The following is a 123,283-nucleotide window of genomic DNA, read 5'->3' as shown; positions in this document are numbered from 1 at the left end:
TTCAAACATGTCCCCTAAATGAGGGTTACTCCATATGGTCAATTCTGGATCACATGGCATTACAGTGATTTTTTTTCATTATGTAAAGGAAATATTTATATGCTCATTATTAAACAGCTTAATAATGGGAGTATCCACAAACAATTTTATTTAAAAGAAGGAAGCTGGAGCATTATTTTCACCAAATTCTTGAGTTTCTACAATCAGCCATTTGGTAAAGATCATCTTGAACATTGGTGGTTGTTAGGTAAGGCTGTTACACTGAGGTTGGAGTTGCTGATCACGATCTGACAAAAGTCCTAACTTTAAAAATGTACCAAGTAGGCTAGAAAATAAAACACCTATAATAAATCAGGGGTGGTTTGGGCTACAATCTCAAAGAAAATCATTTTATGAAAATCAAAAGGAAAACACCAAACCCAACCCATGCTATAGGACTAGGTCTCACAATTGCACATCATTTGACATCTTCAAGCTCAATCTTGTAATACGGCGAGGATGAGGACAGTCAAATTGCATCTTGGGTTGCCTTTTAATATTGAGGAGTCCTGCAAAATACTATAGGCTGGTGCTGAGAAATACACACATTAGCAAAAAGTGGGACAATCAACCCTCATCATCCACTTCTCTGGAGCTCTGCAGAAACCTATGACTTCAACTGCGCTCTAGTCTACTACAGGAAGATTCAGTAGAAGAAATGGAGACCAGTGCAACAATGGGTATTCTCTAGGTTCACTGTCAGTTCAGCTGCTGGGAGCCGCATCAGCTGATCCATACCCAGATAGCCAATAGCAGGGGCACCAGCCAAGAAATGTGGGCTATGATTGGACTAATCCGATAAACTCTAACGCAATAACGCTTGTGTTTGTGTTGACAACAATCACGTTAGCAACCAAGACAGACGCCGATGGGAATGGGAACTAGTCCAGTTAGAAGTAGGACTCCTCTGGTGGATCCTGTTGTAAGGGTGTGTAGGTTCCAGTAACGCGGAGGTCTTTAAAAAAACAAACATACTCCAGTCAGACCTAGAAAAGCACAATCTATACACGAAGCGTCTCACCATACAACTGATCCAAAACACTTTGGCCTTCCGTATCGTGTTACTATCATACAGACAGGGGTACCGGTCCTGGATCGGCTGTATGAATGTCGCCCCTGGTTTCCTCCACACCCTAGAAATCACTGAAGAGTTGCACGTGTGGGTGCAAACATTACTCCAGACATTTAGACCATTAACACACATCCAGCTGTGCCACTGACACAACAGACACATCATCATTAACAGTAACCCCTGTATCAAGTCAGTAATAATGCTTAACCTCTGACCCCCTTTACAGCTTTACAACGTCCAGGTGACCTGAAGAAGCGTGTATCAAAAAGCTAATAACTTATAATTGAATGCCTTTGTGAGACCTCGGATGTTTTGCGTGAAACCCTTCCAATAAGTTGTTTTGCGTTGTGGAGGACCAGCTGATGTCCTTTTTATGGTCTGCTGTTATGAAATACAAGTCATGTTTTATGGTATGACCCTGCCTAAGATTCAACCACAGACGTACAGACGTTTGTCATAGCATTGAAAACGACACGGTACATAGACCCAGATCAAGAAATAGTCAGACGCATACGGTTCGATAAACCTTTTTAATCTCAACAGCAAGTTAGCTTATGTGTGGTCAACATCAATGAAGGTAAATATAAAATTTGATTTTCTAAAGACGGTGTTTGTCAGCAGGAGGTGCAATTATGATACTCAAACACATCCACTACTAATCTTCTATATTTTCTTAATATCTTCAACTATTACTGAGAAATATTGCTATAATACTTTTTAAATGGCATATACTGATTGACCAAAAAAGAACTGTCAAGAAGCTAAAACCAAGAAGCTCCAAACTCCACATGGTGGGGTTGTACAGGGACACTTCTGAGGGGACTTTGGTTTAGTACCTTGGTAAAACCTGGGTCTACTTATTTCTGGACACCCTAAAATAAAATAAAAACTAAACGGAATTAAAACCAGAAATTAATGCTATATTCAAATTTTAAATGGAAAGTAAAAGGCACACACTGAACACTAGTCACGCTGAAAACTGTGTCTGATCTTGAGAACACACTAAACCCCTAATTTGTACAAAGCACAATGAACAACCAATAAAGTGTTATTCTCTCTGGTCTTTCTTTAAAAAAAAAAAAAAAAACACAATGTATTTTTTCCATTTACTGGGGAAAAAAGGCTGCCAAATGGGACCCTTTCTTTTGTTTGTTGTTTGAGTCTCCCAGGGAAGCAGCAGACTAGGCTAAACTACCTCCACCTCCCCATACATTTCCTTTTGACCTTCTAAAAGTGCTCCAGTAGTCAAACAATCCTGTAATCTAGTCCATTTCTTGCCTCTGCCCCAAATGGCACCATATTCCCTATATTATACACTACTTAAGGCCAGGAAATATAGGGCTCTGCCCTTAAGCAGTGGACTAGCTAGGGAATAGGTTATAGTTTGGGATTCAGACTATGCTTTGACCAATTTGTTATTCTCATCCTATTATTCCTTGAAAAGTTGTACATATTTTTTCTGAAATCTGTATTCTTCAAGTAGATTTTATAGTTTTAAGTGCTGTAAAACGTCTCCTTCCATCCTAAGATTGTTGCAGTAGAGCGCCATGGTAAAACCTGACTAAATTAATCCAGAGTCGGTGACTAACGTTCTGTCCACACATTTTTTTTTTTCAGTTAGAGAAAAACATTCCTTCAAAAACCCAGAAGGTATTTAGAGTTATTTAAACTCCGAATGTTAGTTGTTTCAGGTATCAACACTATTAGGTCCATCAGCTGCATACCAAAGGTACAGTATAAGGACGCAATCTGGAGATAAAACCCTCACCACTAACTCAACACTAGTGCAACCAATTGATTTGACTGGGGTCTCTGACTCCTTCCTTTGGAGCAAAGAGCCTCACATACTAGTAATTTTATATCTACCCAATAAAAAAAAAAAAAAGAAGCAAAATGGCAAAAAAAAAAAAATCATGTTTCTTTTCATTTGCTATTGATTGGATTAGATTTCTCCTCTTTTATTTATTTTTTTACCCGGAGTGATGGGATTGGTTGGGGGATTATCTCCTGATTACATCATCATGGTCTCTGGGGGGGATGAGCTGTCTCTGTTGACGTATTAGAAATGAGTCATCAAACCAGAATTCTCCCGGAAAATCTCATGTGATTACTACGTTCTACTGAGGAAAAAGCAATTTGCGGCTTTCCCTCCCACGATATATTGCTTCAATATTGCCACATTAAAATATTGACTAATACTGCACTTATCAAGCGCGCATTAATTTCATACTTCGTCTCTTGTTCGATTTCTTTTCACTACTTCAAACACACAATGTGTTTTCAAGAAAGTGATCCTATTTCAATACAAAATAGTGTTTCAGTTTGTGCATTCTGGCAAGCCAAATCCCGCTGCGCACATATTCCGGAAACGTTCTAACTGTGCTACGTCTTCCTGCACCGCCCGGGCTCTACAGCGAGCTGCTGTGGCGGTAGGTAGCTTTGAGGCAGTTGTGTTCCCGTGGAGCGGTGTCATTTCACACGCGACACGTCCATCGTGGCAACTTCTGCCTGCAAACACCGGGCCAGGCAGGCTGCCACACCATCTCTGAGGCGCGCAGAACCCGGTCTGGTCCTGGCATGTGGCCGGTGGGAGCAGAGGCGTGGGCAGAAAGGAGGTAGGGAGGATTTTGGTAGAAAGGTTTTGAGGTTGGTTCACCACAACTTAAAGAAGAAAAAAAAACGTGTTCATTGATAGAAAATGTTCCTAATCCCCGGTACCTTGACCCCGAAACCAACTCCACCACATCTACGACATACTGTAATGCTGTGTAGGTTCTCAACTGTCGGTAATACTGATTTCACCCCGCAGTCCTACCGGCTTCAGTTCACCAGTACAAAGCCATGCTGTGAGTCTACAGTCTCCATCATCTCGCCGTCCAGAAAGGAGCCCTGGAGCTCGGTGTGGAGTGCTAGCCCCTCGTACCCGACCCCAGGGGCCTCCCCAGGGCCGGGGGTGGGCGGCTGCCGGGCGTCCAGGGTGAACTCGTATTGCTCTGGATAAAGTGCCTCATGGGGGGATGGGGACAGGTCATGCGGATGGTAACTGTAGCCCAGGGCCTCCGTGGATTGGTTCTGTAGCATGAGTCCTGGGCTGAGGTGGGAGTGGGGGTAGTGCTGGACCATGTAGGGGTCGTAGACCAGGTCTCCACTGGGCTCCATCAAGGGGCTGAGGGCCTGGGAGTGGGCATAGGGAGGTGAAGAATGGGAGCTGGCTTGCTGCTGCTGCTGGTGGTGGGACCCGGCCATGGGCCCCTGCTGCTGTGGAGGGGCCCCTGGGTTCCCCGGATAGGAACCCTCCACTATCTGCATCTGGTTAAAATAGGCATGTAGGTGGGACTGCTTCTGGAGGTACATCCTCTTCTGGTGTAACCTGAAAATGTAGGTTATAGAAACAACTTGGAAAAAGATGGTGGAAGCACCGGCTGTCATTTGGTGTTTAATAGTGCATCTGAGGTATCCGCAGTCATATAGTGTCTAATGGGGTATGTACAGGCAGTCATATAGTGTCTAATGGGGTATGTACAGGCAGTCCCATAGTGTCTAATAGGGTGTGTATCTGAGGTCATATAGTGTCTAATAGGGTGTGTATCTGAGGTCATATAGTGTCTAATAGGGTGTGTATCTGAGATCATATAGTGTCTAATAATGTAACTGAGGTCATATATCTGAGGTATCTGCTGTCATAAAGCGTCTAAATGCGTAGCTACCTGTGCTCCTGTAACTGTTGCTCCAGACTTCGAGGATTCTCCTTACAGAAGAGCTGACAGCTAGCAGGACTCACATTAGTCATACCACCAGATTTCTGCAAGATAGACAGAGTGGATATACAAAGAATCAAATGAGCAATCCGAAGGGGCGGTTAACCTGGGTGACCATCCATTAACATGGACAGAAAAAGTGCCATGTCATTAGTTGTTATTGTAGTTTAACATGTATTCATGTCTATATGAAGAAATGCCAGACAGTGGTACCTGTAGTCTGTGTGTGAGGTACTGTGTTTCCAGGCTCTGTCTTCGGGATAGTAGAGGTTGGGCTCCACCCTGGTATAAAGCTAGGTTATCGTCATGTTTAGATGCCTCCCCCTGGACACACAAAACAGAGTTCATGACTGCATACGCACACAGAGGTTCAACGCGCATATACTCGTACATAAAGCCGGCGCGCTCTACACGTACATAAAGCCGGCGCGCTCTACTCGTACATAAAGCCGGCGCGCTCTACTCGTACATAAAGCCGGCGCGCTCTACTCGTACATAAAGCCGGCGCGCTCTACTCGTACATAAAGCCGGCGCGCTCTACTCGTACATAAAGCCGGCGCGCTCTACTCGTACATAAAGCCGGTGCGCTCCACTCGTACATAAAGCCGGTGCACTCCACTCGTACATACAGTCTTTAATACCTCCCTCATCCCCTCCCCCTCATCCCCTCCCCTCTCTTTCACTCCTCTTTGGACTGGGCACCAGCCACTACTATGGTCAGGAGTATCCCCGCAACAAACAATGGCTGTATTCACTCTGTAGCACCAGGGGCTGACTGACAGTCAACAAGGGGACAATTGGCTGCCTCTCTGCCGGACCAACTATTACATAACGGGCCTTGTCTGTGGATCAGTGGCTTGGAGGCTAACCCGGGTGAGGTCAGTGGAGGTGCTGTTGTTCGGGGTGGGGGGGTGGTCTGTGTCTGTCCCCTCCTATCCCGACACTGATGCTGGTACTGACCTGCAGCATGGGGTTTAGAAGGTTCTGTAGGGGTGCGTGGGTCCCATGGACCCCCATGGAGGACGGGTCCTCACCAGAGCCCATCTGCTCATACATCTGTTTGTTCAGCTCTAGGATGCCTTTGGTCCTCGCCAGGTTCTGGAGATGCTGCCGGAAAGCAACTAGACCTGGCAACAATCAGAGTGGGGTGGTCAGGGTCTCACCAGGCCTGATAAGGCAGCATTGCATGTTTTAGTATTCCAATTAACCGTTACAGCCGGGTCACTTTCACCCATCCAAAATGAAATGTAAATGAAAGTTACAAAAAAAAAATCACAGCGTTTACCAAGTGCTTAACAAATTACACATTTTTATTTTCTTTGTTTAAACAACTAGGCAAATGAAAAAAGTTTAACAAAAAAAGGAATGCATCAATGTAAACAAATAAAACATGCTATAATAAAATGTGCAACAAGAGAACCCCCACTAAAAGCACGGTTTAAAAAGTATGAAGTCTTAGATGCGTCTTAGGCCCTCAGATCCCCAGCAAATGTTCCAAAGAGCAGGAACATAGTGGCTGAATGCAGCCTTACAAACTGTTCGGTTCTGACCTTTGTAACGACTAAAAGGCCAGTGCCAGAGGATCTGAAGGGCCAACTAGACACAGAAAATCATGTCAGCCCTATCTGGTTGCAAGGCCATGTAGTGCTTCATAAAATCAATCCCTAACCAAGGAGACAACCAATCTGTGCACCATAGTATGGGCTCTCCTCCCGGTCTTTATTAGCACACAGAATGAATTGTATTGCAGAGAAACACACATTTTCTAAATATTAAGTAATAAAAAGCTGAAACTTGGGAAATTCGCCGATTTGGTCCTCAAAATGTAGGTGACCATCTAAAATCATACCTAGGTGGGTTGTATATAGTGCCAGAGAATATAACAGCTGCCAGCTTCTCTCTACCGGCTTTCAAAAGCTCCAACAACCAGAACCTCAGTATTTGTTTGGCTGAAGGAAGTCTCCTGCCATCCAAATATTAATTTGAGTGATAAAGTCAGTCACAAGTCTGTGTGTGTATGTGTGGGTGGGTGGGTGGTGTGGTCGTGTGTTCTAAAGGCTGGGTGACTGTTCCTGACTGCATGAACTATGGGACCTGACTCATTCTAATGATGGGGCTATAAAAAGAACAGTGACGTGTTCTGCAGCAGCACGCAGCTCCCTGCCACTGATTCACTGACGTTTCAAGCAGCCACTAGAAAGAAGCAGGTCTCTGGTGAATCTCAGCTCCTGCTGTGTGTGTCTGTGCGCGCATGCAGACTGGAGAGACAGTTGAAATAAGGGGGGGGTGGGGGGGGCACACCTACACATCATACCGTGTGTTTGTGTGTGTCTATAGGAATACAGAGTAGGTTTTAAGCTCTCTAGTAATTGATGGTTCCTTCACAGGCTTCTGATGCCGCTACAGGATGAAACAGAGCTGTGAGTCGAACCTTCAAAAGCGCAGACCGATTCACAAAATGAATCATCATTGAGGGAGAGAATCGTAAGACAGAGGCGGGTAAAAGGAGAAGAGAACTATACATCCATTTATATGTGAGAGGGAGATGGGATTTTAAGCGTGTGCGCAGCAGTGTGAATGAGCTGTGGCTCACAGGGGGTCTGTGTGAAGGCATCTCTCAGGGTCCTAACGCCCACGGGCTGAGGGCGGGCAAGACGGCTGGAGATCTGATTATTTTTGTTACTGTTTCTCAAATTACATCCCATTTCCTGGTAATATGGTACACAACTACGGCTCCCAGCCACACGGGGCGTGTTGAGACGTTCGCACAGACAGAGAAAAATGGAGAGAAAGAAAGACGAAGAGAGACAGCGATCATGACGGAGAACCAACAGTGGAACTCACCTTGTGTGAGGGAGGTGTCGGAGGCGCGGCGGCCCTCCCTGAAGCTGATGGGCGAACGGTTGTGGGCCTCCCTCCTCTGGGAGCTCAGGGCCTGCGTGGCGGGGTTAGGGGGCCGCTGGCTCACGAAGGGGCCCTGGGCCACGTGGGGCCCCGAGGCGTGGGCGCTGGCCAGGACCACCTCGCTGAGAGACGGGGCGTCCTCCAGCAGGCTCAGGTCGCTGTGCACAGAGCCCCTGTCATAGCCCGTGTCAGAGTCCACGCTGCCCAGGGACGGGTTGTGGCCCATGGTGAACAGTTTACCTGTGGGTTTTATGGCGACGTCAGAAGAAAAGCAAGCCTTCACTGAGAGTACCACTGGCGGATCGGACACGGCTGTGATCCGGGTTCACCGATCTGCCTGGGTGAGGCGGTACGGCCGGGAAACACTACAGACTTAGCGAGATATGATACATAAACAGATCCCTCCGGATCAATCCATCCATCGTGCCAACTACATACAATAGCCATTCTTGAATAATACACGTGTAAATAAATGTTTGCGGTTTCCTTAAATTAACCCTCCATCTGGACTGTAGTAGAACCCATTTTCACCACTCAACAGCAAACAGTCCCACAATCCTCGCTGGCTTAGCAGATCAATAGACCATAATATGACCCTTATGTCTGCCAAAGCGCTCTTCCACTCTCCAGCGTCACAGCACTGACCTTGGCTGATGACAGCCCCGGGCTGGTTGGTGACCTCAGACAGGGTGTGTCGGCGCTGGCCAAAGCGGGCCGTTTGGAAGGCAGAGAAGAGGTGGACCGGGTCATCCTCGGCGTCAAGCTCTTCTGTCTCAATGCCCTCGTCGATGGACGTCTCCATCATGTTACTAGGCGACGACACGCTGGACTTGCGCAGCACCGTGGAGGGCAGCGGATCCAGCATGCAGCCATTCACCTGGATGGGAAAGGGGGAATGCCAGGTTCACATATTTAATTATACCCACAGACACTGAAGGATATAGGATGGGTCAGGCACATTTTATATATTTCTTCAAATTAATTTCAAATACATACAAGGGCCATGTGGCTCCCGAGGTGTGGCCGCTGGCCAGGATAATACATGTTTTTTTCACAAAGCTTTCACGTCCCCAATTCAGCAGAAAATCCCTGCTGACCATGCCTCCCCCCATCCAAGGCGATGCTGCTAATTTGCGTTGCCCACTGGGGCTTCTCAGCAACCTCAGTTAGCAGTACCCTATTCTGTGGTGGTCAGCTTGGCGCCCTTGACTCCTACATCACCTGAAAACATTATCATTTCTGGGTAACAAATAAAGGCAAATAATCAATAACCTCCCCTTTCCACTTTGTTTATGAAGTTACAAAAATCTGCATTTCTGCGTTCAAATGTTGCGGGCGTACCTCAACATATAGGCGTGGGTGTGCAGTTTCCCGGTCAATAATAGTATATATCTATTGGGACCCGGAGACGTATTAGATCCTAGTATCCCAGTGCCAGTAGACCTGAATCAACATGACAATTATCAAGCCCATGGCTGCTTGATTTAGATGAGCTAGTTCAGGGCTACAACAAAACTGAGATGACTGGGGTTCCCAGGAGAGCTTTGAGAACCACGGTTCTAGACTGCTGATTAAGCAAATTATTGGCCTCAAGTGTGTGACATAACTCTTGACGGCAGATGGTTTGTTTTTCCCCAGCAATTTATGCTCTTGGCACAGAGAATACAACGAGTCAAGATGTTTGTGGTTTAGATTAGCAGAAACTTCTGAAAGTGATATCGCCACTGAGAGTTAATCGTAGCAGTTACTTCCTGTAATAGATTTACATTTAAATGGGGGGGGGGGGGGGGGGGGGGAGAGAGAAAATGCTGTCTATCAAAAAACCTTTTTCAAGCAATAACTTTGCAAGGGCTTTCTGGGACTGGTCTGATTGGGGAGTGGAAACTGAAAACTAGATGTTATTGGCTGTGAGGTTTGGAACTATTTGAGATTGGTCTTTTAATCTATTTTCTAAATTGTGAGTCGACCATGGAAAGTCGATACATCCGCCACTGCAAATCCGCTGATTAGAAGTGTTTTTTAGGCTGTGTGAGCACTTTGTGACAAATGCTGATGTGAAAACGGCTTTATTAAATACATTTGGTTTGATTGAGTGTAATTTTAAGTATCAACCAGCATATCTGGAAATAACATTTGTTTCCTCAGCCATGCAATGATATAGAACACAAAAGTGTTGACTAAACTGGTCCTTAAAAATTCAGAATTGCTTGCTGGAGTGAATTCAGAAGCATTTAGTTGGTTAACAAAGCTGGTTTTGAACACTGACTCAGAGAGCATATTATATTACCATGTAACATGAGAACCCAAGCCTAGGAGCTGAAAACTTATCATGCCATAGTAGTTAGGCACCTCTTCGCCACTTTCCCACTTGCCCACATGGAGACATTAGAAACATTAGACATTAGAAACAGGACGAGGGCATGGTTTAACAGGTTAAAACCATGCCTCAGACTATGCCGCCTCTGTTCGTTCACGACCAGCAGCTCCCCCCCCCACACAGTACACATCGATGGGATCTGGTTTATCGGTGCAGACCGCTCTGGAAAACACCTTCCGTTGCAAGGCTTGAAGACTGGATGCGTCAACAAAATGTGTCTGCTGTCTGTCTACATCTTTCTCAACGCCTGCCACTTTTTTCCCCCCATGTTGCTCAGACACTGTGGGAGGGGGGGAGAGGGGTGGGAGTCTGGAATGTAGGCAGAGGAAGTGTGTTTTGGCCGAAAGCACAGCGACACACACACACACACACACACACACACACACACACACACACACACACACACACACACACACACACACACACACACACACACACACACACACACACACACACACACACACACACACACACACACACACACACACACACACACACACACACACACACACACACACACACACACACACACACACACACACACACACACACACACACACACACACACACACACACACACACACACACACACACAGTCTCTCTCCCACATACACACCTCTCGCTGACACGGATCCTCTGGATGGGTTGCCACGGAAACCCTAGCCCTTTGGTTCCTCCGGTCTGAACTGTACAACTCCTGATCCCAGTTTCCTAAAGCGCGCTGGGCCAGGAATGTTGCATGCTACTCAACCCACTGGAGAGGGAAAAGGGCTGGATGCTAAACTGAGAGGTCAAAGCAAACTACCCCAGCGCGCATACAAAACGGCACCCTGTTAATTATTCACCAGACTAGAGTGACTAACAGCAGGGTACAGGGCGCAGTTTGGGATCCATTCCTAGTGTCTACAGGCGGAACAGCTCTCCTCAGAGAGGAAGGGAAGGGGGGGGGGGCAGAGGGACTGGCCTCAACAGGCAGCATCCTGGTCATGTGTCCTGGTGCTCTTGCCGCTGAGATCATGCCTGATCATAGGACCTGTTATGTAATCCTAGTTCCTGGTTCTAAGGGGCCCCAGCAGTGTTCACCCACTGAGATAACGCTTAAATGTCGCTCTGATTCGATCTCTTGCCAAGTCTGCTGGTTACTGAGGTTTTATTATGCAAGCTACAGATAGGTTTACAAGGATAAGTCGGCGAAGGTAAGGAGGAGATAAGAGAGATAACGAGAAAGACAAAATAATAATAATGACGATGAGACGGGGAAAACAATGAATCGGTCAACTGGGTCTGTGTGTTTCCAAACGCAGCAGCCAGCAGGGAGAGGTATGGCAGCTTGCTCAATGCGGCGTGCTGACGTCTGGAGTGAAGTCACCCGCTACAGCCCCGGCCAGGCTGGAAGTAAAGGTCACGAGCTGGCATAGATAAACACAGACACTTAGCGCGAGGGAGGGAGGCGGGAGGGGGAGTGGAGGCAGAGACAGTCTGGGTTTAAAGCTACATGGGCTACAAGTGTGCATAAGAGGGAAGGAGGACTACGCCTGAGCCAAAGAGTATGGCCAGCTGTCATGTCAGATTTGTGGCCTCGGCCAGCGACAGACAGACAGACAGACAGGATGAGGCTGAGTGAAGGGGCTTATGTAAGCTGGTGAGGGGCAGCTGTGCCCTGTCTGCCATGCTACCTCTCTTAGAGGCAGACAGTCCAGTGCCAAAGCTGCCTCGGCCTTCGGGGGCTGTGGGAGGCTGCTCTCACATCCCCTCCCCTCTGCAACCATCACTCAAACGCACGGCCAAAACGCCACGCCAATACCTTGGAAGTGCACTACATGTTCTGTGTCACACAGTCCAGGGCCAGTGTTGGAAGTGAAGTAGACAGGGTGGCATTGAGGATACATGCAGTCAGAACTTGCTAGAAGCAGTCCCACACAGTCCTGAAAGAGGGTAAAGGGGACCGGGGCTGGTCTGTATATCACCGCTCTGCCAACTGGGTGCTGTTGTTCCGCTGAGTGCCAACTGGCAACGCCCCCCCCCCCCCCCCCCCCCCGCAGAGTTGGGGACAGTTTTGGGGGAATAAAAGAGCTCCGTTAGGGAGGGAGGGAGGGGGCGGCATGACGAGTATAAAACAGACAGGACAGAGTGCCCTCTCCCATTACTGAAAAGCAGTGGCCAGCCAATGTGGTTTTGGGGGTCGGTTGTCTATAGTGTCTCCCCTGTCAAACACTGGCGAGTAAACAGAGCCACTGGGGACTGGAACACACGACACACAGCAGCTGTCAAACACTGGCGAGTAAACAGAGCCACTGGGGACTGGAACACACGACACACAGCAGCTGCAGGCTTGAGTGCCTCAGAATGTCCAACGGTAGAAGAGCATGCGGAACCTCAGGTGACACAGCGCTGTGCGTTTGACAAATACCTTAGGAGTGGCCACGTCCTCCGCCATCAGGCCGTGTTCAGGAGGGAGTGGCGACTGGGGGAAAATGAAGGCATCAACAGAGGATTGAGGCAAGGCCGGGGAGCGCAGGAGACCCCGAACACCCTGGGGCATGAGACCCACCTGGGGGGAGCCACAGCTCGGCTGCAGGGAAAAGAGGGAGGGAAGCGGGAGAGAGTGAGATAAGGACAGAGGTTAAGAGTGGTGATGAAGGTCCTCAGATGAATCAAGAGAGATGAGAAACGCTTACAGGGTAATGCCAAAAAGAAGGTGATTTTTTTTTAAAAGAGGGTGAAATTAAATGAAAAGAAAGGAAGATGAATATATACAGAGTGAGCAAGACAGAGTGCAGTGAATGGTAGAAAAAATGTTTTCCTGAATCCATGAATACATGTTCCTTTGAACAGCCAGGTGTGAAGGTGAATGCCCGGCCTTTGATCTCTAACACAGACAGAAGGCCGTACCAACACACAACACATACGCCACACACAGGTCTGCTCAGTGCGGCCGAAAACAGATGACCAGGGCTGCCGTTACCTTAACGACGGTCTGCTCGGCGATGGTGCTGGGTCGGCGCTGGCGCGCGTCAAGCCGCTGCTCCACAGGAAAACTGCAGCGGTGCGCCTTCAGACGCTCCACCAGCAGGTAGTAGATGGCGGCAAAGTGGTTGTAACTCTTGTTCTGGAGAGACTGGACAAGCCAGGGACACACCATGTTGAAGAGAAAGGCTATCAGCTTCATTTACGTGGAAGAAATAGGGATCAGTAGTCACACAATGACACACAACTCTGAATCCACACATGATGCATTTTCTTCAGTACTCTGACATACAACCTATAGTAAGCTAGCACCCAGGTCAAAACAACATTGAAATGCGGCCTAGAGCTCACTGGAACTCGATAGAATGCTTACGGCCACGCCCCCCCCACGGGGGGAGACAGGCATGATTTAGTCAAATGGTTTATGATTTTTTTATTATACCTTTCAACTCTAATGTTCATTATAACCTTCAAGTCTAGGCTTAAAATAGAATTATTAGCCAAGTTTGATTTTGATACATTTGGTTGTTTTCAACACACCACATTTACAAATGGTCCTTTTGAGGTTGAGAAGAATATTACATTGGGGGTTTTCATCCGTACAAGCATATGTAATAAGCAAACTCATATTTTTTATTCAGAAACGTGTAACAAAACACATACAAATAATTGCCTAAACGTAGCAAATTTAGCTGGGGGTGGGGGTCAACGAATCCTCAAGCATTCGCCCACGGCAACCGTCATGCACGCGTCGCCGTGACGTCTCCATTGTTTCGCTGGAGTTCCATTGACCTCTCTACCTCATCTCTAGGACACGGCGTCATCAGTCTCACCTCGATGGTCTTGTGTTGGTCGATGCCCAGGCTGTGCATGAGCCTGAGCACCTGCTCGCTGTACTCCCCCACGCCCACGTCACCCTCCTGGGGCGCCGCCTGCTGGTACAGGACAGGCCTCTGCACAGGCACGTCCAGTGTCATCCACTTGTGCTCCTTGATCTGGGCCACTGATAGACGCTTGGACGGGTCCAGGACCAGCATCCGCCGGATCAGGTGCTCGCAGTCTGTTGGGGTGGGGAGGTCAGTTTACTAAGAATCACCACCATAACAGTGAGGCCTCGCTCAGGCGACAGACGACAGTTCTCTTCTCGCCGCCTGACTCACACATTTGCTTGTGACACATCCGGCCATCCACGCCGGCTGACCGGGACAGTGGTTCAGATTGTGTCCAGGACACAAGGAAGAATACCCTGGTTTCAGTGAGGAGAGAGCTCCAGCAGAACCGCTCCTTTGAAGGGGGCATAGTGGTCTGGCTGAAGCGGAGCCAGCCACGGGGAACGGACCATTCAGTGACTCCACTACTCACGCTAAGAACAACAGATGAGCTAAGGCAGGAATGCACAGCAGGTTTCCTCTCACTCTCTCACTGCCTCCTGATGTTTTCTTTCCTTCCCTCTCATTCTAAATTCTCTCCGCCCACTTTCTCCTTCCCTCTCAATCTCTCCTTCACCTTTTTCTCTCTCTCTCTCTCTCTCTCCTCACTCTTTCTCTCGCTGTCGTGTTCTCCTTCAATCCTTATAGCTGCCTCTCTCACTCCGCTCTTCTCTCCCTTCTTGTCCCTCTGAGGCTCTTTACTGCTGCAGAAAACCTCTTCGCCTTCAGTCAAGGACCTTGACGTCATCAACCGCTGGGTCTTAATAGGATTATTGCCCACTGGGCTCAGGCGCTGCCCGTGTGCACGCCGAAATCTCAGCTCTTCAACCAGCATCCTATGGTATTAGTTATGATGACTGCTTTGCTGCTGAATGAGCTCATCCCTCACACGCACGCACACGCACGCACGTGCACGCACGCACGTGCACGCACGCACGCACGCGCACGCACGCACACTATGGAATCTACACTGAGCCTTTTCCATCTCTCTCTAGTACATCATGACACCATCTTGGAGGCATTCAGGGCCGGTTGGTTAACACGTTCTTCACAGGTCAGATTTCAGTTCCCCTCTCCCAGACTCCTTTGATAACAACATCACAGAATGTGTGGTACTGTGATGTACAGCACAGCGTGTCCTGAAGCAGCGTACATCCACTACCACAACCGCCCCACTTCAGACAGACAGCCTCTGAACTCTACTGTATGGGGTGTGTGTGTGTGTGTGCGTGTCACAGAGAACAGAAAATGTTGCGAGGAAATCTTGGAGGAAACTACACACAGTGTTCTGGTCTGAAGCAAGAGGAGGGAACAGGACTGGAGGGCTGTGAGGGGGTCGCAGGCAGCTGGCCAGCCGAGGGGGCTCGAGTTACACTCCTACATGATCGACACGGAGCAAATACTTTTAAGGTCCTTGAACAAAGCCTGTTGACCACTGCATCTGAGCCACGGCTGGAAGCAGTCACTAGCCCTTCCCTAAGTTATGAAAACAGAGAATCTGGTTCCCTACGACTGGAGTACACCTCACTCCCTACGACTGGAGTACACCTCACTCCCTACGACTGGAGTACACCTCACTCCCTACGACTGGAGTACACCTCACTCCCTACGACTGGAGTACACCTCACTCCCTACGACTGGAGTACACCTCACTCCCTACGACTGGAGTACACCTCACTCCCTACGACTGGAGTACACCTCACTCCCTACGACTGGAGCTCACCTCACTCCCTCTGACTGGAGCACACCTCACTCCCTCTGACTGGAGCACACCTCACTCCCTCTGACTGGAGCTCACCTCACTCCCTCTGACTGGAGTATCTTAAGCAGAAAATGGGCTCCATTTTGGCCAGTTTTTTAGAACAGATATTTGTGCCGTGCTGGGCAGAGCTGAGCCACACTATTCTAGAGCCCTGAGGTGATGGACACAGTGGATTCTGAAGAACTCCAAGCAACCAGTTAAAGGGGAAATCCTGAATGATCACATCCACTTTCAGAATTATTTGACTCCATTGGTCCAGACCTACGGTCCATCTGCGTCTTACTAATCCCAGGGGCTGGTATATCCCAGTGAACAAACCCCCTCACCAAGCCCAGCAGCAGGTGCAGTTAGACTTTCCACAGGAGCAGTGGTGTGACTGCAGGGTTTCTTTAAGCTCAGTTGATACGGCATCTCACCTTCTGTCATGAAGTACGGGATCCGGAAGCGGCCCTCCAGGACACGCTGTCGGAGCACGGGCAGGCTGGGGCCGTCGAAGGGCAGAGCGCCGCACACCAAAACATAAAGCACCACCCCCATACTCTACAATGACAAACACGCACACACACACACGGTCAGAGGTTGCTGGGGGGGGGGGGGTCATTACACTCACATAACCGGATCAGTCTGGTACAAAAGACCCCCCAGATGTATGTGAGGTGCAGTTCAATAGGGAGGCCCAGGGAAATGGGCCCGGCAATCCTATTCTCTCTTATAACCTTTCTGGCGGCCTTTGAAAGGAAATGTTGATGGTAGGGCAATCTGGTTTGCGCCAGTCCTGTACACTTATCTCTGAGACGCTCCGGGGGGAGAGCAAACAGTAGATCAGCTGACGGATGATGACTCACCATTGGAGAGGGCAACTTTAGGACTTCAGATACCCAAAACAATCCCCTTCAGTATCTTTCTGTAACGTTCCATCCCACTCCAGCTCCAAGCTGAGTGCCTTGGCTGTGTCCCAAAATGGCACCACCTTCCCTCCACGGCACACTACATTTGACCAGGACATTATGGGTCCGTCCTCAGGGACAAACCTCTCCCCTGCATTATCTCGGGTTAATCTCGTTTTAAGTGCATTTCAGCCTCTACTGCCAGTAATGTCCACCAACACACCAGGTCCACTGTGAGAGATTATCATGCAGCCAGTCCCACAGAGGGACACAGACTTCTGAAAATTCACCTTTTTAAAGATCTAAATTAACTCCACAGTCCTTGTTCCTAGACTTCACTGAGAGTTAGTACATATAACGTGGTGTACTAACTTTTACTGGGTAGTGGGTCTGTTCCACCAAACACACACGCCCTAGGTAAGACGACTAAAGGGTAAACATGTTAAACTAGTACAGCAGAAGCAGTATGGGATGACTCATTGCAGAACAGGTATCCAAATGATGTCCTACCCCCAATATCGGCACACTACTTTGGACCAAAACATAATGTGAACTTATAGATGGAATACAGTCCCGTTCTGGGACGCCATACGGAGCGCCATCTTACCCAGATGTCCAGCTGGGGCCCCTCGTACTGTTGTCCCTCAAACACCTCTGGAGCAGCGTAGGGGGGGCTGCCACACCACGTGGCCAGGGGCTCCCCAGGCTGGAAGAAGTTCCCAAAGCCAAAGTCTAGCAAGGGTGAAAAGGACACCGTTAACTGGATGCATCACCCACTCTCACTCAAAAATGCATAGTGTTCTTAATGGAGGGCTTCTGCCTGGGCACATGTGGCTTACTGGAACACAGAGATGGGGGGTTAGTAGGAGGAGGGGGGGGGGTTATTAGTGGTGTTTAGTGTGTGTATGGGGGGGGGGGGGGGGGGGTTAGTAAGAAGTGCGGAAGAGACAACCGGCAGGTCAGAGGATTAGAAGGTGGCTGAATCACAGGAAGTCAAGGCAGACTAACTGTAGTTGTGGCTCAGCGGGGGATTCAACGCCAGCTCCAAATTAAAACCTGTCTGTGTCTCTGTGTCTCTCTGTGTGTGTGTGTGTGTGTGTGTGTGTGTGTGTGTGTGTGTGTGTGTGTGCGCATGCAGGCAAGGAGAGGGGGTGGTAGCTAAATGGGTGGATTTTCTTTTTTTTTCGGCAAAGCACCTGTACATGCTAATCATTTCCCACATTTAACAGCAATTTTAGGCCCCCTAGGATTCTGTTCCAGCAGAAAAACAGATGTAATTTAGATTTTCCAAGAACAAACTGATTTGTCCTGAGAAAAAAAAAATACTTTAGGCCTGATGTTTTTCTATTGAAACAAATGCTTTTCACTTGTTTTTACAAAGCATCCATGCAGTTTTTTTGGACAAAGGTTAGTCTACCTCACTGTGTTTGTATACATGAAATGATTCAATGTTGTTGAGAAGACGGAACTCCAGAAAAACCTTAGTGAACAGACTTAGTCACATCTTACCAGCAGAAAGTACTGGTGGTGGACAAAATAATTAAAACACCACACAGAACACAGAAGTGTTGCTTTGAAGTAACTAAATCATAATTAAGAATGCAGCTGAAGAGGTCACATTAGGCACTTTGACACTGAGTTTTCAAAGCAACAACAGGCCAAACAGAATTTGTAGCAGGTCTGCCATTCGGAAACCACTTGTATCCAAGTAAGGATCTGAGCGAATTTGACAAGGGCCAAATTGTGATGGCTAGACGACTGGGTCAGAGCATCTCCAAAACTGCAGCCCTTGTGGGGTGTTCCCGGTCTGCAGTGTTCAGTACCTATCAAAAGTGGTCCAAGGAAGGAAATGCGGTGAACTGGCAACAGAGTCATGAGCAGCCAAGGCTCACTGATTCACGTGGGGAGCAAAGGCTGGCCCGTGTGGTCCAATCCAACAGACTGTCGCTCAAACTGCTGAAAAAGTGAATGCTGGTACTGATAGAAAGGTGTCAGAACACACAGAGCATCGCAGTTTGTTGCGTACGGGGCGGTTGAAGTGCATGCTTAGTTTACAACAGAACATCTGTTTATCTGTACACAGGAAGTCACGTTCAGTCAAAGCAAAACAGTAATTAGCCAAGTGGCTTAGAGTACTTTGTTGTGTATTCTGTCCTGCGATGTCTATAATGTAGAGGATGACCAGAAGTTCTTTGAGATGAGTTTGTAAGACCAAGTATGAAGACAGAGTCTGAAACATCATGAACAACAACATGTTCAAGGTGTTCACTTGGCCTCCAAATACCCCAGATCTCAATCGAATCAAGCATCTGTGGGTTGTGCTGGACAAACAGGTCCAATCCATGGAGGCCCAACCTCGCAACTTACAGGACTTAAATTATCTGCTGCTAACATCTTGGTGCCAGATACCACAGCACACCTTCAGAGGTGGAGTCCATGCCTCGACGGGTCAGGGCTGTTTTGGTGGCAAAAGGGGGGACTACACATTTCTTAAGCAGGTGGCCATAATGTTGTTATGGTGGATCGGTGTATGAAGACCTTTTACAGGACCAGGCACACCCTATGGTGCAAACACAGTTCCCTCATGATGCTCCTATAATCCAGGATGATAATGCTCCCATACACACCGCTAGACAACGTCAAGAGTGGTTTTATGAACACCAGGGTGACGTCAAACACCTTCCATGGCCTCCCCAATCACCAGACCTGCACATAATTGACCATTTATGGGAAGTTCTGGAGCACAGAGTGCAAAGTAGATTTCCACCTCTGTCATACGGCAAAGAACTGGAGGCTTTTCTTTTTGAGGACTGGTGTAATATCCCAATGTAGGACCTGTCTGACATCGTTCCGACAACGATTGGAGCTGTTCTGAAGGCAAACAGTGGTCCGTCTCCTTACAAGGTCTTTGATATTAAGATACTGTTAGATGTTCCTGCTATGTTGTCTACCCCCTATAGCCCACTTGTCTATCAAATTACCCACAGTGTTGGTCTCTGCCCAATAGTTGCGAAATAGGGACCCACTACAGTACTACAGACATGCACCATGAATTAAACAGTCTAACTGAACTGACTGCACACAAATTAGTTTACAGAAACTGTGCTCTACAAATGACATAATGGACTACAGCAGACCTCTTGTCTTGTTAAAAAAGAAAGAAAAAAAAAAAGAGGAAAAAGTGCACGATACACTAAATAGGGTGTTTTTTTTTTTGGAGTTGCAGAACAACCTGCAGGTTTGCAACCAATGCAATTTGTAACACATATTTTTGTGTTGAGGCCACTGGTGAGCTAGCTGGGCCTGTATGAGGTGATCTCCCCAGGGAGATTGACATGAGCTCATAGTGTGACTGTGTGTTCTCATTGTTCTCAGGGAGAGAGCAAGAGACAGATCAAAACTCCAAACTCACATCGCTCTCTGCCTTTCATCCCAATTCAACTTCCAGGGAGGCGTTACCAAATATTTGACCAGTTGCATAACGTTGCTATGAAGTTGCTTGCCTTCTCTCTTTTTCCCTGAGTCCCATCCCTCAATTCTCCCTTCGTTGCATGACTATACCCTTGTGTTATAAGATAAGCCATTTAGATAAAAATGATTTGCCCTCGAGGGTGAGAATGGAAAGACTTATCTGTGGAGCATAATCGTCTGTTCAGGCCGGCGTAACAACCAACAACAGCAGAAGAGAACATTTTGGTTTTTTTTCTTCTTTTTATCTTCCTCATCACCAGTTACATAAAGCAGAGGGCACAAAACGGACTCAACAAACAAATAAAGGACTGGCACTGAGGAGTGTTTAGTACATCAGAGAGTGGATTTACTCACTGTATCATCTATAGTTGTACTCTGAGTGACCGTACCTGAACATAGTACCTTGGTGAAAGGTTTCAACATCAGGAAGGTGGATCTCAAAGAGGTCTCACACGATGACAACCTGTTCAGCTGTTCATAGCTGCTCAATGAAAAACCAAAGACCCCAATCACTGACAGATGGGACTAAACTGGCAGACTGACTTCAACAGTTACAGGTTCGAGTGCCCCCACATCTTCGTTACAGGAAGTGCTTCTAGTATTTCTGAAACAGAGTGGCGTACATGGAAAGAAAACGTGACAACTGCACATTAGCAGCGGACTAAAGAAGCATCTCAATAAAAATACCAGGCTTTTAAAAAACCCTGTTCGTCCACGGACGTGTTGGATCACAGCCGCATCTTTCAACATGGTACAAAGTGTAATAGGTGCCGAAGGAGGACTGAGCAGACTCCCACTGCTGGATACAGATTTCCGGATGAATGAGTCATTCTGACTTAAAACCTCCACTGAGGTGCGTAAGCATGGCCCAGTTTATTCTCTCCACAAGCCGTCTAGGACCAGATTCACCACTCCACCCACCAGTCTGAGTAGATGTAAGCATTCTGCGAGGAGGAATAAGATCCTGACACGATCCAGCCTTTTCAGTGCCGGGTGTTAAAGACCCCGGAGAGGCCCCGGTAAACCTGTATAAAAGGTACCGCATCTCCAAGGGTCCCCCATTACATCTGACCAAGGTGCCATTTCGGACGCTCCCTCCCACGGCAGAGAGACCTCATCCCCAGGCTATTGCATGCATATTAGGGCGGAAGTGTCTGGGACCAAGATGACCGTGATGTGAACCAGACCGCACACAGCACACACTTAACAGCAGCAGTAGCAATGGGCGCAGGGTTTCACCAGCCCTCCCATCTTAAACTGACATGAATCCAATCCCAGGGATGTTTGGACTTGCTATTCTAAGTAATGCAGTGAATCTGGGCTTAATGACTGATGGGAATCGGAGTCCTCCCATGATTCTTCTCTTTCCTTAAAACTGTCCGACTAGAGCAGAGTGCGGCAACGAGGTCTGAGCGCCGTTTGCATCGTCATCAGAAGGTGAAACGCTGAAACAGTTTAAGACACAGTGACAGTAGGCGTACGTCTGGATTTAGCCCATGGCTTTGGACCGCATTATAAAATAGACAAAAGAAGTGGTCAGTCCTACACCTTAACACCTGCTCTTACGTCTAAGCCAGGAGATCAAGGGTAGTGATCTCCATCACCCCGAGACAAAGGCAGCGGTAGATAAATCTAAGGGCGATGCTGCTATGATTGTGAGAGACACTGCAAGGCAGAGTAAGAAGTCAGGGCTTATCAGAGCTGACCCAGTTCGCGTGCTGCATACTGAGCAGCACGGCTGGCTGACGTCAACGGTCCCAACAGCCCAGAGGCTCGCTCTGCGTGGAGGGGCTGGCAGCGCCGCACTCAGTCCAGGCCCGATCACTGTCTGGGTCCCAGATTTAGTGGACAACTTTGGAGGGGGCTCAATAGGGATCGTCAGCGGTGGCGCTTCACATTAAGAGTGGCATTTGGGATGAAGTCGCAACCTAAACTACTTCCTGTGACAAATATTAGCCTAATACAGTATCAAAGGGTGGCTTGCACTCCTGAGGGGGAGGGGGTTACTGGGGAGCTAGGATGACATCACACTGGCACCTTGAACATGTGACTGCGCGTGGAAGAGGGCATTTCAGTTTGGTCAATGAACAACGAAACAAGGCAAAGTGCAACAGCTTGGGTGGGAGCCTTGAAACGCTGAGATCGAATGTTGTTTGCCGGAGAAGCAGAACCGACCCACGATCAAACACGGCAGGTGCTACAGAACAGGTGACACCAGCTGTTTTCCAACAGTTATTACGGGCTTCCTGAGAAGGGCATCATCTACCCACTTCCTCACTATGTCCTGTTCTTGAGCACAAGCACTCTCAGGTACACACACACACACACACACACGATGGCACATAAACACAAGATGTGTATATGTTGTTTGTACAGGATGTGTATAATCTTTAAGCAGAATCACAATCATTCCTCAGTTAGCCATGAAGTTCTAAGTTTGAGAGCTAGTTTAGATGTTCTGCAGTCACATTTAGATTAGGAATGTAAGTTGTAATAAACTGAGCACGGCCATTTTTGAGATTTGCAGCAGTATATTCATGGTGTGATTTAATAAATAACATTAATGTATAAATCCTCATCAGGTGTGGAAAAGTTATCAACCCTCTAATGCCATTGACAATTTCGTAAATGTTAACTCGTGCTGAACCAATTACCGGAAACAATGAAATACACGGTATATCAGGGAATTGTATATGAGAATGTCAAACAATCCATCCTTCACAAGAAGCTGAAGTGCCCTGGGGTTAGACAATGACCTAAAACACACAACCAGGTCAAAGTTAGAACGGTTGAAGAAAAAATAAACGTCATGTTTTGAAACATATACTAAGCAGCGTTTCCCTATCGTTGTAATAGGAGTGGCGCCCTCCTGTAGCTAAATTGTGATGCGACGCCTCAGAAAAACAATATTTTTATTAAATACGTTTCTCCTTCAAGCCGAGCGGATTTTAACTTCGCACACAGTTGACTATCGCACGAGCAACAACATCATGCAGCGGACATGTCGAGTATCAAGCTTGGGAGTGATGTCAGAGAAACATATCTAACGGTGTCTGTGCACGTGCACGTTTGTGTTGAACTGTCAGTAAGTGGCGGTCGCATTGATACAAAGGTAGCCATCATGAGTGACAACCGAAGGTGAGAAGCAAGCTTGCTAACTAGCTAAATGTCACAACTCAATAGCTACAATCAACTACAATATATTAGCATCATGCAGGCAAAATTTGAGATTCTGCAGCCACAATATGACCTCCAGTTTTAGAATTTTGCCTTCAAACTAAGAGTCTGTGGTGAAACGTTATATACATTTGGCAGCAATAGTAAGACTTCCGATTTTCGTACTTTGCCTTGAAAATAAGTCTTCGGCATGTATATATGGCGTGTATTGTTTACATTTTCAAAAGAAAAACTATGAGGAAAAATATAAACAAAACTATTACTATTTAAATAATACCTTATATAAGGTAAGAGGTTATATAAGGTAAGAGGTATAAGGTGGAGCACACAGAAATAGTTAGAACTTAAGTTAGTTCTAACTAAATTAGACATATCGAATTTAAATTAAGGCTATTTTGATGTTATTATAGTTGTTAATTTGCTTATGCTCATAAGCTTTGGAGAGGGATTATGTTATAAAAACAACCCTCCACCCTCTATGACCCCAAATGCAACACACAGTAATATACTGTACATGGAATTCATATTGCCTCATTAGTTAGTAGCTAGTGGCTTTTACTTGGAGTCTGGGAGGCGATTCATGAACAGTTTTAGAGAATGTCAAATTGAGTGGGAGTACTTAGGTTATTATTAGGGAATGATTTCTAGACAGTATTATCAAATAAGGTTAAGAAAATAAAGTTGTCAAGTACGACAGACTGGTGTACATGGAGGACATTTTAGCAGTTCATGCGTCAAGCCTTTTGTGCCGTGCTGTATTTATCATTACCCGTGTTATTTTGGAGGCTTCAGCTTAATTTCCACAGAATTCAAAATCTTTGAATATATTTAAATTTTTTTTGCCATAACGCCAAGCCCTGTACGTAGGGAGTACAATTAGCTGGTAGAGGGTAAATCTGTTGACCTTACATTGCTCGCACAGGAACAGGGGGATGGGATTCACCCGTGGCTTGCCAGGGAACACATTTGAAGCAGAAACAATGCTGTCGCTGTGGAACACCGAAATACTCCCTCTGAACTACGTTGTCAGACACCACCGGTGCCTCTCCACCCCCTCTGATGAATGACCTGCTCCAACAGCACGTGCAGGCCAAGGAGGAAACATCGATTGTCACTGCGTGCCTCAGTTTGGCTGGTGGGTAACCACCTAGGATTCCTGGCCAAGGTCCTGTTTACCAGTCACTTTGGCGGCTAGCCAACAAGCATTTCTTTTTTTTTTTTACTTGCCAAATGTGCCGTCCTCGTTCCTATCAGCTGCTAAGACGGGGGGGCAGGTTTGGTGCTGAAGCTGCCATTAATGACAGTTATTAACTAGTTTCTTACTTCTTTCTGAAGTTTATGTTAACAAAACTGCTCAATTGAGACCACAAAAGCACCTCGCCGCTCTTTCATGTGGCAGATGAATGAAGCCCACCCTTACTCATACCGATAGATGTGGCTACAGTAATTAATCATCTTAAGAATGTGAATAAGTAAAGCACAGCCAGCGTGTGGTGTGCCCCTGGCAACCACGCAAAACAACCGCTAAACCCCTCAACTGTTCTTGACTGAAAACATTATCAACTACACATTTCAGGTTTTCACTGCAACACACATTAACTGTTCATTGGTGTATCAGGTTTCATCTGAAAACTAAAGGACTTTCATTTATTGACCCAGAAAGGTGGCATCTCTGTGTGACAGCGTGTAGTAAAAGTCCACGAGTAATGAAAAGCAGAAGAGAATCAGGGATGTCATTCTGCAGCATTTGTACAGAATGTCCTGAACATGCAAACGTGTCCTTGGAGGCGGGGTGAACAGAACCCTAATATGGGCATTTGGTACACTGATAGTTGCCTTGTTGTCCTTATTAAAATATTCGAGACAAAAACACCCTGAACATTTTCTCATTGCTTAAGCTTAAACTCATGCATTTTCGGTCATCCTTTCACTTATTTTTTTCAGGGAAACATATCTCAGGAGGTTTAGAAAAGCACGTTTCCCCCTGCCTACCACTATGAATATATTCCTTGTTAATACCTTCTTTCAGTTTCTGTTTGACTTAGTACAATACAACTGGATTTTTAAAAGGGCTTGTAGTCACAGCACCTGTTGCTAATGAAGCAAGGGACAAATACAATTCTACTTCATTATATTGCAGTCCTTTATTTGACCTGCCGCAATTTTTAAAAGCGGGATTCATATTTTCTCTTCCCTAATCAGTCCAACAGATTTACTCAAACTGTCTAATTCATTTGGCACTGAAAATGGATCATGCTACAGAAATTACAAATGCTGTTTAAGGGGCAGCTGCAGTTAATCAGGCTACAATTTTATTTGTCAGCTTTTAATTAAATCTATCCGCCGATTGCATGCAATTACTGGCTAACGGAAACCCTGACTGACAGACAGGCACAACACCTCTTTGAAGTGGGAACATGAAGCCAACACCACCCGCTGCCTGGCACTTGGGTAACCTTTCCCTGACTGACCACCAACCACCACTCCTCTATGGAGCTTCTGAGAGACCGGCCGGGGAAGTTCTGGACATACAAAAAGAGACCTTTAAAAAAAGAGGGTCTAGTTCTGCAGCACATCCTCTCATTTGAAGCATGTCCTTCAGTCGGCGAGAGGGAACCTAAAATATGGGTCAACATTTTTACTGAGAGTATATGAATCCATGTTTTCCCGTGCTGTTAGTCTCTCAAGTACAGAAAAGCCAGCCCGTTGGCAGAGATGAAATGACAATAAACATTGAGACAAGCAAAAGCACAGGATGTGATGTCTGTGTGCTAGCCTGCTGATATATGTGTAATCACAGGCTAATGTTGTTTTCACTGTTCCATTTCCCAAATGAAGTGTACCTTTCCTAACAACTGGATCTGAGTCATGGTGGCGGTGATGATGCCTTTGGTGATAAAAACCACCTCCCACACAACGCACAAAACAACCCATCATCTACGTCCACAGGGACAAAAACAGGCTGGTGTTCACGCTTTTAAAACATTCAAGGAACTTTCCAGAAATGAAATCTTACAACGTTGGGAATCTATTGAATCTACTGAGTAAAGAATACATTAACAGGTTTGTGTTGTTATCCCACCGTGCCAACTTAAGATGAATGCATCAACTCTAAGTCATCCAGGATATTCTAAATGACAATAATAATAAAAAACTCAAATTTAAGTTATGATGAACATAGCCCGGGGGGGGTAAAAGAAGCCCCAGTCAAGTCTCCCTTCATCAGTCACTATCATGACTCGGGTCCTTGGCCTAGCTCTAACACCCCCGGAGAAGGAACGTGGGGACTCTGGAATGTGCACATTATGTGGACATGTCTGACCAAAATCTAAGGACACTCCTTCAAGCCTAGCCCCTCTCGCAGACGCGCAATTACATTTTTCACTGGCCCGCTCAAAATGCCATCTTCCTGATAATGTAGAAACAGCCCAAAGCCCGGTGCAGTACACCAACTGCAGCTCCTGCTATCCTGATCCAGTTAGGGGCCTTTGGTCACCTATCGTCACAGTGCAAATGGCCTGTTCTGGTCATTAGAAATTTCAGAACCTAACTGTTGCTGAGCTCATAGCTCCTGAGCATGTAATCCAATCAGAGTTTTACAATCAAAACACGTTGTGAAGTTGTTCAAACTGCAATATGAAAATATATATATTTTTAAACTTGGCTTACATCGATGGACAGGTTCTTCATCCATCTTCATGAACACGATATAGCCATTTCCGCACATCTTCTAACACGTATCGCTTGCATCCCAAGGTGACCCCAATAGGTTGCAAAATTCGGGGTACATTTTTTTGCAACATTTCAAGTACTACAGGCGTATTTCTGGATAACATGGGCACATTGCAAGCTTACCTATGAGAAAGTCCAGGAACTTTCCTTGACCTCATGATCTGAGCAGAGAAAAAAAACTCAGGGAAGGTTTTGAGTTCAGGAAAAACTCTGGGCCCCAACAAAAAGAAAACTCCAGGTTCAAAGTACTGATTGCCTACCTGCTATTTTGATGTTCATATGCCCGTCCAGCAGGAGGTTCTCCGCCTTAAGGTCCCTGTGAACGATATTGCGGTTGTGGCAGTACTCCACCGCAGATAGGATCTGCCAGAACTTGCGCCGTGCTTCAAGTTCGCTCAGTCGCCCATGTTTGGCCAGGTAATCTAGAAGGGAGATGGTTAAGGTTAGATACACTTTAAGTCAACCAACATCGAAGCAGAGCTGGTTAGCATGCATGAGGCAAGAGCAGGCATGTGGTCCAAGTCTTCGTGCGTGCTAAACAATTTTTAGACAAAATCCATAGAATAATGGTATCCCCACACAGCTCATGAAGAGTAATAGTTCTTTGCCTTATCCATGACTGTAGGGCACACCGTCGTGGCATGGAATAACATCTCATAGTACCCACGATTCCCCAAAAAGTGATTAGCTTCTGCTTTAAAGCAATTCTGCAGACTCAAAACTGTCAGAAATTCTTAAAAATAGTATTGCTATTCACTATCAGAGAAGAAACAGGTGGACTAGCATTTGTTGAACGTGAAAAAATTATGTATAGAAGCGCACGAGCCAACAGCACTTGTCGATGTGAAAAGCAAGCAAGTCATTTCACAGGTAAAAATGCAAACAGTTGCCCGTGAATTCTCAATACGCATTCCATTTTCCCATAGTCCAGCCAGGAAAATCCCATTTTATTTTCACTGAACACAATAATTTAGACTGTACCGGGTGAAGATTATCAGAGGACAGAAAGTGCATGTGGTTGAAGGCCACATCATTTCTGTATGTTCAGATGACCAGCAGGTCAAATTATGTTTTGGACTTTTATCACCAAACGTAAAGTAAAAAAGAATCCCACAAAATCAAAAAAATAATTTAAATGCTCGGGGGATGACAATCGAGAATGACGTCACCATCCTCAGGAGTTAAAACTAGCAAATCAGCAGTCTAGGGAAGGATAAACTGACCAACCATTAGTCTTGGGAAGAATAAATTGGCCAATCATCAGTCCAGGGAAGAATAAATTGACCAATCATCAGTCTAGGAAAGATAAGCTGACCAAACATCTGACTAGGGAAGGATAAGCTTACCAATCAGTCACAAACAGTTTTTGCAGGACTGGTACATACTCTAAATATTCTGTTGGGATAGGTCAACATCAATCCGGCAAAGGAAACATCTTATTTAACATAATTCATTCAAAAATAATAATTAGGAAAACTACATTTCAAATGGAAACACTGTGCTGCTTAATGACCATTCTGTTTGCTCTGCACCTTAGAACTAACAGGCTCTGGCATGGACTATATCATCAAGTGGTTGGAGAAAAATCTTACTTCCCAATCAAAGCATCCTAGCTTGCTTCATATTAAAATATTGGTGAGTGATTGACCAGGAGCTATGGGCTGAGCAGGGCAGATATCAATCAATGAGAAAATATCGGTTGTCGACGAGACGAACACAGCCATCAGGGCAGTGGAGGCAGGACAGTGACGAGCCACAACAAGGAGCCCCGGCCTGTGATTGTGGTACGAGCAGCAGAGTAAATATCCCACCGCATGGATGTGATCATGCGGTCAGTCACCACACCCAGGAGTTCTGGGTGAGCCGCCCAGGGGAATCTGCCCCTGTCCAGCCAAGCCCACAGACCAGGCCCAAACAGGACTCGCAGGCCCGACCCACGCAGCCCAGGCACGTCTCTCACATTCCAGCCCAGCTAGCTCTGCTCATCACAGCCCTACTGGAGGAGCAGGAAGGCTGAGGTGAGCTGGCAGAACTGCAGGCCGTAACACATCGACGTAAGAAAACCTTGAAAACACAGGCCTGTTTTGCTTCCTCATCGGCCAACTAAATGGGTCAAAAGGGGTGGTTACTGAGAGCTAGCATGCTGTTCATGCATGGACACATGCAGAGGGGAGGGAGCGATGGCGGAAAAGAGCCAAGATGACCTAACTTCCATGTCCCTGGCTGCTGCAATGTCGTGCAAGGAGTTGTATCGCACTCCTCTGCTCACACCCTTAGACATCTCCCAGGGACAAACGGGAGGACAAAAAGCCAACATTTGGAATCTATTTTGGGATCAGCAGATCTTGTTTCGGTTGAGAAAAACTGAACTAGTGACTAGCCAACCTGATTTTAAAAAGGTATTAGCAATCCCAAACGATCAGTGAACCATCAACGACTTGATTTTGATGACATTCCTGTAATCATCACTCAGCAACGCTAATTGTGATTAACTGTATTCAGTATTTTTATTTTTTTTCATTTGCCTAAATGAACAACCCATACAATGGCACTGCCACCACCATCATATAAAATGAGGTGGCAGTTACTTAGAATTGGGTAGTCATGGATTTCTCCTCAACTTTGAATGTGTATATTTTCTTTAAAGAGTTGTTAGTGTCTTTGGGATACTTCTGAATATTTTTCTACTTTTCATGTTGTCATTTAAATCATTATTGTAGATCATTAAAATGTGGTTGATCTGACCTCAGTTTTCTCCCATTAAAACATCTTAACTCTTAACGTTTTATAATCAACTGTGGCCTTATTGTGACATCCTTGAGCAGTTTCCTTCCTGCCCTGGAGCTCAGAAGGACTCTCTTCAAAATACATTTTCATTACATTGCAATATCCAATTCAACACACATACATTTGTATGGCTATTCTCATGGGGACCAGAAAACAGAAATTGCATACTCCCTTGCCCTAGTCTTAACCCTAAACCTAACCCTAATCTAAACCTAACACTAACCTCAACCTCAACAAAGTAACAATAAACTTTACCTAGATGTAATGCCTAACCTTAACCATAAACTAAACAATGCCTGGACCTTAAAGAAACCCCAATTCTAAGTCTAAATTTAATTGTAAGTTTGACACTAAATCTAAACGCTGAGCCGGAAACACACCCACAGACAGACAGACAGACAGAGACACACACCCACAGACAGACAGAGACACACACACACCCACAGACAGACAGAGACACCCACAGACAGACAGAGACACCCACAGACAGACAGAGACACCCACAGACAGACAGAGACACCCACAGACAGACAGAGACACCCACAGACAGACAGAGACACCCACAGACAGACAGAGACACCCACAGATGTTTTTTGCTGGAGTCATGTGTCCTTGTTTTACTGTTATTTATTCACTATCGCTGTTTTGTCAATTATAATTTAATAAATTATTACAGAAATACCAAAAGCGACTATTTATTTAATAATATAATTTCTAATTATTCCAGCCTGTGCTTATTCTTGATATTTTAACATACAAAAAGATGACTTCAGTATGATTTACTTTGCACTTGTTGAAATTAGCAGCATCAACAGAAGCTAAATTTTTTATTGCACGCTAGAGCACAAGAGACACAAAAATGACCAAATAACAGTTTCGGCTGATTGGGTTAAAACAACATCAGCTATCGGCATTGGCCCAAAACTTTCTTATCTGTGTAACAGGCAAGACTACAACCTGGTCAACACTGTTTGTAAACACTTTAATGTCAACAAATAACCACATGGAACGTCATTTTGAAATAATGTGTAAAATTAGCAACACATGGGTAGGGAAAAAAAGGAATTGTCTAATAAAGGGGAAATGTACGACAAAATGACCTTTCAGTGATGAAACTCCTAATGTGGTACAGACATTCCTCAAAATAGATCTATATTTGTGGCCTGGGGTGTCAAGCTGTCTCAGCCGCACAGAGTAATCAAAGAATCTAGGTACGACCGGCTTCTTTGTAAATACTTCACAGGCCACTCCCCCCTATTCATATTTCTTACAGAACAAAGAACAGATACGAGGCTATCCACAGGTCAAACCAAACAGAGAGCCCTAGGATCTGTTAATGACTTGCTCATTGACCTAGGTCACAGCATACTAAATAGTAACCATATAGATTTTTTTTTTTTTAAAGCCGCCAACTCAATATAAAGTAACAATAACTACAAAACATAACACTGACTTTCAGTTTAAAATTTCCAACACACCATCTTTGTGAGTAAACGGAGGGGACAAATAAAAAAATAAAAAAAAGGGCCTGCTTTTATAAAAAATTTGGTTATTGCCCTGAAGTAGACAGAAATGTCCAAACTCAGCAAATATGATATTAACTGGCTTTGAGGTCACTTTTTTTTTTTTAGCAAGCCGTTTCGACGCAAGACTGCAGGCTCAAAACAATTTAACCGGCGAGAGATAATTGATAATTCTTATTTCATCATTCACCATCTAATCATTCACCATCTAGTCTCTTCCACAGCCTCTGGGGGAGGGCTGGAGCTCTTCACACCTCTAACCAGCAGGAAACCATACAGCCCTGTATTTCACACCATCACAATCACAGGGAGAAGACCAACCACTAAAAACATCTCTCTACAACAAGGCTCAGCACCAGGGAAGACTGCAACCAAAATCATTCTGCTAGTCAATTTGCACCGAACAATAAAAAATAAAAAAACTACAGTTATGTCCCGACCCCCAGAAGATACACTCAGACAAAACTATGCCTGCGGAGGAATTTAGCTACCATCCCTTGCCAGACAGTACAAAGGAAACATACTGGTGAAGACATTTCAGCTACACAAAACATTTCAGGGGTGAAGTAATTTAGGCTGACATTTCTCACAATAAAATGGTATACCACCCTTTGCTGAAATGAGGCCCAAAATAAACAAAACAATGGAGCAACAAATAAATTATTCCTAAGGTGACTAGAAAGCATTACATCCGTCCAGCTAAAATATAACATCCTCATCTGCATCCTGGAAGTGCAAGCAATTCGAACGGTTACGCGGCTGAAGCTTCATGAACGGTGACACTACAGACAGTCCTGATGAAGGGATAACCACAGAGGGGATGAGGAAAAAACACAATTCTGATTAGATGGAGGGTGTCACATTCCATGTTGTAACTCGACCGGGGCTTCTGTTGTGGCGTGTTGCTAATCAGAAAACACACCTTGCGTGAGAATGTGACAAGGTGCTCCGATTGAAGAGACAGGACGAGGGGGGGCTAGACTAATGTGGCCTCTTTCTCGTTGCAAGAGAAAATGAACAGTGGACTATGGAACCCGAATACATTTTGGTCTAAGCTGTTTCCGTTCAGAATACTGGCGTCAGAGGTGACCTAGCGTGCTTCCGCTAAGCGTAGCCACCACAGTCACACCAGTGGACGGATGAGTAATGCGCAGCTTCAACGTCAGCAGCAGCAAACAGGAGGGCGGACGACAAAGCAGCACGGTCAGGTGCACCGCTCAGTCAGAAAAGTGTTGCATTCTGGGAGAAAGAGAGGAAGAGAAGGGGGGGGGTGAATGATGAATCACAGCGTGTTAAAAACTAGAGGGGTGGGGTGGGGGGGGGGGGGGGGCACCAGAGAGCTGCATGTTCCAGTTCAGTTGACATACAAGAGTGTCGTCTCCCAACAGCTGCCCAGGTTCTGAAGGGACCGGAGAGCGGAGCCCAGTGAGAGCAGCACCTGGTGTCGGTACGTTTCTCGACCGGCCGGCATCCAGACAGCCAAGCCAAGGAGGTTACCCACTGGAATACCGCTGACTCTCCTCTCCATCTGCGCACCCCCACCCCCAACCACACAGCCAGCCCCCCACCAGACAGGTTTTCTTGAAACACAGTCCTGAATTGAAGTGGTACCCATAAGCCAGACCACTGAACTCCACCTAAGACGCCTCAGGTCGATTAGCCAGACAAAGGGTAGTTACCAGTGTCAGCTGGGTGATTGAACAGTGTTAAAGGCTTTTCGGCTCAGACAGACACATATGGACTGAGCAAGCCATGGAAAAAAATAGATGCATACACTCACCTCCTGTAAGGAATAAAAAAAAAATGAATCACACTGATGCACTCTCACAAGACCGCTCGAGCTGTGTGTTTAGAGCTAGTCAATAAAACCCACCCACTCACTCACTCACTGGCAGGGTTTCCTTCTTATGAATGGCCTAAATTTTTCATCTCCGTTCCAAATTCAAATTGATGTCCCCTTGTTCTCTCTCTTCTCCCTAGCAGTTCTGTTCTGCTGCTCCTCCCCGTTATTTGTGGTTGACCCAATTTCTCCGGGTTTGATCCAGTCCCAGAGCAGTGGGAGGGGATGTGGAACCAGCAAACAGGCCGCCTTCAGCATGCCCATCCCACCACTGCCTGCAGGGACAGGGTGGGGACCCCTCCCCCAAACACCACAGTCTTCCAGGCTCACCCTCCACATGGCTGGGATGGATGGGGGAAACAATTAAAAATGCATTTCCTAGCCATTCTAAAACTACACAATACGGATTTTTTGGTACACGGCCTGTGTGTCCATTCTTGCAACAAGCGAATTGCGTCCGTTTTCCATTGGCCGGCCAAAGGCTAAAGAAATGTGAATAGAGCGCTGGGAAATAACACATTTACCACCCCTCAACACTCAAAGGCTATAACAAACACAGAAGCTCAGAATTCGCATGTCTTGACCAGTGAAAGCAGTAAAGACGCACGGGTGAGCGTGGCTCTCTCAGTTGGATACAGAGCTGTGTACAGACAGACGCGACATGACATGACAGGCAGCTACAGAGTCAAGCAGCACAAATGTAGTGTGGTGGGCTCGGTGGATCTCAACGCCAGTTCACAGTGGAAGAACACAGAACAAGATAATCCCGTTTACCTTAGGTCAGCCAGTGTGCCGCTCTGACAATCTCCGTGATGACGTTAATGGCAACAGGCGGCGTATACACGAATTACATAACCACATTAAAATTGCTCAATCAGGACTTACAGGACCAAAAGCGGGGGGGGGGGGGGGGGGGGTTCTGCAAAATGGTTCTGTAATATCCAGAGATGATCCATGTTCCAAAAGGTTCTTTAAGATGAGGTTACCCAATATCTGGAGCACGGTCTCTCCAACAACGGTCGTACAGTTAAAGCTCGGCACGCATGAACAGTCGTAGCGGGGACGGCCCTTCAATCGGCATAGCCGAAAACGCAGCCAGAAGCAGGAAATTAAAAATAATGTTTTTGCTGTGTGATGTTTGTTCCAATGCTGCGGCTTGTTAAATAAAACACTTTATTGTAAGCTGATCAGATTCGTCAATATTAAATTATCAAAGCATGTGTGTGACATGTACCTGCTGAGCCCAAAAGTAGCACAAAAACGTTGTTGATTTAGGTAACCTCAGAATAATTTCTTGTGTGCATATTTCTACTCCAGTTTTTGATAAGTACTCACTTATCAAAATTTCAGTGATTAGTGTTTTGAATAAGACATGTTAGAATCTTACTTGACTTATAAATATTGTTTCTTTTGACACCAAAATATGAGCTTTAGCATGATAGCAAACTAAACACATGCTGCAACAAAATAGTAGCTGCATAGTATGGTTTACTGCAATGACAAAGCATAATAAGCAGGTAAAGTAAAAATGTTGGTATGCAGTTTATATTATTACACTGTTAAATAAACAGTAAATGTTTGTGTTTATTTATTCATTTTTTTTATTAACTTATTTACCTGGTGAGCTTAAAGGGGACACTGGCAATAATGTAAATTAGTGGGGTGGATCTAAATGAGTATTGCTAATTACTTTATACTTTTCATGTTATATTAGTGAACCATATATAGATATATTTCATAGTTGTTTTTTTAATATCATGTGCATAGAATAAAATATTTTTCTTTTAACCACAAATTCACTGATGTTCCCTTTAAGCCCACTTGACTGTGTTTCAATGGAGATTTTCTTCCTTTTGAACCATTTTGACCTCACCTGACAAATCAGTTCCATAATTGAGATAATTAATAGCCATATTAAAATCAGTCATATTGCATAGGTCAATCCATTCTGGAGCCTAGGCCTATAATCTTCCCGAACATTAACAATACAGGCCTATATTCTAATGTATTGTTATATTCTATACGAACATTAACAATAATTGTTTTTTATCTTTAGGCCTTCATCCCATCCAGGGACATGATTGAGGATGTAGAGCTCAAGTTAATCCTCGGCAAAGCAGAGCTGGAGGACCTGAACCATTCTATTTGTGCAATCGTGAGGTCATTGAAATTCTGTACAAAAACAAGATGAAAGCCATCGAAGACGTAAGACTGGCAAGCAAAGATAACCACAAAGTTGGCAAAAGATTGAAACAAATAAACAAAATAAAGCTTAGACTACCCTATAACCTGTTACGTCACACTACGAAGATAACTAAAACGATAAAATCACATTAAAGACCATAGGCCTACTTTTAACCTAGCTGCAGAAATTGCAGAAATATTTAAGGTTTATTTATAGGCTAATGATACATGAGCTTCAAGATGTTATGACTGATGTCTCCTCACAAGGAACTGTATTTTGTAATGATACTTCACAATGAACTGAATGGTTTTAAAATGTGTTTCCAATGTTTTCAAACTACTAGTCTAAATGCGAATAACATGTGAAAATCAATTAAAGTTATTGTTTAAATGAAAATACTGAAATAGACTCATTCACTATCCTTATTGAACCTGCAAACTGTTAAATCTTCATAAAGACATCTGCACTTTCAACCAGTTGGCTGAACCAGACATTTTGGCAAATTTCAAATGCCAACCACACGCCATAGTGATACAGACAAAATGACAACATGCTGAAAGAAGGTTTTGAAGAGTAATTTCCACAATAGTTTTGATTTTGTTCATAATTTTTTTTGGGCTACATTCCAAAGATGATATGTTGTAAGTTTAGCTTTTTCTGCATTGACAATACAACAAAAAGGCTGATCATGCCTATTTCAAATGCCATTTACAGGTCATAGAATAGGAGTACAGACAAAATGAAAATGGAGCGCTAAGAGATTACAGATTTGAATAGAACAAGTTTGTATTGCTAAGATATATTTTAATGTATATATTTATATATAAATCACATTACCCCATAGATGTTCAATTGGATTCAGGTCTGGGCCCTAGCTGGGCCATTCCGAAATGTTAATCTTCTTCTGGTGAAGCCATGCATTTGTGGATTTGGATGTGTGCTTTGGGTCGTTGTCATGCTGAAAAGTGAACATCTTCAGCTTTCTAACGGACACCTGAAGGTTTTGTGCCAAAAATGCCTGGTATTTTCTAACTGTTCATAATACCCTACACCCTGACTAAGGCCCCGGTTCCAGCTGAAGGAAAACAGCCCCAAAGCATGATGCTGCCACCACCATGCTTCACTGTGGGTATGGGTTTCTTTGGGTGATGTGCAGTGTTGTTTTTGCGCCAAACATACCTTTTGGAATTATGGCCAAAAAGTTCAACCTCGGTTTCATCAGACCATAACATCTTCCCACATGCTTTTGGGGGACTTGATGTTTGTTTTTACAAACTTCAGCCAGGCTTGGATGTTTTTCTTTGTGAGAAAAGGCTTCTGTCTTGCCACCCTACCCCATAACCCCTTCATATGAAGAATACGAGAGATTGTTGTCACATGTAGCACACAGCAAGTACTTGGCAGATATTCCTGCAGTTCCTTTAATGTTACTGTAGGCCTCTTGGAAGTCTCCCTGACCAGTTGTCTTAACTTTTTACCAATTTTGGTAATGTTCAGTTCTTGGTAATGTCTCTGTTGTGCCATATTTTTTCCAATTGATGATGACGGTCTTCACTGTATTCCATGGTATATCTAATGCTTTGGAAATTCTTTTCTACCCTTCGCCTGACTGATATCTTTCAACAATGACATCCCACTGATGCTTTGGAAACTCTCTGCGGACCATGGCATTTCCTCTGAGATGCAACTAAGAAAATGTCAGGAAAATCGTACTAGAACGGCTGAACTTTATTTGTGATTAATCAGAGTCACTTTAATTGAAGGCAGTTGTGTAATGACTTCTATTTAACATGAGTTTGAATGTGATTGGTTCATTCTGAACACAGCCACATCCCCAGTTATAAGAGGGTGTGCAGCTGTACACACTTATGCAACCAGGTTGTTGTAAGGTTTTTATTTTTTATTTTTCCCCCTCGAAGATTTCAGTTTGTTTTTCAATTGAATTGTTCACATTATCTCATTCTTTTCTCACAAGAATCTGGCATTTTAACAGGGTTGTGTAGACTTTATACCCACTGTATATACAGTGGGGAGAACAAGTATTTGATACACTGCCGATTTTGCAGGTTTTCCTACTTACAAAGCATGTAGAAGTCTGTAATTTTTATCATAGGTACTCTTCAACTGTGAGTGACGGAATCTAAAACAAAAATCCAGTAAGTAATTAATTTGCAGAGGGAGATTGACCGTCATCTTGAACTTCTTGCATTTTCTAATAATTGCGCCAACAGGTGTTGCCTTTTCACCAAGCTGCTTGCCTATTGTCCTGTAGCACATCCCAGCCTTGTGCAGGTCTACAATTTTATCCCTGATGTCCTTACACAGCTCTCTGGTCTTAAGCCATTGTGGAGAGGTTGGAGTCTGTTTGATTGAGTGTGTGGATAGGTGTCTTTTATACATGTAGCGAGATCAAACAGGTGCAGTTAATACAGGTAATGAGTGGAGAACAGGAGAGCAGGTCTGTGAGAGCCGGAATTCTTACTGGTTGGTAGGTGATCAAATACTTATGTCATGCAATAAAATGCAAATAAATTATTTAAAAATCATACTGTGAGATTTTCTGGATTTTTGTTTTAGATTCCATCTCTCGCAGTTGAACTGTACCTATGATAAAAATTACAGAGCTCTACATGCTTTTTAAGTAGGAAAACCTGCTAAATTGGCAGTGTATCAAATACTTGTTCTCCCCATTATATTTATCAACATATCTGAAGTGGGCTTATTTGGAACACCATGGGCTTAAAGGGTACATTAGGTACACATTGAGCTCATGCCAGACTTAAAATATTTTGACGAATTAAACAATAAAACATTGGAAATGGGTATAAATGAATTATTGACACTACAAATTAGAGATTAGACTTTAATTGTCTCATCTAATCTGGGCAGAATATATAGAAAATGTTTGAAAAGCACATTTGGTGGGCTTAATAGGGACTATTACCAACAGGGACGTTTATCCTAAACATTAACTATAAGTAACCTATGCTAATCTGGCAGAATGGTTATTTATTTAAAAAGATGCACCTCAAGAAATAGCTAAATAGCATGGCCTGACGTTTAACAGGCCGGAAAAGTCGTATCCTGGTGTGACTAGTCTAAGCCTTGTTATGGTATTAGAAAAGTGTGAAAATTGAAAAGCACTGAAAGAAAACCTGAATGTTAAGAAATCAAACAGCATTAAACAAAAAACGATGAAAACATTGGATTTTATATGGCCCTAAATAGAGTTTTATAGGGAAGATTGCAAGATAAAACCTCCAGCCACCGCCGAGTCCAATACACCACTGGCCTGGAAGGGTCCCCAATGGCTCACAGTGCTGTGGACCCAGGTCAAAAGCAGTGCACTATGAAGGTAATGGGGGGCCATTGGGGACTCATGCAGTCACCTCTCTTTTCACTTGTCCCAAAGTCTGCACCCTTCTTTATCATTTGTGGTGAAAAAAAGAGGGCTGTTGTAAGAGTCAACAACAGTGTCAGGTCAGGGCTTAGCGAGTTGCAGAGTGTCTTTACTTTGCGCAGCCTGTGGGTCCACAGCAATCGTATACAGAGCTGTGTTGTGTCTCCGAGTTAGTCACATTCACAGAGCCACACAATGTACATACTAGAGAAGGCATCGGCATGATTCCTCAGAAAACTTGAGGAAAACACTAACGTTTAAGAGTTTGGGGGTCACAGAAATGGCAAAGATTTTGAAAGACGTGTGTTTTGTCCAATGAAAATATCAAACTGTATACAAACTGTAGACACTTAATGTTGTAAATGACTATTGCAGCTGGAAAAGGTTGATTTTCAATAAAATATATACATAGGCATACAGAGGTCCATTATCAACAGCCAAGTTTGCAACACTTTTAGGCAAAGTGGCAAAGAAAAAGCCATATCTCAGACTGGCCAATGAAAAGAAAAGACTAAAATGGGCAAAAGAACAGAAGACACTGAACAGAGGAAGAACTCTGCATAGAAGCCCAGCATCCTAAAGTCGCCTCTTCACTGTTGACGTTGAGACTGGCGTTTTGCGGATACTATTTAATGAGGCCGCCATTTGAGGATCTGTGAGGCGTCTGTTTCTTAAACCACACGGTAAAGTGTTTGTCCGCTTGCTCAGTTGTGCACCGGGGCCTCCCACTCATCTTTCTATTCTGGTTAGAGACAGTTTGCACAGTTATGTGAAGGGAGTACTACACATGCAACAGCCTTCATTTCCCAGAACAAGAATAGACTGATGGGTTTCAGAAGAAAGTTTTTTGTTTCTGGCAATTCTGAGCCAGGAATTGAACCCACAATGCTGATGCTGAAGATACTAAACTAGTCTAAAGAAGGCCAATTTTATAGTTGCTTTAAATCGAAAATGTTCATCGGCGCTAATAATTTGCCTTCTAAAATGATTAACGTGGATTAGCAAACACAACGTGCCATCGGAACACAGGAGCAATGGTTGCTGATAATGGGCCTCTGTACACCTATGTAGAAAATCCATTGAAAATCAGCCGTTTCCAGCTACAATAGTAATTTACAACATCAACAATGTCTACACTGTATTTCTGATCAATTAGATTTTTCCTTACAAAAACAAGGACATTTCAAACTTTTGAATGGTGGCATACAAATTTAGATTTACTATTAAAAATAAAATTTAAATAACACTTGAAGGCTGGGTGATAAAACAAAAGCAATAATTATGAAATGTTACTCTGATAACATAATGGTCAATTCAAGACAATAGCACCCTTCATGAGACAATGAGCAATATTTTTGGCTCAAACATAAGAGGGAGCCACATAATTTCTCAAACACAAAAAAAATTATTTTGAGAAGATCTTTTTATGCAAAACACAGGTGCCATCTGTTAATACATTACATTAATTTTAGCTGGTCTCAGTCCCGAGGAAGTGCATACATGCCTGTCACCAGTTCCTGTTTGTACGGGTTATAGATGAGGTCGCACGCATGTAAAATCCCCTTTTCATCCATCACCATGGGAGAAAAAAAACTAAGACATTTTAGCTAAAAGGAGACAAATGGTCGCTGATCAACACAGATCAGGCAGAGGACAAAAGATATAAACAGATGAATATACCCGTAATCACAATTAGGGCATAAATCAAAACGTTTCGGAGGTCTGCAATAGTTAGAAATATGCCAAAAAGTGTATTATTGTGCATACGGTGAAGACGGTTTTGAAGGAGGCAAAGAAGAATACAAGGATCAGTTTCAGAATGGTACAGTCTAGTGTAGTCCGAGTTATCAAACCTCAAAACCATTAGACACCACCTCCTTGTCAACATGCTCATTGGAAGGGTTGCATGAAAAATACCTTACTGACCCCTACCCAGAAACAGCAGTGGCTGAACTTTGCCAAGTATTATTGGAACGGCAATTGGAATTGTGACAGACGACAAAATGTTTCTGGATATGTATTCCACTACGTACCGGGATATGTTAGCCCAAAACCTGGTTGCCTCAGCCAAGAGATTGAGACTTGGTTGCGAATTAACCTTTCAACTAGGCAATAAACCCAAATGAAAACTTGGAAATGGTTGCGGGTACACAGAATCTGTGTTTTACAATCTGCATCTACGAACGTGAATCAAATCGAAAATATGCGGTCTGAATTGAAGAGAGCAGTCCACAATTGCAAACTTAGTATTATCAAGGAACTTTAAAATGTGCTGCATGGAGCAGAAGTCCAATGTGCTGCATGGAGAGGTCCAAGTTCTCCAAAAGTCTGTGCCAACTTTGTCAGACAGCACAGAGCTGGAAGAGGCTCTGCTGTTATCCACTCCAGTGGAGACTTCACATAATATTGTAGTGGCGCCAAATGGGATTTTTCAGAATAAAACCATACTACTCATTGAAATGTTTTGTGTTTGAAAAATTATTGTTTTGAAATGAAAGTATACGGCACCCTCCTTGTTTGAGGCCAAAATATGACTCATTGTTGATAGTTTATTTTTTGCATTCCCTTTTGCGCACAAATCTAAGAATATGATTTTCCTCTCTTAAAAAGCCAGTTAAAACTATATTGTTTCATGATATGGAAAGATTCAAGTATTAACCTAAAGGGCGTATACGAAGGGGTCATGGAGAACTACATCCTTCACTAGACACCAGAGTGTGTGTGTGTGCACGAAAAAATAAATGCTTGGGGATTCACAAGTCAATCAACTGCAGCATATTACAGCAGCAGAAGCCATTTAACAGGACAAGGACTATTTTTTATGTAATCCAAAACACCACTACCACTGTAACGAGGAACCTGCCTATTCACCCATAGATATCCAACATTAGAAGTACAACTAAACCTCCTCTTTGAGCATCCCCAAGCACAATTCTGGCTTGTGCTTCACATTTTAACACTGTAGCTCACTTGCCCAGCCATAACCTTAACAGTAGGACAATAATCACAATTGAAAAAGTCCACTCATTAAGGGCAACCTACTGAAACGTGACAGCCAGACAAAAGGTAGGCTACTGCTTTCAGTAGTTTGGTAATATATTTATTGAAATAGGCCTAAGCATTTCAGCGGTCAACATGGTGACCAGTTGCCTGGTAACCTGTAAGACCAAAAGTGAAACTTACAAGCGCTGGTCACCTAGAAGGGGAGAGTTGAATTGAATGTAAACTCCAGTTGCTGCAAATTGGGGATATTTCATTAAAGAAGCCTCAATCTTGTCAATGTATTTTAATGTGAATTTCCTAATATTCTACACATTTCCCCATTAAGCTGACAAACGCTCGCAATTTAAAAGGTAATTTCCCTCAATTCTGAACCTTTTCCAGGGGAGTACAATGACACCACTAACATTGCTTACATATCCAGGATTATAAATCATGTAGCTTTCCTACAAGTTATTTTTTACAACAAAATGTTCTGACCTTGCATGAAACCCCCACTTGATAAGAATCAATGCCATGTTTCCAGTCAACCAACACAGACACAGACACACACACCCCACACCCCCCCCCCCCCGCCCCCAAAAGGCATTAAAACCACATGAGAATCAATGCCACATTTCTCTGCTCCTGACCTTTTGTAACCAGGCATCATTAACCTGACTAAGCAACATCATACTAGCTCCCCAGAAGTGAAAGTGTGCGTTGGTTAATATACATTTAGCTCTATTATACAACAAAGACTACAACACAAAACGGCAGTCGGCACGGATAAGGCAAACAGCATTTCCAAAAGGCCTGGTGTCACTACATTGGGCGAACGGGTACAGAAATGTAATCCCTTACATGTCAAGCATTCCTTATGCCCCCTGAATACAACAACAGTGGAGAACCAGAAAATGCTGCTTACATAACCCGGGATGGCAGTGGCAGCAACGCTGGGTCTCATAAGAGCAGTGTCTGGTAGTGATAGAGCGCGGCACGCCTCAGAGCGCAGTGGTACATCAAGATAACCCCTTATCTTCTATAAGAACCATATGAAACCAGAACCCAGAAACACTACAGGAACCCTGCTAAACAAATCTCTTGCTGGTGCAGACATGAAATAAATGGCATCTACACACAAGGCTCCTGTTGTGGTTTAAACATCACCGTGGCCATCCAATGTTAATGATTTCCCCGAAAAATGCACGACTGATGGTGAAAAACAAAGACTGAAGAGCAGGAAGATAAAGTTTTTTTTTTTGCAGAAGGAACAGTGGACTGGATGCAAACTCATGCTGCAACTGTACATGTTTGCTGGGACACCCTAGGCAACAGTGGTAACCAACAAAATAGTGAAAACATTTAAACAAACATGATCTGAGAATACATTTGAATACATTTCAGCTGTACAAGCAAGCTTGGAACATATTGTTCAAGCAAATGTCAGACAACACCCCTCCGGTTGTTGTCTGACATTAGCTAAAACACACTTGGTTTTTGTTGGCAAGGTAATGCTTGTTTAGTGTTGACATCAGCATCACCTTGTGCCCTCGAATGCACAGACTAGGAGAATCACCGTGTTTGTCCACAGCTGTGCAGTGCCTACTGTACAATGTGACAAACATGCTGCAAAACAACGCGTCAATACAAAACCACTTCACATACCACAATGTAATGGCTTGCCTCAGGAAGACAGCCTGTGCACAAAAGAAGCACTTTGCTAACGTACTGTACGCTTTGGGGTAAAACAGCATTCACTTGGACATAACCTAGGCAAGTCTTCTTTGGTGGGTATGCAACAGACAGGTAAGCCTTCAGAAGCAGGTACTGGGGTAAAACGGTCTTTCCATCCAGCCCACCTGTGACCTGGTCGGTGAACGCCGGAACAAAGGGCATGAGGACAGACTTAGAAGCTCCAGTATTGAAACGATGAACTTTTCACACGGGTGAAAGGTTGTATGAAAGAAATCTAAGGGTTAAGCTGAATGCATCCCATCTACAACAATGAAAACTTACTGAAAGTTTATTTCAAGGCACTAAAATCTATATACACAAAGCCAGGGTTTGATCTTAGCTGACTGCCAAACATTTGAGGAAAAATGTAATGCTAACTTCTCATGAGCTCTAAACAGGTGGAAGCATTCCTATGCCAAAGTACACCAATCTTTCAACAGACAACAAATGTAGCCTTTCTTCTGCATACACCCCCCCGCCCCTTTGAATAGACAGCTTTATTGGTAAAACAAACCAATGAAGAATTCATGCTGTTGAAATCATGTGCTTTTATCTTCTAGTGGACAAATATGTCCCAACAGGTCTTATAAAGTCTGGGATATTAAGAACTCCGACAAACACTAAATCCAAATAATTTGTCAACAAAAAAATAAATAACTCAACATAATAGGAAACCAACTAAATGTATTAGATGTATTATTAATTAGGCCTAATTTGCACAAGATTATAATAAAACATGAACAAAATACAGTGATTCATTTTCTTTCAACTTTATGAAAAGGCATTGCAGAACTTAATGTTGGCCATTAGCAATTAGGCTAATGATAATAGCCTTATCAAAAGGCTCTTTTTTTTAACTGCAAATAATGATATAATATACAGGGGACATTTATTTAGCCAACTCAATCAACTCAATCACGTGTTTTTTACAGAAAGTCTGCTAACCCATCAACTGTTTACCTGGTGCACACTTGAATTAACGAGTATCTACTTGCTAAAAGGACATCCTTTCTTTTCTACTGAAAAGGCGTGATTATGATTTTGGTGTAACTGCCCTGCCCAACAGTCACACCATGGAAACCCAATTTAGATCCCTAAAAAAATACACAGAAAAAATGCTTCATGATTCACAGTCATTTTAAGTAGGAGAACAGAGGTGACCCAAAGCGGCTTCACATAAAACATCCCCACGGATTTCGCCCAACCAGTTACAAACTCCCATGGTACATCACTTACCAAAAATCTCCCCATTTTTGGCATACTCAGTCACCAAGTAGAGCATGTTCTTGGTCTCCATCACCTGGGAATGAAGAAAGGAAACAATGAGTAAGCAATAAGCACACAGCAAAGCAGATTAAGGCCAATCCGCATTGACTTCAGAGGGGTTAAAATGGAAATTCATCTGATAATCCTTGTGACACCTGGAACAATATTACATGCTAATGCGGGCATATTGAGAACAACGGAACATTCTAAAATTAAACCAGTCCTGAAGAACAAATGAATGAATGCAAACTTGCGCATGATCAGCAGAGTGCATTCAGCAAACGCTACTGAGTCAATGCCCATATTGGCTGCCCACAGCAACAACAAAACAAGTTCCAACGTTTGAATTACACAAATAAGGAACATGTGAGAGAATGGGAGTGATTTTCTGTTCCACGGTTTGAAACGGTTCCTATATCCCCAGTAATGAGACGGTACTGATAGTGCCAGCACTGTGTGTGTGTGTGTGTGTGTGTGTGTGTGGGAGGACACCAAAATTAGCAACGAAAAAAAAAAAAGAACCTGATGAATAGAGCTAAATGGACAGAGGCAAAGGGATGCATTAATGGAAGATCCATCCAGACACTCACAGAAGGTGTTTAATGAAACTTCTCATCGGCGCTACCTGCCAATGACATGCGCACTTTGTGACAAATATGCCAGTGTACACGACTTCAGATTTATTTTTTTTTTTAAAACCTGTTCCACGACTTCATAGAAAAACCTGTCGGGATAATCAATGGCACTTTTCCTAGTTCCTTTCCACGACCAGCCGACCACATGACACTTGTCATTCAAATTCTGTCAGAGTACTCTGTCAACGATGCAAATTAAGAAATGACTAGGATCGTTGTCTCAAGCAAATGACAGAAATTACAGTCTAACAGTACTCAATGTTGTTTTGAATGCATGACTGGGAAGGTCAAGTGGCTCTAGAAAGTGAAAGGGTGTGCGTGTGTTTGTGGGTGTGTGCGTGTGTTTGTAGGTGTGTGTGTGTGGTTGCATGTGAGAGAGACTGTGGGAAAGATGGGCATCTGTCTGCTTAGGGGAGAATCCTGTGAAGCAAACCCCCCCCCCAAACACCAACTAAATGGGGGAGGGGTTGGTGAAGAGAGCTCATGTTGACACTGCTGCCCCTCTGTTTATGAGGCCTGAAAGGAAATTACAGACTGACCCATGCCGTTTGAATGGAGGAGCTGTTGGAAATAATGATACACCATGATTACACAGCAACTACTGGACACAAGCCGTCTGGTTGTGTAATAATAACGAACTGCTATTCATTTTCACATTGCCACTGACTAAAGCGGCCTGAAGTCTTACATAATAAAGTGACGTTAACCCTTTTTCGGGTTATCTGGAGTGGGCTTTTTCCAGGGTTAACAAATATGATCTCCTCAGATACGGGTAGAGATTGGCTGCTGAACGTGGCTTCCGACACAGCTGAAAACACAAGGCACCCCAGCGCAATTTGGGCGAAATCTTTTTAAGCACCTTGACACACTGCTTGGAGAGGCATAGAGGTTGGTTGGTTCGTTAGTCATTAACTCTGTCAGTAATGATATCTATGAAGGTCTAGGACTGTGAAGGCCAGGTAGATTGGAGATGTTTGCTCAACCATTAGAAAAGGTTCTGAATAAAAGTACATTTCGCAAACGTACACATAGACCCAGAGAGTGAGAACGGGCCTCCTTCCTTTAGTCTGTAATGAGGAGAGGTTTACCTGGTATAATTTTATGATGTGTGGATGGTCCAACATTTTCATGATCTGTACCTCCCGGTAGATTTTCTCAAGGTTAACAGCATCTAGTTGGCTCTTGTCTATGATTTTAATGGCAACCTGTGGAAGACAGAACACAGTGATAAGCTTCAATAGCAAAGAAAATGTTTTTGTGTGATGTAAAGGAATTAATTAAATATATATATATATATATCTATCTACTTAGCAGTGTGTATACTGTCAATTTAACAAGTAATGGCACCCTTTATGAAATAAAAGAGAAGGCAAAAAATAAACAAACAATGAGTTATATCTTGGGATTTCTTCAGCAAAATATAGCATACCAAATTATTATTGGCATCCCTACAATACATTTTTTGTGAAGCCTCCACTAGAGTGGATAACATCACTGATCCTGTTCCCATGAACTCTGACAAAGCTAGTCCACACTTTTGTAAGTATCTTTGACAGCATTACGTTTGCACTTGTGGTCTGCCCTCTTCAACTGAGACCACAGGCTTTTAAATTGGAAGTCCAAAAACTAAGTGGATTATTGTAAAACATTGATTTTGTGGTCCTGAAACCATTTCTGAGTTTGATTATGATGATTGTTTTGGGTCATTGTCTTCATTTACTGCCAAGTTGCAAAACAGCCCCAAAGCATCAATGATCCACCACTACATTTTACTGTGGTTACCAGGTGCTCTTCAGCTTCCTGAACACAACACATTTTCCAATAAAGCCTGGCAAAGTTGAGGCACTGCAATTTGTTGGTTGGGCTCAGTAAGGTCTTCTTCAATGTAACCCTTCCAAAGAGCCTGTTGACAGGTAGACTGCGTCTATGTTGATTTTGAGACTTGATAAGCCCAAGATTCCTCTAGCCTGTGTATTTCTGAAACCAATCCTTGGATTCTTCTTTGCCTCCTCAATTTTGGCGAATGTTCAACTTTTTCTTAAACTTTCTGATTATTGCTCTGACTGTGCTTAGTGGTATTTTCAACTGTGTATTTAGAAAAATAAAAGTATATACACACACAAAGCATTGTATGATTCACAGAAAAAACTTAAAGCCCACATTATGACATGTTTTGCATTCAGTTTTGCTCTTTGGCATGAAGGGTGCCAATAGTTCTTGAGTTGAAAGATATGTATAGTTGTTTTTGTGGGTCTACATATTCCAGTGTTGTGTGGACCAAATCAGATAAATCAAGTCCAAAAGCAAAAACGGTAAGCAGTGATCCAATCTTTACATAATACAATTCCACAGAGCTCCAAGTTCTTTCAACCACAGCAAAAACCAATAAAATAAAAACTCAGATGCTCTCCTATGCAGAAAATATTGTATAGTGGAGGAATTCATAAACAGATTGTATGTTCGGTCTTCCAAACTGAATGAGAAGTAAGAAGGGGCAAACACAAGAAGAAGCTGTTAGAAATGGCAATTTCTTTATTGTTGCAAGAGTTGATTAACAGCGCCCGTGATAACACGCAATACGCCAAGTGTCTCTCTCTCTCTTTCATAAACAGCATTTCATCACCAGGACTTGAAGAGATCCAAATGTCTGCAAGCCAAGCTCTGGGAGTAAACAAGGGAATGGGTAGGATGCTTAGCGTGTCGACTGAGCTCACAGCTCGTCTTTAATCATTCCACTCTGATCTTGCAAACGCAATGCTTGATTAGACCCATGGCACTAGACTAATTCTCCTCTGTCTCTTTGTTATAAACAGAAGAAATGTGGACCAACTGCCAGCACCGACAGGGAGGTCAAGTAAGGTGGGTGTCGTTTGTGAACTGAGTTAAGCCTGATCACAAGATCTCAAAGACAACAGGAGTGTATAAAACCAGCCAAAGAGTGCTAGGTAATGAAAGATACGAATGAAAACTCAAAATGTGTCTGAATCCTAAATGCCTGCAAACGCATTCCCTATATAGTGCACTATTTAATTGCCAGATCCTGGAGTCGATTCAGTGGGACTAAAGAGGCCATCAAACACGTGGAAATGACCAGATAAATTGGCTTTCCTTTTTCAGGTATGAAATGTGTACTCTGTCAATGACGGCACCAGTTAAAGGAGATTGCATCCTGTTGATGTGGGATATGTGCTGATGTGGTTACTGGTGGACAGTTCTGGTGGAACAGGGGTAATATGCATTGCCTAGCAGCGGCCAAAAAAGTTTTGTTGCTAACACCCTCTCCAAACCAGATCCAATGACGAATTCCATGTTGTTTTCTCACTTGCACACCTTAATAAAGGCATCAGGCCTGTCTTTCTAGGTAATCAGTCGTGCCACTGCATTTGAATGCTCACCTGTGGAATGTGTCTTAATATAAGATACCCTACACCCTTGTTATCAACTACTGGACTTAATACTTTCTTGCCAAGGTGTCCAAGGTGACACAATTTACACCGAAGCCATCACAGCAGCGTATCTTCCACTGCAGACAATTTGCCAACATTTGCAGGGCACTAGGCAAACTTTTTTTTAACAACCCTTCAACAAAGTTGAAAATGCAGATGCAAAACGAAAAACATTGAAATAAAGCTAGAAACCTCAATATTTCTAGGTGTACTGGCATCTGCGAGTAAAATAGCGGCAATCTGGAGCTCTGACAGGTAAGACATGAACAGTGACACGGGCTACAGATCAGTCACTAGCCAATGTGACTAAGACGGCAATCCATTAATGAATTAAAAAAGGTCGAATTCCGGGGCTAGGGTTTATGCCAAATGGCACCCTTGAATGGCACCAAAAGGTAGTGCACTACAAGGAAAACAGGGCTATTTGGGATGCAAAATTGGATGGTCTGAACAACATGACAGTCAGAGGGAGAGCAGAGTCTGTTCTAATACAGTGAGGGCAGCATCTTGCAGGCCAATGATTCACAAGTTCAATGCCTCAATGGTCAGTCATTTGCATTCATCTCTGGCAGATTGTGTCACATAAGTTACCCCTCACCCATTTCAAAACACAACCAGGCTCATGTTGGTATTTGAGCTGACCTCTGTTACCAGCAGGCTTAACAGACAGAAATGGCGCCCGTTTAGCTAACTTATGTAGATAGGTAGGCTACATTTGACCGAGGAATAGTACATGACAGGACTTAACGAGTCCCAGTGACAGGAGTGGATCACTTTTTTTTAATGTATTTTAAGCCTCTGTGAGCTCAAAGCAAATGAAGATGACGTGGACGGCTGTCCAAAACAGGCACAGTCAAATGATTAAACCTGCTAGTTCCCCTGTGTAATCACAGTGGAACAGAAAGCTCATGGCATTGCAGAAATGTATCATTACACCCGTCGCCATTTCATTTCATTCAATCCAGGTCTTGTAGATGAACGTTATGGAAGCTTTGAGGACGCACTTTGTTTTTGGACCTCTACTTGGCTACGTACACTAATCAATTAATAAAAGTATCCCATCTGAGATTACATTTTTTTTTTAAAGACACGCCACTGCTTTGGCGTAGCCTATATCTGCCATTATTCGTTTAACTAGAAGATTTCTGCTGTAAGAGAGATTGGCATGGTGAAGCTGCTGCAAACCGTAAATGGTTGACACTGAAATCTCAGACTAGCTTTGCAATTAAAAGCTACGTACACTACAACTCACACAGTAATAGTCCCAAGAAGAGGCCACAATATCACATTATTATTGGGTTATGTAACCAACATGCTGCATGCCCTAGATATTTACTTGGTTGTTGTTTTCGGCTACACCAGTTTTTGCACGGTTTGTTGAGCGCATTATACGTGACATTATACAAACTGCACACAACCGTTGGGAAGATGGAGAAATGACAAAATATATTGATCCACGGTCAGAGAAAGGGAGCGCGTTGCACAACAATGACACTACAGTGATGGGATAATTATGTAGATGTCATGGTATGAACATGGACCCATGAATCAGATTCACAGTTAAACGTAACAGAGTGACAATTTTACAAAGCATTGGAAGTTTGGGGGGAATATGCAGCCCAGGGGTCCCCAGGACCAAGAGTTAGAAGCAGTATTGCAAAATTGCCCTAATCCTTAAAGTTTACCACAGACTCAAAATGCATGTAACTATGAAATATTTGAAATAATAAAATAAAGACTGAAAGACCTGAATGAACGAAACCAAAAAAACAAGGTTTTGCAATTAACTTACACAATGGATTGTACTGGTCTGAAGAACCAACCTTTGCCAAGGACACATTTGTATGTAGAAATAAAACTAAAAGGCAATATATGTCAATGAATGTCAAATCTCAAACTAATGAATGAGTTAGAATAATGATTCTGACATAAGCTCTAAATTCGGCCTCCGATAGTTGCCCGTTTTAGTTTTTGTCCCAAATACTACACAACTGACAACTGCATGACGAGTTGTTATTTGAACCAGCTGTTTTAGTGGTGTAGGGCAAAACCAAAACGGGTATCCCTGAGGACCCAGGACCCAGTTTGGGAAACCCTGAGTTGGAGAATCCTGTACATTAGCAAATTTAAACTTTAAGTACTAAGGTAGACAGTTTGAGTAACTTAAAGCTTCAATACAGGTGGCAATTAGTTAGAGTTTGCTAGATGTAAAGTAAGGTTAGTGATGCCCCTTGCAAGAAAATCCCACGCTTAACTTAAACTGTTGTTGGTTAGCTAGCTAGCTAGTTAGTTTACTCAGGACTCACCTCAGTCTTGGTAATGCGATGTCTAGCCAGCTTCACAACGGCGAAATTGCCCTTTCCCAAAGTACGTTCGATATCGTAGAAGCCCACTCGGACGGGACCCCGAACCATCGGTTTTTGGTGATTGTCAGCCATGACCATGCTGTAATAAATGGGGTTTTGGGAGAGGAGGTAGGGCTCGCGACTTGAGCGTACACAGATAACGAGGATGGGAAACAACCCTCCGCAAAACTGTGTCTATTTAAAATAGACTAAAAACAATTATCGGTCGCCGAGCCAGTTTGAACCTTAACGACCCCTCAGACCCACGAGACGACAGAGGACATTTACGACTGTAGCGGGCTGTCACGCCGCGTTCTCCAATACAATAGAGCTGTAATTTGTCAGCTAGCTAGCTAGCTACCTCTATTAGCTAGAGTACACGACACGAGTTGACTTGCAGGAGGCATCATGTTCTCTGGTTGACGTACATTGACGTCAGAGCCATGGGGGTATTTGTACAGGGGGCGGGACTCTGAAGCGGTTCTACACTTCAGTGCCAATTCGTTTCCATAGCGACGGGACCCACCTCTTACGTCAACCGGTAACATTGCTATTCTAAAATGTGTTTGCTCGTCCGCCTTAAGTGGATAGGTAACTTTGAAGTTTGGCCTGCAGGTGCATAAAACGCTTTTGTTACTCTGAGTCAATCTGCAGGGCCTGAAATTGTGCATTATTTATGCACATTTATACAAGCAAATTACTCAATGCATTAATTTTGTTTTTGTATGTATTACCAGAGTTGAGCTTCAGAAGTTGTGTGTGCAGCTTGGCTCTAGTAGAACCCATCCTAATGCAAATGTTACGTGCAAGTCATGCAACCACGACTATATTTCAATATGACTTTTAATGGTTGCACTTGCACTTCGTCAGGCTGTCATGTATAATGAAACGTTTTGAGATGGGACTGTTTAAGAAGCTTGCAAGCTGAACCCAGCTAATCCACTCGCCTTGGCCACATACTGTTGAAGAATGTTGGCAACAATCTTATCATCCTAAATTCATGTTAAGCCATTATTACTGATATAACAAAGGACTGTCAATGGAGTTACTCAAGTTATTCAAGTGCCAGGCAGTATCCTACATTACTGGTTAGCCGGGAATGAGTTAGTCTTACACTTCAAAATGTATTTTGAATGAACAGAAATGCTAACATTAATTTGGATTATGTCGGGTCATGGTTGGTGTCCTGTACCTTGCATTGCAGGTATTACGCAGATTAAGTTGGATTCACAATATTAAAATAAGATGGAAGAACATCAACAATAATATTTTTTAACACATGCTATTGCATCTAGCAATTAACAAAATTTAAGTGAGGAAACTGCTGGAGCTATGAGACCGATGCCAGATAGATGACCAATGCCAGATAGATGAAATATGACGTGAAATAGCTCCATCTGCTGTTCAGAGAAACAATATGGGTGCCAAAAGCAGGTTGAGGATTGCAATGAAAAGCAACAGAAAGTATACTTGATCTTATGAAAGGTTCAAAGCGACCGCTTCAAAAGTACAAAAAATAAACTGGGTATACTTGTACAAAATGGAAACGCATACTTTAAAAGAAAACACAGAGCCATGACGTTTCATAGGCTATATTTGCAGCCAGAGCGGTGTGCCATATTTGAAATATCTCACATATGCAAGTCCAGCAAGTACATGTTTTGTTAATTAACCTCTCTCGTGACAGGCTGACATGGAAAACTGTTGAGTGCAGCACCCTGAAGGCCTCTGCTGTCACTGCTAGATTTCCTGGATGTGCAAGTTCCAGATGTGCTTTTGGCATTTCCTGTTTGACATCCTCCAAGAACACTCAGATTTAGCTCGTTAGACTACTTTTCCACAACACTCTAGTCAGCCCCACTTGAATCTACCATGCACGCAAAACATACCTTTTTGGGGATTTTGTTTATAACATTATGATAAATACAACTTTATGAGAATAGGACAGTTAGGCAAACGAACAAATGCTACACACTGTTATTCAACCAGGACTTCGGTGCAGCCTCGAAAACAAGGCACATGAAAGAATCCAGCCAGCTCAAAATGGTGTCATAACAGTGGGGGCTTCGGTAAACATTATTAGGAGGAACAGCTTTCCCGGCAGACGGGGAGCATTGCTCAGAGGTACTGTGGGGTCAGAAATCTGTCAGCGGAGCTCCCAAAGATATTGTCCTGTTCCCTGAATTCAGCTTCCACACAGGAAGCTTGGAATACGGGTGACACTGCGGGCTACTTTGTACGATGAGTGGGCTTACCCTAAAGAGGAAGCTGTAACACTTCACAGGATCTGTTTGTCCTGTCTTGCGTCATATGATGCAATGCAACCCACCAGCAAGAGATATGATAGATTAATGGAGGCAAATGTCAGCCAGTCAGAGGCCCAGATGGCCCAGTGGACATGTGGTGAAAACAAGGGCACTGCAGGACAGTCAAATTACCCATAGATCTCATTCTCCACCCATCCGGTCTCGTGGTGACAGTGGTCTCGGCAGGTCTCATAGATGTCATTGGTCACAAAGCCACTCTCTGTCACGGTCTCTTTGTTTGAAACGTTCTCATAATCGTCACACAGGGTGTCAAACGAGGAGACACAGAAGGAGATTTTCTTGATTGATTCTGGTGCCATGCTCTCCAGATCAGCTGGTTGAAGTTTGGTGATGTCATTGTAGGCATAGGGTCCTTGGATGTCACAAGCCGCTGTGGACATTGTACCCCATTGCTCTTGCTTGGGGTGGATGTCTGTCTGAGGCTTTCTCCTGCATGAAGACAGTCACATTACCAGGTTACATAGGTACGTAGGACCGTCATGTCTAAAGCATGTCTAAAGCTGGTTTTGCAAGCCCTCTCATACTTTTATTCCCTTAACTATTCCCTTACTTTTAAATGTTTCAGTCAACCAACCATGGCTTGGGTGTCCCTATGCCTAATGTACTATGAAGCCATTAAACTACCTCTTCGCTGCCCGCTTATAGCAGAAGACCCCTGTCGCCACCAGCAGGACAAGTAGAATAGGTATAGTGGAGAAGAGAATGTAGGAAAGATACACAGCATTGTCTGAAAAAGAAACTGCAGGGAGAGAAAAACAGAGTTAAAACAATGGTACGTATAGCCTAGCTCCAGATCCACTTGCGTTAATTCTTCTATTTAGCCGATTCATCCTGAGGAACTTGGGCAGTGGCTATGTGGTACCATCAGATCATTCAGAGCTTTGAGTCATTCAGTGACAGACAAGATAGCCCAAACAGATCTAAGACCAGGCTAATGGAATTAAGTTGGTGATTTCATTATATTTTGGGAAACGAATTGTCCATTGCATTTGGGACACAGTGTGCTGTCATTCATAAACAATGATCAAATTTGATAGAAATGAAAAGTGCAGCCGTTTTACCTGACGATTCAGACAGTCCTATTTTTGCTTTCCCGTCATTCACTGTAACTGATGGTAGTTTTGGCCTCAGAGATATAATTGGGGCAACTAGAAAAACAGATAATTAACAAAACGTGTAAATAGAAACATTAGTCTAGAGGTATGCAACTTTTGTCATCATCATGCAGTAGGAGATGAAAGACTGTATGTGACACAGCAACAGACAGACATGTTATGACTAATATATACACTCACCTAAAGGATTATTAGGAACACCTGTTCAATTTCTCATTAATGCAATTATCTAATCAACCAATCACATGGCAGTTGCTTCAATGCATTTAGGGGTGTGGTCCTGGTCAAGACAATCTCCTGAACTCCAAACTGAATGTCAGAATGGGAAAGAAAGGGGATTTAAGCAATTTTGATCATGGCATGGTTGTTGGTGCCAGACGGGCCGGTCTGAGTATTTCACTATCTGTTCAGTTACTGGGATTTTCACACACAACCATTTCTAGGGTTTACAAAGAATGGTGTGAAAAGGGAAAAACATCCAGTATGCGGCAGTCCTGTGGGTTGAAATGCCTTGTTGATGCTAGAGGTCAGAGGAGAATGGGCCGACTGATTCAAGCTGATAGAAGAGCAACTTTGACTGAAATAACCACTCCTTAAGCATTTGTGAAGCCATAACACGCACAACCTTGAAGCGGATGGGCTACAACAGCAGAAGACCCCACCGGGTACCACTCATCTCCACTACAAATAGGAAAAAGAGGCTACAATTTGCACGAGCTCACCAAAATTGGACAGTTGAAGACTGGAAGAATGTTGCCTGGTCTGATGAGTCTCGATTTCTGTTGAGACATTCAGATGGTAGAGTCAGAATTTGGCGTAAACAGAATGGGAACATGGATCCATCATGCCTTGTTACCACTGAGCAGGCTGGTGGTGGTGGTGGTGTAATGGTGTGGGGGATGTTTTCTTGGCACACTTTAGGCCCCTTAGTGCCAATTGGGCATCGTTTAAATGCCACGGCCTACCTGAGCATTGTTTCTGACCATGTCCATCCCTTTATGACCACCATGTACCCATCCTCTGATGGCTACTTCCAAAGCTTGAATAATTTCAAATTGGTTTCTTGAACATGACAATGAGTTCACTGTACTGAAATGGCCCCCACAGTCACCAGACCTCAACCCAATAGAGCATCTTTGGGATGTGGTGGAACGGGAGCTTCGTGCCCAATCTCCATCAACTGCAAGATGCTATCCTATCAATATGGGCGAACATTTCTAAAGAATGCTTTCAGCAACTTGTTGAATCAAAGCCACATAGAATTAAGGCAGTTCTGAAGGCGAAAGGGGGTCAAACACAGTATTAGTATGGTGTTCCTAATAATCCTTTAGGTGAGTGTGTATGTATATATATTTGTGGCCTACTAGGAATGGACTCGAATATAATTAAAACCAGAAGAACTTCAAGCAGCATCCCTGTGTTTCTCACAGACGGCCTGTATTATTTGGTATAGCAGGACTGATTCAATGACACTCAGATGAACTTTGTTCCATTTCATTGTTTCCACTTTCTTTTGTATTGTATTCCATCCCGTGATTCATAAATCCTGACCACTAGATGTCATCATTTAGGTAGAAACTTCAGAGGTTGAGAATGGAGATGTCATAACATTTCCAAGTGCTTAATCTCAAAATCAACAAATGACTCATCCCAAGGCTTCACACATTTGACCTTAAGAAATACATGCATTTGTATTAGAATGTCAAAACAATGTTCATATTTAGCTCACAAATGACACAATTATGTAAGCATAACGTCTTGAACTGGTCTCTTAACAAAAAACACAGCCGGGCCAACTAAGGATGAGATACAAAAACATCGATTAGATCTCTTTTGTTTACGCACGCCACAACCTTATGTTGAAAGAAAATCAATCACAGGGCAACAGTAAGTGTTATAATACATGTGTGAACTCAGTCCAGCATACTGGTAATTGTGTGAGAAAACCTTTTAAAATTGTTGTACACATTTACCATAGCATTCGCACCAAACATAGTTCTGCGGTTCTGTTAGACTCTCTGCGGTTCTGTTAGACTCTCTGCGGTTCTGTTAGACTCTCTGCGGTTCTGTTAGACTCTCTGCGGTTCTGTTAGACTTTCTGCGGTTCTGTTACACATGTGTTTTTAGCTGTAGGCGTACCTGTGGACAGCGAATTCCACTCCACAGTGAACATCGGCACCGTTTCTGTAAGAGAGAAAGATGAATGAATCCACAGAAAAGGGACTGTAGAAGCTAAATATATTTCTTACAAGGTTCCTTGGCATTCCATTCGAAATCTTGCCACACGATACTTTTGCAGTGACGAGCTGCGTGACCGTGATACAATGTAATATAGCAGTTTCATAGGTTGTATTCATTAGGTCACTGTTAATGTATTCCTTCCTTGCTTTGGGACAATTTGTTCCACTTGGTGTCTGGAGAATACAACCCTGGTTTAAGGTTTTATTGTTTCGCTGTGGTTGTTATCGATGACACCAGGGCCATGTTCAGCAAGATTCGGGGACATGTGGGAGAACAAGTAATCTCAGGAAGTAAAGCGACAGTTATATCTTAAAAAAAAGTTTCCACACAACGTTTGCCTATGCTAACACCTTGTCCAGTGTACTGTTCACCTTCGGAGTACTTGCAGACGAAATTGTTACTGGAGTCGCAGTTGTTGTCGTTCCACTGGAACATGAAGCGCCCCCCTTCATCGGCTGGGGCGGTGGGCTGGTGATACAGGACCACACACATCTCATTGCCGCACGACGGCTCGTCCCAGTGCCAGTTCCTGCAACAAGCACGTTTTCCACATAGGTCTAAAACTCCATCACAGAGATCCTCTGGCAGTGAACAGTATGCTTCTGATGACGGATTCTCATTCCAACGACACCACATTTTGTTATAGTTAACACTTTACAGATAAAATGGCGCTGACCGGGAAAGCATGCAGACGTGGAGACATCTCAATACCTGATTCGATTTGAGGAGACACCAAGACAACAGAGTTCTTTTTGACCTCTGTGGTCCTGTTATTCATCCGGCAAGCATGCTGACAGGCACAGTGGTCTGAATTTAAACCAAAGTAAACACTCAAGACTACCTGAATCTGGCCTTGCTGCCGTCCAGCCAGTAGTACTGGGATGGACAGCCAGTGGTGGTCACTCTGTGATGTGGGCTTCTACGCAGCCCTATCCAGAAGTCCCCATCAGTGGCCTGCAACTGTTGGATGAACCTCTCGACCAGGCGCTGCTCATTGTCCGTCTCTATGCTAAGAAGCTCCCCACCATCCATCCTGCAGGCCTGTCTGGCATCATGGAAGCTCAGCCTCCCCTGTGGGTCCTGGAAGTAGTTGATCCTGTAGCAGGGTCGCTCCGTGCCACGCCGGCAGATTCTCTGGCCTACATTGGGAAACAACAAATGTCAAATCCAGAATATTAATCCAGTAGAGAACTCCAATAAATATTGGTAAATCAGAATAAAGAGGAATAACAATGAAAGGGTATTGATGGACCACGCATTAGCCTATGTTATGAATAATTTTTATTTTATTTTATGCTGGCCTGTTGCCATTAACGATAAAATGTGTAAAACATTAGTTTCATAAGTACTTGAAAGGCCGTATTTCAATATTCTTTGCTATAGCTCTCCATTAATAATTTTTCAAACCACAGTGATGACGCTTTTAAGTATTTTATGGCCCCCTTGATTTTCCATCACCTTTAACTTGATCACTCTTGATTCAAAATAAAGTTGTGACCTATTTGCCTGCATAATATGTTAATACGAATAATATGTTAATACACAAAACAAATAACCTGCTCGTTGCAATTAAAACCATTGAGGACATTACTGAGAAGATCGAAGTGACTGTTTTTGCCATCAAAATCTCCAGACTAAGTTCAACGTTTTTTAGTGTTGAAAATATCCACTTTCAAAATCGGGGGTCAATACAGAATTGTCCCCCCCCCCCCCCCCAACAATCACCACAGCGAAACATTGCCAACGATATGCTTACTTTGTGGTATATTATAGCTATCTATACTTTTTGACGGACTTTGACAAGTTTGACACTCTTTCCATGTAAACACTCACCGTTCAGTTTAGATTGAGTAGATCCTGAATGGCAGAAAACAGCGAGAACAGTCCCGAGCAGTTTCAAGAAATACATTTCTTCATCTTCACCCAAACGTTCGCGTAAATTCGAGCATTTTAATTAACTTTCCACTATGATAAAACTAGTTAGGAATTGAGCAATGACTTGAAAGTACGCCCGCGGTTGCCCGTCAGCGTCAGAAAGAGCGGAACATAACAGCCGGATATGGTCCAATCAGAATAAAGTCGAATTGTTGAAGAATTGGCGTTGAGGGGGATTGCAACCCGTCTTACTACTAACGGCGAATGATTCAAAAAATAGATCAAAGACTACAGTTTAAAGAAATATTGCTTGTAACACATGAAGGCATGATTAAATGATATACTCATATTGTTTTTCCCACCCACTAACTCACATGTATTTGATTATAATGGAATACAGACTAATGAAATGAATAGATGTCTTTGTGGTGGGCTATCCTGAGCAATAGAAATGTCATGGGATTGTACAACGGTAGAGCAAAAGTTTAGTCTTACATAGACACAAACACATACACACATTTCCCTTTCTCCACTTTGTTGCCTTATCGACTTCATTTATAATTTATATATTTTTTTCTCCATCAAGAGAAAACACATTGTTCAAAATCATGGCAATTTACTGAAACAAAATATGTGAGTTATCTCATGTATTTAGACCCTTTATTTGTTATACTGTTTCGCTTGTGGCTCCTCACAGCTTTGTTTCTTCTTGGGTATGCCTCTACCAGCTTTGCACAACTGGATTTGAGCATTTTCTCAAGACACTTTGAACAACTGGATTTGGGCATTTTCTCAAGTACTTCCTTAACAGTCAAAGCTGATGTTTAACCTTTCTGCACTTAATAGACTGTAATCAACAATTAGATTTCTGATGCAAAGCCTAAACCTTCCATCCATATTCATTTAGACTACCAAGCTCTGTGAGATTGAATGGGGGCGTTGGTGCACAACAATCTTCAGGTCTCCCCCCAGATGTTCGATGGGTTTAAAGTCTGAATTCTTGTCTGCATCTGGATCAGAATTTCTTCAAGGGATGTTCTGTGTTTTGCTCCATTCATCCTTCCCTCAAACGTGACCAGTCTACCAGTCCCTGTCGCTGAGAAGCATCCCAATAGTATGATGCTCCGACCATCAGTTTTTTGTCATGGTCCTCTTTGGCAAACGGCACAGGATGCATCCGAACACAAACTGCAATATCTTGGCATAGGGTCTGAATACTAATGTGCATGAGGTTTCAGATTTTCCTTTTAAATAAATTTGCACATTTCTAAAAACATATTTTCGCTTGGACATTTTGGGTTATTGTGCAGAGATTTATGGCCAAAAACATAATCAGTCATAATCAGCCATTCAGTTATAAATTGCATTAAAAAATGTAGTGAATACTGAATACTTTCCAAAGCCACAATATGCCATTTTTTATATTTTACATCTGATTATATTAAGCTCAAGTTATGGTCTGGCAAGAAGCTTTGGTACTTCTACTTGAGAATTGTTGGAAACCTAAGGCTGGGTGCTAATTTTGCCCATACATTGCAGTCCTTTCTTCAGTGGAGTGCCCAGCCGTGATCCATAGCTACTCCTGTTCGTTGTACTGTTTACTCATGTGGTTGGTGAGCCATGGAAAACTTTGGTGAGACCTCTGAAATGTTCAAGTGTTCCAGGCAGCAACTCATGCCCAGACAATGCAAAGACAAGTACTGAGTAGTTTTCTTGTATGGTTAGTTTGTGTTGACCACAATAACCAGAAAACAATGTCCCTAAAATCTGTATCCACTTCACAGTCTGTAAAACAAAAACGTGTTTTAGTTTTTGCTTGCTGATGTGGTGGTTTCAGAGGAACAACATCAGTCACTACCATAAAACCACAGTTGGTTATATGCTGTGGCCTGGACTACATGGGAATGGGTTGGCTAACTTGGCAACACTCAGCTGACGGTTGCCAGGTATGTAAACATGGAAACCCTAATCATCCCTACAGTGAACTGTCTCCAGCTAGTGTTTTGACTGCAACTATGTATGATAAACCCAAAAGGTCCTGGGCCTTGCATTCATAAATTGTCTGAGAGGACAAGTGCTGATCTAGGATCTGTGGATACAGGACAGGTTGAATTGTTTGTGATGCTAGTGTGCAGGGCAATGGCTCCTAACAGGAAGCTAGAGAGGAGGAAAGGGAGCAGGCTGTTTTTTCAACACCACACTTCCTGTCACTGTCCTCTCTTGTTTGTTTTCCAGGCATTTCCACTCATTTCCATTTTCTCTGTAAAAAGAGATATGTGTGGTTCCGACTCATATGGGTGAAGTGGATTGAAAACATTTCACAAAATGATGCCTGATGAAGAATTTGAAGAAAAAGTTGAAGCTTAAAAAGGTTCAACACACAGTAATCAATAACAGTAAAATACCCATGACATGCAGCTTGCTGAGCTATGATCTCTCCACTAATAATTTTTATTGTAAATACTAATCCGAAAATGTCCATAAGAGAATATGCCCTAGAATAATCAGAAAATAATAACATCAACAAGGAGGTTTTGCAAACTTTATCCTACACCATATACAGCATTGTTGGTGTCCTGAAAAAAAGTATACTTAAAAACAAAATAACTGAATAACATTTCCCAAATCTATCGCATAGTCTAAGAGGCATGAGCTATTATCAGCACACATAAAGGAATGACTGAACGTGATTTTAATGAACGTGAACATATTTATAATATATATTGTATTTATAAGAACATATTTATGATGTAGATTCGTTAATGAACCATCCTGGTGTTTTCTTTCAAGGATGGTGTGAGCATGTGAACAGAAATAAACAAGATGTGCGTAAGTCAGCTCGAGGTTAATACGCCACAAGACTCTCGGTCCTCTCTTCACTCAATCTCCATTGGACAACAGAAGATGGCAGCTCCGTTAGCGCACATTTCCTGGGAGCAAATCGAAGAGGCTCGGACAAAGCAAGGCTGTGTTTCACAACAGGCACACTATGTGAGGCACATTTGTGCCGTCTTAATGGCTGCAGGGAAGCGTATCCCGGCTCCTCTCCCTGGAATGTAGCTACATTCTACATGTCCCTTTATTGGCGGCACAAGCCTCTGCCCCATGAAAGAGCCCTGAACCGAGTTAAATCAGGCCAGTGTTACACACGCCTGTTTCTGTGAGCCGGGTCCTTCTACATGGACAATAGACTCTAACACAGTAACTGAAATAGGTTGTTTTCACTTCAAAACATCAGCTGATTTCATGACAGGGGGGGGAGAAGAAGAATGTTATCTTAATTACTGGATACTGTCTTTTTAAAAGAAAATATTTGAAAGGGCAGAACAAAAGTGAGTTTATAATTATGATCTGCACACACACACACACACACACACACACACACACACACACAAATTAACTTCCAAATTATTATAAACTCACCATGCATGCACACTCAACTACAGATACACCAAACATGTATTAAATCCATGCTGGTGTACTGTGTGCTTTGTGAACTGTGTTCACACTGGAACTAACACATTCACTCGATTTTCTGTTTTGTATTGTATTTGTATATTAGTAATTTGTATAATTTTTCACCGAATGTATTGTTTAGACAAAAGCATTTTGCTACACGCTCGACAACATTGGTTGTATTGTGTGTTACCAATAAATATTGAAACATTGCTCACCCACGTGTGACCAGCAGATGACAGCAAAAGGCAACTTCTCTCATGACAACCTTTTTCTTATCACCATATCATCATCTTAACCGTCATTGCATTGATCTGTACAAACATAAACGACTAACAATCACACTATTTCTACTTTCACATCAGTACACCAACATCTCCCAACCCACAAGATGAGTCTCTCAAGGACATTTTTCATTGCACAAGAAAATGGGCGATTGTACGACTGCGGTACATCCACCTTGTGAGTTGACATGATAAGAAAAGAGATTAGGTTGTTTGGGTAATATAGGGGGGGCTGTCCATTCAAATTTGAGTAATTAAGCTGATGTTCCTGTCTAGAGAAACCTGCAGGAGCAGTTAGGGTGAAATGCTTTGCTTTAGGGAAAAGCAATTAGAAACGGCAAGCTTCTGGTTACTGCCACAAAGCTCTTGACCATGAGGCTCACATCCCTTAAAGGACAGCTGGCCTCTTCACTGTTGCCCTCCACTATCTCAATATCATAACCTTGCCCGTTCCCAGGATATCTTCTTTCCCAAATGAAATCAGCATATTATAAAAAGCCTAATTGCCCCTTGGTTATTGCTGGGACTGTGATCAAATTTCATTCACTTTTGTGGAAGCCTGAGAATTGATATAGTAAGGAAGCACCATGTACATTTCTGTGTTGGAGTATGTTTTCACTTCAGCATAATCCAGTCTCAAATGCTATGACTTTCCTTGACAAGATATGTTCCAAGTTTTTATGGCTAGAGTTTAACTTTATGAAATTAGAGGGTTCCTGATTTTTGTGACTGGATTAAATAATTTCAGTTTCAATAGGGACAACTAATTTAACAGCCTTTTTTATCCATTTGTACATCCATTATGTATCACCACTTGGTGAGCACCATATATGGTGTAACCTATTGATCTCTTGCTCTCTGGAAATATTGTTTTTGACTTTATTTATGTGTAACTGAAAATCTTGAAATTGTTGTGCCTTTGGCCAAGTGGTCATAGTGGTTGCGAATTCTGGTTAACGATGAGCTGACAAGGCTATGAAAAATGTAATTGTTGACATTGATTGACTAATGCTTAATTTAAGTGAAATTGTTGAGAGAAAAAAACAATTTCTTGAACAAGAAATGCAAATTATTCTCAAAAATGTGTTAGGATTATTGACACCAACAGACGTGTTATGAACCAAATCTTCATCTGAGTAATAAATACCAGGTGACACACTTGACAAACTCCCTTACTCATCTATCAACAGTCAGAGAACAGAAATATGAAATGAGACAAAAGATTGTTGGCCTCCATAAAATACGGCAATGCCGTAAAAAAATTACACCTCGCAGAATCAACCATTTTCAATCGCCATCCCAGTCGTCTGACCTAAACCCTCTTACCAAAACCCTCTGACTGTTTTGAAAAGCTGTGGGGTGAGCTGAAAAAAGTTTACAAACAAGGACGTGGACTCTGAAGGATCTTTAGAGATTCTGCATATATGAATAGTCTCAGGTCCCTTGCTAATGTGTTCTCCCTTGTCATTAAGCATTTTAATAGAAGACTCAGTTATCTTGGCAAGGGGAGACAGAACAAAGTAATAAATGCAAGGAGGACTGCCATTAAATGTCGCACAGGCAAAATGAAGACAAATATTTACATTTTTAATATTTAATCTTCTTCTGAAGTTACACGACTGGAGCCATTAGGATTATTTTTAAAACCTTTATATGACTAGACCATACAGGAATGCCTGTTGGATTCTGTGTTGAATATTAAGCAGGTTTCATTGGAGAGTTTTTGAGTAGAAGCTAAAAGGAAAGACATGTCACCAAGTGACACCTCCCAGTATAATGTGACATACGTCTTCTCTCTCCAGGCTTTTGGCAATACCTGGTCATCTTCTTTCTATTTATTATTTCAGGACAATAGAGCTTCCTCAGTTGAATAGCAGCAGTTATAGCCTATGGCAACGATTATTTGCAAAGTAGTTCATGGGACACAATAGAAGAGTGGCTTAATTAAATCAATTTTGTTTTCAGTGTAAGCGTAAATGACAAAACCATACATACACTACCATATCTACAAAAGGAAATAAAGATTCAATCCCCGTCAAAAAATGTACAACATTTAAAATACTGTCACATGCAGTGGTTCGAACAAGTTTAGTGTAAATTGTCTGGGCACCCCACATGGATAGACAGGTGGGTGTTGGACATTGTTGTCCTGTCTCCTTGTTCTCTGGTGGTAGGTTGGGTGTGTTGATGGCCCAAAATGGTTGGTGACTGCTTTACATGCTCTTCTCCAGCATGAAACAGCGAGCAAATACTTCCTGATTGCGTGAGCAGTATGACAAGAAACTGACCGGCTTGACAAGATGCCCTGCTTAGGACACAATCCTTGACCTTTGACCCTTGCCAACCTGAGTTTTTGCATTGAGGCAAGGCCACTGATCAAACATGCATGTGTGTATTGATGAGCGGGTGTTGCATGTCACTCCTCTGAGATCAAATGTCAGCGGGGCCTATAAGACACATCCCTCAACACCTGTTGATACAAACACCTCTTCAGCAAGCTCACAGGTAGGATGGAATGACTTTTAAGTCAGCTTTCCTGATTTTTATTATTCTTGAACAAATGTTACTTACAATTGTGAATTATATTTTTTGTGTTTATGCTTTAACACCTTGGCTTTAAATAATAAACTAACATAGTACATGTAAATAGTGATAATATACTTTCTATAATTAAAGATATGTTGCTACTTGTTACTTTTTTTGATTTTATGCAGCTACTAAGCATGTCAGATAACCCTTCCCTAACTTTAACTTCTAACTCCAATTTCGTAACCTAATTCCTGAACGTGATCACAAGAAACTGGATCTAGTAACAAATCGTTATCAATGCAAGCAAGTAAGCAAGCAAGTTTATTTATATAGCACAATTCATACATTGAAGCAATTCAATGTGCTTTACCAATAAAAATAAAAATATAAAAATACAACAACATAAAAACAAATCCTCAAATGAAAACATAAAACATTTTGGGTACACTTTACATTAAATGTATGAGTAATATTTTGCATCATCTTTGCATTTTCATCTACTTTGCAGTTTGATCATTTATGAATGGATGTGGTTCTTGCTGTTCTGTGAATGTCTCTCTCATCCTCTCCCTCAGCAGTAGGCACCATGTTTTCCATCGGATGCCTTTCTGTTCTGGTGGCTGTTCTCATCCAGCCCGCCTTCTCTGCTGCTTACAACTGCTCTGATAGCTATAAGAGGGTCCCAGGTAAGGCTTGAAGTTACACAGCTATTCACGTTGAAAATCTCCGGGGGGGGGGGGGGGGGGGGGGGGTTTAACCTGATCAATGACTGAGACGTTCAGTCTGGCAGTCAGCTGACTGACTCCACCTCAGCCGTTACTATAGCTTTATTATTTTTCCCTAAACGTTTTTACCTCTCGTCTCTCCCTTCCATACAGTCAACAGCGATTTGAAGGTGTTCTGTGGCGCCACTACGATCAACCTGGAGGTGAACCTGTGCACGGCTCTGTGGGCGGGTTTCGACCCGGCCGGTCTGGCTCTGAACGGGGAGAAAAACAAGAGCCAGTGCCAGGGCTCGATTGACACTAGCGTGGACCCGCCCATCATGCGTTACCAGCTGCCTGTCAACGATAGCCAGGAGAACCCCTGCCGCCAGTCACTGCAGGTGAAAGAGTCATGGCAAATTCACTGTGACAGACTTAGGTACAGTCGGTGTACATTTCAGGACATCACAATACTGTATTACAATACAGGCACAATAGGAGGGTTACAATGCATGCACAATGACAGTGCCAGGTGTCTGGTGTACATTTTAGGACGTCTCGAGTACTTGGACCATTCACGTATATGCAAAATCAGTGTGTCCAACAGAGGCGTCGCTAGGATCACAATACATTCGGGGCTTAGCCCCCCCTCCGGCCCAGCCCGGGACAGAAAGTACAGGGTGTTGAATGTACATGCGGAACATTTTGATGTTAATGCTAGCTGCCTACACTTCAACATTGTCATAATGATCGATTGGAATTATAGATTGAATAGATCAGGGACTATTTTATTGTTCCATTTGAGATCCGGGGCTATTCATAAAAGAACCGGGGCTATAGCCCCGGACGCCCAGGCCTAATGACGCCACTGGTGTCCAAGATTAGCCCAATGATAGTAATTTGGGAAACAGCTAACGGAAATAAGAAATTGTACAGCCTACTGTCAACTGTACGATGGTGTAAAACAATCAGACTTGATTAAAAAATAGAATGTACTAACCCAATATTTCCAATATGTAATGTCTAATAATGACATGGTGATCCTATGTCAACCCAATCGATCTTGATCAGTCGTACTCATCTAACATTGATCCTGTACTACTGATGTATAATAATCCATCCTGATCCTTTATCATTAATCCATAATTGTGTTGTTTAATCCTAGATTGTGGACGAAGTCCCTGATTCGTCGGGTCCATTCAGCTCTTTCTCCAGTGTCCAGTCGGTCATCATAACAGGTTACATCAACACCCCTGGCTTGTCGGAAGGCGTCGTAAGCTACACCACTGACCTCTATTACCAATTTTCCTGCCACTACCCGCTGGAATACTTTCTAAACAACACAAAGATTGTGTCGTAAGTCCCTGCCATGTAAACATTTATTCATACTTTACGGATCAGCTTTACTGGTCCCCGGGGGGAGGGCGGATTGCATGCAGTGGCATCTTTTACAGGAAGTAACTGGCGGGGCAACTCTGCTTAAAGCACATTTGCACGTTAACTACACGCCAGTGTAACCTACTGACTAATGAATGCACTGTTATAACCAATGGAATGAATGCATGTTGAGCCGTGTGGCACGTTGTAAAACGACTAGGACTTCCTCGCACGTAGAATGACATAACATGTATCTCCTTTCAATGTGTCCTTTATGGAGGAAATGCATGCCAACTGATAAGCTACCCGGCGGGCCAACAGAACCCATAACGGGTAAACTCTGTCTTTGTCCGGAGGTCAGGCATTGCCAACGCTTGTTTGTGCGGTGGTGATCCGTCTCCAGTCGTGCTCATCCTCTGAGCGGATTCATCCTCTTTGGTTTCTGTCAATTAATTTTCACCGTTCTCTTTAGTTTTATGTCTATCTGTGTATTCCCTTTTGTCTCTGTCCATGTCCTTTTTCAAAAAAAGGATTATATAAAAAGGAATGTATGCACTCTGGTACATCCTGTGCCCTTCTGTAGTCATGCTACACAGACTGGGATGTCCTCAGGTTTCTCCTTTCCAACATGAACTCGTTCCTCTCAAAAGAGTTTGAGTTTTCCTGGACGTCCTCTGTAAGTGCGTTTCAGAAAAGTACTCTTGAGTCTTGGGTTTAGTATGTCTTGGAATATTTCAAAAAAACTGCTCATCCCTCCTACTGATACCTCATAGCAATAGCTTAAAATTGGCTAACTCTGCCATCCACTGGTGTGTTATTCCCTGCAGCTTGGCGGTTGTCAGTACATAGGTTAGCAAGTAGTTGTCCATGGTCTCTGAATCGCTCGTCGCCCACACCGTGGCTAAGATCTCTAACGTGTCTGAATTTAGGTGGTTGTTCTTTTTGGGGTTGTACGTGTTCTCAAACCATAGTGATGTCTGCTAGATTTCCTTCCTGTCTCTGCTGAACTGCTCCCAAATCCTATTTGGTTGCATCAGTTTGTAGTACAAAGGGGTTTATCAAGGTCTGGCCAGCGAAGGACAGGTGGACACAACTGGAACTAAATGAACTGTCCATCCCCCCATCGCCCTGGGTGGCTCCCCAGTCACCTCTGTGGAGTTCCTTTCACTTTCTGGGCACCACCATCGCCCTGGACCTCAAGGGGGGGCTGAAAATCCCCTCTCTTACAAAGAAAGCACAGCAGAGGATGTACTTCCTGTGGCAGCTGAAAAAGTTCAACCTGCCAAAGACTGTGATGGTGCACTTCTACACTGCTATCATAGAGTCCACCCTGACCTCCTACATCACAGTCTGGTACGCTGCAGCCGCTGCCAAAGACAAGGGCAGGCTGCTGAGCGGGATATTGGCTGCAATCTACTGTCTCAATACGATCTACACACATCCAGGATACGGAGGCGAAAGGCAGTGATTACTCACCCTAGAAAATGACTATTCAGAGCTCTCCCCTCTGGCAGAAGGCTGAGGTCTATCAGGACCAAAACCTCTCACCACATGAACAGTTTCTTTCCTACAGCAGTAGGCCTCATGAACATGCCTCTGGAACCAAATTGACCATAGCCTGTTCCCCACATACACTCACAACCCTCAACTGGACAAAATATTTTTTGTTATTAATGCAGTCTACTATTTTTATGCTCAGTCCACTATTCTTATTTGTTTTTATTTGCCTTATTCTTTTTTTATAAAATGTTGCACTAATGGACCAGAACAAATTCCTTTTTTGTTGTGAAACTTACTTGGCAATAAAACTCTTTCTGATTCTGATGAGCTGGTACCTAAAGTACTTATTAGTGTTGTCCAGATGATTGGCACTTTCTTGTCGTCTTTGCCTCAGGTGTTTTCTCTGATTACTCTGCTGACAGCACGTTGTAATACAGCCTTCCAATCTATGAGAAGTTTGGTATATATGGACATTTATAAATCCATGAGAAATTTGGTACAGTATATATGGACAATAATTAATCGATGAGAAGTTTGGTACAGTATATATGGACAGTAATCAATCGGTGAGAATTTGGTATAGTTTGGCATACAGCACCGGAAAAAATAAAGAGACCACTGCAAAAGGAAGGTTTTGAATGAGGAACAGAAGGGTTAAAATTAAGAGACCACTGCAAATTGAACACTTCTCTTCCTCACTCAAAACTTTCCTTTTCAAAATTTTTGGAAAGGAAAGAAAAAGGTGCAGTGGTCTCTTAATTATTTCCGGAGCTGTGTATGGACAGTAATTGGAAATGAATCACTAAGATGCTCTTTTGGTTTTTGGTTATTTCAGTGTCTGTACTGGTGTGATCTCACCTGGGTCTATTGTATATCCATCTTTGTAAATGACTTTCCACAAGAATCTGACACGATGTTGATGTGAAAACCTTCAACTTCAATGTATGGCAGGCATCAGAACATAGACATGCTGATTTGTAACTGGGAACACTAATGGGACACAAAAACAATGTTTAGATCCCACTGGGATCTTTCGCCATGCAATGTGGAAATGAATTATGACATCTTCTGTTTCCCATCTAACTCGTTCCCACTTTCTGTTTCAGGTCATCTGTTGCAGTGGCTATGAGTGGGAACAATGGGACATTTATCAACACCTTGAGTATGAATGTTTTTAATGTGAGTGCATTCCATTCCTGATGTGCATTTAAACACCCTAGACACCCTGATGTGCATTTAAACACCCACGACTCAAATACACAGCACTTGACAGAAGGACAATATTACAATGTTATTATATGTTCAATTACATTTAAAGCACCTCTCTCTGTTGTAATGGGATAGAATTTGAGAGTTGTAACTAGTCTAAAATTCACAGAGAGAGCAGAGATTTACCAACCATGTTTTCAGGCTACATGCTGTAATTATTTACATTTACAGGACTTTATTTACATACTGTACATCAGGGCAATTCAATTCCGGTTATGGAGGGCCAAAGCAATTCTGGCTTTTATCTTCTACTATTAATATGGGAGTGATTCAGACCTGAGATGCCAGGTGTAAGCGATCAACTAGCGGGTAGAACCAAAAACCAGAAGTGTTTCAGCCCTCCAGGACCGGACTCGAATAGCCCTGCTGTACATTATGGCAGTTGGATTTTTTAAATTTTAGCTTCTGATGGAGTATTACATTTGAATTAAGCTATCAGGGCATATGCTGTATAATTTAAATTCTTTATTAAAGAATCAAAGTGTAAGTCTCAGTAATCCAGAAGTTAAAGCTACTGTGAAATGCCCCCTCAACATAATACTAGTTAATTCTGAATTGTACTGTTTTTTTATTCCACTATTCAACATTTTAATGAATCTCACATGAGCTTCCTGTTAACTTCACTCCTCTAATAACTGCTGAGTAGGATTCTGGTTACACCTACCCACTGGTTGTTCCACCAGCAGGACTGGGATTACGTACCAAGATCTATGTGGAGATCAAGGCCACCAACCTCACAGAGAAGTATGTTGAAATGTTATATACTGTATTTTGTCACATATATATATATATATATATATATATATATATATATATATTATTTTTGTATTTGTGTTTGTAATTTGTATCCATTATTTTGAATGGTATTCACAATTTCCCATCAAATTGATCTTTTTCCTCTCCTCTCTAACTTTCCTTCCCTGAAACAGTTTGAATCTGTTGCTTGACCACTGCTTTGCCACTCCATCTCTGTACAACCTGACAGACAATGAGGTGTTCAACTTATTTACAGGGTACGATTAAAACCATACTTTTTATTATTGTTTTAAAACATTGATGATATATGGAATAGTTTATTCCCAAAATAGTATATCCACTAAAGGTTCAAACGATTGATGGGTATCAGATTGTTTAATTGATTTTAGATGTGTACTAACATATTTTCTTTGCAATATGCTACCATTGTTTGGGAATGTGTATACACTACATTTGACTGATATGTGTTTTCCCACTATTAAGAGCCCACTATTTTAGGATAAATGGACTAACTTTCACTCTGCATGAAAGTATTTGCTAAAATGTTCTATTTACATGGATGCAAAACATCTCATGATACTAGATACTAGAGTATGATTATGATTATTTGTCACTATGAAAGGAAACAATAAATCTGAAAGTCAAGAGATTTCTAACACATCTGTAATTGAACAACCCCACGATCAACATCTTAAAGATATACTGTCCAAACACAACATTTTAAGTCAAAAACAACAATTTGGACACATTGCGTTTTGAGAATAAACTGTTCTGTTTCAGTTCAATATAATGATTGTAATTCATATTTGCTAATTTCCAAAGTGTACTTTCATGACACTTATTTACAGATGCACTGTTGATCCACGGACGTCTGTCTTGATGAATGGGATTTCCAAGATATCCAGATTCTCCTTTGAAGCCTTCCGCTTCGTATCCCACAAAAACCTGGACAAGTCTAGTATCTACCTGCACTGCATTCTCCGAATGTGTGAGGCTAGCAAGTGTCAGGAGATGCTTGGGGTAAGTGGATTACCATTCTGACATTGTTCCAAAATGATAAATACAACACATTATACGTTGGTGACCTTGAATGTTTCTGTAAACAGCAACCGTGTCAAGATACTGGATCTGTTTGTTTAGGAGCTGGAGTGTGGAGGGGTGACATGTTGGGTCTGTCTGGGCTAACTTCCTTATTTCCTCCTAAACTACTGGTTTGTCTTTCCCACAGGGTTGCCCAAACAAACGCAGAAAAAGATCTCCAGGGCCTTTTGGATCGGAGTCAGCAGAATCCACCACAGTGTCAGTGGGACCTCTCTATTCTGCTAGAGAAGGTAACCATATATTTGGTATCATTCCGTGTGAGAATGTGACACATTAAGCTATTGAGAGTATGACAGTCACTTGCAGTCAGTGCCATTCTTGCTCAGACGCTCATTCCAATGAGTAATCGGTTGTTTGTTTTCGTACAGAGAGAAGACCAGATGCGTTGCCATATGGTAAGTTATGTAAATATTCTAGCAAAATGAAACGGCCAAATGGTAGCCTCCTTAGTGGTGAATCAGCCTGAGGCACTTGATCGAAAAGCAGCCGAGGTGCAGCCACACCCTGGGTTCGGTCCCAGGGTGTCACACAGCTGGACGGTGAAAGACCGTCCTTGCATCACCCAGTGCCTGCAAGCTGCCTGAGGTGTCCGGTCGACATGGGTTAAGCAAGTTAAGCTATAAGAACGGTTCGGAGGGGCATGCATAACCCAACACGACTGGGTCTTTCTCCTGACTTCAAATGGTTAATGTGTCTGGATGGGTGGATATAAGTGACATTAATGGCCTCGAACGATGCTCTGTTTTTCCTCTGTGTGGTCCAGGCAGTGGAGGCCTAGAGTCAGGAGGTGGCAGGGTTACCTACACAGGACTGCTGCTGGGGATCCTCTTTGGCACGCCCTGCCATCTGGTCCTAGGGATCCACTGAGCTGGTGGTCAGCGCCTTGCTTTTGACTGGTGGGTGTCTTGGGCCAATGACTTCCCGGCAACCTACTAGTTCGCCGTGGAGCCCTGATTGGGTGTTTCAGATTTCCAGTGATATTAAAAATGTTTGTAGTCAAAAATACACACTAGAAAACCTTGATGGGGATCTTTTATGAAAAGAATTAGACATCCTGGTTTCTCATTCTCCTTGTATTTTAGATGAAGTCTCTCCAACCCTGATATGCTATATCAATTACCAGGTATGAAGGACGTTTAAATGCCTGACTTGTGTTGCAATATTGAAAATTTGGCACTAACCACAATAATTTTCCTACAGTTTATATATACGGTTCATGTATTGTATTGTATAAGATGAGGCAGTATCATTAAATTGTTATAATTTGTCTGGCACTTCTGACTTTTGCACTTAAAGTTGCACTGCTGGTGACTCCATGGACACACATGGCCAAATGTCTATACAAGCAATTTGTGTACAACTGTTGATGTAAAAACAGCTTTATGAAAAACATTTGATTTATTGAAATTTGTATAGGACACCTTATTCTCAGCTGTTATTATATAAAATGGGTTTTTGGTACTTTTTTAAAATGTTGATATTTAACTCAATAAAAATTGATTGTTAAGCTAAGATAGGTGAGTTAAGCAAACCCCATTTTTCTGTTCCTTCTCACATGTTTTGGTTTGAATTAGGATGAATTCCATGTTCTTTAGAATGAAGTAAAATATCCTAATGTGATCAGGTGGTAACAGTACATGTGATTTACATTCTGTAAACGGAGCCCAAGCCGCTTTATTTACAATTGAAATACACTGCCTTCTAAACAACATATGCATGAAATACACACAACAATGGAAACCTCATAAATATACATGGATTACTTACTGTACTGTATATACAACTGCAAAGCACTCCGAATACCGTGTACAAGCGCAAAGTGCAAAAACAGTAAGTTCAAATGTACTCTGCAATGGAAACAATGTGTTTTCTCCATTCCTCTCTCTTTCTCTCTCTATGCTGGGATAAGTGCTCTGCTTTGCTTTACTGCACGGTTTGCAAAATGTCCTGGAGGACCGCACTAAGTTTGGCGGAAAAGTCCTCCTCCAACAAGCCCAGGGGTTGTAGGGTAGGTGACTCACTTTGGCTCTGAGTCTGTAACTCCCGTCCAAGAAGGTGCTTCTTGATTTTGGCGTGGAACAACCGGTCCTGTGAGGCAGCGCTCTGGCAGAACTGCTCCAAGCTGGTGGACACCTCGGCCCTAATGGGCTGCGGGACCAGTAGGAGACTAGCCAACTTTGCTTTTAGCACCCCCGCCCTGCCTCGGACCTCCAGACTAAACGCCTGCGCCTCCTGCTCAAGGCGAATGTTCGCATCCTGCCAGAAGACCCCTTCGTCACTACCCTTGAGCTCCTCAATCATGTTGGACGTCTTGGTTTTAAAGTCCCGGATGACTGATGTCGTTTTTGCGCTGCTGTCGTCCAGAGTCTGGCTCATACCCCTCACGGCCTCCGGGTACAGTGCGGTTTCAGCTGCCCCCTGTCTCACAGCCACCTCCAACTCCTGGAGGTGGAGCCTGAGTTGGCCACACAGCTCCTGGCTGTTGTCGTTCACAGTACTCTGGAGCTGCTCGGTCAAGGCAGCGAGGCGTTCTCCCATGCGGGCCAGGGTGGACTCACTGGACCCCGGGTGGACAGGATACAGGGAGAGCCTTTCCCTCAACTCGGTGAGTTCCTGGCGAAGGCGGGCGTGCAGTCTCTCTGACTCAAGGGTCAGCTTATGCCCGATCTCGCTCACCAGAGGGCTGTCCTTCACATGGCTCTTCCAAATCCCACTGTTAACATAAAGGACCATGTCGATTACCTTTATAAGTCTGTTTTAAGGCAATTACAGATCTTATAAGACAGTTTAGAATATTTTTATGAGGAGAGGGTTATTTTAAGACTGTCATATAGTTTTTGAGGACTTACTTGACATCTTTGCTCATGTCTGTCTTCTCATGAACCTCATTGTTTGTTAGGTCCTGTTGGGTCTGTGATGCTTCTCGGTTGGTATGGTAGAGTGGGTATGCTACAATAGAAGACAGGACAAACACCATTAATAAATTAAATAATATTTTCCAAGAATGCTATTCTCTCCAAAAACATAATTGCTATGAAAAGCTCAATACCATTTGACAAAAGATGCGATCATGTTTCAACTGGATAGGAAAGAAAGTATGCCTACAAACCTGTTGTCATCAGTAATGACAGGGCAAAGATAACTACTTTGAGGAGCATGTTTTTTTTCTTCAGACTGAGGAGAAACAGGAAAATGTATCAGAATTGTCCACAGTGACATTCAGACTAAATAAGACGAAGAAAGGTGAAGATCGCTAAGTAAGCAAGTGTTTAGCTTTGTACTAGAAGCGGCTGAATGATTCGTCATCAAGACCCTTTTTATAAAGGGACGATTCACTATCAGAGGCTGTCCTTAACTCTGCCTGTGTCAACACACAACACGTGGAGGGTCATGTTGATAAGGAATAGCGCCCCACTCATCGCACAAGAACATTCACACTTAACAGACTCCACAATTCCCAACATTCCTTGATTCCTTGAAAGCAGGAGTTCCCAACCTAGGTAGTGCGCCACCAATTTAATGCGTTAGTGCTTCAAGGGACGGTATTATTTAGGTCAGAAAGAAGTTGTAACCCGCCAGAAGATGCTACGGACGCACAAGGGAATGTCTAAGGGCTTTCTTGGTAACACTGCTTAGCCACAATTTTATCAGGAAATGTTTTCAAATATGGTAAAGGGGTTCCTGAGACTGGAGTCATCAGCTGGTGAGCTTGGCCTAAAACTAAGTTCATTCGGTTCATTCTAGATAAGTGTCTCAGATTGCAGTCTAGATTTTGGCTTAAAAGCTGTCTGGGAGAGACAGAGCATGAAGCTGCTTTGCCCAAAGTACAGATTACACTGACGTAGGCATATGCCCATGTCAAAAACACTATCTGCTCCCCTCCATCAAAACAATGTTATTATCTATTATCAGGGTTATTATCTACGGCTCCTGGTTGGAGGATTCGGACTAGTATTCTAAACGCTTCTGGACAGAGGCGTCGCTAGAATCACAATACATTCAGGGCTTAGCCCACCCCCTCCCCCCGCCCCGCCCGGGACAGAAAGTACAGGGTTTTGGACGACGCCACTGCTTCTGGAACACCCAATGGAATGCTGAAGATCATGGTGGGTGTAGAGTGGAGGCACTATGCTACATTCACACACTAGTGTTATTATTTCTGGCAGGAAACACAATGTACCCAGCAAACCAACATCTGTTCTTTAAAAGTTCTCAGTACTTTTTTTTTAGGTAACAAAAAAGGATGATTTCAAAATTCCATGGATGATTATGCACATTTACAAAATAAATTCCAAAAAGGTTGTTTGTGGAAGGATGATTAACTGTTTGAATCTGATTAAAAAAAATTGGCAGAAAATATTCCTTTGTTAGGAACATTTTCAAACCGCTTAAAACCATTAACAAAATAAGTTGGGCTCACCAGTTATAACTGTTTTTGGAAGAATTGTTTTTCTTTTTTCTTTTTGTTAGGGAAGGATCATTTGGAAGGCAAACATGGTTCTATGTAGAATCATATATAAAAGTACCCAGCATGCACTATAGCAGGGGTCAATTTAGAATTCTTTGGTTTAATGCATGAAAAGAATCACATCATCAATCATATACAGCTACAGTAATAGTGAAGTAATACTGTTTCACAGTATTTATTCACCCCAAATGTAGTTTAAATGAACAAAAAAAGGGTATCCCACCAAACAACAGACGTTGCACCCTCCAGCACATCCATAAAATATGTGATTGGATGCCGAGGCCAAACCTGATATCATTTCCTGGTTGCAAAAATTCTTCACCGTTCACCAAATTGCTGTTCTGAAAAAAACAATTACTGAAGAGCTTTGGAAATCATTGTTCTGCCATAATCGCTCTAAGCTACATTATTAAATACGAAAGCAATACTCTACAGCAATTGGATTGGGGGGGAATTGTTTTTAATGTCAGTTATTTTTGCTGCAGTTAACTTAGCCTCCATGTGGAGAAGACATTCTTTGCATTGCTCATTTAACAATTTCACTCTGGGCAGATTCCAGTATGAATTGTCCAGTTTTTGCAAGCCAGGATGGAATGACATAAAGAGGCTCGACAGAAACCAGGAGGTGCCAGATCCACTGTGTTAAGAGTCATATTTGGTAAAGCATGCTGGTGAATAATAACGTCAAAAGGGTTAAAGGCTAACAAGGCTGGCCATCACAGTGTTAGATAAAAACTCTTACTTACGCTCTAGGAATGTTTCCCGGTTTGCCGGGTATGCTACAGTTCAACCCACATATTCACAAGTCCATAAAAAAGTCCATGAAACAATGCCTTCTGGCATACAACTAATGCATTTGGAATATTTAAATGCAACAAGCACCAGATATGCAAGCATACTCTGTACAATACTGTGCATCCCCTCAGGTTTGTTTAAGACTTGGGGACATTGAAGAAAACCCTCATGTTATATCTTGCATTGTGTGTATGTGTATGTGAGCTGTATTTAATTTTTTTTGACACTGATCACAGAGATAACTATTAATGACTGAACAGATTCAATATACTGCACTCAAATGAATAGCTTTCACCATTCCTATCTTACACACTCAAGATTTGAATGTGACTGTACGTCGACTTTGTGATTATTCATATTCTCGTTATGATGCGTGGGCAACTCAGAGGCTAATGGGCGTATGTTGTTTCCTTTTGAATGTCATATAGCAGGCGACTGAGACAAGCAGCTGCTGTGCGGTCCTTGACGTTTCCTGTCTGACCTGCTGAAGTTCTCTGCTGGCTGGGCTCCCCAACATATCCAGAATGCTGCAGCCCACCTGGTGTTCATCCTTCCCATGCTATCCGATGTCACCCGACTCCTCTGCACATTCCACTCCCATCAACTAAACCTGTTTTAACTGAGTTCCTGGTGATTTAACATATTGCCATGTAAACAAATGTATAAAATAAACAGAAATTCTAATAACTATAATTACCACGATAGCTTTAATTTGGATTTTCCCTTTTTACAAACATAGGAGTAAAAATAGCTGATATTTTGTTTGGGTCAAACCCTTGGCCTAAGGGAGGTTGAATGAACTGACTCATGAATTCCATGTTAAAGACGGACAGGGGGTCCTACACACAGACGCAACATGAGTTTGAATATAAATAAAAATTACACACAAGGGGGCTGTAAATATGGGCTTTGTTTACCCTGGCCAGAGAGACAAGGCGCACAGTTGGCTAGGGTGTACAGAGCTGCGGTCAGTAGCCTGCAGTTGTTCAGACAGAAAACTTATTTTGTTTCCATGCAGTACAGCATGTGAAAGCACTGATGTTTAGTTTTAGGCCGATTCATTTTTCTTGAGAGTTTATGCCTGGTTTTGTTAGGAAAGCACCTGAAAAGTTTTTTTTTTTTATAGACTATCTAAAACAATTCCACATGTATGTGAAAGGTCACCACAACCTTAGGTAACTAGCTAGTTGTCACCGACAGGACATAGTCCACTGCTTCTGTGGTGTAGGCTGTTTTAGGTACACAAAGTTCATTATTTTAATATCAATAACAATCCAGAATGTGACAAAAACACATTCCTGATCTCCCAGAAGTCTCTGCCCTTCTTTTTCCTTGGAATTGAGATTTATTCTAAGTTGACATATGGAATTATTTCAAGATATACCATAAATCATTTGATATGGAGTTTTAGGACCTACATAGATATCCTCCATTACACAAAAAACATGATCTATGGTATTGCCATAGAATATTCCATTTGGTAACTTAGTACAGGTAGCAAATTAAGTAAAAAATAAGGGAAAATACATTAGAGATATTCTTTAATGATTTGGATTTTTGCCATCTGTAATGTGGGAATTCTAAAGGATCTAGTAGACAGTTTATAGCATCAACTAAACTGATTTGGGTCTTGCAGGGGTGTTGCCTGGTGCCTGCCACAGAACAGTTATGCTGCTGAACAGTTTTCCATCAGGGCGTGGTTTCCCAGTGCTTAGAAGGTAAGAACAGGGATGGTGGGCCATGAAACCACACAGGCGTTGTGGCCACTTCCGAATACGCTTAAACTCTTGTTGTGTAGTCGCCATGGCGTTGGGGATTTCAACGTTTCTCCATTGGTCAGGAGACGTGAGCTTAAGAATCAATATAATTTGGTTTGTTGCAGGACTCGCATAACGAGGGTGTAGCACTGTCTTGTCCAGAGTTAGGGTCAACTCTGTTGGAAGGAGTTTCAGGGCTGCTTCTTGGGGACCATAGGTGACCTAGCCAGCACAAAAGGAGTTGTAGGCCTGATCTTTCTGATCCCCAATTCTCAGGTAAGCCACATTCCAAGGCTGGCACAGAGGACAGGTACTCAAGATTTGTACCATCTGGGTATCTGGATGTGGTACAGACCGGGGAGCTTGTTTTCTCACCCCAACCTGGACTTTGGTGATGTAATTCACAGGCATTCCACAGAAAACAACTTATTTACAAGTAAATAAAGAGCTGGGCTTTGGAAGATACATCACACTAGTCAGTTCTAACATCTACACCTCCTTCTGATGTCATTCCTCTCAGTTCTCTGCTGCCAATGACTGGAACAAATTGATTAAGACTCTAAGACTTGACACTATTATCAGTCCTAACTCCTTCAAAGACAAATTGTCTGAGATGCAATCTGATTAAGTATGAGATGGCAATGTGATGTGCTGATTGGAGTTACAGATAGTGAAAGGGTACATTGTATTTATCCTATTCTGTCTCCTCTTGTGGGACCCGGTTGTGGGACCCACTTGACACACAGAGCACACAACACACATAACACAAATAACACACATCACACGTAATAAACAACACACATAACACATATAACACACACACCCTTGTATTGTATACTTTGATTCAACAAATAATTGTTGCCCTGCTTTTGATTCCCTGTTTGTGTTCATTATTTTTGGGGGGATAAGTAGTATTGATTTTTGCATGTTCACATATGCGTAGGCTATGTAGACTATTAGATAAAGGCCTGGAAAGGACTGTTATCTCTTCGTTTGATGAGGAAGCAAAGGGTGAGGTGTTATCTTGGATATTGAACACAAACTGGCAGCATTTCAGTACAGAGAACAAAGTTTGACGCGACTGGATAAGCAGGAAAACACACAGCGTTCGTTCGTCACAACCAATGTTTGACCTGGAAACATTTCAGACAAAAACCCCACTGCAAAACAGTTGGTTTGTTTTGCACATCCAATGCAAATAAATAGTACATTCCCTGAACTTTGGGAGAATTGCAATAAACCATAAAGCAGAGTTGCGACAAATGTGCCCTGAGAGCCAAATCACTAACGCTTGAATAATCAGTTCCATGGTGGAACTGACCTGAATGAAGCTTGTAATGGGACCTGGATGCATTGGACAGTCACTTTCAACCCACCAGCCTATCGTGTTACCTCACCCCTCAGGCCCCATCAATGATTCAGCAGACCAGAGAAAGTGCTGGTCTCCTGTCTCCAACTGGTCCACATCAAGCGGGACAGTAGAAGCAGGACTGTGGGGAGTGGGATGATGATGCTTGGGACGTCGGGCAACTACTGGTGCCTTACCCAGCTGCTCTGGTGCCTGTATTTCATTGGGAAAGAACACACCGCCCGTGGCCACAACAAAACCCAGGAAACCAGTAGAGTGGGTGGGTTATTTTGTGAGCAAGGTAGGTTGCCTGGTTTTGTCTGCATGCTTTCATACACAAATGTGTACCTGGATGTTGAGAAGAATCAATGAGAAGTATGACGCTGTGGTGTTATAACTCCGGGCGGAGTTATGTCACTTTTCTGACCTCACATCAAACCCATGGTGGCCTGGTGCCTCGGGGTAAAACAGGATACTACTGCCCAGAGGGAAGTCCCACAGCGATGCCTTGTCCCAGGGGTACGTTTGGGCCATCCACCGAGGCCACATCCATCCACGGCTGTCTCAGCTGCCCTACAAACCACTACTGCCCGCGGCCAGCCCTGCCCTCCGGCCTGCCCTGTGGAGCCCGGGCACAGCAACCCCTACCAGGCCAGGACAGATGTGTCTGTTTGGGGGAAGGACAAACCTTCCAGGTGTGCCTTTCTGCGTTTTTGTCGATGTCATGTGTATTTGTGAGTGTGTCTGTGCGTACGTGTGTGCATGTGTGTGCGCGCGTGTGTGCGTGCGCGTGCGTGTGCATACCTGCTCATAGGATTGCCCTTCCTCTATGTTTAATAATATGTATCAGTGGCTCGGTTCTATCAGTGTGTTGTGGTATCAAGCACCCAGGTTGAATGCAGTAACAGTATACACAATGTATCTTGCTTCATGGGTCCAGTTCGTAGCCGGCGGCTCAGAACGTTTCATATCAAGTTTCAATGCGGCGGGACTCTAGTTTCCAGACATGTAGGTCAACCAGTGACTGTTGGACCTTTCTCTCAGCAGCTCATGTTCAGAAGGGAAATTACTCTAGATACACAGAATGACTTTTAGGCATTGAAGATTGGGTGTTGAACTGAATGGCATTGTAGGATCTAATTATGTGTGTGTGTGTGTGTGTGTGTGCCCTAATGTAGGCCAGTGATGGGCAGTGCACCTGTGCCCTAGGTTACCAGGGTCAAGGGGACACCTGTTTGCAAAGTGTATATGACATCTGCAAAGATGGAAGAGCGAGGACACAACATGGAGTCTGTCTGGACAGGCAGCAGTGGGCACAGCACTGTACCCAGCAGGTTAGAACAACACAACACAACCCACAGGTTAGAACAACACAACCCAGCAGGTTAGAACAACACAACCCAGCAGGTTAGAACAACACAACACAACCCAGCAGGTTAGAACAACACAACCCAGCAGGTTAGAACAACACATCACAACCCAGCAGGTTAGAACAACACATCACAACACAGCAGGTTAGAACAACACATCACAACCCAACAGGTTAGAACAACACAACACAACAGGTTAGAACAACACAACACAGCAGGTTTGTAATGTTGGCTCCTCTCTGGCCTGGGACATCCACTGTGGCTCTCTGACCAATCACATTACTTCCCCTGTGGTGTGTTTTTGCCAGGTTGAATCCAGCTTCTTCCACAAAGATGAATTTATGTGCTGTTTGACTTCAATATCCATTATTCTCAAAAAAGACAGTAAATCCATAGTTTTACAGAACTTTACATTATGTGTAAATGTATAAATACCCTGTTTGGTTGTTAAACAGACATTACCTGGATATATTGATACTCTAGTTCTTTCACACATTCACCATTTCTCTCATAGGGCACAGTGTACAACACTTGGGTCGTTTTTCACCTGAAACTGCAATCAACTGCGTTAGGATTGACTAAATATTCTAACATTATTAACATTTTGTAACAAATATCAAACATTTTCCTTATATTTCAATTGGGTTACTCCAGAAATGCACACCAGTTGCATTCTGTTTTGAATGTGTTTTTAACCGTTTTGATAACAGTGTGTGAGCATTTGAGAAAACGTGCTGTGAATATATTGTTTTGTTGGTGGTTGAGTTTGAATGAGAAAAGAGTTCATGGATTTTGGGGAATGTGTTCATTGAATGGATTTTGTGTGAAAGAAATGAGAAATGTTTCAGTTTGGTTCACGTACACTTCCGTTTTGCTACTGTAACTTCTGTATTGTTTGATGCTTGTAAACTGTAATACCTTTCCTATAGGAACTTATCACAGGTGGATGTCTACTCTGAACTAATCCAACAACATCTAGCCTTGTTTCCCCTGACTGGATGGGACTCAGTCCTTCCCTTCGGTCCATATACCAACAGATCCCACGTGTTCCCTCCCCCAGGTGTGTCTGTCTCCAGAGGACTACCAGGGCTTTGATGGACCTCTGGGCCTGTGTCTGTGCAGAGAGCCCCCAGAGAGAGCGGTGTGTGGGGCCTGGTGTAGGAGTGGACCCACGCAGGCGCTGCATTTAATGTGCGCTGCTGGAGACTTGCAACTGGTGTACAGCAACTCTGAAGGCCAGGTGAGCCGTTACGATTTTAGCACGTGTGGGAAAGAGTTGGACAACAGGCACGTGCTCACACACAAAGTGCCAAGCAAACCTCACACACACACGCACGCGCGGAAACAAGCAACCAATAGCCAATTCCAGGTCAACAGCGCCTAAGAACACTTGATACTTTTCTAGTTATTCCAGAAAAATGCACAGGACCACTTCATGACAAATGTATAATGTATAATGTCTGACATGGCACTGAATAATGTTAGAGAATGCACTGAATAATGTCAGAGAATGCACTGAATAATGTCAGATAATGCACTAAATGATGTCAGACAATCCACTGAATAATGTCAGAGAATGCACTGAATAATGTCAGAGAATGCACTGAATAATGTCAGATAATGCACTAAATGATGTCAGACAATCCACTGAATAATGTCAGACAATCCACTGAATAATGTCAGACAATGCACTGAATAGTGTCAGATAATGCACAAAATAATGTCCGACAATGCAGTGAATAAACGTGGATATCATCTACTCCGGTTAGACTCAGACAGCCGAGGAACACTCTGACCCAGTGGTGAGACCCAGTGTTTTCTCTATTAGGTGATCATCTCAGCGGTTGCGCTGCTGGACAGAGTGTTCAAACGCTGGGACTCCCAGGAGGCCTTGCGGTGTGATGCCCATCGCCACGGCATGTCCCTTCCTGTGTACACAGTGCGGACAAGTGGTGAGCCCCCAAGATACTCTTAGTTGTAATTGACAGTTAGATCATGGATGCATAGACATACATAGACATACATGGACATGGATACAGACATGTGCAAAACATAGGACACCCCATGACAACCGTTATCTTTTCCAACATTTTTACACAAATGGACATTTGATCTTGCGTTTCACAATTTTGAGAGATGGAAGGAGTATAACAATGGCAATAAAACTGAAGTAATGTAACTTTGTCTCTTGTAAGGACAAAGTTAAGACAACCCCACATTTATTACAACTGAAAATGGCTTAAATTTGAGTCAGATGGACCACATCAGGTGCAAATGATTAGAACATCGTTTTTTGGAGGATTTTGGGGGAGCCTGTCTTATTTAAACCTCACACTTTTAGTTTGGTTTGCTCTTGATTGTTGAAGTGAGTGGTATCATCTTGACTAGATCAAAAGACTCTAAGACCTTCAGAAAGAAGGTTGTAGATGCATATGAGTCTGGGAAGGGATTTAAAAAGATCTCCAAACAATTTGAAATCAACCATTCCACTGTCCGGAAAGTGGAAAACATTTGAAACAGCAGCCAACATGGCCAGGTCGTCCTTGCAAGTTCCGCCCAAGAAAGGACCGCAAGATGGTTATGAAACTCTTGAACAATCCTTTAATTTCATCCTGGGACCTACAAGTAGGTCTTATCACAGTTGATGTCAAAGTACATGCATCTACCATCAGAAGGAAACAGCAGACGTTTGATTTTTATGGGAGGTGCGCAAGGAGGAAACCCTTGCTGTCAAAATAAACCATCAGGGCAAGAATAAAGTTAGCCAAAGAACATCTAGACCAGGACCTCTGGAACAACGTGCTTTGGACCGATGAATACAATGTTGAATTGTTTGGGCACAGTAACAGAATACTTTTTTGGCGCAGCATTTGAGAACAAGAACCTCATAACAACTATGAAGCATGGGGGGGGGGGGGGGGGTGGAAATGTCATGGTTTGTGGCTGCTTTGCTGCAGCAGGGCCTGGTCAGCTCACCATCATAGAATCTACTATGAATTCATTATTGCTTAAGAGGATTCTTGAGGACTGAAATGAAAGACCAACTGTCTGAAAATGTAAGCTGCAGCGGATGTGGACCATGCAACATGACAATGACCAAAAACATTCTAGTAAATTCACCAAAGAATGCCTCAAAAGACAGAAATGGAGGGTTCTGGAATGGCCAAGCCAAAGCCCGGATCTTAATCCTATTAAGATGCTGTGGTGTGATTTGAACTGGGCTGTGCATGCAAGAAACCCATCAAACATCACACAGCTTAAAAAGGTCAGCTTGGAGGAGTGGGAAAAACCAAGTGAAGATTGGTTGAGCGTTCTTGGAAACGTCTCACTGAGATTATTTCAGACAAAGGGGGCAATGCCAGCTATTCAGACACAGGGTGTCCTAACTTTGTCTTAAGCAGGAATTGGCATCTTTGTACATTTTGTTGTTAAATAAATGATAACAGTTACATTTTCATTGTTTTTGGTTAAATTACATCACCTTTATCTATAGTTATTGTTTGAAGGACGATTGAAGATTGATACGTCCATATTTCTTCAAAAATCACTAAATGTTTCACGGGGTGTCCTAATTCTTTCACATGACTGTAGATATAGATCATAGATATGCATACACATGCATAGATATTGATGATAGATCATAGATATGCTTACACATGCATAGATGTTGATGATAGATAATAGATTATTGACATATTTTACCCAATACAACCCCAAGTGGGTGGTGGGTAATGGTTTTAGAATAAACGGGAATGAAACAAAATGATTCATATTTTAAATACAAACACTTGCCAGCTCACTGAACATGTGAAGTTGCTATCTGTCCAGCAACTGATAAAAAAAAGAAACCCAGATATGTGTCCTAATGTGCCAAATGTAGTGAGGATATGTCACCTAAACAATATCAACAGGCCCTAATGACCAACTGCAAAGTGTGTGTGTTTGTGTGTGTTTGTGTGTGTTTTTTCTTGTGCGTGTGTGTTTGGGTGTGTGTGTGTGTGCTTGTGCGTGTGTGTTTGGGGGTGTGTGTGTGTGTGTTTGACTGCATTTTGAAAGACGCGGGCTTCCTAGGTCTCCTCAATGCCATCCCACAGGAGATTCAGAAGTTATTTCCAGAGAAAAGCCCTGGTCATCACACATTAACAGGTTAGCTATCCTAAATCAGACAAAATTATAGAATAATTACAGTGGTTTAAATGTTACAGTGGTTTAAATGTTCACTTTAAAAGCTAGCATTAAGATTTCTTGTTTGCTCAACATAATTTCATGGACATACATATTTACGGCGAACATTTATTAATAAATTCATTAACTTAATCTTACACTAATTTCTTCGTTAGTTTGTTCATTCATTTATTCTTTGTTAAATGTTTTTAATTTATTTATTCCTTTTTTTATTTACCCCCCAGGAGCAACAAACTGGGGAGGAAACAGGAACTCCAGCTCTGTGGGTGTCCTGAACCCTATTGCATGTCTACACCTGGGAGACACTCTGCTGTTTACCGTCACTAGGCAACTCTATCCCAAGTATGACATGTAAGTCAGTCACTCTGTAAAGCACTTTGTGACAACTGCTGTTGTAAAAAGGGCTTTATAAATACATTTGATTGAGTCAGACATTAACTGTAAACAGCAGGGGTTCCCTAAATGTTGCTGTATTTCAACAGTTTATATTGTAATGCAGACCCAATAGCAACTTAATAATTTCATTTGGACTAGGACATTCTGTTACATATATAGTATAAAGATAGTACTATAAAGATAGTATATTTTTTATCTGAAGTGACTAAAATATAAAACAAAATCTATAGGGAATTCAGAAAAGACCATTCAGCAAAAATGTTGAACGAATGACCTCTTTTCTAGGAACCCTGGTTGTATGTATGGCAGCATGCTTTGCAAATCCAATCTCCTCACTTGACAAGTCGTTTATTCATTCTTTTTTAGTGCCTTCAATTAGTTTTGAAGCCTTTTTTCGCCGTGTTTTCCAGAGAGAACCTGTATAACACCAACAGTGACTTTGACTGGGGTCCTTTGAGGAGACTGGCTGAGGACATGACGCTGTCCAGAAACCCCCCGACACTCTTCACCGTGGTCTTCACTCAGCCCGGGGCGTACGCCTTTCAACTCAGCCGGCATCCACACAAGCACATGGTACCAAGGTCATTTCACTTTAGACGTCCGCCGAAACCCTGTCGCCCTGTTTGCTCGATCAGAGCCTTCCGTGTTCCAATGGAACCGTGGAATTGGGTGAAAGGTGCAGTGGCTGTGAACTTCAGCACAGTTTATCTTTATTGACCTCCTTCATGTAAATGCCTCCACTGACTTGGAACCGAACAAAGCTGAAGCGATTGACGTCCGTCGGTAATGTTTGCACTGACCCGGGTTGATAGCGACTTCTTTGTGTAAAATGTAGTCACTATTATTTAGGTGAGTGGCTGTCCCACTTAGCTATCTTAATGGGTTTGAACTGTAAGTGGGGCGGTATAGGAAATGTAAGTGAAATGTAATAGGTGAATGTGGTGAAACATATTATTTCCGTGCTGAAGTGTAAACTGATAACGGTGATATATTACTCTACCGAGTCAAGCACGCATGGCCAACGTCTTGCCTTGCAGTACGTGAGGGTGATGCCGGCGGGAGTTCAGTGCTACGAGCAGGGGCCTTTCTTCCACTCTGTCCCCCACCATTTCACCAGAATGGGCATCGCTAAGAGACAGCACCTGCTCCTGCGCCCTGATTGGTTTGTGACAGGAGGACTGCTGCTTGGCGCTGTGCTCATCATCGGCCTGTGTGTAACCCTGCTGGTGAGGGCACATCGGGGGTTTTGACAAACACACACACACATACACACACACAAACGCAGACAGAAAGATACACAAACACCCACACACCATGCACTGTTGGCAACCACACTCAACCTCGCTGAATGTCTTTTATCTTCTAGTGGAGTATGGCTCATGCCCATTCTACACACAGCTAAGTAGGTCATAAATATTTGTTCTCTCCATGTGCAGATTTTGTTCCGGGAGTATGGCTGGCCGGAGAAGGTGTCCCACAGGGCCCGGTACCGCAATTCCCAGCTCCAGTACCCCATGGACGACTACTCCTCAAAGGGGTCCAAAGTGACGGCGTTGAGGAAGCACCACAGGAAACTCCAGGCCAACACGACAGCGGCCTCTCTACAGCAAGGCACAGCAAAGCCCCCTCCCTCCTCCCACGCGACCTAATCATTATACAGCATTCCCACAGTACTACTACTAGTGTTCCTATAGCCTGGCAGTACCTGTGCACCTCATTACTTCAGAAAACCCTGGGTATATGGTGTGAGTGACACATTGCACTGGAATCCCACGATGTTGTGATTGCTAAATCACGGCAACCAATACGATATCAACAGCCGCAAATGCTACACTCAGAATATTTTGCAATTCTGCCATGTAAGTGTTGCTATTTACATTGTAGATGACTTCTGGGACTATGAGCATCAAGTGGACCTGGAGGCCTTCAACACCAACACATTCTACAGCATCCTGCTGAATCACAGTTTGTCAGTTACCGCTAAATTGGGCCAGCTCAGAGGAGAGGTACAACCCTGCACACGCGTACCAGGAATGACAATGTCATTGTGGGTTTATACTGTATATAGCTAAGGCGATCTGGATTCCATTTTACAATAATTTTAGCAGCATTATCATGCCAACTCATTGGTGTTTAATGCAACAGGTTGCAAACGAAACACTTTGTGAAATGATAATCAATTTGAGACGATAACGCTGTTTTACAGTGTGTTTGTCCATAGGTTCTGTAAGCCCCCCCTCATGTTATATCTATCCCTGAACCATCCCTCGCCCAGAACTAAAAATACACCATGCTGAATATATTTGGTGTATGTAGTATTGAGCTTTCTCCTCATCTTGTGTGGAATGCTGGTTTTTATCTTGGGTTTCACCACATTGGTTTAAACAGTTTGTGGTTAGAATTTTGGCTGGTCACTAATACCAAACCCCCCCTGTCACCTCCGGGGAGCTGAGCTGATAATTAGGGAAAATGGGGAGTGCGACTCTGATGAACTTTGGGAACCCTCTGTTGGATACATAACCATGATGGATACATAACCATGTTGGATACATAACCATGATGGATACATAACCAAGTTGGATACATATCCATGATGGATACATAACCATGTTGGATACATAACCATGATGGATACATAACCAAGTTGGATACACATCCATGATGGATACATAACCATGTTGGATACATAACCATGATGGATTCATAACCATGTTGGATACATAACCATGTCGTTCTTTTCCAATGTTTGTGTGCATGTATTTTTGAGCACGTGTGCGCATTTACGTCTGCAGGTGAAGGACCTGTACCAGGGGGTGATAGGCAAGCTGAAGGGGCTCCAGCTGCGTTCTGGCTTGTCTGCGGTGGGGAAAACCAGAGAAGGCTACGAGAGGCTACGAAGACAGGTGTGTGTTACCCTGAACTGAAAAAAAAATATGAATACAGTTTAAGCACTAAATTCACTAGATTCACCCCAAATCAAGCCAAATCAAATTTCAGCAGCTTACTTCCGGTGTCAGTGAGACATTTATGTGTGGATCTGGAGAAATGCTTGGATACTGTAATTCTTCCACCCTAAGATCCAGTGAAAACAGTCTTAGCCAGGTTTTATACAGTACAAAAGACCAGTCAGTGACCTCATTTGACAATGGAAATATCCTGTGTAAATAATGCAAATAAGTGCGTTTGATGGAATTGAGCCTTCATGTCTAGACATAACCATCACCAGGTGGAGCAGGAGGTGGTCAGGCGCAGGTACCTGGCACAGCAGCTCAGGCATCTCCTGGGCTGCCAACTAGAGGTCCTAAGGACGGAGCTGTGGGCCCAGCAGACTGTGCACAAGGCCTTTGGGGCCCGACTCAGAGAGTGTGTGAGGCTCTTGGGCCAGGTTATGGATAACCCACACCCCCTCTTCTGGGACGACCACACACAACAGTTACGTCTGAACCTGTGTCTCTTGTCTATTCCTGTCGTGCTGTGTGTATAAGGAAAGCTTTTCCAAGTGCTCTTTTAATTGGCCAGCTCTTTAGTTCATATAGTTACACTATCATTAACCTTGAATCCAGAGCACCATGCCCTGTTTTTACAGTATTTTATTTTATATAACTTATTTTTTATATAAAAAATAGAATCAGCAATGTATCAGCTACTTATAAGAGCCAGTATAAAAATCAGCAGGGCCAGCCTACAGTGAGGGAAAAAAGTATTTGATCCCCTGCTGATTTTGTACGTTTGCCCACTGACAAAGAAATTATCAGTCTATTATTTTAATGGTAGGTTTATTTGATCAATGAGAGACAGAATAACAGCAAAAGAAATCCTGAAAAACGCATGTCACAAATGTTATAAATTGATTTGCATTTTAATGAGTGAAAGAAGTATTTGATCCCCTCTCAATCAGAAAGATTTTGGGCTCCCAGGTGTCTTTTATACAGGTAACGAGCTGAGATTAGGAGCACACTCTTAAAGGGAATGTGTTACCTGTATAAAAGACAATCAAGCAAAAAAATTGTATACCTACACAAGACTGGAATGGGGTACAAGACCATCGCCAAGCAGCTTGGTGAGAAGGTGACAACAGTTGGTGTGATTATTCGCAAATGGAAGAAACACAAAAGAACTGTCATTCTCCCTCGGTCTGGGGCTCCACGCAAGATCTCACCTTGTGGAGTTGCAATGATCATGAGAACAGTGAGAAATCAGCCCAGAACTACACGGGAGGATCTTGTCAATGATCTCAAGGCAGCTGGGACCATAGTCACCAAGAAAAATAATTGGTGACACACTACGCCATGAAGGACTAAAATTCTGTTTTGCCCGCAAGGTCCTCCTGCTCAAGAAAGCACATGTACAGGACCGTCTGAAGTTTGCGTGTGAACATCTGAATGATTCAGAGGAGAACTGGGTGAAAGTGTTGTGGTCAGATGAGACCAAAATCAAGCTCTTTGGCATCAACTCAACTCACAGTGTTTGGAGGAAGAGGAATGCTGCCTATGACCCCAAGAACACCATCCCCACCGTCAAACATGGAGGTGGAAACATTATGCTTTGAGGGTGTTTTTCTGCTAAGGGGACAGGACAACTTCACCGCATCAAAGGGACGATGGACGGGGCCAAGCACCGTCAAATATTGGGTGAGAACCTCCTTCCCTCAGCCAGGGCATTAAAAATGGGTCATGGATGGGTATTGACAATGACCCAAAACACATGGCCAAGGCAACAAAGGAGTGGCTCAAGAAGAAGCACATTAAGATTCTGGAGCGGCCTAGCCAGTCTCCAGACCATAATCCCATAGAAAATCTGTGGAGGGAGCTGAAGGTTTGAGTTGCCAAACGTCAGCCTTGAAACCTTAATGACTTGGAGAAGATCTGCAAAGAGGAGTGAGACAAAATCCCTCCTGAGATGTGTGCAAACCTGGTGGCCAACTACAAGAAACGTCTGACCTCTTATTTCACTCATTAAAATGCAAATCAATTTATAACATTTTTGACATGTGTTTTTTCTGGATTTTTTTGTTGTTATTCTGTCTCTCACTGTTCAAATAAACCTACCATAACAATGTTAGACTGATAATTGATTTGTTAGTGGGCAAACATACAAAATCAGCAGGGGATCAAATACTTTTTTTCCTCACTGTAAGTGAACACAAAACGTTTAGACCTTAGACCCGTTGAACAACAACTCTGGTCCCTGTCTTATAATGCAGTGTGATGCAGCGGGTGACGTCCCTGGCATCTGAGATGGCAGAGCAGGTGTCTGGGGAGTGCCAGCGACAGGGGGCTTGGTCAGTCCTGGGAGAGGCCATGGGTGCTAAGTTACTGTGCCCCCACACTGGCACAGTCCTCAGCAAGGAGGACATCTTGGGTGAAAATGTTTTTCGTTCTGTAACGGGCATTAGGATTAAAAGAGAACGCCTGTTTTATATCACAGGAGTCAGATGTCCCTGTAGTTCTTTACATCAGCAGTTTTGGTTGATATGTAGAGCGCGCATTGACACCACCTTGTGGTGAAAATATGTAATTGCGAGGCAAGGGAAATATAAAGCGAGTCAGGCTACATTCCAAGTCAGATTAATCTTGAATTGTTGACACGGCCCTGGTTGTTCAAGAGACTTGAGTTGAATTTGCTGAAATACTTGTTGACGTTCTGATTCCTCCCAGCTCCTGACGGATCAGTGTGTTCCTCCGAGGCTGTCCATATGGACTCTATCACGGGTCTCATAACACCCAAACCCCACACCCACATGCTCGTGGCCAGCGGGCACAGCATGCCGGTGCCGCCCGACTTCTTCATCCACCCTCAGACTGGCCGACTGCTACCAATAGTGGGCAACGTGGGCTACGACCCGGGCAGCTCGTCTCTGATCCTCACAACGGACTCATGTGCAGGTGGGATTCGACTGAAAACATTGCACAATATAAAACCCAGAACAGAATCTAAATAAATGAAACGAGACTCTACAGGTGGGACAGCAGCATAGAGCGAATCTGAAAAAGGCCTGAGCTATAGTACATGCGTTCGTATATAATGCGGTTATGTATAAACCATATTATAGTCAACAATTAAAGGTTACCAGATTAGAAAAGATAATTACATTATCTTTACATGATCTTAAAGATAACCCATAGTCTTAAATTAAAGGAAAGGTAATGATTGACGCCGGTGTTCTGAGTATGCTATTCCTTTTTTGTTATCAGGGGACATGAGGAAATGGGACTCGCCCCTGCTGCCGTTCGTGCCATACCCGCTTTCTCCACTTTCAACCCAGCCTGTGCCCGTCCGACTGAGGGGTCTCCGCCCGGGACAACGACTGCTGCTAGGGGGACCCATGTGTGACCCAGAAACAGGCCTCCTGGTTCCCATTTTAGCTGTAACCATCCACCCCCAGACTGGGCTGGTGTACCCCCTAGGAGGTGTTCACGTGTGCCCGTTTACCCACCTGTCCCAGCCAATCCAGGCGGGCTCCCCCATGTTGGACCCCAGGACAGGAAATGTGGTCCTGACAGCAGGTGTCAGTCTGGACTCTAAAACAGGTCAGCACAACAAGGATGAGAAAATGTCCAACTTCTTTGGACATATAATACTGAAACTGCTCAAATGTTTGAAAAATACTAGTTACTTCAATTACACTGGTTTATTAACAAGCAAAAAAAAAAAAAAAAGAGCCATGCAATGTTTTCACTCACATTACATACATTTGCAAATGTCACATTGAAATGTCTTTCTTTTTGCTATTTTATTTGAAAACATTATTTTGATATTTAAGTGAGCACAGTTAGAGCAATAAATAGGGAATTAAAGCTGCACAGGCCCTGCCAAAAAAGGCTGTACCTCAGAACTGAGCTCTAAAACAATAAGACTTGTAAGGGAAGCAATAAGGCCAACAATAACTTTGAAGGAGCTACAAAGTGATCTGCCTGAAAGTGGAGTAATGGCGCACCAATCCATCATATCAAAAGCTCTGCATAAATCTGGTGTTTATTTGTAGGATAAAAATAAAGAAACCTTAATCCAAAAAGTACCATCTGAAAGCACAAGAGTTGCCCAGCTAAGAACTTGCTTCAGTCTGCAAGAAAAGAGTAAAGATTTGACAATTAGAAATAACACAAATCAAACAACCAAAGCAGACCTCCATCAGGGAACATTCACGAGACTTTTAATGACAGGAGAATCATTGTTGCAGCCCCAGCTAAACAAACCATTTTAAAATAGCTTTTGTTCTGATTCCTCCCATAGATCTGACAATGAAACTGTTTAGCGGGGTCTTAAAAACAAAACAAGCTGTAACATTAAATAGGACTTGCTTCTCAAGCCTGTAGGGTCCTATGGGACCCGTCCAATCTCATTGATGAAGACTTTAGCCTGCCTGGTTTGCGCCAGAGAAAACAGAGAAACAAAAGACACAGTCCATCTGACAAGGCTATTGCAAAATCCCATCTGAACACTTTCCGCCCTTGGCTTTCCGTTTGAAGCGTTCACGTGCCTCCACTATTTACACAAGTGTACCAAAGCTAAGCGAATGAAAATGATAGTGGGTGTAGGGGCTAATTAGTCCCTCCAGTGGCCAATTCCAGCAAATATGCAATGATGCAGCATCCATGAGCAAAGTGAAATCCCATTCCAGGCACCATGTTACTTTTTTCTGCTAGTGTAACTAATCACAAAAGAATGGAAAGATGTTTCTAATTATATGAAAAGGGTATTTTTTATACCTAATTTCTAGACCAATATAATAGATGGCCAGCAGATGGAGCCAGTGAGCAGGGACATACTCGCCTTCATGCACATCTCAGTCCATCATGCTATTTAACAGGTTTTCAGAGACTCAAGCATTAAATATTTGTTTCAATGTGTAATCAGGAGTAAATAAATATTTATACCTATAAATACTTCTATTTATCCAATATCAACCCTAAATATCTTATTTTTCACTCCAATGTTTATAAATTCTAATGAGGAGAACCACTCAAAAGACAAGCCCCTTTAATGTGGAGGCAGTTTGTCTCTGGAGGGGCCTCTCAGTGGTGGTTAAGTTAGAATGGATGCTGGTGGTTGACATTTTGGTGACACCCTGACACCCTCCAACTCCTGTCCATCTTCCTCTGCTTCCTCTTCTGTTCTGTAATGGTTTTCCACCCTGAGCTTCCCCGGAAATGCCTCCTCTATTGGTCCCAAAGGGGGGGGAGGTATGTAGGGACAGGGCTGACCCAGCTGTGAGCTTTCTGAATCTTCCAGAAAGACGATTCCAAAAAGTATATGTGAACAATTAGCCTACAGCTATGGCAGAATATCTAAGTTGTGATTGTGTAACAACATGAATGGCCAAATAATAACATTATTAGAAAGGCTTCATACTAGCTCTATAGTTTGTAATAATTGTGAGATTTTGGACACAGTACCTAGAACGCAGATTATTCAGAAATAATGATAACTCAACATCAGCTAAATATGATTCATTAATCCAACATGAAATGTCATAGGAAGTGATTAGAAATCTGCATCTACCTTCCGCTTATCCGGGACCGGGTCGCGGGGGCAGCAGTCTAAGCAGAGATGCCCAGTGACACGACGGTGAACGAGTGAGGACCCAAATGCAGACACAGAGGCAGAGGAGGGCGGTCCAAAGTGTTTAATGAACAAACAGGGAGTGGGCAGGCTCGTGGTGGGGACAGGCAGTGTTTGTTGTCAGGCGGTCAGATGGTTAAAGGTACAGGAGAGGGCAGGCAGGCTCGTGGTGGGGGACAGGCAGTGTTTGTTGTCGGGCGGTCAGATGGTCGAAGGTACAGGAGAGGGCAGGCAGGCTTGTAATCCAAAAAACAGGCAAGGGTCGTAATCCAGGGAATGGAAGGACAGGTAGACTGGATGATGCACACATAGAATGCTGGAAACGACTGTAAAAGACAAGACGATCTGGCAACTGCCGAACAGAGAACAGGGTCTAAGTACACAGGGCCAATAGGGAACCGGGAACACCTGGTGAGGGGTGGGGACAAGACAACAGGTGAAACACATCAGGGTGTGACACCCAGACTTCCCTCTCCCTAGACACTTCCTCTAGCTCTTCCGGGGGGACACCGAGGCGTTCCCAGGTCGGGTCTCCTCCCGGTGGGACGGGCCCGGAACATCTTCCCGGGAAGGCGTCCAGGAGGCATCCGGAACAGATGTCCAAGCCACCTCAGCTGATTCCTCTCGATGTGGAGGAGCAGCGGCTCTACTCTGAGCTCCTCCCGGGTGACCGAGCTTCTCACCCTATCTCTAAGGGATCGCCCAGCCACCGCGAGGGACACAGTCGAATGCCTTCTCCAAATCCACAAAACACATGTGGATTGGTTGGGCAAACTCCCATGAACCCTCCAGCACCCTGTAGAGGGTATAGAGCTGGTCCGGTGTTCCACGGCCCGGACGAAAACCACACTGTTCCTCCTGAATCCGAGGTTCTACTATCGGCCGTATTCTCCTCTCCAGTACCCTGGCATAGACTTTCCTGGGAGGCTGAGAAGTGTGATCCCCCTGTAGTTGGAACACACCCACCGGTCCCCCTTCTTAATAAGAGGCACCACCCCGGTCTGCCATCCCAGAGGCACTGTCCCCGACTGCCACGCGATGTTGCACAGGCGTGTCAACCAAGACAGCCCCACAACATCCAGAGACTTGAGGTACTCAGGGTGGATCTCATCCACCCCCGGTGCCTTGCCACCGAGGAGTTTCTTGACTACCTCAGTGACTTCAGCCCGGGTGATGGACAGGTCCACCTCTGAGCCCTCAGCCTCTGCTTCCTCAATGGAAGACGTGACGGCGGGATTGAGGAGATCCTTGAAGTACTCCTTCCACCGCCCGACGACATCCCCAGTTGAGGTCAACAGCTGCCCACCTCTACTGTAAACAGCGTTGGTAGGGCACTGTTTCCCTCTCCTGAGGCGCCGGACGGTTTGCCAGAATCTGCTTGGCCTGCCGGTACCCGTCAGCCGCCTCAGGAGTCCCAGAAGCCAACCAGGCCTGATAGGACTCCTTCTTCAGCTTGACTGCATCCCTTACTTCCGGTGTCCACCACCGGGTTCGGGGATTGCCGCCTCGACAGGCACCGGAGACCTTACGGCCACAGCTCCGAGCGGCCACTTCGACAATGGAGGTGGAGAACATGGTCAACTCGGACTCAATATCTCCAGCCTCCCTCGGGATCCAGTCGAAGCTCAGCCGGTGGTGGGAGTTAAAGATCTCTCTGACAGGAGACTCGGCCAGACGTTCCCAGCAGACACTTACAGTACGCTTGGGTCTGCCGAGTCTGTCCAGCTTCCTCCCCCGCCATCGGATCCAACTCACCACCAGGTGGTGATCAGTTGACAGCTCCGCCCCTCTCTTCACCCGAGTGTCCAAGACATATGGCCGCAGGTCAGATGAAATGACAACAAAGTCGATCATCGACCTGCGGCCTAGGGTGTCCTGGTGCCACGTGCACTGATGGACACCCTTATGCTTGAACATGATGTTTGTTATGGACAAACTGTGACTAGCACAGAAGTCCAATAACTGAACACCGCTCGGGTTCAGATCAGGATGGCCGTTCCTCCAAATCAAACCCCTCCAGGTGTCACTGTCGCTGCCCATGTGGGCATTGAAGTCCCCCAGTAGAACGATAGAGTCCCCAGTCGGAGCACTTTCCAGCACCCCTCCCAGAGACTCCAAGAAGGTTGGGTACTCTGCACTGCCGTCCGGCCCGTAGGCACAAACAACAATGAGAGACCTATCCCCGACCCGTAGGCGCAGGGAAACAACCCTCTTGTTCACCGGGGTAAACTCCAACACAGAGCTGGGGAGCTATAAGCAAACCCACACCAGCCCGCCGCCTCTCACCATGGGCAACTCCAGAGTGGTGAAGAGTCCATCCTCTCTCAAGGAGTGTGGTTCCAGAGCCCAAGCCGTGCGTAGAGGTGATCCCAACTATCTCTAGTCGGCCACCAGGCGCTCGCATACGAGCCCCAACCCCGGGCCTGGCTCCAGGGTGGGGCCCCGGCTGCGCCATACCGGGCGACGTCACAGTCCTCAAAATGTTTTCCATCATTAAAGGGTTTTTGAACCGCTCTTAGTCTGACCCGTCGCCCAGGACCTGTTTGCCTTGGGAGACCCTACCAGGGGCATATAGCCCCAGACAACATAGCTCCTAGGGTCATTTGGGTACTCAAACCCCTCCACCATGTTAAGGTGGCAGTTCATGGAGGAGTATTATTAAGTAGAGATAATATTTTAATCAATGACAATGTGAGCTACATGTTTATTATTATTTATATTATTATGATTTTAAGGTCAACATTGGGATGGCAGTTGGAGTGGCAAGGCTCATTTCAAGGGAGGAAGTAGCAATAGTGTGACTTATAATTAGAAAAGCATTCACTCAGCTCACAAAATTCTAACAAATGCTTTTGCCCCCACCTGCTCTCAATCCGCAGATAATATACGTACCTAAAGCTAGAAACCTGCCTGTGTCCGCAACACACGATGCAACATTTTCAGTCAAACAGAGACCATTAAAACCTCATAAAAAGCAAATTAAGCGAAATACAACTGTTATTTGACATTTTTTTCATATATTATGATTTCCTTTTTTCTCCAGATCTGAAAAGTACTTAAAATGGTGTCTGTTCTACTTTAAGGCATCTGGTTGGGACGTGTATGTATGTATGTATGTATCTATGTATGTATGGTCACTGTGGTAACAATGTCATTGATGGATGCCACTAATAAAGCCAGGGACTGCTGTGGTAAACTTCAATGTTCTTTAATGTAACTAGGAACATTATCCAGTCTGTTTATGCAAAACAGCCTAATAGTTTAGTATCTGCTTTATATGACCACTTCTGTACTGAATGCTTAACTGCTCATTACTCTGAGTTTTGGCTAGTAGTCAGGATGCGGAGGAATAGGGACCTCTGTGGCCTCCTTTCAACAGAAGGGAGGGGATGGGTCTTATATACCCTTCTGAATGTGCATTTCTTTTTTTGCGTACTAACGGCTCTGTACAGCTCATTGGGTGCAGTGTGAAGGCCATCCTGGTACAGGGTGGAAAAGGAAGAAAAGGGCAAAAGAAAAAACCCTTAAGTACCGGTTGTCGTTAACTATCCAATCCAACTCTAATTTCAGGTGTCGATGGTGCAAAGACAACGCTGCTCATCGCGCCGCAAAGTAGAATATTTAGGATGCATCCCTTGCAGTAGCAACAAAAAAAAAATCTCTTTACTGTTGGTTCAATTATTATTAGGACCAGGATGTTTTATCTTAACACTTGTTCTGAACCCTGAAAATACTCCTAGCCCTACACATCATGTCATCTCCCTACCTCCAGGAGCTGTGCTTCCAGTGGGCGGTCTCCTCCTAGGCGAGGCCATTGTCGAGCCCCTGAGCGGCAGGCCGGTCAGGGTGGCCGGCGGCAGCGTCCAAGCCGGCAAGCTGGTGCCTCATTCTGGCGGGTTCCAGGCCCTACTGGATGGCCAGACTCTGGTGGCCCGTCGCCGCCTGGTGGACGTCCTACGTGTGGTCAGGGAGAACCCGGGCTCCGGGGAGATGGGTCGGCAGGGTCGGATCCAGGCTGCAGCCCGCGAGCTGGAGCAGGCCTGGGGGAAAGCGGTGCACTGCCGGCTGCAGCTCCTGTGCCGTCTGGAGACCTTGCTGGGCTGGGCATGTGTCGTCTCCCAGGATGGCGGTGTCCAAGGTTAGCCATTCGAATGGTGCTTTGCTGGTACTTTGTATTTTTGGGGGATCTTTTGTGGGGGGAACATTACGTTTAGGCCTGCCTTGACAGAGAAGTTGAAAAAGATGAATGAATGAATAGGCCCGGCTGTTTTGTTTTTTAACAATCTTTCTTTCTGGTCGGCTCCTTTTACCCACTGCTTTGTGGGTAAAAGTGATTTAGAGCTAAGGGCCCTTACGCTCTGTTTTGTATCACATTAGGAGAGATCCGTCTTCCCGGTACTGATCTTTCCTTGCCGGCGCTGCCTGGTATGGAGTATCCTGACCCACAGGGTTCTGGCCTGATGGTTCCAGTCCTGGGATCTCAGATGGACCCTGTGTCAGGACTCACTGTCCCTCTCGCAGGAACCATGGAGGATGCAGACGGCAAAGGTGACGGTAGATGGATGAATGTCTAAATGGATTGTAAAGTGGATGGATGAATGTCTAAATGGATTGTAAAGTGGATGGATGAATGTCTAAATGGATGGATACGTTTTTAAATGGATTGTAAAGTGGATGGATGAATGTTTAAATTGATGGATAAGTGTCTAAATGGATTGTAAAGTGGATGGATGAATGTCTAAATGGATTTTAAAGTGGATGGATGAATGTCTAAATGGATGGATACGTTTTTAAATGGATTGTAAAGTGGATGGATGAATGTCTAAATGGATTGTAAAGTGGATGGATGAATGTCTTAATGGATGGATAAGTGTCTAAATGGATTGTAAAGTGGATGGATGAATGTCTAAATGGATTGTAAAGTGGATGGATGAATGTCTTAATGGATGGATAAGTGTCTAAATGGATTGTAAAGTGGATGGATGAATGTCTAAATGGATTGTAAAGTGGATGGATGAATGTCTAAATGGATGGATAAGTGGATGGATGCCTACTTTTCTGGACCATACATACTTTGCGATTCAGTATTTCTGTGCTATGCTATTGGACAGGACTGGTTGCGATTCGTTTCGGGGGCCTGACAGTGGACCCTGTAACAGGGGTCCTGGCGGCAGTCGTGGGGGCGCGCCTCGATGTGTCCAGACAGACTGTCGTCCCGGTTACGGCTTCATACTGCTTGGCACTGGGAGGGAGCACTGACAGTGTGCTGGTGAGTGGGAGAAGATCTTTTTACACAACAGACATTTTAAAACCTTTGTAAACCATCTTGGCAGAAGTTGATAGAGCTCTGGAAAAAAAAGAAGAGACCACAGCACCTTTTTCTTTCCTTTCCAAAAAAGTTGAAAAGGAAGGTTTAGAGTGAGTAACAGAAGGGTTAAAATTACGAGACCGCTGCAAATTGAACCCTTCTGTTCCTCACTCAAAACTTTCCTTTTCAACTTTTTTGGAAAGGAAAGAAAAAGGTGCAGTGGTCTCTTCATTCTTTCCGGAGCTGTACTTGATACAGGGCCAGGTGATCACAGAGGGTTGCTTCCCCATGGTGTGTTTTCATTGTTTTCCATGTGTTCTAATATGGCCCCCACTTGAATGATACACCATAAATCAGATATGCCTAACTGAGGAGTTCTCAAATTCTTTGGGACTTTAACGTTTATTTTGCAATTCAACCAAGTAAAAAAAGGTTATTGAATTGTATGATGAGAGTCCAAGTAAAGGTGTCATGATGGCTTTCTGTTAAAGCAAGGACTTGATGGAGATAGGATCTTCAGCAAAAAAAATAAACTGCATTAAACATCAGCAATCACACTAGAATTAACTGTCATTTCCTGTTTCAATAAAGCTTATCACCAGATGATTTATGCATTGGCCATAACGGATAATTAGTTGCCTGGTACAAGATTAGGTAGACACAGTTATTTCCTGAAACACAAATGTCATTTTACTTACACAGCATTTGTGGACGTATTCAGGCCCTTTCACTGAGTAGATTATTTCCTCATCAACACCCCTTCATGAAAAAGCAAAAACAGCATATAAATCAATAGGCACCTGACAGCATGGTGTTGGCAGCATAATGCTGTTTGGATATTTTACAGCAGCAGGGCCTGGGAGACCAGTCAGGATTGAAGGAAAGATGAACGGAGCGTAGTTGAAGTTGAGACAGAATATTGATGAAAACCTGCTCCAGAGCGCTCAGGCCCTCAGACTGGTGTGAAACACACAGCCAAATAAACTCCGGATTGGCTTCTGTAAAAGTCTGTGAATGTCCTTGAGTGGGCCAGCCAGAGCCCGGAATTGAACCAGTCTCAGCATCATTGGAGAAAACATCTCAGAAAATGGCTGTGCAGCAAACGTTCCCCAACCAACCTGATAGACCTTGAGGGGAATAATGGATCTGCAGAGAAGAATAGGAGAAACTCCCCAAATACAGGTGTGCCAAGCTTGTAACATCTGTCATGGAAATTACTAAATGGGAAAGGCACAGAGACTTTAGATTATTTTCACAAGTAAAGCTTTGTTCAAGATTTGCAAACCTGGAGCAGTTAACAACACTCAGCAGAGTCAGGTCAAAAGCACTCCTCTGAAGGTTGAGCTCAGGCCTTTATACATTCAGTAGAGCCCAATGTGTCCCCCTCCTTTGCCTGGTTAGTCTACATGTCTTTGGCTTAGAAAGATAACAAGATAACAAGATAACAAGATGTTTACAACCCTTGAGAAGTTTAACCAAAACTATAGCAGTCTGTGAGCAGAGCTGAAACACGCAATGGCATTACTAAATGACTGGATTATACTTAGAATAAACAATATGATATTATTATTATACTACAGAATAAGAAAATGTCTACCACACATCATACCCAAGAGGACTATAGGCTGTAATCACTGCCAAAGGTGCTTCAACAAATGGCTTTGAATGGTCTGAATACTTTTAATATATATATATATATATATATATATATATATATATATACATATATACATATATATATATATATAAATGTAATCATTTTTTGAATAAATACTTTCCAAATGCACTGCATATCAGTTTAACAACTTCTGAATCCCTATGGCATGTTGTATGACAAATCAGTTGTGTTTATTGTCAGCACAAACTGTTCAAACAGAATTTATATGTGATTAATTGGGATTTGTCTGAGTCAACATAAATGCTTTAGAGCTTTATGGAACTCCATCCAAATAATGAAAATGTCATGGCATTAGCCTATATTTAATATAGGTTATTATTTGCCTGTATTTCACACTTTGTTATGGTAAAAATTAGTATGATGCTTGTATGGATGTCAACCACAATATTATGTAATCATTAACCATCCACCGAATGACAGTTAAAAACAACTTCATGTTAACTACGCTATCAGCTGATATGAATGGCATGTAGCAGCTATCAGTGTCTTCTCAACCTGACAATTTTGTAAATGTTAGGCAACAAAAATAACTAATTATTTCAAATTCTAACTTCTGTAATTACATTGTTATAACAAGTCACATTGCCAGATATCAGATTTGTATCCAATTTAGTATCACGTATGAATGTGGAATATGCTTGACATTCGATTTTCATTTTGTTTTTGCCTGTTTAGATTTCTGAAAACAAATCTGATTGAAATCGAATATGGGGTTTGAATCACTTCAAACTGCCAATGCGATCAAAGCAATAGGTGTTTTGTTTTGACAGGGAACTCTGACTTGTCACAACCAACAAAGAATATACCAGTCTCATACATGCTCAATTGTTTTCAAACCCAGCTAGGTTTTGTCCTCCCCAGTTAGAGCCATTTGCTACTCCCAACACACAATTTATTCTTAGCAAGAAAACTGTTGGCCAACAACTGCATGTAGACATTACTAACGTAACCCTGGTTCTGTGAAACAAACAGAAAATAATACTTGCAACACCATATTCAAATCAGATGACCCCAAATCAGAGTTTTGGAAACCCTGAACTAATTGATTTGTTTTGTTTCTGCGATATGGATGCCAGGTGGAGGTACTGCAGAAGGAGTGTTGTCTGAGGAGTAGATTCTGGAAGCAGGAGAAACAGAAGGAGGAAGAGCTTCTGGGTGACCTGGATGCAGCTCTGCAGCACTGTCTCCATATGGCCACTCAGGAGGAATCTGAGCAGGTGACGTGAGCTTGGCTCGGGAGGAGGCAGATGGATGGGGCTTTGTCTCTTCTCAACAAACAAGGAATGTGTGTGTGTTTGTGTGTGTGTGTGTGTGTGTGAGAGAGAAAGGAAGAGAGTTTACCTCACGCAAAAGGGGAGCAAACGGTGGTTAAAATATGAGAAGTATGTGCTGCAGACTCACTGGGCCGACACGGACAGGCAGCTGAGGGAGGCGGCGTCTTGGCTTCAGGAGACAGGGCAGGCAGAAGCCCAAAGGAAGGCATCCCAGCTCTCAGACCTCTCCCTGATCCTGCCTCCTCATGTTCTGCTCATCCTCACTGCAGGTACAGCAGGGCTAACTTCAGTCATAACTTTGGCCAGTCATCAGAGTGGGGATAGGGATTTGCTCAAGGTTACATTGAAAGGTTTTGTTCTTCAGTCAATCAATCAATCACATGTATTTATAAAGCCCTTTTTACAACAGCAGTTGTCACAAAGTGCTTTTACAGAAACACCCGGCCTTAAACCCCAAGAAGCAAACAACATTAGTGTTGAATTTCAGTGGCTAGGAAAAACTCCCTAAGAAGGCCGACATTTTTGAAGAAACCTAGAGAGGACCCAGGCTCAGAGGGGTGACCAGTCCTCTTCTGGCTGTGCCAGGTGAGGTATTAAGAGTCCAATTGGAATAATTTATAAATGCAAGTGGGCTAAATCCAGAGTCTATTTAAATTTAGACTAGGTCAGAAGTATGACCAGATGGACAAGGACAGGGACAGGTACTCTGCAGGTGTGGACCAGAACCTCATGTCCTCCAAAAGTTTAAAACGGGAGGAGACTGGGAAAATTCAGAAAATGCATTCCTCATATCAACAACGATTTATAGTGGAGAAGGAGAACTTAGTGGGGAAGGAGAACTGACCCAATCCCCCAGCACAACAGTATAGCAGCGTAAGACCTTGGGACTGAGAAAGGGGGGGTACAGACAGGGCCCAACAGGCAGGAAATCACTCCACCCACATTGCCAGGCATCAACCAAAGGGACACCCACAAACCGCAACCCCCCTGAATGAGGGCTGAGTATTGCCAGCAGCTACAGCCCAATTGCACAAACAGAGTTAACAACAAGCCAGTAACCCTTCCCCCTGTTCTTTTGTTGCATAGCTTGTGATATTAATATCTGGAATAATTTGCTCTTGCTGTAGTGATGTCAAAAGATGATCCAAATGTTTTATTTTTTTACATTTTAAAATAAAATAAAGTTGTGTGTCTGTGTTCAGGTGATGAGAAGGAGTGGGAACAGCAGTGTTGCTGGCACACAGGTCTGGTGGCGGGTCTGGACAGGGTGAACGTTTGTGTGGAAAAACTTGAGCGAGACCATGAGAGATGGACAGCCCAGAGAGGAGAGCGGATGAAACCTTTTCATGTCATGGTCAGATCTAACAAAACACAGAATGTTTGAATGTGTATCCCTTTTTGTAACGATGATGATTATGTTATTTAGGGGAGGTAGAGTTTGTTGTGTTCTGCAGCAGAACTTAGTTTGTCTCTTGAGTGGCTGTTCTGGATCCTTCCTCTGTGTGTGTGTGTGTGTGTGTGTGTGTCGCTCAGGACCAGAAAGTGAGGCTGAGAGAACTTTGGGAGCAGTTTAATTACCGGCAGACAGAACTAGAAGCAGCTCTAACAGATCTGCACTGTGTACGAGAACTCTGTCAGTTTCGTGGAGACATCGCTCAAGTAAGAACAAGCAGAAAGCACAGGAAAGATACAATTACTGTAACTACCTTAATGAAAGAAATCTATAAATGTATCCATTCCTACTTTCCCTACCATCCCTCCCCCACCACACACACACACACACACACACGCACGCACACAGTCTGTGTTATCAGGCTCTTCTTGGTACATGGAGTTTGGTCTGGCCAGGCCAACAGTCCCCAGTAACTCTTTGAAGTGGATATCACTGCAGCAACGGAAAGCCCTGGCTCTCTTGGAGCAACTCCTTCAGCTTCTGGAGGAAAACAAACAACAGAGTCTCTCTTCCGGTACTTTCCGTCAGCGAATCTGTGGTACTGCAGCATGTGTCACATTGCAATTCAACACTTTTTTTTTTATGACCATTTAAATGAGACCTCCAGGCTCGTTGAGACCGTCGCATAGAAAAGATTGTCAACACATTGTACATGTTTACCGATAACGTGTGTTTCCGTGCCCGCCACAGTGGCAAGGTTAATCTAGTCTGTCCTCACCGGTCTTTGGAATTAGTCTTGTGCCCCTAAAAACAAACTGTAGACGTTTTGAAAACCAAAAAAAAGTGACATTGAAAGGCAAGACGTCATCCAAGAAAGTATGGAGTACATTGCACAAAGAAAGTTATGAAATGTGAAAATGTTTTCAGGTTTGTCAACAAAACAGACATTTGGATTGGAGGCCTGTTCCCACGCCTGGACAGAGTCAGGGCCTGAGGTGAAAGGTAAGCATGGTCAATGGTGGCCGTCCTAGTTCAAATGGCCCAGTGGGTTGGGGCATGTGCGATTCTGGCAACACTGATGCTGTAGGTTGCCACCAAAAAAAAAAACTGCATGTGTTGTATCACTATCGCTTTCACTTTCACGATCGCCTGTTGAGTGTGTAACAGCGGAGGATATATTTAACGCAGCCAAAACCTCAAAGGGCAAGCAATAAAGGACATTGGAATGACATGTGAAAAAGTGACAGTCAGTCATACGATCAAGTGAACGGTACTGACTTGAACAGCTAAATGTTTTCGTGCAGGGATCTCCACTCAGTCTCTGAGAGACCCAGTGAAGGACCTTAAAGGTCCCAATGTCCCTCAGCCCAGCCCGCCTCCCTCACAGAACGCTCACAGAAAGACAGCCACCTCTGACATCCAGTCACATGGTAAAATATTCCGCTTGGTGTGTTCTCCCCTCTGTTCATCATATGTATGACGTTTTGCTAAAGATGTCTCCTTCACAGAAAACCGGCCTTTGAAAGAATCTGTCCTTCCATCGCACGTCTGTGTACCTACACTGTCAGGTAAATAAACGGCCTTGTTTCAGTTACAGGCCATTGCTTTGATCAAAATCTCCAGCTTGAGGGCGACACAAAATGGATACATGATACAAATACCAGAAGTGCTACGTTCGGTTCATGGACCTTAATTTTTGAGATTATGTTTCCCGTACAGAGGAGGAGTGGAATAAACTGTTGGAGATATCCCCAGTCTTCCAGCTGTTAAAGGGAGTGGAGCAGAGTTTGAAGGCCCGGGCCCGAGACACAGGACTACTGAGGGAGGAGCTCCGATGTAGGTTGCAGTTGGCCAAATCATTTTAGAAATGAAATAGGACCTGTACATTGCTCCAGCACCATACACTACAAAAGACAACAGATTTGTTTTTATTTATTTTTTATATTTGTTTCCTGTGGCAAACTTTAATTCACCAGATAGCTCGTTCCAAAACCAATAACCAAAACATCCAAAGGAAGGCAATAATGAAACTGCTGTTAAGTCTCTGGGAGAAAAACAACATAGAGATCATATGAAATTACTGAGTATGACTTAATATACTTATTGATTAGTGTTTTAATTCCTAATTCTATGGAAACGATTAGAGAGAACATGACCTTAGATGTAGAGCTCAGCCTCTGTGTAGTCATGCATCTAAGAACTCGTCACCTCGTTAACTTAAAATGTTTTTCTTTAAGTGAGTAACCATGTACAACATAGCTTGGATTTTACACAGTATAGAAGTGCATGTTTGAGACCAGCTCTGAATGACAGCAATGTAAGCATTAAAAACAACTCAGAAAGCATCTGTTAAAATGCTTTGTTATGGGACTGATGCAGGATGGCCAAACACTTTAGATTTTTTTTTGCCAAGCAAAGCAATCATATGTACTTCACAAATGAAGACATTGTTAGATGACTTTTGTAATAATCAAATTGGCCCCAACAAATCATTGGAGAAATACAAAAAATTGTTCTGAGCCGTAGAAGCACCACAGCTGCTTTTGATTTTCAACAGTGTGTCATTATTTCCTTTCACGGTCTTTGTTTAGCTTAAGGGGGAAGGGGCCTTACTTGGGGGAGGGTTGTGTTTAAACTCATATGAAATGGCTGCGGACCTGTTTTTTTCTCAGTCCTTTAGAGGATATGCAACTTGGTGAGGGATCACAGTTTGAGAACTGAAGAAGTTGCATTTAGGGTTCACCAGGTCTTCAAAACTACAGTTACATGTCACCTTAATTTTAACATGTTATTTGGAATTTCGCGTTAAACAATGCATCCCCTGAGTTACTGCTCCGTTCATACACAGCTGAGGCACGAAATAATTCGACAAAACAGACCTGGTCCTTTGCTGAAAACAAATGTATTGGCTTTTGTCTTTGCCAAACCAGTCAAGAACCTTTCATATCTAAAAAAGACTGAATATAATTTATGGCAAAGTCATATTGCTGGTGTTTAGGCTGAGTGTGAAAGGAATATTACTGGCTCACACAATTAAGCAACAAAAATGCAACCAACCATCTTGACTGAATCCAGATGGGGTAGAGCTTGAAGGAACTACAAAAATACATGAATTTACCATGAAAACCAATTGAAGTTAACCGGACAATCTTGCTGTTGCAAAACAAACACAATCGTGAAACACCTGCTTTGAGGCTTTAGTAATACATTCTACATGTCCCATACACAACACTCCACATAACAGACTGTACATTTGAATCTGCAACCTAAAATGTTTTACTCTTCATTTGTGATAATACGCAGTGCTTGAAATTCCCATTGCTTGAAATACACTACTACTTTTGCTGATTTCAGTGTGAATAGATAACCCTGCGTGCTGAACTAGACAGAACTGGTAAAAAAAAGTTTGACATTAATTCAATAAGTCTAGGTTAGTCGACTTTTACTGTGTTTCAGGTGGTGGGAGCTCTTTCATTGACTACCTGGATGCGCAGTGGGAGTGTGAAGGAAATCTGCACCCTTTTGATCCACATAATCTTAATCCAAGAGAATACCTGGTCTACCAGCATGGACTATTCCTTCTGCAAACACTACACACTCTCAAACTGGTTAGTCGCTCTTCTACAAAACACACGGACAGAGCTAAGTGACATGTCATACATAGATCCACTCATCTTTCAAGTCAACAGACTAATGCCCTTACTGTTCACCAGTTCATACTTTTCCTTTCGTAGACTCCAGCAGTGTCACTCCAGATTGCAGCTAGTCTCCCATCCAATAACTATAAAAACAACGCCTTCCGAAATTCCTTTTTCTACAAGGTGACGTCCAATGTTCTATTGTGTTGTGTGTATCTTGTGTGTGCCTGTGTGTTTGTGTGTGTGTTCGTGCGTGCATGTGCGTATATATGCATGTGTTTCTATGCTGTTGTGCGAATGAAAAAGACAGATAGCATCAAAGGGGTCCTGTGTAGAATCCTGCCTCTAAACAATAACATGACTTTTCTCTTTCTTGTCTGTCCTTGTTCTTTTTTGCTTGTATATACGGCAGTAGTACAGTGAAAATCGTACATGTTGCCCCTTTTGAGTTTCAGGATGAAATACATAATGGATAGCAAGGTCTTGTTATCCATTAGTGGTCTTGCCATTTTTCTAACGTTGGCGTCTGTCCCACATCTGTTCCATGTTAACCTATGTTGTTGTTGTTGGTAGGAAGCTGAGCAGACAGTGTTCGTGCGCCGGCAGAGACTGCAGTCAGTGGGAGGATTCTCATTACTCCTTTTACATTGTTTGTCACACATCGCCGTCGGCGACATGTGCTCCGACTCCAGTCCTGCTTTCCAACGGGTTTTCTTCCAGGTGCAGCCAAACTCTGTCACAAATATCCCCCCCTGTTCTCTACATTGTGCGCTACTTTTGAGCAAAGCCTAACGGAAGCTGGTTCAAAGGGTCATTTTGGAGACAGCCTCTGTCATTTCTCAAAACACTTTCTTGTGTTTGTTTGCGTTTATGTGATTACATCACAGCTGGGACCTGTCTTGTCTTACTGCTGTCTTTTATTTTTTCATTATCGATACATTACAAAAAAAAAAAAGCAATACCACAATGTTTTACATTGTGAAAGAATATCAGAAAATGTCCATAATACTACAACCCCCGTTTCCAAAAAGGTTGTGACTCTAGGTAAAATGTAAAGGAAAACAGAATGTGTAAATCATTTAAACCTTATACTCATTAGAAAATAGTACAAAGACAACATATCAAATGTTGAATCCAAGACATTTTATTGTTTCTTGAAAAATGTATGCCCACTTTGAATTTGAAGCCAGCAACATGTTGCGTGGGCAAGTAGTGGGTAAATAGTGCAACAATTTAAGAATAACATTTCTCAACATAGATCTCAGTTTGGAGATCTCATTATCTCCAGTAGATAATGTCCTTAAAAGATTCAGAGAATCCAGAGAAATCTCTGTATGCAAGGGAAAAAGCCCAAAAAAAATATTGGATGGCTGTGATCTTCGGGCCCTTCTCTCTGCCCAAGCCAAGTGCCAAACTGTCCTGTGGTCTGACAAATAAACATTAAAATTATCTTTGGGAATCACAGACGCCTCTTCCTCTGGGCTAAAGAGGAGAGGGTCCATCCGGCTTGTTATCAGCGCACAGTTCAAAAGCCTGCATCCGTGATGGTATTGGGGTGCATTAGTGCACATAGCATGGGTGACTTTCACATCTGTGAAGGCACCATTAATGCTGAACAATATATACAGGTTTTGGAGCAACATATGCTGCGATCCAGATAACATATTTTTCAGGGAATTTCTTGCATATTTCAGCAAGACATTGCCAAATCACATTATGCAAGAATTACAACAGCATGGCTCTGTGGTAATAGAGTCTGGATGCTAAACTGGCCTGCTTGTAGTCCAGACCTGTCACCCATTAAAAACATTTGGTGCTTCATATAACAAAAAATACGACAAAGAAGACCCTGAACTGCTGAGCAGCTGAAATCCTATAAAGCAAGAATGGGAATGCATGTATTTCAATTTTTATTGTGTGTAAAGCACTTTGTCTAATTGTACTAGGAAAGTGCTATACAAATAAATGTATTATTATTATTAAATGAAGAGGTGATGCAACACAGTTTTGAAATGTTACTGGCATCATATTCAAAATGGGCATGTGTTTTTCTAAAAACAATAAAATGTCTCAGTTTCAACATTTGATATGTTATATTTGTACTATATTCAATGATAGGAATAAATGTTTTTATTTGCAATGTCCCAACTATATGCAATGTCCCAACTTTTGTAGTGTTTTATAATTTTTATTCACCTCAAAATTATTTTGGGTGTACACAAAAACAAATCATTATACACAGACTTTTCACATGCAAATCTGTGTCAAGAGGAATGATCATTTCCTTCACAATCAACCAAAATGCCTCTGTAGTTTCCTGTCTGTGAAATTAAGTTGTGCTAAAAATTGCGCATACCCTTGGAGAATTCATAATATATGTACCAATTGTAAAGAAAATATGAGTGAGCAGGAAAAACACGTCTTTTATTTCTTATGGGATTCCCATTCAACTGTAGGTCATAACAGAATGGCGCAATCATAAAACAAAACATGGCAAAAATAAATAAATTAACTGACCCTTGTTCAAAAGTCTGCATAGCCTTAGTTCTTAATTCTGTGTATTGCCCACTTTAGCATCAATGACAGCTTGCAGTCTTTTGTAATAAGTGTCTATGAGGCTCTGAATTCTTGCAGGTGGTACAGCTGCCCATTCGTCTTGGCAAAATGCCTCCAGGACATGCAAAGTCTTTGGTCGTCTTGCATAAACCTCACGTTTGAGATCTCCCCAGAGTGGCTCGATGATATTAAGGTCAGGAGACTGTGATGGCCACTCCAGAACCTTCATCTTTTTCTGCTGTAAACACTGGAGGTTCAATTTGGCCTTGTGCTTAGGGTCATTGTCATGCTGGAAGGTCCAAGAACGTCCCATGCGCAGCTTATTTGCAGAAGAATCCTCAACCATGCAGCAAATTCTTGTTCAAGTATCGTCCTATTGTGCTCCTTGAAACAACTGCACCGTCTTTTTCCAGAGCAGCCTCTATTTCTCCTGTAGTTACCTGTGGGTTTTTCTTTGTATCCCGAACAATTATTCTGGCAGTTTTGGCTGAAATCTTTCTTGGTCTACCAGACCTTGGCTTGGCATTAAGAGATCCCAGAATTTTCCACTTCTTAATAAGTGATTGAACAGTACTGACTGGCATTTGCAAGGCTTTGGATATCTTTTTATATAATTCTCCATCTTCATGAAGTTCCATTACCTTGTTACGCAGGTCTTTTGACAGTTCTTTTCTGCTCACCTTTGCTCAGTATCTAGCCTGCTCAGTGCATCCACGTGAGAGTTAACAAATTAATTGAATATTTATACACAGACTCTAATTGCAATTTAAAAATTGACAGGTGTGGGAAATTCACCTTTAATTGCCATTCACCTTTAATTACCATTTACAGACACTACCTTGTGTGTTTGTAACAAGGCCAAACATTCAAGGGTATACACTGCGTGAACAATTATTAGGCAAGTGAGGATTCAAATTGTATCATTATTCCTATGGACATTTTCCAACTCCAAACCATATAAACTTGAATGCTCATTGGATTAAATAATTTTCAGGTGACATGTGTTTGTGTAATGAGGGAGGGTTTGGCAACAGTGAATAACACCTAATATCAAGGTGTGCATAATTATTAGGCAGCTTCATGACCTCAGGTAAAATGGGCCAAAAAAGAGATTTAACTGACACTGAAGTCGCATTTTTTTAAATGCTTTTCAGACAGATGCAAAGCTCTTGATATAACAAAACTATTGAGGTGTGACCACCGGAACAATCAAAGGTTTTGTTGCGAAAAGTCAAAAAACGCATGGAGAAGAAAATAAACAAATTTACTGCTAAAGACTTCCATAATTAAACGTGATAATTAAACGTGAAGCTACCAGGAACCCTTTATCCTTCAGTGCCACCATAACCCAGAACTGCAACCCTGTCATATTTGACCAGATCATCACCATGCTCTGTTCCTCTGTATTTATTGTCATTTGTAGCATGTGTGCCTTCATTCTTGTCTCCAGCATGCTCAGTTTGATTCAGATTGGGTATTTGACTTTGCCAGTCAAGAACATTCCACCGCAGGCCCTAAATATATCCCTAGGTTACTGGTCACTGGCCTGCCGCAAGGTGAAGTGCTGTCCATTGAGGTTTTTAAGTTATTTGGTTGGATCTGTTTCACTATATGTTTCACTATATGTTTCACTGTTTGTTTCACTGTTTGTTTCACTATATGTTTCACTACATGTTTCACTGTTTCACTATATGTTTCACTTCAAAGTTCATCCTACTGCTGTCTGCATAAGTCACTAAATCAGTGAGCTAGTTCCAGTGACAGCCATACATGTCCAAAACTTTACAACCCCCTCGACCTTAGTAGTTTGAATGGCAGGTCCTATTTTTTCTCTCCATTCTTTCCTCTTGCCATTTGGCACATGTTAGTATTTGTATGAAAAAGAAAAATATTAACAATACGGAGATATAATAACCAAAATATGAATTTTACATATGTTTCCTTTAAAGATGTATGGTTTATGGGGCTGCCAATTGCATAGTGGCCACTAACTAGTTCTTATGCCTGTGGCGACAAGGTAAACAAAAGAAACAATTTCCCTGGAGCAAGGCACTTCATCTTAATTGCTCCTGTAAATCAATATCAATTATAGCATCTGCTAAATCCCCCCAAAAACTAAACAAATGGTGGCCACAATGATATCACTTACCAGTTTAACAGGGCAATTATAAGCCTGGTAATGACATTTACTTAAGATGATGACTTCAATAATGTTTTCCTTAGGTTCTTCAAGCATGCCTCGGGGAGCTACTCCAGTCAAGATTAGGGAGTTCCATATTGGGTCGGGAGTGGGTTGCTCCACAGACCTGCATGCCATGTGACTCCTCCCTGCTGCAAACACTTCAGAGGCCCAGTCAGGGTATGCTTTGTCAGAAAGTGAGTAACCGAGTGGTTTAAAAGTAATAACTTCATTTGGAGGGATTTAAAAGAAATAACTGGACACTTGCTAGAAACAATCAACAAATCGTCTATTGTGGACCATCCAAATGCGGCAGAGCATTCTACATGCGTGCTGTAGTTCAAACATGTAATCTGTGGCATTCACAATTGACCATGTCTCTCTTTTATTGCAGGAGGGGGAGGGATTTCTGCAGAAGCCCCGGGAAGCATCTGTGTTCCTTTATGTTGAGAGGCTTCTGAGAGAGAAGAGCTCAGGCAACAAGGAAGATGATTGCAAAGAACAGAAGAGGAATAGTAATGTTGCTCAATGATTCTCCCGAATAGGGCCTTGCCCTTTAATATAAAATGATGAACTTAATACCAGAACATGTTGCATTGCTCCGCAATTTTTCTCTTAACTTTTTGTAAATCTACGATGAACAAAATAAATGTTTAACTTCATAAAAAACATGTTTAAAATGTATTATCACTCTTATTGACTCACTTCTCACCCATAGCGGTGAAGTGTGATTTTGTCTGTGTGTATCTCTTAGTTTTACACACTGTTGTCACAGAACACTGTGGGAAGACACATGTGTCTTTTAACCTTTCAACTATAATAATTCGTCTTGACTTTGGACAAATTAATGTGATAATACAGCTTGTATAAATATTTCTGTCTTGGAAAACAAAGTCAGTTAGGTTTTGTTGAATTGATGTGTTTATTCATACAGTGAAATCTTTAAACATTTTCTCAAAGCAGTAACTTCTATTTCCTTTATACACTGTAAGCACTGGCATAATAATTGCTTTCAGAGTATTTATTTACACTGGGGCTTGATTAGGGGATTAGCTAGTCTTCCTCAGGGCTGATCTGATATATTCTACAAATGCCCAGGAATGCAATGGTAAAAAGGTACAAAGACATTGGTCTTTCCTCATGTACGTATGAAATTCAGAACAACAATAATGATGATCATTACAATTCCAATAACAAGTCCAATGATGTTGAGTATCTTGGCTGTCCTGGATGCTTCTGCTGCTCTTTCTGCCGCCCCAACTTCGTTTGCATTATCCGCCTTCAAACACATAACGGGGATAATTAATGCATTATCCCATTTTTCATAACCAACATTGTTGTAATCACACACATTATTAATTTGTTACTCATATATATATATATATATATATATATATATATATATATATATACATATATATATTTATATATTAAGGTATATATATATATATATATATATATTAATATTTTAATAACTGCTATATAACTAAGTCGGAATTCTGGATTGCTTACCTTGCATGAGCAAACTATTGCAGCAATTCCAAGTGGCAGACAGCAACATAAAGTGTTGAAAATGGACCATGCCAGGTAGGTTGGGGCATTGGTGCGAGATTTGTTTCCTTCCATTTCCAAGCACTTCTGTAGTTGAACGTCTTATGAGTTGGTCAGTGTCTGTCCCAGAGAAGTGATGGGGGTAGGGAGTGGATGCCTTTATAGAGCACAGGCACACTGGGGTGTGGAAAAGAAAAGAGGTGTGGCATACACACAAACTTTTCTTTTTCAAATGGAGGAAGAGGTAGGGAGTAGTGGCCATAATGTGCATGGAATCACTAAAATGGCATTCTTCAGGTTGTGAAAGGAGCAACATTCTTGGAAGTTTTTAAGGAAATACAAAGTTGATTTTCTGTTTAACAAATAAATTTTTCATATCCCAAAAAACTGTAAGAAACCTCGGCGTTACCCTTGACCCTGACCTCTCCTTTGATGAACATATATAATATGTCTCAAGAGTTGCTTATTTTCCTCTTCGAAACATTGCAAAAATCAGAAACTTTCTATCAAAAACTGATGCAGAAAAACTAATCCATGCTTTCGTTACTTCTAGACTAGATTACTGCAATGCTCTTCTTTCCGGTTACCCTGACAAATCAATAAATAAACTTCAATTAGTGCTGCACACGGCTCCTACAATCCTAACTAGAACAAAAGAAATGTAACACATTACTCCTGTACTAGCGTCCTTACCCTGGCTGCCTGTTATGGTTAGGGCTGATTTTAAGGTTTTAATATTAACCTATAAATCAATACATGGACTTGCTCCTACTTACCTACCATACATACCTACACGTAACCTACGATCGCAAGATGCAGGCATTTTAATTGTACCTAGAATTTCTAAACAAACAGCCGGAGGCAGGGCCTTTTCTCATAGAGCTCCACTACTGTGGAATGATGTGCCAATTAAGGTTAGAAATGCAAACTAAGTGTCTACTAAAGACTCATGTCTACAGTCTATGATTAGGTGTAGCCTGGCCCGGGGGCGTGAAGGTGACCAGAAGGCTTGATACTGCCCACCCTTGCTGTCTTGCCAGGTGGGTTCTCCTCGCCACTGGGATGCCCTCCCACCAATGCGGTTGGTGGGTGTTCCTTTGGTTGATGCTTGGCAATGTGGGTGGATTAATTTCCTGCCTGTTGGGCACTATCAGGGGCCTCCCTGGGGTAGGACCACATTGTCGCCGGACCCCCCCGTCTCAGTTCCAAAGTGTTACGCTGCTATACTATTGTGCTGGGGGAGTAGGGTCAGTTTTCCTTCCCCACTAAGTTCTCCTTCTCCACTATAAATCTTTATTGATATGAGGAATGCATTTTCTGAATTTTCCCAGTCTCCTCCCATTTTAAACTTTAGGAGGACATGAGGTCCTGGTCCAAACCTGCGGAGTGCCTGGTTTGGGGGGCCCGTCGCTGTCCCTGTCCTTGTCCATTCAGCGTTCTTAGGGAGTTTTTCCTAGCCACTGAAAGTCAACACTACTGTTGTTTGCTCCTTGGGGTTTATGGCTGGGTTTTTCTGTAAAAGCACTTTGTGACATTTGCTGTTGTAAAAAGGGCTTTATAAATACATTTGATTGATTGATTGATACACAGTAAATCCATGAAATCTATTGGGCCTTTTCAGACAATTACAAGTTTTAGATGGAAGAGAAAATCTGTAAGACCTTGAATTGGGCTGAAAAGGCTTTATCATAATGGCCCATGTATGCTTAAGCAGAGCAACTAGTTCTTTAGTAGATGTCACATTGTTATTATTCATTAAGGCCACATAGGAGGTATTGAATGTAAAGACACACAGCCTACTCAGTACATACAGACGGGAAAAAAAATCCTGAAGAATTTAAGGGTTCATGTACAGTAACCCTACCATACAGGTATATTGAATGATACAGTTAACATCCTATTATGCTCTGTGGCATATCTTTTGAATGAATGGTGTTCCGTCCCTCCAGTAGAGTTCCAGAGACTTGTAGAATCTATGCCAAGGCGCATTGAAGCTGGTGTCTCTTGGCCCAACACCTTACTGAGACACTTTTTGTTTTTGATGGGTGACAAATTATAGGAAAAACCTCATTAACCAGTTGAGCAGTCTTTGTGACTGAAGCCCCTGCTATCTGTGCCGTCCAATTAATGAACCCTCCTTCAAAGTGATTTTGATCCTTGACTGGTCCTGCACAGCGTTTTTATACATACCTCTGGGACTGATAGGTTGTTTATTGTATCAGTACACCTGTATGGAAGCATCTGCATTGATTATGTTCTTCCACTCATTTATTCAGATTTTTCCTTTAATTTGTCACCCGTCTGTATGTTCACTTATTTACTAAACAAAATGTAATGCATTTATTCTTTCCATAAGCAAAACATCCATAAAATATTAGTAATATAAATTAGCTTTTATGTATTCTTTACAGTGAATTCATAAGTTAAAGTAGAGAATTTTGTTTTCAAACATTCACGTTTTTCAGGTGTAACAAACACTATCAGGGACTATATGCTTCACAATTGTGTTGTAGCCCTGAACAGGCACTCGCAAATCAGAGTGGGGTAGAATACAACCTTGTTTATACAGAGATTGAAATAGGCCTCTGATGTCACTTTAAAATACATTACCAAACATATCTGAACTCTACTTATGAGAAACCTCTGTGTATTCTCGACACATCCAAACCAATGGTCACTTTACTAAAAGTAACAGAAGAGGGATGCATGCTTAAAGTATTGTCCTTTGACCAATGACCTGGTTCTGTCAGGTCCTGAATATGAAGACAGGGATGTGTTCATGGTGGGTTCTGGCAGTGCAGATGGGGGGGGGGGGGGGGGTTGGGACACAGGCCCAGGGATGAAGAACACCAGTCTCCATAACTCCTGCGCATTGTGCAAGTCATCTGTAACTGGGAGGTAGGCAAGATTCTTTAGAGATTGTGTACATTTTGTATGGTGAATGTACAGCCAAAATACAAGTGTTGACTTTATTGTCCCAAAACCAACAGAGGGAACTGTATTTCCTAGCTATAACACAAGCAATAGTTTTATTGCTACAGGCACTCGCATTGCTACTGGTGCTATAGCAGTTCACACAAACCTGCTTCTCTATGCCACCGACTATCTGGCTATAGCAGCTATTTAGCTAAATATTTATGGTAGTGAAAGATGTTTCTGTGATATAATTATTTATTATGAAGCCAGTTAGAACAAATACGTTTTAAAACCAAAAGATTGCTTGTTAGTTTCGAGCAAAACACATTTAAGCCAGTGGGTTTTCCAACATGAACTGAAGCTTAATTTACCCTTTAAGCTGGATGCTAAGGCAAACAATGAGTGTCACGGATAGCACAGACCTGTCTTTCTACCTATGCGCCCCAAGTACAAGCACACACACTCAATCAAAATTAATATCAAGAATATATCATGGCATATAAACATGTTGGCCTATATAAAGTTCAAACTCTGTTATAAAACAACAAAAAATTTACATTGGCTATATAACAATTACTACTGTACCCATCCGGTTAAGGTTGTGAGTTGGCTCGGATCAAATGGTAATGTCATTTACATGGCTAATCAATAAGCTAATTAAAGTAGCTAGCTAGCCATGCTCAACTATCAGATACAATTAGTTGGCTATTTTAAAATGATGAGGTTAAATTGCTACGCTACTTTTTTCCAGCAACAAACATTAGAAATGATTTACCCCTCACCTAACTGTATAGATAGCAATCATGCTAGGAATCTGTCCATAAGTTGGCTCCTCAGCAATTCGAGCTCAGGGAGAGGTTAACTTAGCCAGGTAAAGTGCTGCCCTGCATGAAACATAAATGAACGCATCCCGTTCGACCGCCCCTCCCATTCCCCCGCTTACGTTTACTATGCTCGTTTTCCGAGTGAAGTTCGTTCATTTAACGGAACAAACCGATATTAAATAATATTCCCTCTAAATAGGATGAATAGTTTGTGCTCAGTTTGGGTCTTTTTTTGCGACTGTCTTTATAATGGATAATGTCAGAGCTGTAGCAAAGCTAAAGATAGTGGAAAGAGTAAATCCATGAACTATCCAGTAGGAATTTAGGTTATTAACCAAAAACTATAGCAGCATAAACAAAATTTTGTGGCACAAATGGAGCACATACGATTGAACCTATTTTTAGGCAGTTTGGAGCAGGTTTGGGGCTGGTGACCTAAAATGAAATGTCTAATATATAAAACGCAGCATCAGGATTGAGCCTATTTCGATGGAATTTTGAGCATGTTGGGGGGCTGGTGACACCACACCCTATAATTAAATGTCTAATATTTAAACCACTGAAGCAGCCCAAACGAAACTTGGGCACAAACCAGCACAAAGGAAGCACAAAAAAACTATACTTTAATCGGTGAATTTGGAGTATTTGGGGGGCTGAGTGACCTCGGAGTTTCTGACAGCAGCACAACTGGAGCAGAAGCGATTAAACGTATTTTCTCTGTGTAAACATGGTTACCCATCCAGCGCAAAACTAAGGCAAATCGTTCGTGCTGGTTTGTGCCATAAAAAATGTGTAGCAGCACAAAACTTTCAACGGCACGAACGAAAGATACATGATAGAGCCTATTTTGAGGAGCAGGTTGTGGGACTGGTGAAACCTAAAATACAATGTCTAATATATAAAACGTTGCATCAGCAAATAGGAAACTTTTAAAGGCATAAACAAGCACAAACGAACAAACCTATTTTGACTAAATGTGGAGCATGTTTGGGGGTTGAGTCACGTCATCACCAATAATTAAATATTGAAGAAGCACAAACGCAAACAAACAAGATTATTTTCGTTGATTTCCGAGGATGTTTGGGGGCTGAGTGACCTCAGACTGACTTATAAAATATTATTTAATATCTATAAAAATGATAGCAGCACAAACAAAATGTTTAACGGCACAAACCAGCACAAACGGAGCACAAACGTTTTGCACTGGGTGGGGGGCCAGCTTCACGCAGGTCCTCAGGTAACTCTTAATTTGAAAACAATGAATGCGTATCCTGTGTATTTAGCCAATGACAGGCATTCCAGATTTAGCACCACCCACAGGGGAAAATTGAAATATCAGGTAGTTTTTCTGACTTTCGTGTAGGAACGAGGAACGTTTTTTGTTTTTTCTGGAAAAAACGAAGAAACGAAAAAAGGAGTCGTTTTGCTCATTATTTCGTTGTCCAAAGTAAACGAACGAACGAACGAACGACCTGAACGGCCATATGGTTATTTTTCACCATCTAATTTAGATGTGTTAGTCAACTATACAAGCTCTCATCCTATTATTTGGCTTAACAGACTGAATAAATGTATTGAAATAGCCCAAATGTACATTTGTTACGCATGCTGGTCAGAGACAATGGGGTGAGGGGGGTGACGACTTGGAGCTTCCACAAGCTATTGAGGAAGGCAGTTGGACAGCGAGAATACCCTTCTCATCCTCTCTAAGATGAGCTGCGGAAGCTGAGGAACACCTTCAGCCACTGCTCATCCCACCAACTGTTAATCCTCTACATCAGTGTTTTTCTTAATCCTGGTCCAAAGGGGTGCACGTTTTTGTTTATGCCTTAGCACTCACACACCTGTTGCAAATGTTGCCCTACCATTTAAACACTTGATTGATGTAAGCAACCTATAACCAGGCCTTTCAGGTGTGTGAGTGCTTGGGCAAAACCAGAAACCTGCATCAAGGACCAGGATTAAGAAACACTGCTCTATACATGACTATTGAACACAAATCTAAAGATCAATACAGCCTGTGTTATATTTGCTGCTTCAGTATTCTCCAGTGTTACTGTGGTTGGTGTTTACTTATTGTTTTAGGCTAAATTATACATATGTTAGACAATGAGTTATGAATATTGTCAGTTCAGTGAAAAATTGCAGTTATTTGTAGCCTTTACATGCAAATCTTAGATAATGACTGGGTTACATTAGGCAAACTTACACTTTACCATTTACCATGAAAATATAAACCGTAGTTTGTTGTCAATTCTAGTCATAGAAAACATCTACATCGGTCATCTGAAATGTAAATCTACTTTCATCAAGCTTGTAGTGTTGTGTTTGTGTAAACAACATTTCAGTAAGTCACGTTTGGTTTACTTTGAGTTAGTAAATCATCAGATAAATCAGACCTTCATGCTGGTATTGATCAATAAAAACATGAACCCCTTGTTTTCAAGCAAATCTTTTTGTTGTTTTCATTAGGCACACCTTTCATTTTGGGACAACAGAAGTCCTTTGCCTACTGGGAAACAGTGCTCAAAGTTAAATTGGGCGACCCATAGCTTTAGAAGTAAGCTAATCAATAGGCCTATGAACTTCATGATAGTAAATAATATAGACAATAATAATATGAATAATGACATAAATGTATTGGTTGAATTTTGTTAGTGATTCAGGTGTTTAACAATATTGTGGTGCTACGAGGGACCACTCACCCAAGGCAGCTTTAACAGTTTCAAGACCCAAACTACTTCCTTCACCTGCTTTATAGAAAGCTATATCATTTTTGTCTCTTTGGCTTACATTGCCCTTTTGTCACCTAGTTGAGGGTGGATGCAGAGCTAAGATTGAGGAACAGTTGCTGTGTAATGTTTCTATTGTACCTGGTCAATCTTGGTAAAAGAAGAGATACAGTTCAGATGACCAATGTGGATATTTTCTATGCCTAGAATTGACTACATCTTATGGTAAATGGTTAAGTGTAAGTATGTCCAATTTAACCCAGTCATTATCTAATATATGCAAGTAAAGCCTATTAATAAGTTGAGCTGCAATATTTCACTGAACTGACAATATGTATTACTCAATGCCTAATAAATGTATAATATATAGCTCAAAAAAGGACATTTGAAGTGTGTTTTTACAATAAATAAACACCAACCACAGAAACACTGCACAATATTGGAGCAGCAAATCACAAATAAACTGTACTGATCTATAGATTTGTGGTCAATAGTAATCTGGTGGATTACCATTTGATTTGTAGCAATAATACAAAGATCTGCTTTTGTGTCAAATGCTCCATCTTGTACTTGCGGTACTTTGGGTCCCGAGGCCAGCAGTACTTTGGGTCCCGAGGCCTGGAGTTGAGAACCACTGGCTGAAGGTGTTCCTCAGCTTACTGTAGAGCAGTGGCATCATTAGGACTGGGTTTATGAATAGCCCCGGATCTCAAATTGACAAAAAAATAAAATAATAATAGCCCCTGATCTATTCATCTTTAATTCTGATCGCGCATTACGACATGTAGGCCGCTACTATGTACATCGAAATGTAACGCATGTACATTCAAAACCCTGTACTTTCTGTCCGGGGTGGTGGCGGGGGGTGATCCTAGCGATGCCTCTGCTGTAGAGGTGATGAAAATGGTCTTCCCCCTCTCATACAACAGATACCTTTCTCTATAACCAGGCTGATGTCAATGCGTAACAAATGTACATTTGGGCTATTTCAATACATTTATTCAGTCAATTAAGCCAAATAATAGACTGACAGCTTGTAGATGGTGAAAAAAGAAGATAAAAATAACCATATGGCTTAAACTCTTAATTTGAAAAACAATGAATGCGTATCCTGTGTATTTGGCCAATAACGAGTATTCCAGATTAAACACCACCCACAGGGGATAATCAAAAGATCAGGTGGTTTTTCTGACTTCCGTTCAGGAACGAGGTAACCCAAAATAAAAACCAATTTAGTTTTTTCAGGAAAAACGAAAAAGGGAGTTGTTTGTCTAATTTAAAAGAACAAACAAATGAACGAACTATACCCGGACCGCCACTCCATACACGGACAACCATTCTGATCACCGCCTCAAATTTTAGGACTGTGCCATGACTTAAATGAAATGCCTTCAGCTGGGACTATATTTCTCATTTACTTTGAATAAATACATGCGTGGATTTAATGTTTCTCAATTCACATTGCAATGTATGTTTATAGTGATTAAGATCATTGGACTGCTGGCAACATACACCGATCAACCATAACATTATGACCACTGACAGGTGAAGTGAATAACACTGATAATCTCGTTGTCATGGCACCTGTCAGTAGGTGGGATATATTAGGCAGCAAGTGAACATTCTTTCTTCAAAGTTGATGTGTTAGAAGCAGGAAAAATGGGCAAGCATAAGGATCTGAGCGACTTTGACAAAGGCCAAATTGTGATGGCTAGACGACTGGGTCAGAGCATCTCCAAAACTACAGCCCTTGTGGGGTGTTCCTGGTCTGCACAGGTCAGTACCTATCAAAAGTGGTTCATGGAAGGAATATTGACAGGATCATGGGTGGCCAAGGCTCATTGAAGCACGAGGGGAGTGAAGGCTGACCCGTGTGGTCCGCTACTGTAGCTCAAATTGATGACAACATTAATGCTGGTACTGATAGAAAGTTGTCATAACACAGTGCATCGCAGTTTGTTGTGTATAGAACCGCATAGTGGCAGACCAGTCAGGGATCCCATGCTGACCCCAGTCCACTGCCGAAAGCGCCTACAATGGGCATGTGAGCATCAGAACTGGACCATGGAGCAATGGAAGAAGGTGGCCTGGTCTGAAGAATCACGTTGTCTTTTACATCACGTGGATGGCTGGGTGCATGTGCGTCGCTTACCTGGAAAACACATGGCACCAGGGGAAGAAGGCATTGTAAGAACGCATGCCGGCAGAGGAAGTGAGATGCTTTGGGCAATGTCCCTTGGGTTCTGCCATTTATGTGGATGTAACTTTGACACATTCCATCTACCTAAGCATTGTTGCAGACAAATTCCCCAGATCTTAATCCAATGAGCATCTGTGGGATGTGCTGGACAAACAAGTCTGACCCACGGAGGCCCCAACTCGCAACTTACAGCACTTAAAGGATCTGCTGCTAACGTCTTGGTGCCAGATACCACAGCACCCCTTCAGAGGTCTAGTGGAGTCCATGCCTCAATAGTTCAGGGCTGTTTTGGCGGCAAAATGGGGACCTGCACAATATTAGGCATGTGGTCATAATGTTATGGCTGAATGGTGTATGTTACTAAGTTCTTGGTTATCACTGCGACAATGAAACCATTTTTA

The 123,283-nt window shown here is 42.9% G+C and overlaps 6 protein-coding genes across 10 annotated transcripts; 2 read left to right on the top strand and 4 right to left on the bottom strand.

Moving 5' to 3' along the window:
• Positions 1 to 1,627: 1,627 nt before the first annotated feature.
• On the bottom strand, positions 1,628 to 51,648 carry sik2b (salt-inducible kinase 2b). The gene is made up of 15 exons (XM_029121491.2): positions 51,180 to 51,648; positions 46,516 to 46,632; positions 44,763 to 44,826; positions 27,336 to 27,497; positions 17,303 to 17,427; positions 16,225 to 16,348; positions 13,951 to 14,177; positions 13,116 to 13,268; positions 12,561 to 12,722; positions 8,419 to 8,650; positions 7,714 to 8,013; positions 5,830 to 5,996; positions 5,083 to 5,193; positions 4,819 to 4,913; positions 1,628 to 4,481 (listed from the first exon to the last, which is right to left on the bottom strand). The coding sequence occupies exons 1-15, from the start codon at positions 51,315 to 51,317 to the stop codon at positions 3,932 to 3,934; spliced, it is 2,727 nt and encodes a 908-aa protein (XP_028977324.1). The 5' UTR covers positions 51,318 to 51,648; the 3' UTR covers positions 1,628 to 3,931.
• A 1,146-nt stretch (positions 51,649 to 52,794) lies between these two features.
• laynb (layilin b) lies at positions 52,795 to 59,199 on the bottom strand. Of its 2 annotated transcripts, none has more exons than XM_020055899.2 (7): positions 58,735 to 59,199; positions 57,743 to 58,040; positions 57,252 to 57,430; positions 56,800 to 56,844; positions 54,607 to 54,693; positions 54,170 to 54,284; positions 52,795 to 53,974 (listed from the first exon to the last, which is right to left on the bottom strand). In XM_020055899.2, exons 1-7 carry the CDS (start codon positions 58,808 to 58,810, stop codon positions 53,653 to 53,655), a joined length of 1,122 nt encoding a protein of 373 aa, XP_019911458.2. In that variant the 5' UTR covers positions 58,811 to 59,199; the 3' UTR covers positions 52,795 to 53,652. The 2 variants fall into 2 exon arrangements, with proteins under 2 accessions (XP_019911458.2, XP_010869866.2); XM_010871564.3 differs by having other exon boundaries at positions 57,273 to 57,430; positions 58,735 to 59,198.
• Positions 59,200 to 61,947: 2,748 nt separating this feature from the next.
• On the top strand, positions 61,948 to 73,111 carry LOC105011517 (zona pellucida-like domain-containing protein 1). 2 transcript variants are annotated; one of them, XM_034293936.1, is made up of 11 exons: positions 61,948 to 62,108; positions 65,624 to 65,731; positions 65,924 to 66,150; positions 66,915 to 67,105; positions 69,733 to 69,805; positions 70,542 to 70,639; positions 70,825 to 70,908; positions 71,500 to 71,671; positions 71,880 to 71,982; positions 72,121 to 72,147; positions 72,516 to 73,111. In XM_034293936.1, the coding sequence occupies exons 2-11, from the start codon at positions 65,632 to 65,634 to the stop codon at positions 72,617 to 72,619; spliced, it is 1,179 nt and encodes a 392-aa protein (XP_034149827.1). In that variant the 5' UTR covers positions 61,948 to 62,108; positions 65,624 to 65,631; the 3' UTR covers positions 72,620 to 73,111. The 2 variants fall into 2 exon arrangements, with proteins under 2 accessions (XP_034149827.1, XP_010869890.2); XM_010871588.4 differs by lacking the exon at positions 61,948 to 62,108 and adding an exon at positions 65,275 to 65,352 and having other exon boundaries at positions 65,621 to 65,731.
• Positions 73,112 to 73,424: 313 nt separating this feature from the next.
• Positions 73,425 to 75,047, bottom strand: zgc:162608 (uncharacterized protein LOC100037332 homolog). Its single transcript, XM_010871577.4, has 3 exons — positions 74,862 to 75,047; positions 74,602 to 74,701; positions 73,425 to 74,465 (listed from the first exon to the last, which is right to left on the bottom strand). The coding sequence occupies exons 1-3, from the start codon at positions 74,908 to 74,910 to the stop codon at positions 73,676 to 73,678; spliced, it is 939 nt and encodes a 312-aa protein (XP_010869879.2). The 5' UTR covers positions 74,911 to 75,047; the 3' UTR covers positions 73,425 to 73,675.
• On the top strand, positions 74,270 to 113,343 carry si:dkey-103g5.4. Of its 3 annotated transcripts, none has more exons than XM_013133519.4 (36): positions 74,270 to 74,357; positions 77,444 to 77,645; positions 78,652 to 78,733; positions 80,177 to 80,421; positions 80,592 to 80,815; positions 81,299 to 81,454; positions 82,551 to 82,730; positions 83,319 to 83,442; positions 85,547 to 85,636; positions 85,900 to 86,026; positions 86,482 to 86,644; positions 87,109 to 87,297; positions 87,508 to 87,682; positions 87,956 to 88,077; positions 88,864 to 88,974; positions 89,298 to 89,503; positions 91,275 to 91,432; positions 91,729 to 91,956; positions 92,266 to 92,601; positions 98,406 to 98,771; positions 99,011 to 99,181; positions 99,745 to 99,902; positions 102,696 to 102,836; positions 103,015 to 103,162; positions 104,096 to 104,247; positions 104,427 to 104,552; positions 104,695 to 104,860; positions 105,214 to 105,288; positions 105,591 to 105,716; positions 105,795 to 105,854; positions 106,006 to 106,122; positions 107,743 to 107,894; positions 108,021 to 108,107; positions 108,498 to 108,644; positions 112,704 to 112,856; positions 113,054 to 113,343. In XM_013133519.4, exons 4-36 carry the CDS (start codon positions 80,277 to 80,279, stop codon positions 113,189 to 113,191), a joined length of 5,217 nt encoding a protein of 1,738 aa, XP_012988973.4. In that variant the 5' UTR covers positions 74,270 to 74,357; positions 77,444 to 77,645; positions 78,652 to 78,733; positions 80,177 to 80,276; the 3' UTR covers positions 113,192 to 113,343. The 3 variants fall into 3 exon arrangements, with proteins under 3 accessions (XP_012988973.4, XP_019906115.3, XP_019906110.3); XM_020050556.3 differs by having other exon boundaries at positions 74,274 to 74,357; positions 77,447 to 77,645; XM_020050551.3 differs by lacking the exon at positions 74,270 to 74,357 and adding an exon at positions 75,541 to 75,858.
• A 219-nt stretch (positions 113,344 to 113,562) lies between these two features.
• Positions 113,563 to 114,352, bottom strand: LOC117594822 (synapse differentiation-inducing gene protein 1-like). Its single transcript, XM_034293938.1, has 2 exons — positions 114,172 to 114,352; positions 113,563 to 113,938 (listed from the first exon to the last, which is right to left on the bottom strand). Exons 1-2 carry the CDS (start codon positions 114,283 to 114,285, stop codon positions 113,798 to 113,800), a joined length of 255 nt encoding a protein of 84 aa, XP_034149829.1. The 5' UTR covers positions 114,286 to 114,352; the 3' UTR covers positions 113,563 to 113,797.
• Between the last annotated feature and the right edge of the window lie 8,931 nt (positions 114,353 to 123,283).

This window comes from Esox lucius, chromosome 1, assembly GCF_011004845.1.
Source record: "Esox lucius isolate fEsoLuc1 chromosome 1, fEsoLuc1.pri, whole genome shotgun sequence".
In the NCBI taxonomy this organism is placed as follows: Eukaryota; Metazoa; Chordata; class Actinopteri; order Esociformes; family Esocidae; genus Esox; species Esox lucius.
Note: the sequence above shows the minus strand (reverse complement) of the source record. Positions and strands in the feature narration are given on the sequence as shown.

Excerpts from the sequence above, each read along its gene's own strand:
- sik2b (XM_029121491.2), bottom strand. The coding sequence starts at position 51,317 with ATGGTCATGGCTGACAATCACCAAAAACCGATGGTTCGGGGTCCCGTC. Across the intron at positions 44,827-46,515 it reads ACATCATAAAATTATACCAG|GTGATGGAGACCAAGAACAT; the intron begins GTAAACCTCTCC and ends CTTCATTCCCAG. Across the intron at positions 4,914-5,082 it reads ACCTCACACACAGACTACAG|AAATCTGGTGGTATGACTAA; the intron begins GTACCACTGTCT and ends TCTATCTTGCAG.
- laynb (XM_020055899.2), bottom strand. The coding sequence starts at position 58,810 with ATGTATTTCTTGAAACTGCTCGGGACTGTTCTCGCTGTTTTCTGCCAT. Across the intron at positions 56,845-57,251 it reads TGAACAGTACACTGGACAAG|AAACGGTGCCGATGTTCACT; the intron begins GTGTTAGCATAG and ends TCTCTCTTACAG. Across the intron at positions 54,694-56,799 it reads GTGGAATTCGCTGTCCACAG|TTGCCCCAATTATATCTCTG; the intron begins GTACGCCTACAG and ends CTGTTTTTCTAG.
- LOC105011517 (XM_010871588.4), top strand. Across the intron at positions 67,106-69,732 it reads AACAACACAAAGATTGTGTC|GTCATCTGTTGCAGTGGCTA; the intron begins GTAAGTCCCTGC and ends TTTCTGTTTCAG. Across the intron at positions 69,806-70,541 it reads TGAGTATGAATGTTTTTAAT|GATTCTGGTTACACCTACCC; the intron begins GTGAGTGCATTC and ends ACTGCTGAGTAG.
- zgc:162608 (XM_010871577.4), bottom strand. The coding sequence starts at position 74,910 with ATGCTCCTCAAAGTAGTTATCTTTGCCCTGTCATTACTGATGACAACA. Across the intron at positions 74,702-74,861 it reads GTCATTACTGATGACAACAG|CATACCCACTCTACCATACC; the intron begins GTTTGTAGGCAT and ends CTTCTATTGTAG. Across the intron at positions 74,466-74,601 it reads GACATGAGCAAAGATGTCAA|TGGGATTTGGAAGAGCCATG; the intron begins GTAAGTCCTCAA and ends TTATGTTAACAG.
- si:dkey-103g5.4 (XM_013133519.4), top strand. The coding sequence starts at position 80,277 with ATGATGATGCTTGGGACGTCGGGCAACTACTGGTGCCTTACCCAGCTG. Across the intron at positions 89,504-91,274 it reads TGGGACGACCACACACAACA|TGTGATGCAGCGGGTGACGT; the intron begins GTTACGTCTGAA and ends CTTATAATGCAG. Across the intron at positions 99,903-102,695 it reads GGAGCACTGACAGTGTGCTG|GTGGAGGTACTGCAGAAGGA; the intron begins GTGAGTGGGAGA and ends TATGGATGCCAG.
- LOC117594822 (XM_034293938.1), bottom strand. The coding sequence starts at position 114,285 with ATGGAAGGAAACAAATCTCGCACCAATGCCCCAACCTACCTGGCATGG. Across the intron at positions 113,939-114,171 it reads CAATAGTTTGCTCATGCAAG|GCGGATAATGCAAACGAAGT; the intron begins GTAAGCAATCCA and ends ATGTGTTTGAAG.